At 41.1% G+C, this 119389-nt stretch overlaps 1 protein-coding gene across 1 annotated transcript; it reads left to right on the top strand.

The window, feature by feature from the left end:
- Nucleotides 1-41556: 41556 nt before the first annotated feature.
- On the top strand, nucleotides 41557-118631 carry GNA11 (G protein subunit alpha 11). Its single transcript, XM_072601700.1, has 7 exons — nucleotides 41557-41754; nucleotides 75231-75415; nucleotides 104037-104191; nucleotides 108193-108321; nucleotides 109697-109826; nucleotides 111066-111219; nucleotides 117684-118631. Exons 1-7 carry the CDS (start codon nucleotides 41619-41621, stop codon nucleotides 117872-117874), a joined length of 1080 nt encoding a protein of 359 aa, XP_072457801.1. The 5' UTR covers nucleotides 41557-41618; the 3' UTR covers nucleotides 117875-118631.
- The last annotated feature ends 758 nt before the right edge of the window (nucleotides 118632-119389 follow it).

Genomic DNA, 119389 nt, shown 5'->3' with positions numbered 1-119389 from the left:
GTCTCACCGTCTCCTGTCTCCCCTCCCTTTCCCTCCCTTCTCTCCCCCCTCTCCTCTCCCTCCCCCCTCTCCTCTCCCTCCCCTTCCTCCCTCCTCCTCCCCTTCCTCCCTCTCCCTCCCCTTCCTCCCTCCCCGTCCCTCTCTCCTCTCCCTCCCCTTCCTCCCTCCCCCTCCCTCTCTCCTCTCCCTCCCCTTCCTCCCTCCCTCTCCCCTTCCTCCCTCCCCCTCCCTCCCTTCTCTCCCCCCTCTCCTCTCCCTCCCCCCTCTCCTCTCCCCTCCCTCTCCTCTCCTCCCCCTCTCCTCTCCCTCCCCTTCCTCCCTCCCCCTCCCCTTCCTCCCTCCCTCTCCCCTTCCTCCCTCCCCCTCCCTCTCTCCTCCCCCTCCCCTTCCTCCCTCCTCCTCCCTCTCTCCTCTCCCTACCTCTCCTCCTCTCCCTGTCTCACCGTCTCCTGTCTCCCCTCCCTTTCCCTCCCTTCTCTCCCCCCTCTCCTCTCCCTCCCCCCTCTCCTCTCCTTCCCCCCTCTCCTCTCCCCTCCCTCTCCTCTCCCCCCCCTCCTCTCCCTCCCCTTCCTCCCTCCCCCTCCCCTTCCTCCCTCCCTCTCCCTCTCTCCTCCCCCTCCCCTTCCTCCCTCCCCCTCCCTCTCTCCTCTCCCTCCCTCTCCTCCTCTCCCTGTCTCACCATCTCCTGTCTCCCCTCCCTTTCCCTCCCTTCTCTCCACCCTCTCTCCCATCCCCCTTGCCCCCCTGCCCTTTCCTTTCCCTCTCTCCATCTCCTGATTGGGGTAGAATCCAGGCATCCCAGTGTCTTTGTTCGTGAGACCTGCAGGTTTTCTAGTATCACATTTTCACAGACCACACATCGAGCCTTAAAGAGGGGAAAGGACTTCTCCAAGGTCACAACATAAAAGTTAGCAGTGGGGGAATGTGGTCTCCAGACTCTCAGCCTAGGCTGTCTCAGGCACATCCCCCAAGCCCTGCGTCCTAGATCAGGCAGCTCCCTACATGACACCCCATCCTTTCTCCCTCCCTAGGTTGCAGTTTTTGTCTCCCAGTGTTAATATGAAGAATATAACAGGGCCTTAGAGCTGGAAGAGACCTTAGATTATGGAAAGAATACAAAGTTAGAGCTGATAAAGCCCTGAGAACGCAGAATGTTGGAGCTGGGAGGCAGGGTCCAACTCCCTCCTCTCACAGATAGGGTCCCAGGAGAGGGAAAGGATAATAATAACTCATATTTAGGCACTGAACACACATCTATTATCTCCTTTGATCTTTAGTAGCAACCAGGTGAGAAATAGATACTACAGGCTTCACTCCCATTTTATAGACAAAGTCAGTGAGGTCCAGAATGGGAAAGGGATTTGATTTGCTTGTGCTCAAGACATGAACATCAGAGAGATTTAGATGAAGGTCCTTCTGCTGGGGGTGTGCAGCACTCTCTTTATTAGACTAGGGTTAGATTAGGGTTAGCTTTAGGGCCTGTCCTGAGATTTGCATAAGGTAAACAGGTCTAGACAGGGATACATCAGGACACTTACCTTGCCTCCCACTCCAGACATTATGTCTGGTTTCTCCTCCCTAAAATTTAAGTTTAGGGCTCATTCTCAGAAGCTCCCCTTCCGTAGGTCCCACTAATAGATATCTTAAGAGACAAGGGGTTTGGCCTGTGTTGGAGGAGACCAAAAACCTCTCTCTTTAGCCTTTATCAGATTTTTTTTTTCCTGTCTGCCTGGGCCCACAGTTACAAATTAAATTGGCTTCCTGGCAGGAGCCCCCTGACACCACTATGGCTGGCTGCTAATAGATGGGTCCCGGGCTGGCTTGGAGCAGAGCAGACCCTTTAATCAGAAATTAGCAAATGTGGCATACTGCCTAGAATGGCTCCCAGAGCCCCAACTCAGGGAACCTGACAGGGGAGGGATGCCGCATGACCTGCCTCAGTTTCCCAAGGACAGAGGGCTTTCTCTGTTTAACCTGTTCTAAACTTCTTTGCACCTTGAACTCCAGTTGGAGGCTCCTGTCTCTGCCTCCCTCCCTGAGCTAAGAGATCTTTACCTCAAGCAGATTCCCTTTTTCCCTTCCTCTAAGTCTGCTCATCATCCAGGGAATTCTAGTGGAGGGACCAGACCAAGTCCGCAAGTCCCACCTCTTCCTTTTCATCCTATCTCCGGTTTCTGCAAACTCTAGGCAGCAAGAGGAAAGCTTTTTCTGTGGTTTATATAAACATATATTAAATGTCTTACTGTGTGCAGACGTGCAGTTTAGCTAAGACAGAGTCCCAACCCTTCTGGGCCTCACGTCTAGGTAGGGGGTAAACCTTTATTTGTGTCTTTGATTGCTTTGGCACTTTTGTGAAACTTACCGGACCCCTTTTCAGAATAATGTTTGTAAATACATAAAACAAAATATGTAGGATTACAAAGAAACCAATTATAATGAAATAGTTGTCCTACTATTTAAAAAAAAACAAATTCATGGACTCAAATTTAAAACCTCATGGTCTAGTGAGAAGATCTGACATTCAGATAAGAATACAGAGTGGTCTATGAAAAATCCCTTGGAGCAGGGCTCTTAATTCTTTTCTGTGGGTCCTAGACCCCTTTGGCAGTCTGGTGAAGCCTATGGACCTCTTTTCAAAAGAAAGTCTCTAAATAATTGAAAGAAATGTTAAATTTTAGTTAGAGGTCAGAGATAATAAAGATGTAATTTCTTTCCCATCCAAGTTCACAGACCTCCTGAAATCTATCCAGCTCCATGGACTTGCTGCCTTTGAAAGTTACAAAATACCCTTCTGTGTAGTCTAATGGGAAAAGCCTGTTACTGAAGGGGTACCATGAGTAAAGGCGCAGAAATGGGGAAGGCAAAGGAATATTGGTCCATTTTGGCTGTGTGCATGGAGAGGAGTAACCTGAGCACCTGCTGACCAGATCATGAAGGGCCCTGAGTGGCAGGCAAAGAAATTTGTATTTTACTCCTTGGGTATCTAAGTAGGCCCAGTGCATAGAGCATCATCAGCCCTGGTGTAAAGGGAACCTGAATTCAAATGTAGCCTCAGACACTTATTAGCTGTGTGACCTTGGTTAAGTCACTTAACCCTGATTGCCTTTAAAGAGTGGGGGGAGTCAGTGAAGATTTTTGAACAGAGTGGCATGACCAGATCTATGTGTAAGGAGAGGGATGGGAGTGAAACAGACATTTATTAAGCACCTATTATGGCACATAATCTCATTTTCTCTTCCTAGCTATAGTACTCTTTAACCCCATTTTTACAGATGAGGAAACTGAGACTGAGAGAGGTTAAGTAACTTAACCAGAGTCACATGGCTTATAAGTATCTGACTTCTAACTCCAAATCTGAAGCACTATCTACTCTACCACACCACACTAATTCCTGAAAAAGCAGATCACATGAGGAGGGAACCCCATAATGCCAGGATTAGAAATGGTACAGCAGTAAAAACTCCTGGATCCCCACTACCTGGAATTCCTGAGTACACTAATTTCCTGGATCAAGCCACAGCTGGGTAGTCTCAGTGTGGGAGGGCAAAACCAGGCCCTGCCTTCTAGTCAGTCAGTAAGTCAATAAGCATTTATTATGCACCTACTATGTGCTAAAGTTATAGGGATACAAAGAAAGGTAGGAGACAGTCCCTGCTCTCAAATTTCATAGCGTAGGAAACTCCCTCTGCCAATGAAGGTTGGCTTATAGTCTTAGAGGGTTCCCTGGGGGTTAATCTACTTACCCTGAGTCTTTGTCAGAGGCTGGGCTTGTACCCAAGGTACTTCTGTAACTTCCCCTATGCCACACGGCACCCAAGTCTGGAGCATCTTCTGAGACCCTGGCGGGCTTCACTGGAGGCTAAGGGTACATTGTTCTCAGACTTTTCCCTTTTAAGGACAGTCTCAGACACAGTATTGTACAAGCCTGGAGTAATAGACTGGTCCCTGAGGGAGCAGGGCTTACCAGAGAGGGAAGGAGAGTTGTTTTGACTGTTTATAAACTCAGGTAGGAGAGTTTTATAAAAATAAATTTTATTGTCACTTTTTGTTCTCAGACTGAGGTTATTTTCCCTCATGCTCCCTCCTCCTTCACTGAATCTTTTCCTCTAGCAAATAAAGACATTTAAGCAGGGCCAACTTACATAGTGACTGTCTGAGTGTATGTACATAGAGGTCTTTGTGGTTTGCATTTTCTCTTAGAGAAATTTAAGGCTTTCCCTTTACCTAGTGTATTGTTAGCCTGAATGCTTACATGGGAGCTGAGTGCCACCCCACCCTTTTTCACTCTTTAAATTTGCCTTAATTTTTTTTGTTGTAATTAATTTAATTTTAGTTTTCAACATTCACTTCCATAAGATTTTGAGTTTTAAATTTTCTCCCCTTCCCTAGTCTCCCTCCTTCCCAAGACATTGTGCACTATGATATAGGTTCTACTTATACATTCATATTAAGCACATTTTCACATTAATCATGTTGTAAAGAAGAATTAAAACCAATGGGAGAAGCCATGAGAAAGAAGAAAGAAAAAAAAAGAGAGCAAATAGTCTGCTTCCATCTACATTCAGACTCCATATTTCTTTCTCTGGATGTGAATGGTATTTTCCATCATGAGCCTTTTGGAGTTGTCTTAGATCTTTGCATTGCTGAGAAGAGCTAAGTCAATCAAAGTCAGTCATTGAACAATGTGATGGCTACTGTGTTTAATGTTCTCCTGGTTCTGTTCATTTCAGTTGAGGGGCCTTTTTTTACCTTTTCTGCAGAACCCAGGGGGAGACACCCTGGGCTGTAGCATAAGTCAAAAGAAATGTTTGTAAGAAGTTCTCAAGGTTGTAGAAACTACGTAGTGTGTGTAGACTGTTAAGGATTCTGAATCATGGATCGCATAAACTCTCTAACCTGATCTTTGGAGTTTAAATTCCAGGCCTAACACCACCCAGATTATAAACACCATGAGGGGTGGAATTTTATAGCTCCTTCATCACGTCGCAGAACTCTGCACACAGCATAAGCTTGATAAATATTTGTGAATTTGTATCAACATCTATCTCTGCTCCATTGAGGAGCACTTAGTGCAGTGCCTCGCACATAGTAGGCCTTTAAGAAAAGTTAATTGACTGACTATTGAGGATCAAGATAAGAAGAGCATTCTAGAACCTCCTCTTCCTCAACTCTTCAATCTCCTACAGTTTGAGGAGCTAGATCAAGTTTACTGATTCATTCTACCATCCTGGATTCATTCTTGGTCAACCAGGAAACTGCCACGCAGTTTGGGTTTGGGGAGCCCCATGCCTACTTCACCATGAAATTCACTTAACACCAAGAAAGGATTGAATTGGAAGCAGATGTGGGGTTAAGGTTCCCTCCCACCCCAGTCCCAAGCTCTAAACCTTAGGTTCATCTCAGAATCCTCTATCTCCTTCCTTACACCTACTGGTTTAGATCGAATCATTTGCTAAATGATGCATAATCATTCTACCCAAGATTTTCCCCTACTCTCATTCCTGCCTGCCAACCCAGCCCAAGCAGAATCCCCTCCTGAATTGCTGTACTAGTTTCTTAAGTGGCCTGCCCCTCACCTGTCTCTCCTCCTCTATCCTTTCCGTACCAGTCATCAGTTTCATTTTCGGAAAGTTTAGCCTACCATCCAGAGGCTGCTCAAGTATCTCAACCCATCATTCAGGGCTCTCTCTACCAATTAGCCCCAAACTCCCTCTCCAGATTCATTTCCACACTATTCCTTACACCTACTCTATTTTCCATCCAAACTCCTTGCCCCCTCTTGACACCTGAGCCAGGAATAACTCGAAGGCAGAACTATTTCATTAGGCAGAAGATGGGTGGCACATACTACTTATTACCCTAAGGGTTAACTGAAGTTGAAAGTAAAAACAGTTCCCAAGGCGGGCAGGGAAAATGTAGAAATAACAAAGCTGTAGATGATATCTCAGGGAATCTGATCTCCACTTCACCTTTAGGACTCAAAAAAGTGAGGAAGGCTAGGCAGATTCTGGGATCAAACAATTGTAGTAGAAGTGGGGGAGGCAACCTTCAGGTCCTGTATTTCTTTTTAAGTAGATTCAGAAGGTCAGTGCTAGAAAGGGAACTTAAAATGTAGCAGGGACCTTAGAACATCAAATATCAGAGCTGGGAGGGACCTTAGAATATCAAATATCAGAGGTTAGGAGGGATCTCAACACATGGAATGTCAAAGCTGAGAGGGACCTTAGAACATTAAATTGTGTTCATCTGTTGTTGTCGAAGAAGACCATGCCATCAGAGAAATGATGACATGACTTGCACTTGACTTTGTTTTGAGTGAGTGAGGGCTGTGCAGGGCACCAGCCTCACTTCTCCTCCAGAGCCATCTGAATCCAGTGAGCTGATATTCATCAGGATGACTGGAGATGATCCAGGATGCACTGGGAAACCTTGGGCCCTTTAGGCCAAGGTCTTTGCAGGTACTCACTTAGGGTAAGGCAACATCCATTCATTGAATAGGCCTGTTGAAAAAGTAGCTGGGGCATGGCCCCTTTAATGAGGTCAAGAAAAAGAAAGCCATCAGGCTGGGTGGGAAACAGCCACAGCTGCTATTGATAATCACTGTAAAGCTAGGAGGGTCCAGAGGAGCCCTCAGGCAGGGTCCCAATGGAGTCCCAGTTTCAGAGTGCAGTAGATTTAAGGTTTTGGGACACTATGTAAGTTGGCCCTGCTTAAATGTCTTCCTTTGCCAGAGGAAAAGATTCAGTGAAGGAGGAGGGAGCATGAGAGAAAATAACCAGTCTGAGAACAAAAAGTGACAGTAAAATTTATTTTTAAAAAACTCTCCTACCTGAGTTTATAAACAGTCAAAACAACTCTCCTTCCCTCTCTGGTGAGCCCTGCTCCCTCAGGGACCAGTCTATTACGCCAGGCTTGTACAAAACCTTAAAAAAACTCTCCTCCCCTCCCCTCTTCTTCCCTCCCCTCCCCTCCCCTCTCCTTTCTCCAGTCCAGAACATCAAATATCAACATGGGGGGGCGGGGGGAGAAAGACCTTAGAACATCAAATAGGACCTTAGCATATCAACTATCAGAACTGGGAAGGACCTTAGAAGGGTAAGGGCCAAGAATAAGGATTTATATTAAGTCTACCAACGTTCCAGGCACTGTGCTAAACACTTTGGACAAATATTATCTTTTGAGATAATGAACATAGCTGCGGGGTGTGGGGCGGGGAGAAACACAGAACAAAGCATATGAGAGCTTGAGCGTGCGTGTGGGAAACCTTAAAACCAGAACGTCATTGTGGTGGAAAGAACTGGCCTAAGTGGAAACAGAGCAGGTTAAAACTGCTGCATTGGTCAGCATTGGGATGGGCTGCACTTCCAGTCTGGACAGGATAGGGAGGACCCAGTCTAAAAAAAAAAAAAGAACAGCTGTAACTCACAATCCTTAAGAGGAAAACTCTTTGTCCACCTTTAAAACTGAACGTGATAAGGAAATAGAAACTGCTGTAATTATTTGTAAATAGTCCCAGAGGAAGATGCAGAAGGCCAGTGAGGAAATGTGTTTTTATAGCTCTATGGAGGGCCTCTAGTGGCCTTTGCTGCCTCCCTTGGATTTCTGCTCTACAGGTGAGGTTTTGGGGGATTTGAAGTCCCTCCGATGGAACTTGATCCCCTCTCTCACAGTAGGTCTTTCACTGACATTTAGCTCTGATCCTCTCCCAAGACTGGATTCCTGAACCCCAGCTCTATTTATTTGGTAAAGGGGGAGGTGCCCAGCCTATCTGGCCTCATGGCCAGTAGTCCGAGAGCCTGCCTTCCTTGGCACACTCTCCCATTCAGCAAGCATCATTTGTCAAGGACTGTGCACCTTCCCTCCCTCATCCAGGATACCCCACCTCTCCACCCAACAGATGCTCGGGCCACGGACATTTCTGAGTTTTCTTCAGTCTGCTAGGCTGAATAGAGCAGCTTTAGGCCCTGGAGGAGTGATTAGGAGGAGGGGTGGGAGGGAGAATCGGATTAGAGCTTTGAATGCAATTGTTTTCAGTACCATTCCTGGAGGCCAACTCAGCCCAGCTTGGAGGAGGTGGCTGGGCAGGCTGACAGAGAACAACCACACCTATCAGTCACCTTCCCCCCCACCCCCAAGTCAGCCAAGGACACCAGGCTAGTTTAGCCCAGCCCCAACCTCACCTCCCCCTGACCCTTAGGTCAGGCAGGAAACCTTTAGGCAGCCTCTACTGGAAGGACCCAAGTGTTCCCACTTCGGGGGACGGCAGAGGTTTGAAAGTCAGATGGACTCTGGCCTTAAGTCCCATAGGCCAAGGTCATATCTTCAAAGGTCAAAGGAGGGGGGCAAGTACAGGTCCAGGCTGGTGAAATAATGGCAGAAGCTCGCATTTTCATTTCGTAAGGGTTTATACAGCACTTGGTGGTGGGTACTGCCCACCAATCTGTTCCACGTTGCTTGATGGGATCCTGTGGAATCTGTCCTTCACTCTACGCACTCATGATGACAATGCCTGGCACAAGGCAGCTAAGTGTCTCAGTGGAGGGAGCCCTGAGCCTGGAGTCAGGATGACCTGAGTTTAAATCCTCCTTCTTATCTGTGGGACTCCAGGGCAAGTCTCTTAATGCCTCACTCTCCTCAACTGTAAGATGGGGACAATAACAGCATTTACCCCTCAGGATTGTTGTGAAGATCAATGAGAATAATATTTGTGAAGCACTTAGCAAGTGCCTGGCACATAGTAGGTACATAATACAGGCTTGTTCCCTTCCTTTTGTGGCCTGGACCCGTTTGGTAGGAGCCGATGGACCCTTGCTTGGAATAACATTTTAAAAATAAAATGTGCACAAAATAAAATATGTAAGATTACAAAGGAAACTTTCTATCGCAACCATAGCTATCGAAATATTTCTAAAAATAAATCAATGGATTGAAGAATCTTCCCTACATTAGTGGACACCTCAGTGCCTCTATTACTCAGAGAGAGACCAACACAGAGCAGGGTGTGAGGAGAGCAAAGAAGAGAGCTAGGTAAAGCAAGGACAGGGAAACGAGTAGGAATCCTTTTAGCTGAAGAAAATCCAGGAAGGCTTCATGGAGGAGGTAGCCTCCGAGTAAAGCCTTATAGGAGAAGATAAGATCCTGCAAAGCAGAAATGCAGAGGAAATGTTTTCCAGGCATGGAAGATGGCCATAATTAACAGAGGGAAGGCACTGGAATGAAAAGGGGTTGGAGAAGGCTTTCTGCAAAAGGTGGGAGTTTAGTTGGGACTTAAAGGAAGCCCGGGGTGTTAGTAGTTGGACCAGAGGGAGAGTATTCCAGACATGGGGGACAGCCAAAGAAAATGCCCAGAGCTGAGAGATGGAGGATCTGGTTTGTGGAAAAGGCAGGAGGCTGGTGTCACCGGATGGAAGTATATGTGTTAAGGAGTCAGGTGTAAGAAGTCTAGAAAGGTAGGAGCAGGCTAAGTTATGAAGGGATTTGAATGCCAAATAGTATTTTGTATTTTCCACTTTAAGCAATAGGAATACGAAATAAGGCTGAAAAAGAAGACTGAAGGGTATTGAATGACTGGCTACAGACTTATATTTCACAAGAGGCAATAACCACTGGTGGGATTGGAGATGAGAAATAATATAGTCAGACTTCTGCCTTAGGAAGATACTTTGGGTGGTGCTATGGAGGCTGGAGAGGTGAGAGCCTAGAGACTAGGAGATCATCTCAGAGGCTCTGGTAATGGTCTAGGAAAGATGTGACAACACTGACTAACCACAATTCCAAAGCACACATAATGAAATGGGAAGTGATGGACCCTGAGTGCAGATTGAGGCACTTTTTTTTCTGTTTCTGTTTTTTTGTTTCTTTCCTTCCTTCCTTTTATTTTTTTTTCTTTCCTTCATTTCCTTCCTTCTTTCCTAAATGTGGCTAATGAAGAATTTGTTTTGCATTGCTATACATATTTGCAATGGATTCTATTTTTCTTAACTTCTCAAAGGGTGGGGAAGAGGAAAGGGAGAGGGAGAAAACTTGGTACCAAAAAAGAAACATGATTGAATTAAAAAAGAAAAAAGAAAGGAAGAAAAAGGTGATGAGGACCTGGACTAAGGAGATAGCTTTGTAAATGCCTAGCAGAGTCCTTGGCACATAGTAGGCATGTAACAAGTGTTTATTGAATTGAATAAATGGAGAAAAGGAAATAGATGTTACTGTCACTCATAACTATATAATCTCTGTGATTCTGAACTCTGAGATTTCCCTTTCTCATCATAAAGTGCACTCTTTTCATCTCTCTCCCTCCCTTTTCACCATGACTCCCAAACCCACACACCCTCCCAGTCCATTAAACCCTATTCTGGCCTCGTTTTCCTCCCATCACAACCTTACTCTATTTCTCTTCTTATCTTGCCTTCCCGGGTTTACTTCTGCAACCTTTTTTCTTTGTTCATATTTGAATTCTGCTGAGCACCAGTGGAAGAAATCATATACCTGTGCCAATCAGGACTACTAAAACTTTGATTCTTCTGCATACAAAAGGCTATAAAAGTGGGCATTTACCAGTGCCTCGCGGGCAATACCATTAGTGGGCCTGTATCCCAAAGGGATCAGAGAAAAGGGGAAAGAACCTATTTGTACCAAAATGTTATAGCAGCTCTTTTTGTGGTGGCAAAGAATTGGAAGTCAAGGGAATGCCCATCAACTGGGGAATGGCTAATCAAATTGTGGTATATGATTGTGATGGAGTACTATTGTGCTATAAGAATGACAAGGGAAGATGGTTTCAGAAAAATCTGGGAAGACTTATATTAACTGAAGCAAAATGAAGTAAACAGAACCAGGAGAACATGGTACACAGTAATAGTAATATTGTATGATGGTCAGCTGTGAATGGCTTAGCTGATTAATACAATGATCCAAGGCAATTCCAAAGGACCCATGATATAAAATGATATCCCCCTCTAAAGACAGAATTAATGAACTCTGAGTGCAGACTGAAGCACACTTTTTAAAAAAATTATTTTGTTTTATTTTAATTTTGCTTTGTTTGTGTTTTCTTTGCAACATGGTTAATAGGAAAATATTTTTTGCATGACTTCACATGTATAATTAATATCAAATTGCTTGCCTTCTCAAAGAGGGGAGAGGGATAGGAGGGAGGAAGAGAATTTGGAATTCAAATTTTTAAAAAATGAGTGCTAAAATTTTTTATATATAATTGGGAAATAGTTAATGAAATAGATAAAAATAATTTTTAATAAGTTTTATGGTCTCTGATCTCAATTGGGCCTTCACTGCCGTATGACAATCTCTTCCCAGATTGACTCTGTCACATTCTTCTAGACCTCTTCTCTCAACAAATTTCTTTCATTACTGTCCTCCTGTCTCCCTCTCAGAAGAGAGGGAGAGCCTTAATTTCCTAAGAAAATAGAAGCTATCAACTCTAAGTTCCTACAGAACGAAAACTCCTCAGTAGAGAATAAGTTCCTTCAGGGCAGGAAATGTTTTCATTTTTGTCTTGGTATCCCTAGTGCCTTGCACAAGTGCTCAGCACACAGTGGGTCAGTTAGTCAATAAGCATTGATGAAGCACCTACTGTGTGCTAGGTACTGTGCTTAACAAATGCTAATTGAATTGAACCATGTTGGCAATGGCAAGTGATTACGTGGTGATACAATTGACAGGACTTTGAAATTGACTTGATGTGGCGATGACTTTGAGATTTTAAGACTGGGTGTTATCAGCAGACAGAGAATCTGAGACAACGAGTAATCCCTCTTTTCTGATTTGATCAGTTCCCTCAAGTTTGCTCACCCCCTGCTCTTCCACACAGGCTATTGCATGGTCTCTGGTTCCAGCCTGTCCTCAATCACCGTGGTTCAGTTTTCCAGTCCTTTCTAAATGACCTATTTGTATGTTCAAGGAAAGGGGTAGAGGAATCTTTGAACAAATTGGTAGGGTGACCCTAGGAGGGAGAGACTGAGTATCATGATGCCTGGGTCCTTGTGCTGTTCTCAAATGCCCTGGAGTGGCTGAGGGTCCTATCACCCTGCCTGGTAGACACTGGCAGAAAAAGGTGATTGTATCTACGAAGTGTGGGCAGGCCATGGGGCAGGAGCTGGCTGGAATTAGGGGTACAGCTGACTATCTCTAAGGAACTAGACAATATGGGATATTAATGGGAGGAAATGAAGGGGGTTTTTTCATCACATTTTAGAGTAGACGTTAACAAGATTGAAGGCATAATGAAAAAGGAAATTAAGGTGGACAGGGGTCTAGAAATCAGTCCATATAAAGATCTTTTATTTTATATTACTTAGCATTCTTTTTTTTGAGGCAATCTGGATTAAGTGACTTGTGCAGGGTCACACGGCTAGTAAGTGTCTGAGGCTGGATTTGAACTATCCACTGTGCCACCTAGCTGACCCCTTAATTTTCATTTTTAAATCTTGAATTCCAAATTGTTTCCTTCCCTCCAGCTCCTACCCCACCCATGGAGAAGGCAAGCATTATGATACTCATTATATAGCTTTCCATAAGTTTTCAATCAATCAATTAAGCAAATGTTTAGTAGATGTTTGTCACTTGCCAAGAGCAGATAGGTAGTGAAGTGGACAGATTTCTGAACGGGATGGGGCTTTTGGGTTGAGAAGGCCTGATGATTCAGAGTTGGAGAGCACTCTAGATATCTTCTAGACCAGCTCTTTTTATTTTACAGAAGCCCAGATTAGGTAAGTGACCTACCTACCTAAGGTCCCATAGCTGGTGGGCAGTAGGCTTGGCTAGCCAGACCCGATCAGAAAGCAGCTGGCTTCTGATTTCTGACTGTCCCACCCTGCATCTGGCATGCATTCCAAAGTCCCGCCTGCTTTGTGTCAAGACTCAGCTCAAATGCTACCTCCTCCATGAAGCCTTCCCTGATTCCCCAAAGCTGAAAGTGATCTCCCCTCTTCTTCCTCAAAATTCCCCAGTCAGCTTGGCTGGCATCAATATTTTTCCACCATCACAATAACTTCAGATCCTTTATTTATTTATAAAGGCTGCTTGAGGGCAGGATGATCTTGATGTTATGAGTTAATAAATTCAGTTCAAGTCATTGAATTGAACTGAACTTTTGGATCCTTGGTGTGAACCATCTCTCTGACTAAGCCTCAGTTTTTACTGGAACAAGTCGGTACTTCATTCTCCTGCTGGAATCAGAGCAGGACAAATCAGGGGTGCACTCAACATAGGCTTCCAAACTGTCTTTCCTGCCTCTGAGCCCCGGCTCCTTCCCCAGCACCAGGTGGTGGATCATTTAGCCCCAACCTTATTTGTTTTTGTCTCTACTTTCTCCTCTGGGGCCCTGGTGCCTCTGGCTCTACACGTGGTGTGTGGCCCAGGGGCCTGGGAGACCATAAGGCACCGAGCTGGGAGGGTGCATGGCAGGGTAGGAGCCCAGCTTTAGTAAATTACGCATTGTTGTGATATTTAAGGCCCTTTAAATCTCCCTCCCCCCCATCCCCCATCATTTACTGCTCTGCTGAGTAATTAGATGTAGCGATTGGAATATCTCAGTGATTAGCCTGCCCTTCTCCTGGGAGAGCTGGGGAAGCAGCTCTTCCTGATGCAGGCTGAAGCAGCTGCTTCCCCTGCTCAGATTCCCCCCATCCTTGACTACAGCTGCGGGGGCTCCCCTGCTCCCTCCTTCCTGGAGCGGACTGCCAACCTTCTCGGGGCCAAATCTTTCAGATGGAAGGCCTAATCCCCTCTGGCAGAAATTGAGAGAGCCCTGGGCTGGGAGTCAGGAGGGCTCTTGGCTCACTGCAGGATCCTGAACTCCCTCTGGGCCTCAGTTGGTCCTTCTTTAAAACCAGGAGCCTGGGAGAAAAATGGCAAACCTTTACCTCCCTCTCTTACTTTCAGAGGTTGGGGGTGATGGGTACAGAATATTGTATATGCTGTCAGGTAGGAATGATATTAGTTTTCCTGAACTACTTTTTTCCCCTCTTAAAAATTTTTTGTTAGGAAAGATGTTACAGGGAAATATACATTCAGAAGTGACGATTATGGAAAAACAAAAGTCAAAAACAATGATTAAAAAAACACAGGAACAAAAAAACATGGGCTAGATCATTGTTGTTATTTGGTTGATTAGACATGTCTGACTCTTCATGACCCCATTTGGGATTTTCTTTTTTCTTTTAAAAAAAATTTATTATTTTCCCCCAAATTATATTAATTTATTTGTTTTCATTTTTCAACAATCACTTCCATAAGTTCCAAATTTTCTGCCCCTCCCTCCCCAAGATGGCATGCAATCTTAGTTGGGTTCCACACATACATTCCTGTTAGACACATTTTTGCATTAGTCATGTTGCACAGAAGAATTAAAACAAATGGGAAAAGCCATAAAAAAAACAAAAACAAAACATAACAAAGGAGAAAATAGTCTGCTTCATTCTGCATTCTGACTCCATAGATCTTTCTCTGGATGTGGATGGCATTTTGCATCATGAGTCCTTTGGAAATGTTTTAGGTCCCTGCATTTCTGTGAAGCGCCATGTCTATCAAAATTAGTCCTTGCACACTGTGGCTGTTACTGTGTATAATGTTCTCCTGGTTCTGCTCACTTTACTCAGCATCATATAAGTCCAGGTTTTTCTGAAGTTCCTCATTTGTTATAGCACAATAGTATTCCATTACATTCATATACCACAGTTTGTTCAACCATTCCCTAACTGATGGGCATCCCCTTGATTTCCAGTTCTTGGCCACCACAAAAAGAGCTGCTACAAATATTTTTGTACATGTAGGTCCTTTTCTCATTTTTATGATCTCTTTGGGATACAACCCTAGAAGCAGTATTGCTGAGTCAAAGGGTATACACACTTTGATAACCTTTTGGGCATAGTTCCAAATTGCTCTTGAGAATGGCTGGATCAGCTCACAGCTCCACCAACAATGAATTTGTGTTCCAACTCTCCCACATCTTCTCCAACATTTATCATTTTCCTGTTTGTCATGTTAGTCACTCTGATAGGTATGATGTGGTACCTGAGAGTTGTTTTGATTTGCATCTCTCTAATCAATAGTGATTTAGAGCATTTGTTCATATGACTATAGATAGCTTTAATTTCTTCCTCTGAAAACTGCCTGTTCATATTGTTTGACCATTTATCAATTGGGGAACGACTTGTATTATTGTAAATTTGATTCAGGTCTCTATATATTTTAGAAATGAGGCCTTTATCATAGATACTACTTGTAAAAATTCTTTCCCAGTTTTCTGCTTCCCTCCTAATCATGGTTGCACTGATTTTTGTTTGTGCAAAAACTTTTCAATTTAATGTAACCAAGTTATCCATTTTGCATTTCATAATGTTCTCTATCTCTTGTTTGGTCATAAATTCCTCCATTCTCCATAAATCTGACAAATTAACCATTCCTTGTTCCCCTAGTTTGTTTACAGTATCAGCCTTTATACCTAGAGCATGTACTCATTTGGACTTTATTCTGGTATACAGTGTCAGGCATTTTTCTATGCCCAGTTTCTGGCACACTATTTTCCAGTTTTCCCAGCAGTTTTTGTCAAACAGTGAGTTCTTATTCCAGAAGCTGGGATCCTTGGGTTTATCAAACAGTAGACTGCTATAATCATTGATCACTGTGTCATGTGTACCTAACCTATTCCACTGATCTACCCCTCTATCTCTTAGCCACTACCAAGTGGTTTTGATGATTGCTGCTTTATAATACAATTTAAGATCTGATATGGCTGGGCCACCTTCCCCAAAATTTCTTTTCATTAATTCCCTTGATTTTCTGGACCTTTTATTCTTTCAGATGAATTTTGATATTATTTTTTCTAGTTCTATAAAATAATTTTTTGGTAGTTTGATTGGTATGGCATTGAATAAGTAAATTAATTTAGGTAGAATTGCCATTTTTATTATATTAGTTCAGCCTACCCATGAGCAAGTGATGTTTTTCCAATTATTTAAATCTGAATTTTTTTGTGAGAAAAGTGTTTTGTAATTGTGTTCATATAGTCCCTGGGTTTGTTTTGTCAGGTAGACTCCCAGATATTTTATAGTGTCTACAGTAACTTTAAATGGGATTTCTCTTTCTATCTCTTGCTGTTGGACTTTGTTAGTAATATATAGAAATGCAGATGATTTATGTGGGTCTATTTTGTATCCTTTATATTTTACATCCTTGCTTTTAGCTTTGCTAAAGTTATTATTTCAAGTAGTTTTTTACTTGATTTTCTAGGTTTCTCTAAGTATATCACCATATCATCTGCAAAGAGTGATAACTTAATTTCTTTTTTACCTATTCTAATTCCTTCAATTTTTTTCTTCTCTTATTGCTAAAGCTAACATTTCTAGTACTGTGTTGAATAAGAGTGGTGATAATGGACATCCTTGTTTTACATATTTGGGGTTTTCTTCACAAAGATACTGGAGTGATTTGCCATTTCCTTCTTCAGATCATTTTACAGATGAAGAAACTGAGGCAAACAGGGTCACAAAGCTAGTAAGTGTTTAAGGTCAGATTTGAGCTGGGGTTCCCTGACCTCAGGGCCAGTACTCTGTCCACTTCCACACCTAGATGACCTCAAAAGGACCTCCCAGTTTTGTCAGGCCATGGTAATATGAAAGCTGTTCTAGTTTCTTAGCTTCAGTAATATTTAAGCTTGGAACTTGGTCTAGGACTGAATTGTACTTTAGCACCAAATTTCATAGATACTTATGATTCTAGTTGGCAGCCACTCTATTTTTGTTGTTGTTTCAAATTAAATTAAGTTTTTTTCAGTTAACAAAAAATTATTTTCCTTTCTACCTTCCCTCCACTGCACCATTGGGTAGATGGGGAAGCCCTTATAACTAAAATACACAGTTAAACAAAAAAATTCCTTCATCCAAAAATAGTTGTCTCATTTCATAGCAGCTACTTTGAAAGAAGAGAGGCTCTAGATATGGACATTATCCATAATAGCCCCACAAAGGGCTGGAATAGTGACTGAATGAGAGGCTGATTGGCTCTACCAAGAGACACTCCCAAGACTGCAAGAAATCTGGAACTTCCCAGGTGACCTGGTGCACAGGCTCTAGATTCTGTGGTCTGTGAAGGAACCAGTCTGAATGGGTCTCATCCAAGGTATGACCTTAAAGAGTCAAGGAGGTAAGGTCTAGAGAGGACAGGGATTAAGAATTGGGGTCAGGGTTTCCAGTGCAACAACAGAAGTGATAAGAGATTGTGAGAAGGTAGGGAAAGGGACTGGAGGAAGACTAGGGAAGAGAAGAGACAGTTATGACTTTGGGTAATCCTTTCCATCCTCATCTGTAAAATGAGAAGTCATTTCATAGTCTTTATTTTTATTATAGCATTATTCCCTATTCCTGTGCCTCAGTGCTCTCTCTTTTCCAGTTGAACTGTCCACCTAGCTTAACAGTTCCCCAGACACAGTATTCTATTTCCTCCCTTGGATATTTGCACAGGTGTTTTCCATGAATGGAGTGCTCTTGTGTCCCTTCTCTGCCTTTTAGAGTTGGGGGTTGCTTTTTCCAGGAGTCCTTTCCTGATTCTCCATGTTGTTAAAGTTTTCTCTGTCTCCCCCTTAAAACTGCTTTGTATAAAGTGGTCCATCCTTCTCTGTGCATCTCCTCAACAGAAAGGGAGCTCCTTGAGGGCAGGGTCTATTCTCTTCCCTTCCCTTCCCTTCCTTTCCCTTCCCTTCCCTTCCCTTTCCTTCCCCACCCAAGGGTGATGACATGGCTTGATCAGGACTGTGTGTCCAGGAAGCATCCAAGGAAGGTCTTGGGGCTTAAAATTTCATCTCCCTGACTCCCAGACCATGGATCAGATAGGAAGTATACAGTAAATCCTTGATGAATGCAATTGAACTCAAGAAGCTGGATTAGGTGACTTCTCAAGTCCGTCCCATATCTGATCTCCCATGTTCTAAGATTCCTGCCAGCTCTGAAATTCTGCCTTCTAGGTTACACTGGCTGGAGAAAGAGCCAGGAAGAATTAAGTTTGAATCTTCCCCCGGCCTTTACTAGTGGTGAGGCCAAAGGGAAGCCACTGAACCGAGACAAATCCATCAATCAATTAACATTTATTAAGTAACTATGTTAGTTGGTTGTTGTCCTTCATTCTCGAAGAGGACCAAAATGACATCACCAGGATAAAGTTAAATTTCTGTGTGTACGACTGTGGCTGATCAGATCAATATGAGCTTGGAATGTTCTACCACAGGCTGGGCACAGATAGTCCGTGTGAATATTTGGGATGGATACTACAAATTTGCGCATTCTATGTTTACTTTGTACTGTCTCAATTCTGCTTTGCTCATAGAGCACAGCACTCTTTTTGATGTGGGCACGCCATGCTGAGCAGTCCTAAGACAGTGTCTCCTATGTTGCACAGTCAAATCCAAAGTTCTTGGGAGAGACCTTGAGAGAGTCCTTGTATCGCTTCTTCTGATCACCATGTGATCACCTGCCCCATGTGAGTTCTCCATAAGATAATATTTTTGGCAAGCATACATTTTGCATTCGAACAACCCATCAGAGTTGCACTCTCTGAAGCATAGTTTGAGTGCTTGGCAGTTCAACTTGAGCAAGGACTTCAATGTCTGGTACCTTATCCTTCCAGGTGATACTCAGAATCTTCCTAAGACATTTCAAATGGAAGCGATTCAGTTTCCTAGCATGGTGCTGGTAGACTGACCATGTTTCATAGGCATACAACAATGAGGTCAGCACAATGGCTCTGTAGACCTTCAGTTTGGTAGTCAATCTAATACCTCTTCTCTCCCAAACTTTTTTTCGGAGCCTCCCAAAGAGAGCTAGCTCTGACAATTAACGTTGTCAATGTGTACATCCCTGGAAAGTACACTACCAAGGTAAGTGAACTTATTCACAGCATTCAAAACTTCTCCATTTGTTGTAACCAATGGTTCCACATATGGATAGTGAGGTGGTGGCTGATGGAGCACCTGTGTTTTCTTGGTGTTAATTATTAGGCCAAAATTAGCACAGACAGCAGAGAATTGATCTGTACTTCGTTGTATCTCAGCTTCAGAGGCTGCATTGAGTGCACAGTCATCTGCAAACAGAAAATCATGCACCAACACTCCCTCCACCTTGGTCTTGGCTTGTAATCTTTTCAAATTGAAGAACTTACCATCAGTATGGTAGTTGTCTTTGATGCCATGTTCATCCTCATTGAAATTATTTGACAACATGACTGAAAACATCATGCTTAAAAGTATGGGAGCAAACATAAAACCCTGTTTTACTCCTCTGGTGACTGGGAAGGCATCAGAGCATTGTCCACTATCCAGAACCTGGGCAAACATGCCATCATGAAATTGATGTATAATACTGATGAATTTCTCTGGGCAACCAAATTTTGACATAATTTTCCATAAACCCTCATGACTAACTGTGTCAAAGGCTTTGGTTAGACCTACAAACATTGTGTGCAGACCTCTGTTCTCCTCTTGGCATTTTTCCTGGAGTTGTTGGGCAGCAAACACCATATCAACTGTTCCTCAGCCCTTTCTGGAGCCATACTTGCTCTCAGATATATGACCTTCTTCCAAGTGAAGGATCAGTCTATTAAAGAAAACTCTAGCAAGAATTTTGCCAGCAATGACTATGAGAGAGTCCCATGTGATTATTGTGGGACAATCAGTTCCCTAAACGCAATAAAACTTCATGGATTCACCCTCACAGCGAACATTGGCATCTAATAGACTATGTGATTGTAAGGAGAAGAGACAGACAAGATGTGAGAGTGACAAAGGCAATGTGTGGTGAAGAGTGCTGGACTGATCATAGACTTATCCCTTCCAAGCTAAATATTTGCATTCATCAAAAGTGCTGCCCCCAAGGCAAAATGACTACCAGAAGAATTAATGTCAACAAATTAGAACTCTTCTCTGAGTGTGAACAGTTTGTTGCTAACTTGGAGGGAAAGTTGAGCCACGCATAGTTGGCAACAGTGGAGCAGAAAAGGAGTGGGCAGCTTTCAGAGACTTGGTGTACAGCACTGCATTTGTTCATCTGGGTCAGAACACTTGTAAATACTAAGACTAGTTTCATGAAAATGATGGGGAAATTCAGAAGCTACAAGAACTCCATAGGATATACCAGTAGGATAGTTCATCTACCTCTAAGAAGGCATTTAATTCCATCAAAAGCAAAGTATAAGTAAACCTTAGAGAGATGCAGGATTCCTTCTTCCAAAGGCAGATAAAATTTAGTTTTATGCTAATAGTAACAATCTAAAGTGCTTTTATGATTCCATGAAACCTATTTATGGACCATAATGCTATGGTGCATCAATCACAATTACTCAGTGCTGGTAGAGCCACACTGATTAGTGATAAGGACATGATCCTTGAGAGATGGGCTGAACACTTCCATAGTGTTCTCAACAGACCATGATCAATCAATGTGAGGCCATTGACTGTTTACCTCAGGTTGAAGTCAATCCCTACTTGGCTGAACTTCAAACTGAAAAAGAGGTTTTGAGGGCCATTAAGCTCCTTTCATATGGCAAAGTGCCTGGTGCTGATGCTATTCCAGTTGAGATTTACAAGGTAAGGGGACTATTGCTCATACAAAAGCTGACTGAAATTTTCCAGGTTATATGGCAAGAGGAGATTATCCCCCAGAAGCTCAAGGATGCCTCCATTGTCCATTTCTGTACCATTCCTCCCTAGGGATGAATGGAGTGGAAACATCAATAGCAATGGTCATTTACTGCTGAAGCCTTGTGCATCCCATGACCTTCTCATCACCAACACTATTTTCTGTTAATCTACTATGTACTTAAGTGCTAAGCACTTGACCAAGGCTACTGATAAATCATTCCAGACCCAGCTGTCTTGGAACTTAAACTCTAGCTGGAGCAGACTAACACAGCCCATAGGATGAATGCAGGACTTGGAGTCAAGAAGACCGGAGTTCACATCCAGCCTCAGGCATTTGCTAGCTGTGTGACCCTGGACAAATCACTTACCATCTGTTTGTCTCAGTTTTTTCTTCTGTAAAATTGGAATAATAAAAGCACCTGCCTCCCAGGATTGTTGTGAGGATCAAATGGGACAATGTTTGTAAAGCATTTTGCAAATCACAAACACGATATAAATGCAAGCAGTTAGCATTATTGTTGTCATTACATATGCATATAAATATACAGAGAATTTATACAGACAACTTATGAGGTGATTTTCACCAGGGAGGGGAAGGCACTAGCTCCTACTGGGGGATCAGGAAAGGTTGCATGTAGAGGCTGGTGTTTTAACTGATCCTTGAAGGAAATTAGGGATTCTTCTAAATGGAGATGGGGGATTGGCCTTCCAAGAGTCCAGAACACAGGAGAGGGTACGTGTTGTATGAGCACCAACTCCAAGAGCCAATTTGGCTGGCCTGGTGTATCCGGAGGGTAATGGGAAATGGAAAGCTACACGAAGGTCAGGGGGTAAAGGACTTGAACAGCTAAACAAAGGAGTAACAGGAAACCAGGGAAGTTGGAGAGTCATTTGGTCAGTCGGTGAGTTGGTCAAAACCCATTTAAGTCCTCCGACTCCTGACCTCCCTTGCTTCCTTTAAGCCCCAACTAAAATCCCACCTTCTACACTACAGGAAGCTTCCCCCAAGACCCTCTTCATTCCAGTTCTTTCCTTCCATTAAATATGTTCTATTTATCCCTTCTACGGCTTGGTTGTTCTCATGTTGTCTCTTCTATTAAACTCCTTGAGAGCAGAGACTATCTGTGCATCTTTTTGTATCTGCAGGGCTTAGCATGGTGCCTGGCACATAGCAGGCACTTAATCAGTGTCTATTGATAGATATCAATTGATTCATTACTGGTCCAACAAGCCATTGGGTTCCAAAGGAAAGCAAAAGACAGTTCCTGCTTTCAAGGAGCGCATAGTCTAATGGTCAGACTTGCCAAAGGAGGGGAGACGGGAAAGACCGGAAGTGGGAAGACCATTTGCAACAACCCAGCCCAGTGGTAGCAAGGTTCTGAATTATGATGGTGACTGTATGAGTACAGAGAAGGGGAAGCAATCAGGTAGAAACAATGTTGTTTGGCCACAGATTCCTACAGGGGGTTAGTCAGTCAACAAGTAATTAAGTGCTGGCTACACCAGGCTTTTGTTTGGTGCTGAGAGTACAAATTTGGCCAAAAAAGATAGGCAGTCTCTCCCTGCTCTCAAGAAATTTATATTCTAATAGGGAAGACAACATATAAAAGGAAGCTGGAAAAATGAGGAATGTCCCCCCAAATTGATAAGTGGTCAAAGCATATGAACAGGTAGTTTTTAGAGGAAGAAATTAAAGCTATTTATAGTCATATTAAAAAAGCTCTAAATCACTATTGATTAGAGAGATGCAAATCAAAACAACTCTCAGGTACCACATCACACCTATCAGATTGGCTAACATGACAAAACAGGAAGATGATAAATGTTGGAGGAGATGTGGGAGAGTTGGAACACTAATTCATTGTTGGTGGAGCTGAAAGCTGATCTAACTATTCTAGAGAGCAATTTGGAACTATTCCTAAAGGGCTACAAAAATGTACATACCCTTTGACTCAGCAATACCACTTCTAGGGTTGTATCCCAAAGAGATCATAAAAATGGGAAAAGAATCCACATGTACAAAAATATTTGTAGCAGCTCTTTTGTGGTGGCCAAGAACTGGAACTCGAGGGGATGCCCAGCAATTGGAGAATGACTGAACAAGTGGTGGTATATGAATGTAATGGAATACTATTGTGCTATAAGAAATGATGAACAGTCAGACTTCAGAGAGGCCTGGAAGGACTTATATGAACTGATGCTGAGTGAAAGGAGCAGAACCAGGAGAACATTATGCACAGTAACAGTCAGAGTGTTTGAGAACTGTTTCTGATAGACTTAGTTCTTCACAGCAATGCAAGGACCTAAAACATCCCAAAGTTGAGGCAAAATGCCAACCGGTTCCAGAGAAAGAACCATGGAGTCAGAATGCAGAACGAAGCAGACTATTTTCTCTTGTGTTATGTTTTGGTTTGTTTTTTCTCATGGTTTCTCCCATTCATTTTAATTCTTCTGTGCAACATGACTAATCTGAAAATGTGTTTAATAAGAATGTATGTGTAGAACTCAAATAAGATTGCAAGCCGTCTTGGGGAGGGAGTGGGAGAAAATTTAAGACTTGTGGAAAATTTAAGACTTATGCTGAAAATTGAAGACAAATAAATTAATTTTCAAAAAATAAAAAAAAAGAAAATTGAGGGATGGCCAATTCAAGGGCATGATGGATAAGTGTATAGTGTAGGTTAATGAGAAATGGAGAGATGGTAGGAATGGAACTTCTAGGAGAAGCCAATTACAGGGATGAGCTGAGGGAGATTGGAGAATGACACTGGGGTTGCTTATTTGGGTGGTGGTGTCCTTGAAAAAATAAGGATATTGGAAGAAGGATGAATTGGGGTTGGGGAAGATGAGTACATTCTAGTCATTAAAATTGGTGAGAAGGGGCAGCTAAGTGGCTCAGTGGATAGAGCAACAGCTTTGGAGGATCTGAGTTCAAACGTGTGCTTAGCTGGCTATGTGACCCCTAGGGAGGTCCTTTAACCCCAATTGCCTCCCAAATAAATAAATAAATTTGATAGGAATGTGAGAAATGTGCAACTAACAAGCCCCCAACTGTGAGAAACATGCTCACCTTAAACAAAGACCAATACTTGTTGTGAAATCAGGAAAGTTTTTATTAATCTTTACGTTAATTCCCCCTGAATGAATGGGTAGCTCCCAAGTAAGGCTACAGGTAGACTACAATTTGTTCAGACCAATCCAAGCCCTTTATACTGTTCTGAATTTTGACTTCCTGCCACACCACCCATTGGCCACGTGACTTCACGTCCTCCTTTCTGATAGGCTTCCCCTCAAACAGCTCGTCCAGACTGAGCACAAATTACTGACCTCTAACCTGACCGTGTTAGGTCACAACTCTGATCACTTAAAGCTGGGATGAGTTTTAACTCTGTGGAAACAGAACTCCTTCCTTGTTTCCCACAGGACTTATGGAAGAATGGATACAAGATGAGTGACATATTTAGGAACATATTTATCTAAGCTGTCTCAGCCCTCTGGCGCTGGCCTTTCTTCCTTGTGGAGTCCTCAGGATGCATCCCCCTTTGCCAGCATCTCTGCTGGGCAGGTTACTGGCTCTGCATGTCCTCAAACGTCAGCTCTCATCTTCTAGGAGCTATTTTCCCTTAAGTCCACAGTCTGCTCTCTTCTCTGTTGTCAGGGGTCACACTTCACATTCCTTTAATCAGCTTCCTGCCTTGATCAACTGCCTGACTGCCTCTCTGTATCCACATCTGACTGGAGAGTTCATCTTTACTCCCTGCTGGATGCTTCCCAGCTGTGCCTAGAACTCTCCTGGGCTGACTAACTCTCCAACTGCTGGATGCTAGACACTCTTATGGGGGGAAGTGGGAAGAGAAGAAGGTAACCCCCTCCTCCCCTCCTGCTGTCCTGTACTAGAGGCAAAGAGCTGACTCTTGAACTGAAACAACCTTATTGCAGGGCTGGCTGACTTAGCTACTGCATTCTCATTCATTCATTTCTTTATTCATATCTTCATACATGCATGCATTCCTTCCTTCCTTCCCTCTTACATTCCTTCCTTCCTTCCCTCTTACATTCCTTCCATCCTTCACTCATACATTCATGTATTTTTTCTTCATCTTCTTCTTTTTTTTTTTTTTTACATTTTTAACAAGTTTTATTGTTGATTGCCCTTTTTGGGGTTTTAGTACAGTATTTTTCACAGTAAAGACATTTTCAGATGTATATTGCCCTCTCCAGCTGGGCAAAAAAGGAAATACAATTAAGCAAAACTTATCAACAGTATGATCATACATTGTATGCAACATTCTGTACCTATGTTTGCCAAATTTTTTAAAAATATAAATTCATTTTTTTAATGAACAAAAATGATTTTCTAGATCTCTCATTCCCTCCATAACAAACATGCATAGTCAAACTAAATAAATTCCCACATTGGTCATGTCCAAAAGGAGATGTCTCAATTTACACCCTGAATCCATCAAGTCTCTGTTAGGAGGTGGGTACAGACTTAACCATTTGAAGACATCTGGGGGTTTGGATAATTTTCAGCCAGCCAATTCCCAGCTTTCCTTTCAATTCAGTCAGAGAAACATTTTCACTCTTCTAAGGGAACATAGGAAGTCAGGAAGACCGGAGTTCAGATTCACCCTCAGACATTTCCTAAAGGCGTGACCCTGGGCAATTCATTGACCTCTGATTGTCTGATAAAATGGATCCACCAGAGAAGGAAATGGCAAACCACTCCAGTATCTTTGCCATGAAAACCCCAAATGAGGTCAGGAAGAGTCAAATGTGACTGAAATGACTGAATGAAAAACAACAAGGAAACACAAGATATTATTAGACTATTAGATCCTTGAGGGCAGGGAATATTTTTTTGCCTTCCGAACCGCAGTGTTTAGCACAGTGCCTGCACAGAGTAGGTGCTTAATAAATACTTGCTGATTTGACTTCCTTAATCTATTAGTACCTAATTACCTATTCAGGTGGTGAAGTAGATAGAGCACCAGTGCAGGAGTCAGGAGGACCTGAATTCAAATCTCACCTCAGACACTTGACACTCACTAGCTGTGTGGCCTTTGGCAAGTCACTTAACCCCAATTGCCTCATCCTGGGTCATCTCCAGTCATCTTGACTAATATCTGGTCACCGGATTCAGATGGCTCTGGAGGAGAAGTAAGGCTAGTGACCTGCACAGCCCTCCCTCACTCAAAACAAAGTCAAGTGCAAGTCATGTCATTATTTCTCTGATGGCATGGTCTTCTTTGGCAGTGAAGGATGAACACACACACGATTACCTCTTCAGTCAGTCCTTTGTTTTCCACTTTTTTTTTGTTTCCTTTTTTTTTTAACTGGGATCATGGGTATAGTAAAGAAATCAATTGATTGAAAGCCAACTCTACCTTTTACAAGTAAAGAAGAAGGTGAGGTCTTTAACTGAGAAGATAGTAGGAAAGGGTGACATAGGATGTTTAAAGAGAAAAGAAAAGGTTTGGAATTGAAATCCTGGGGAGGGGGATAGAGTGGTAGTGTGATCTGAAGCCAAGACATGTGTGATCAACATGGGGTTGGAAGACATGTCATACATCACTCTGGTGGTTCTAGCTAATGAAGGGGCCAGCTTCCATCACAACCACACCTATCTCCCTCTCCCTCCTCCTGCCCCTCATCAATCGAATCTCTCTACTTCTGAGTTGGGTGTGGACCCCTTAGGGCAGTTATAATCTAAAAGGCAGCTGCTACTCAAAGCAATATCTGGGCTGGTGCCATTGGGAAAATTCCTCTTGCAACCCTTGACCCGAGATCACTTTGTGGCTGAGACAAGAGGCCCTTAGAAGTTGGCTCTGTGTTTGAAGGTAGTGACTAGTGAAAAATAGCCCTTCCTCTGCCCACTCCCACCCCCTTTAAATTTGGGTGGGATACAAGATGTATCACAGATATTATTAAATGATCTTCTCCCTGCCTACCTTCAAACTTCCCTTTTATGGTCAGGAGCTTCTAGTCAGCTTGGTTTTCATGACCACAGTATCATTTTCCTCTCCTCACTCTCTCACCCCACATCCACATTAGTCACTAAATATTGTTGATTCTTATTTAGTTTTGAGGACATTGAATAATACATTTTTATTTTTTAATTTTAATGAGATGGGGCACCCTGCAATCATGTATTCCATGTGAGACAGTTTCTGGATGACACTTTCTTGGACCAATAATAGATCAGTAGAGGAGGTCCTCTTGCTTGACCACCTTGATCACTTGATCTATCACCATTAGATTTCTTCTTGTGGGGTCATATCAAATTTGTCATGTATGTACCAAGCCTCATTCTTTGGAGAATCCTAATGCTAGGGTTACAGATGCAATTCTTTTGGTCACTGAGAAATGGCTGATGAAAGTACAAAATTCAAAAATTGGCAGTAGGAAAAGACAGTAGTTATGTTGAATCTTAGTAAGAAACAGCAATATTTTAAAAATTGTAATAATTAACATTTCAAATATGTTTTTTGTAAGTGTAACACATACTTCTCAAGTTATTAAAGCTTAAAACTGCTCTAGGAGTTTCTGAAACCTCCTTTATAGTTGTATGTCGATCTCAGTCTTTTAAAAATGCTTAATTTTTTGGGTGAAAGTTTCATAAGGTACATGATTATATAGTTATTCATGTATATGCTATTTAAATAAATATATATAAATATTGAAAGTTCATGCTCCAGAATGTTTTGCTGGTAGAAGTGCTTGATCAAAAGGGCATGGCAACCACCAGGATAAAGAATTGATTCGGGAGGAGTAAAAGGATTGCTTTGGGGCAGTGGACAAGAATAATTTGGGGAATAAGAAAGGAAGGGAAAGACATAAAGACAGGAGGTTATGATCCTGTAACTTCTATCCTCATCTCATTTAATGCAGATCACCGAAGGTCTAGATGTTTCCCTTGAATAAATCAATCAAAAGTGTAAATTAGGTATGAACAATCACTTAATCAATTGGAAAGGATCAAAGGCCTTTTGGGCCATTGGATGAAGGGCAAATAACATCACATGGGAGGTGTTCTGTGATTGGTTGAGAGGATCAAGTCTTGAATCTTGTACTACGTATAAAAACATCAAACTAGTTTGGAGCCAAGTCAGTCAACTGGGACAGGGCTCCCATTTGAGAGCTGGGGATTCCATGCCCTGAGAGGGAATCACTCTTGAAAAGTAGGACAGAGTGCCTTTTTTTCTCTTCTCCTTCCTCCCCACTAACCATGTTCCCAGAGAGCTGAGACTAGTAGGAGACAAGGAATTTAGCTGGGAGCAGAGAGAGGCATGCTGAAAGCAAAGGAAAGTCTGACAAAAGGCAATGTAGTACCAGAGATGTAATTGATCTTAAAAATTTAGAAAGGTTGAAAGACCCAGAGGTTCCATTGACATCAGTAGCAACATTTTCAGAGCAGCAATGGCTGGTTGACATCTCCATGGGTCACTGAGAGACCCACTAGAATGTGTGTCCTTCATTGCTGAAGAAGACCACGCCATCAGAGAAATGATGACATGACTTGCACTTGACTTATGGTATTCCAGTGTCAAGGGTAGGACCATCCTGGGTGTAACAGGTGAAGAAGAACACCTACTTCCTCTACAGCCTCATCTGTAAAATGGGAATAAATAACAGGACTCAACCATTTCACAGGGTTATGGTGAGGCCACTGTACAGTCAGGTATAGCCTTAAAGCCCTTTGTGCTTTGTCATTATTCTGAAGGTGTCTTCCTGCTCTGCCTGCTTTGTCTGTGTTCTGATGTCCCTTTGTGCTCTGGTTTGCTAAAAGCCTCAGTTCAGTCTTAATAATAGAGACACTTGCTTATCACTGTTGCTCAGTCCCTACTCGCGGCCGACTTTCTTACATACAGGAATAGAGATAGACAGGAATGTACCTGAAGCACACATGTGGTGACCATACAAACGCAATTGTGTGTTCGTCCCTCGTTTCTGAAGAAGACCATGCCATCAGAGAAATGATGACATGACTAGCACTTGACTTTGTTTTGAATGAGGGAGGGCTGCAGAGGTCACCAGCCTCACCTCCTCCAAAGCCATCTGAATCCAGTGAGCTGATATTCATCAGGATGACTGGAGATGACCCAGGATGAGGCAATTGGGTTTAAGTGACTTGCCCAAGGTCACACAGCTAGTGAGTGTCAAGTGTCTGAGGTGAGATTTGAACTCAGGTCCTCCTGACTCCTGCACTGGTGCTCTATCCATTGCACTACCTAGTTGCCTTTACAAACACAATATATATACACAGATGGACTTGAATGTTTGCATAATACTTAGGTGTAAGTTTACACATAGATACACATGTGTAGATACCACAAATACAGAGACATATATATATATATACCCAGAAACACACATGGACAGATACTCATATGCATGACCATATAACTACACGTAAGCAGGCACAGCACACAGACAAGAACATATCTATATACCACTCTCCACATGTGAACAAAGACATACACACGTGTTCTTCTAGTCTGCACAAAAATCCAACCTCCCACTCCAACAACCAAAGGGTTTCCAGGGCCCCCCAGTCCTGGGACAAGGATGTGTATCCAGAGGTAGTGGTATGGAGTGTGTCCACTGGGAGGCAGAGTCTTCCCAAGAACAAACAGCCAGGGCTGGCGTCTACAAGTCCTTCCTTCCTTCCCTTTTTTTCATTCTGGACAGCTGCCTCTCACTCCTCCCCTCCAGATTCCTTTCCCAAGGCCCAAGTGGGGATGAGATTAACAACAGAAGTTCAGCCTCTTTGAGACTGGGGGCTGGGTCAATTGTACTCCCAACGTTTTGGACCTCTATCCCATCTTTTTCTTTTTCACTGCTCAGATGTAGTCAGCAATCCTGCCTCCTCCTGGAAGACTTCATGGATTGAATAAATAGGATGGGGAGATGCCCCCTCCCATTACTAGTCACACTAAATCATAGTATTCCCTGCCTATATCCTAACCCTCTCCCTACCCCAAACACCTTTCAGTGTTCCCTTCCCCTCACAGGAAGGTAAATGTCTGCTTAGCATAAGAAAGAGTAGTTATGTCTGACTTTGTGACCCCATTTGAGGTTTTCTGGGTAAAGAAACTAGAATAGTTTGCCATTTCCTTCTCCATCTCATTTAATTGATGAGGAAACTGAGGCAAACAGGGTTAAGTGACTTGTCCAGGGTCACACATCTAGTGAGTGAATGAGGTGGGATTTGAATTCAGCTTTCTCTGACTCCAGGCCCAGTGCTCTACCCAATGTGCCACCCAATGGCCTGAGAAAGTTCTTCCTAACAATCATATATTGCATCATAGAAACCTTAGAAGCTCATATAGTCCAATACCTTTATTCTTACAAAATAAAGGTGTTCATTAATGAAACTGGGTTTCATCAAAACTTGGATTGTCTGAGGAATAGGCATGGTAATGAGCTTCAAGGCATTGGATGTTCAAATAAAGAATATTTTAGGCTCTAAAGTGCCTTTGAGAACTTAAGTATTCTGTTTTATGTTCTCAGGTTCCTCCCACCTCCCACAGGTAAAGTTTTATGCTCTGAGGTCTCTCCTAGCCCTGACATTCCATGTTCTAAGAGCCTTCCAAGCCCTGACATTCCATGTTCTAAGAGCCTTCCAAGCTCTGACATTCCATGTTCTAAGGGCCCTCCAAGCTCTGACATTCAGTGTTCAAAGGGCCCTCCCAGTTTTGAGATCCTGTGTTCTAAGATCCCTTCCAGCTTTCATATCCTATTTTCTAAGCGCCCTCCCAGCTCTGACATTCAGTATTCTAAAGGCCCTCCCAGCCCTAACATCTTATGTTCTAGGGGCACTCCCAACCCTGACATTCTTTCAATGACAGGGCTCTTGGGGTCCTCCTGAGCCCATTGCCTTCCTGACACCAGAGTGAAGTAGTTGGCCAATAGCTTAGGGTATCTGGGACATTTTTGCCTCCTAAGAAGGGACTATCTCTGGGACCAACCCTAGATCCCTGGGCTCTGGTACGCCCTCTTGAGCAGTTAGGTGCTGTTGGGACAGCGTTGTTCAGACGAAGCAACTAAGGAACAGGCTCCTAGGAACTGTGTGTGTATACATGTGGTGTGGCGGTGGTTTGGGGACAGGTGATTAGTATGAAGCATTAAGAAACTTAGAACAGGGTTCCCAAGTCTCTCCTGTTCTCCCTCCTTTCTCTCAAAAAGAGATCTGTCCTAAGGTCATTTCCAGGTCTGCCACTCTCATGATTACAACATGATTTCTTATGATCCTGACAGCTGCTTGAGGAGATCACTAGTAGGAGTGTTAACTCTGCCTTTAAAACAGTTTAACAACTGGCTTTAAAAAAATAATAATTTTTACAGCATTCACTTTTATAAGATTTTGAGTTCTAAATTTCCTCCCCTTTCCAAGACAGCAATGTGATATAGGCTATACATGTATAATAAACATATTTCCACATCAGTCATCCAACTGCCTTTTTCAAAGGGAGAAAATAAGGTTCAGAGAAGAGAGGGATGCTATGGGAGCCCCTACATTTGGGAAGTGCTGCCCTGGTCCCACAAAGCCCCTTCCTGTCTGTTGTCCTCACGTGGGCTCAGGCATGAATTGTCTGCTTCAGGGGAGGGAAGGGAGTGTTGGAGAAAGAAGGCCCAGAAGGGATGACACATCTGCATGCTCTACCCTGGTGTCTCCCCCTCATTCCTTCTCTTAAGCCTTTTCCTTCAGTCCTCTATTTGGCCCGAGGGCCACAGGCTTGGTTTGAGGAGACTTGGCGAAGCCTGGCAATTTCTGTTCCCAAACCTACTCTTGCTGCTCAGGAACTGTGCCCGCCCAGCTCTGGGGTAGGAAGTTCAATCTGAGCTGAGGTTGGCTATGTGACCAAGTAAGGGGATTTGGGGGAGCAGAGGGAGGGATGTGCAGGCCCTGGGGTGTGGGAAGAGCTAAAGTGCCAACCCCTAAAGGGTGCCAGGCAGGGAGCTTGAGTTCATTCCAGAGAAGGCAGGAACAAGGGTTTGCCCAATATTCTGCTTTTGGCAAAGGGGTCTGAGAGGTGGCTAATTAGACCCATTTTGTTCCTGGCCAAAGAAGCCCAGCTGGGAGAGTTTGGAGAGAAATACTGGCGATGAGGGTAGAGACTGACACTTGGCGCTACAATGGAACAGGGAAAGCCAGAGTCAGGAGCACATGAGATCATATAGCCCAGGGTTTCTTAACTTTTCTTGTGTTACGAACCCTTTTGGCAGTCTGGGGGAGCCTCTGGACCTCGCCAGTGGTGTCTAGGTGGCCTCTAGCCCCCCATGTCTGGGGGAGCCTCTAGAGCCCTCCGGTGGTCAGTCTGGGAGAACTTCTGGACTCCTCAGGCAGGCAGTCTGAGTGGCCCCTAATCCTCCATGAGCACATAAGCAGTCTGGGAAAGCCTATGGACCCCTTTGGCAATCTGGTTAAAGACTACAGAGCTCTTCTCATAATGTTTTTAAATCCACAAAATAAAACACGTGGAACTATAAAAGAAACATTTTATTGAAGTAGAGGTGTTATTTTTTTCCCCATCCAATATCACAGATCCCCTAAAATCTATCCATGGACTTCCAAGGGGCCCATGGATCCCAGGTTAATAACATCTGATCTTGTCACTTGAACCCCTTGCTGGCCCAGGAAGCTCTGCACCCCTTTGGGAGATAACCCCAATTAGCACTTCTCGCTTGAATCTCCCAGCCAGACAGACTCCCACACAGGCAGTATGTATCAGCAGCAGAACTCGAACCCAGGTCTTCTTGATTGGGGCAGCTCTGTCTCTCATTATTGTTATTCATTCTCTGTTTGCACCTTGTGTATACTCCAAGCCACATTTGCAGAGCTAGTGCTCCTGGCCAAAAAAGTCGGATGTCAGAGTTCTCTACCCTTCCTTGGAACTGACTGGGGTGATCAACTATTGTAGACATCCTCAAGTTGCTCATCTTCCCTCTCTCCCTCCCTCTCACTAATAAACCTAGACTTTGCTCTTCCATAATCCCCACTTTATCTAAAGATAGCAGGGCACACTGCATATGGGCTAGTCCAAAGGTGACTGACTGCTCAGGGAAAATAGAACCTCAGCAGGGAAAGGCAGGTGCCCCAACACTTCGGGAAAAGGCTGTGTTGAGCATGTGGGATGGGAGGGGACAGGGAGTGGGGGACCCAAAAGCCCACAGCACAGGCAGGGGAAAGAACCCAGCATCATGAGAGCAGCCAGTTGTGCTGGTGACTTTGTATGAGATTTTGAGCCAGGGTCTTTAATTCTAAATCCTCAGTTTCCTCATCAGTAAAATGAGGGGAAAATAAAGTGAGGGAGAGGACCGGATTAGGCCAAAGATTTTTTGTTTTTTGTTTAACATTTGTGTGTATGTCCTGTATTCCCTTGGCAGTTCGGTGGAGTAAGGACACCTTCCCAGAATAAGGTTTTAAATGCATAAAACAACATACATAGGATTACAAAGGAAGCCAATTATATTGAGATAAATGTAGTTATCCAATTACTTTTTTAAAAGTTCCCCAGGGCTTAGAGTTAGGAATCTCTGGATTAGATTTTTTTCAAAGGCCAGTTCTCCAGTTCTGCCTCATGAAGGTTGATTACAAGAACTGAAGATGCTGAGCTTGAAGGAAACAAAATTTAGTAGAGGTGTAATCACTGCATTCATACATTGGAAGGGAAATTCCACAGAACAAGGTGACTAGTTTTGCTTAGCCTCAAAGGGCAGACATAATGCAGGGGTAAGGATTGCAGAAAGGCAGAGGGAGGTGTTTGGCAGGAAATGCTTTCTCAATAATGACAGCTGTCTGAGTGTGCAATAGGCTCTCTGGAGGTGCTGGGTTCCCCCTCATTTGAGGTCTTCAGACAAAGATTGGATCACAGGATCAAAAATGATTCTGGTCAGAAGGAAGTGGAGTCAAGATGGCTGAGTAGCAAGGGGAAGTAGAGCCAACTCTCCCTTAAAGCTCTTCCAAACATATCTAGAAAACACGCCAGACTGAATCCTGATGGGGAAATCCACAAAAAAGTCCCTGGGAATCCTTTTCCCACGCAGCTCGGCATAGGGAGGTCTGTGTATCTTGGGGATGGGGTCAGGCCAGGAGCTAGGAAGAGCACTCCAGTGTCTGGTGAGCTGTGAACCATGGCAAGAGGAGGTCCAGAACCATATTGGGGCACCTCATGCAGGGTGCAGATCAGGTGCCAACTGGAGTCTTTGTCTCCTACTACCCAGTTCTGGGTCACAGATCCAGGCCAGAGTGAGGAGGGGACTTACGCTCTACCCTGTGCTTAGGGGTGGAATTCAGGGATAGGGAGTGTTCATGGGTCCTGGGCTGTTTTTCAAACAAGAAGTAAATTCAGAACCAAGCAGCTCTTTGTACCTTAGATCCCAGGAGCAGAGTAGGGGCTCAGTTCTACTTTCTAGCCCAGTCTGAAGCCTGCAGAACAATAACCAGGGCAGAAATCCTAGACCAAAAGAGAATCTGCAGGTCTGTCACTGTGAACTATCAGAACTTCCCAGACGGCTGGTAGAGGTTGAGCCCAGAAGCACTACTGCTCAGACCCAAACAAAGGTCAGGAACATGCAGAATTCAGATCAGGGGGAATAGCACTGAAGATTTGCACTGAATCAGACCACTTTGGAAGCACTAAAACCTTTCAGATCCCCAAACTAAGGTGTTCCTCTGATCCTAGAATAATTCAACACTCAATACCTAAGCAGCAACAGAACCAGCTCACATCTAACCTCCAGAAGTACACAGAGATCAGCCCTAATATCAAATCCACCATCAAGAAGCAGGCTGAAAGAATGAGTAAACAAACAAACCAAAAAGGAATCCCACCATAAAGAGCTCTTAGGGTCACAGGGATGCTCAAGACACATACCCAGAATATGAAAATGACTTGAAAATATTTACAATCAAAACCTTAAAGAAAAAGAAGCTTAAGTACAAATTCAAGCAGAATGGCTAGAAGAAATGAGTTAAAAAATTTTTTTTTATAAATGGAATGAGACAAAATTGAAAATGCTTGAGGAAAAAATTGGAAAAGAAATGAGAGCTATAGCAGAAAGAGGAAAGTGAATTAACAGGTTGGCATGAGAGATATAAAACCTTGGCCAAGCAACAAACTGTCTGAAAATAAAAATGGACCAAATAGAAGCCAATGACTCTGTGGGACACCAAGAAATATTAAAACCAAGTCAAAAGATTGAAAAAGTGGAGGAAATCTTGTAGCAAAAGCAACTCATGCAGGAAACAGACTGAGAAACAAGAATTTAAGAATCAATGGACTACCTGAATGTCATGACTAAAATAAAAAGTCTAAACTTCATATTTCAAGAAATCTTGAAAGAAATCTCTTAGAAAACCAGAGGGCAAAATAGAAACAGAATCTACTAGCCACCACCTAAAGAAACCCCAAAATGAAAACTTCTAGGAACATGAAAGACAAAATTAGAGTTTCTAGCTCAAAGAAAAAATACTGCAAGCAACCAGAAAGAAGATTCAAGCTCTAAGGCATTACTAATCATGTGTCATGATCACACACGTTTTAGCAGTCAGTATTATAAAGGGGTGGAGAACTTAGAAGATGATATTCCAGAAGGCAAAGGACACGGGCTTATATCCAAGAATAACATACCCAGATAAGCTAAGTACAATGTCGTAGGGGGAGAAATTAACCTTTAATGAAATAGAGGACCTCCAACTATTCTTGGTGAAAAGACCAGAGTTGTAGAGAAAATCTGAAGTTCAAACACAGGAGTAAAGAGAAACATAAAAAAGTAAACATGAATAAACAATGATAAAGGACAAAATAAAGATAAACTGTTTACATTCTAAGGGGAGATGATACATATGTGCCCTCTGATCCCTATTATCTGGGTTCATATAGGGAGTCCAATTAGACAAGGCCTGGGAGTTGTTCTGTTATGTCTTGATGATCTTAAGAGAAGAATGCAAGAGAGGGAAAGAGGATTACAAAGAGAGGGAAAGGAAGGTTAAGGAAAATTATCTCACAAAAAAAACTAGATATCTATATAATCAAGGAGAAGGGGTGGGAGGGAGTAGATAAAATCTGAACCTCACTCTCATCTGAATAAACTGGTACAGGGCAGAATGCACACACATATACAAAGCTGGATAGAGAAATACATTTTGTCCAACAGGGAAATGTGTGTGTGTGTATGTATGTGTGGTTGTCCTTCGTTGTTGAAGAAGACCATGCCATCAGAGAAATGATGACATGACTTGTACTTGACTTTGTTTCGAGTGAGGGAGGGCTGTGCAGGTCACCAGCCTCACTTCTCCTCCAGAGCCAGTTGGGTCCAGTGACCAGATATTCATCAGGATGACTGGAGATGAACCAAGATGAGGCAACTGGGGTTGTGACTTGCCCAAGGTCACACAGCTAGTGGGTGTCAAGTGTCTGAGGTGAGATTTGAACTCAGGTCCTCCTGACTCCTGTACTGGTGCTCTATCCACTGTACCACCTAGCTGCCTCTCAACAGGGAAATAGGAAGTAAAGGAAAGAAGGGAGAGGGGAGAATAAGAAGTAGGGAAAATTAAGGATAATCAACACAATGATAAAATTATGATAAAGACAAAAAAAATGAAAGAATTAGGGATTCTGATCAGTGTAATGATCAACCATGATTCCACAGCACTAATTATGAAGTATGCCATCACCTCCTGACAGAAAGGTGGACTCAGAATGCAGAAGAGATGTATAATTATTTTTATATAGCTAATGGAAAATTTTGTTTTGCTTGGCTATACATTTGTTACACAGGGGGTTTATTTTTCTTTTGTTCTCAACTGGCGAATGGGGGTTGGGATGCAAAGGATCGAAGGTAGATTTTTGCTGATTGAAAAAAAATCAATTTTTTTTTTTTTGAGATCAACAGGGAAGGAAGTCACCACCCCCATCCCATCAAAGCCCTGGTGCTCAGAGGGTGTGGGTTCTCCAGGGAAGGTTATTTTTGAAGTACTTAAAGTCAGTAAAAACCTCCCCCCATTTGCTACTGCTCTACCCTGAAATGATTCTGGGCAGCTAGGTGGTACAGTAGGTAAGAGCACCAGTGCAGGAGTCAGGAGGATGGAGTGTCACCTCAGACACTCGACACTCGCTAGCTGTGTGACCTTGAGCAAGTCACTTAACCCCAATTGCCTCATCCTGGGTCATCTCTAGTCATCCTGACGAATATCTGGTCACTGGATTCAGATGGCTCTGGAGGAGAAGTGAGGTTGGTGCCCTGCACAGCCCTCCCTCACTCAAAACAAAGTCAAGTGCAAGTCATGTCATCATTTCTCTGATGGCATGGTCTTCTTTAGCAACGAAGGATGAACACACCCTGAAATGACTTCATATTTGTTCTGTGAAGTGTTCCAAGTTAAATTAAAGGTTAAAAACCATTCTTAGACTTTTGGGACACCCTATTTTTCAATTTACTTGAGTACCTGATGAATATATTCCCTGATAGAACATAACCTCCCTGAGGGCAGGGGTTGACTTGTTGACTTCCTTTCGTCTTTGTATTCCCAAGGACTAGTACAATGCCTGGCAGAGAACAGTGGTTTAATAAATGCTTATTGAGTGACTGATCTTAAGTTTCACCTGGCTGTAAAAGTAAGGAAACTATAGAAAGGGATAAGTAAATCTGGTGAGTTTTTTTTTTAAATCAAGGATTTAACAGCCTATCCTGGATATGTTAGAATCACTGAATTTTTTAAACAAAGTATTGTTATCTTTTGTTTTTATGTCACTTTCATTTTAAATATGAATGAATGACAACACACATACTAAGTGCTTACTGCAGTTTAGTTCTGAGTCTTTGTGACCCGATTTGGGGTTTTCTTGGGGAAGATATGTAGCGATTTACCATTTTCTTCTCCAACTCATTTTACAGATGAGGAAACTGAGGCAAATAGGGTCAAGTGACTTGCCCACAAGAATGCAGCTAGTTCATGTCTGGGGTTGAATTTGAACTCAGGTGTTTGACAAATTTCCTTTCATTTCGAACCTTTTTCTCTGTGGTTCTTTCTGGATGACACTGCATACCTGGCCAGCTCTTCCATTACTGGCTGTACTTTCTCTCATACCCTCAATTAACTGAAGTGGAGGAGTTATAACCTCTTCTTTGATATTCACTATATCCAAATTTGGGCAGCTAGTTGGTACAGTGGATAAAGCAAACAGGTTTGGAGCCATGAAGATCCAAGTTCCAATCTGACATTCAGACATTTACCAGCTGGATGATCTTGGGCAAGTGACTTAATTTCTATTTACCTCTATTCCTCATTTGTAAAATGAGGACACATTGGAGAAGGAAATGGCAAACTGCTCCAGTATCTTTGTCAAGAAAACCCCATGGACTTTTGGCTATGGGGTCACAAAGTTGGACACATCTGAACAATGACAATACAACATCCAAATTTATTACTCAATTCAGATTCCAGTAGCCATTATCTACCAACTCTCAGGATATCTTCCCCTCTTTCTCCTTGGCATAGACATATATGCAAAACAAATCCTTACAGAAGCCATGTTCAAAGAAAGAAAGAAAACATATCTTTTAATCTGCACTCTGGGTACATCACCTCTCTCTCAGGAGGAAGGCAGAATGTTTTATCATGAGACCTTTGGAATCTTGGTTGGTCATTGTGTTAATTACCATATTGCTGTAACTGGGTAGAATGTTTTCCTGGTTCTGCTCACTTCACTTTTCATCAGTTCATACAGGTCTTCCCAGGTTTCTCTGAAACCTTTTCATTTTTTATATCACAACGTATTCCATCACAACTTGTTCCCCAATTGATGGGAATCTTCTCAGTTTCCAATTCTTTGCCATCACAAAAATGTTTGTAAATATGGGTCCTTCTTTCTTTGGTCTGTCTTCCTTTCTTGATGAGTTCTGTCCCTCTCCACCCCAACTTCTGTTTTTTTTATTGAATTTCAACATACCTGACTTCTCCTCAGATACCTTAACTTCCTAGTTCTTCAGTTTACTTAGCTCTCATGACCTACCTTTCTACTCTCCTTCTGCTATACCCTGTGATGGATGGTCACACTCTTGATCTTACCCCTAAGTATTCCATCTCCATGTTTAAGGACTCTTAAAAGTCCTTTATCTGATCATAATTTTTTTTTATCATTCTATCTCTCCTCTGACTATTCTTCCTCTTCCTCCACCAGCCTGTTGAAGAGCCAATGACCTTGTGAACTTTGGAAGGCCATAAGAGCTGGTGTTCCCATTGGCTTCTATAGCGCAGTCCAGTGCAGGTTGAAGCAATGCTCCTGAGGACTGCAGCAGTTGACAGCATCTGCATGGGGGCTGAGAGACATCTGAGGAAAGACCCCCACAGGATTGCAACAGCAGTGACCCTGGAAGCTCTGCAGAGAACTACATTTAAGGGACTCTCACAAGCTCTGGTAACCAGGGGCTGAGAGTACTCTTCAGCCACAAGGCACACTCAAGTGTGAGCTCATTTTCCCCAGACCTGGTGTACTATGGAGGAGTACAAACCCATTTGGGAGGGATCTTTCTGTAACAACTATCCTTGCCATACCAGCTGAGTAAATAACCTTTCTAAAAGCTAATTAAGTCTGGTTTATAATCACTGGGAAGTGCGCTGGGGAGATCTCCTGAAAGTACTACAAGTCTCTATCCCTCAGGGTTACCGTTACAACCCTGAGGGGAGAAGTAGTCAGCTGTCCCCTAGGGAACCAGTCAGCCAAGGAGAGTAGGAGTGGGGAAGTAGCCCTGGAGGGTGTGCTATCATCATCAGAAAATTTTGTTTTAATCACTGACACAGCTCCCAGCCTAGCTCAGGCACCCCTTACCTGAACTACTGTAATAACTTTCTTATTCCTGCCTCAATTCTCTGCCTTCTTTAATCCATCCTCCAAAACGACTGCCAAAACGATTTTCCTAGAGGGCAGATCTGACCACCTTACTCAAACTGCAGAGGGCAGAAAATGGCTGGAGTGAAAGAAACATTGTCTCAGAGTTCAGGATTGAGAGGCGTACTTCACCACGATGCTTTCCCGGAGGTCTTTCTTAAGATCCCTCCTTGTCATCCCTTCCAACAAGGGATGAAAGGGAAAAATAGTCTGATAGTACACCCCATGCTCTACACCCGTAGTCCCCCACCTCTGCAAAGAAAGGAGGGGCTGCATCGTGTGTCCTCTTTCCTGGAAGAATGATTCTAATTATACAGCGATCAAGAATCAGAATTGCTGGAAGGTGGGAAGGCTCTTACATCCCGGATTCGGGGTTCACAGCCCCCCAGGGATAATCTAGTTGTCCTTCTCTTTTTAGACTCAAAAAGCATTTATAAAACAACTCCAGTGGCCAGACTAAGGGAATACAAGACACAAAGGAGACTCTAAGGTTCCACGGAAGGAGCTGATCACCCCCAACCCTCTCGGGGCTTTAAGGTTGGCAAAGGTCTGCGATCTCACTATCTCTCCTCTCTCCAGATCTCCCCAACCTCGGGGATACACTCTCAGGAACCCTACTTTCACGAGGCCGGACAACTCCAGGGACTTTCCCCGGGTCCCCAGAGCCGGTCTAAGGATTCAAGGCCGGCGCTCAGACGCCGGGTAAATGCCAAGTATCAGTGGAGTGCAAGCCCCCTGGCACCCCTAGGCCTGGCACGGGGGGCGGACCTGATGGACGACCTTCCGGACTCGTTTAGTGTAACTTTGTTGCGCGTCTGCCCGGCATTATTCTTCCATTTTACAGGTCGAGGCACATCAAGTCTGAGAAGTAATTTTTAGAAAAACCAGACAAAATGAAAAACTCTCATTTAACAGAGGTGGGAGAAAAAGAGGCCGGAGGAAGGGCGGCAACTTTTCCAAGGTGTCACAGCCGGGACTCAAATCCCGGGCCTCCGATCCCCTCCCCTCCCCCACATGGCAGCTCAGACTGGGGGGGGCGCCCGGCCAGGCAGGGGCGGGCCCGAGTCCACTATAGCCCCTCCGAGGCCGGACCTCGGTCTCCCCATCTGGAAAATGGGGAGAGCGCGGTCGTTCCGGGAGGCGCCCTGTCCCCCCCCGCATGCGTCGCGGACGAAAGTCGCGGGAGCGCGCAGATCCTTGCGAGGCTCGGGTGGGCGCGCACTTCCCGAAGCCCTCCCCACAAGTTCCCCCTCGGGCCGCGGCGGCGGGCGCGGCGGCGGCAGAGTCCTCCACATTCCCACAATCCCGAGAGGCCACGCCCCGGGAGCTCTGGCCTGCGCGCTGTCCCTTCCCCTCCTCGCTGAGGCGCAACCAAACGCGCCCGCCTGCCTCCCTCCGCTGCCGGCCCCTCCCTTCTCCTCCCCTCCCCTCCCCTCCCCTCCCCTCCCTTCCGCTCCCCGCTCCCCGCTCCCCGCTCCCCGCTCCCCTCCCTTCCCCTCCCGCGCACTGCTGCCGCTGCCGCTGCCGCTACCGCGGCCACTCTCGTCGTCGCGGCCGCCGGCGCCCCGCCCCACTGGTCACCTCCCGTCGAAGTCCCGCCCCCCGCCCGGCGGCTGGGGGGCGCCCCTGTCTTCCCATTGGCCGCAGCAGCTGCCCGTTCGCGACGAGGTTGTTTTCAGCGCCGCGGGGTTAGGTTGTCCGGCCCTGGTCGCTCGGTCTCGGCGGCGGCGGCGGCTGGCCTGAGGGAGGGGGGAGGAGGACGGTGGCCGGTGAGGGGACGGCGCCCGGGGTGGGGGGGAGGGAGGGGACTTCGGCTGGCCTGAGGCGGCGGCGGCGGCGGCGGCGGCAGCGGCGGCGCTCGGCCTGAGGCGGCGGCGGCGGCGGAGGCCGTGGGGCTCCCGGCTGAGGCGGGCGCAGGGTCCCCCCTCCCGGGCTCGGGCTGAGGCGGCCGCGGCGGCGGCGGCGGCGCGGGGCCCGGCCAGGCCAGGCCTCGGCTCAGGCCCAGGCCCCGGGCTCGGGCTCTGTGAGGCGGGAGGGGGGGCGCCGCCGGCGGCGGGGGCGGCCCCGCGGGGCTCGGGACGATGACTCTGGAGTCCATGATGGCGTGTTGCCTCAGCGACGAGGTGAAGGAATCCAAGCGGATCAACGCCGAGATCGAGAAGCAGCTGCGGCGGGACAAGCGGGACGCCCGGCGGGAGCTCAAGCTGCTGCTCCTCGGTGAGCCCCGCCCGGCCCCTCCCTGCCTCAGTTTCCCCACCCGCCCTCTCCAGCCCTGGATCACCCGCTACTGGGAGGGGACATCCGCGCCTCGGGCCCAGCCGGGCCAGGGCCTTGGCTCCGCCTTGGCGCTGGGGGTCTGGCCCGGGCTGCCCCGAGGTCCCCAGACCCTCCCTCCCCGCGAATGCCGCGAGGGTCCTGGTGGGAGCCCCCTCTCGTGCCCCACAGCCCCTTCCGGCCTGCCCCCCTCTCTAGGCACACCTGTTGCAGGTACCTAGGTGTTGCCACCTGCCCGGGACTTGTTGTCACTGAAAATAAGGGCCGGTTGAAGGACTTCAGCCGCTCCCCCGAGATGCGGGGAGGTCATCTGCAGAGCCGCGGGGGCCCCCTCCCTCGGGTTCTGAGAGTATTTTGTGGCGAGTCCCCTGGGCAGGCGGGGACCGAATCCGGAGATTCCATCTCCGCAGGCAGAGTCCCACCCCTCAAAACAATCTGACCCCTGTGGCTGAGGGGAGGACCGGAAACCGAGTGTGGCTCGAGCCTTCGGGGGCAGTGTCCCCAGGCTGGCTTGGCTTTGAGTTCAGCTAGCCGAGCCCCAGGGATCCGTTTCAAGAGGTGAGCAGGGTCCAGTTTTGCCTCTGTGGGTGGTAAAGGTATATGGACACTTCGGTCCTAGCAGGAGGTCTGGAAATCGAAGACTGTCTGTGGGGAAAGAGACGTTTAGAGCAAGGAATGTCTGCGCTCCAGGGACTTTAGAAGTCAGCCAGCCTAACCCCCTCATTTTGCCAGGGAGGAAAAGGAGTGCCTCCCCTGTCCCTGGTGCTAGATGGGAGCCTTGGGCAAATACCTCCCCAGGTTTCCAGCCCTCCCCCTCCCCCCTCCTTTGGTTTTCAAATGTGACTGGGAATAGTCTGTGTTTAGGAGGAGAGGTGCAGACTTGGGTGTTTGAGGATACTTCTGAGACGTACTTATTTCTTTGGGGCATCAGACCCGGAGGAAACTCCTAATGGCTTGCAGTGTTTGCCAAGGCTGACAAAAGGTTTTGTTATGCTGTTAGTCACCGAGAGGAGGTAGTTTCTGAGCCTTGGGAAAGTGAGACGCTTTGAATTGCTGCTATCAGAGTAATGCTGGCTATCGGCACCAAAGTAGGATTCCCGTGAGACTGAGGAAGTGTGGGATGTGTGGTTTTGTGTGAATTTACTAGTGTTTCTTGCATGTGCTTTGGGCTCAAAATGGAAGTCAGGTTCAAGGATGCAGGTCAACCACTCACTTGTGCAGCCTTGGTGGTTGGCTAATGATTGGTCTACATTTGAATTGAAGAGCCTCATAGAAAAGCTGGAGGACTTCAGTAAGTAGAGAACACCATGGTATCTTGAGAGATCTTTTGGAGTTGAGTGTAGCCAGCAGTGCCACTTCCTAGCAGTGGAAGCCAACATTTCAGTTTTCTTGGTATTTTTACCCCCTCCCAGGCAAATAGTGAGGCATTTAGGACCCATTAAAAAACTAGTGGCAGCATCTTAGGAATTGGAGTTTCAATCCCGATGCCTTAATATTATTATTATTAATAATACTCTCTCATTTCCAGTAGTCTGTACGGTTTCTTCATTTCCACTCCAGAGCTGAGTGGATCTGGATGGCAGAGCTGCTGCTTTTTGCCCTCCAGGTGGTTGCGTTAGTGGTTAATGGATGTTGTTTTGCTGCGCATTTTCAAGTCCCTATTCTTGAGAGGAAAAGGATTATAGAAATGCATTAGGTTAAGTGTAGAATTTATGGTGACCAGTTTTGAGAACAAAGTTGAATAGATAAATGCAACTTAAAGCTGTAGACCTTCCCTTCCCTTAGAAGCAGTTGGGTTGGGGAAAGTAAGTGACCAACAGAGTATTGGGTTTAGAATCAGAAGAAGATCCTTAGCTCAACTGTGTAATTGTGTGACTTAGGGTAAGTTGCTTGACTTCTTTGGGCTTCGCTTTCCTCTTCTGTGGAATGATAGTACTAGTATTATCAATAACATTTAGATAGTGCTTACTATGTGTGGGCACTGTGCTAAGCACTTTACAAATATTTTCTCATTTTATCCTCGACACAGCCTAGGAGACAGGTGCTATTATTATCATCCCGATTTTGCTGATGAGGAAACTGAGAAAGGTTTTAGGGACTTGCCTAAGGTCATCCTAGTTAGTGTGTGAGGCTGGATTTGATCTCAGGTCTTTCAGACTCTTGGCCCATCACTCTATCCGCTGTGTCTTGAGTGGCTGCTTGAGGCACCTTGTGGTTTAGATATTCAGATGAGATAATAAATGTAAAGTGCCACAGGAAAGATAAAGACTGGGACTGTGATTTTGTTGGTATAGGTAATTCCCAGGTGAGGAAACTTCCTCTCTCTGTGCAAATTAGATCCTTCTCTGTAACTTAAAGGGTTGCCTAGAGCTCTGAGAGATTAAGTGATGTCCAGGGTCTGGGTCCGAAGCCAGACTTGAACCTACCTTTCCTGCATTCAAGGCTGCCTCTCTCTCCACCATGCAAAGATACTTGGGTATAAATGAGCTTTAATTCTTTCCTGTGGAGTTGTTTACGGTTTGAGGGTCCATAGATAGTGTTTTCTTTATAGCTTACAAAGTGTTTCCATCAACTCTGTGAGACAGGTAATACAAATTCAGTTCTGTCATTTTTCAGTTGTATTCGAGTCTTTATGACCCCATTTGGAGTTTGCTTGGCAAAGATACTGGAGTGGTTTGCCTTTTCCTTCTCCAGCTCACATTATAGATGAGTAACTGAGGGAAACAGGGTTAAGTGACTTGTCCAGGGTCACACAGCTAGTGAATGTCTGAGACTGGATTTGAATTCAGAGGAGTCTTCTTGACTCCAGTGCCAGCACTATTCACTGCACCATTTAGCTGCCCTGGTTATATAAATGCTATCTCTGTTTTTTAAATGAGAAATCCAAAACTCATAGGTAGGGATTCATAGAGTAGTTATTGTCAGAAGTAGGGCTTTAATTCAGTACTCTGAGTCTCTGTCCAGTACTTTTACCATACCCTTGTACCCTGCTGCCTGAAGTGACCTATGAAAGATTAAAACCCCTCATTGTCATTGTTAGTGATTCACTATTTTATAACTTGATTAAATTTTTTATGTAACCGATCATGATGAACTTGGCATTAGTATTCAGTAGGTAAAGAATGCTGCTTTTAGGTTTCTACTAGTGTGGAGAAACTGGGTTCAAGAAACCCTTTTTGATCATTAAATGAAGTACTGTAGCTAGACTTCTTCAGGTTTCTTGCATAACTTTCTGGGTTCTTCCTGAATACTTAAAAAAGCATGAAATTCAGCATGGGGTGTGGTTGGCTTAATAGGAAGGGTGTGTACCATAGTGATTTTTTGGAGCATAGTGGGGCTACAGCCTTCTGCAAAAGAAGCCATACTCTTCTTTTTTCCCCCTCCTTCCGAGTGTTTTACTAAAGTGGTCTTCTTTTGTCAGTGTACTCACTGTAAGTGCTATAGAAGTATATGTAAGCTACTTTCTGACTGTCTTCAGTTTTTAGGCAGATTATTTTTTCCTTGATCATTTTCCCCATTGGTAGTTGCAGTGGGAGAACAGACCCTTAAACTTATTAGCAAAACACTTCATAAATACTGTTTTTTCTTGGATCTGTTCTAGGACTCAGGCTGATTAGCTGAAATGACTCCTTTTTCCCCTCCATTGTCATTTAAAATATAGTTCTGACGCTTAGAGTTTGAAACTCCTACCCACAGCTACCAATATTTACCAGAGTCAATACGTGTATTATAGCAGGGCATTTAATATGTTGCTTTGGGTTTTTATTCAGAACTCAGAGTCCAGTGACCCAGCCCCGAAATTAATTTCCGTGAATTATCCAAGCATTTTGGAGCTCTCGGCCTGTTCTTTGCGTTTGCTTTTCTTACTCTGAGGTGGTTTTTGTGGTGAGCACGTGAGGAAGTGTGTGCCACTAGATATTTAACCACAGAAGGTTTCATTTTCTGATTTTTGTGGTGTAGCTGTTCCCTGTAAGAGACCAGAATCATCAGCAGCACTGAAAAGACTTTTTAATTACTTTTAATCACTGTTTCTAGTACTGAGAATTTGGAGCAGTGCACAGTGAAGTAAAGAAGTTCTCTTGGTTGATGGGGCCTTCAGAGTGATCTTTTGGTATCTTCTGTACTTTATCCAGAAAGCTTTGTTTGGAATTGAATTTCAAATATATTAGTTATGCATAAAAATCAGGGAGGTTTGGCTGTGTTGGGGTGACAGAAAATCAGTTCAATTAAGACAACGTTCAGTTCAGGCGAGTGTTTATTAAACCCCTACTGTATTTCAGGCAATCAATATGTTAGCTACTGAGGATACAAAACTTGGGGAGGGAATGGGGTATGGAGGAAACTTTATTTTGTCAAATAGTTTACATTCTGTTACTGGTCAAGAAAAACACTTAGAGAGAAAGTTAAATACAAAATATATTTAAATAATTTACCTGGGATAGAGCACCAGCCACTGGGTTGAATCAGGATAGGCTTCCTATAGAAGATGGCACTTAACCTGAGCTTTGAAGGAAGCTGGGAGTTCTAAGAGAGAGTTGATTTCAGGAATGGGAGGTCAGTATGTACAAAAGTACACAGGTAAGAATATGGGGAAGACCAAGAAAGCCAATTTGACTGGAATGTAGTGTTCAAAGGATATATATTAAGCCTTGAAAGCTAAACTGGAACCAGTTGGTGAAAGACCTTACAAAGGCTGAATAGAAAAATTTGTATTTGATCTCAGAAGCAAAAAGAGGAGCCATTGGAGTTTCTTGAGCAGAGGCTGAATGAGCACTTGTGTGGGGGTATGTTATAGTGAGGACTGCTTTGTGTTTCCTATCCTATCTGGTCCAACCCATGTGTCTGGATTGGACAAGATGGCCACTGAGCTTCCCTCCCAGCTCTCAAATTTTGTGATTCTGTAGTGACATAGTTGGACCTGGGCTTTAGGAATATTGTTGAGAATGGATTGGAGAGGGGAAATATTTGAGTCAGAGAAATCGGTGGGGAGGCTGTTATAATACTAGGTAGGAAGTGATGAGGGTTTGAACTAGACAGGTAGCTATGTGAATAGAGAGAAAGGGATGGATGTCTTGTGAAGGTAGACTTGACAACTAACATGCTCTGAGGGCTGAGGGGGAGAGAAGAGTCTAGATGATTTGGAGCTTTGACACCTGGGTGCAGTACCTTCAACAGAAATTCTAAAAGTGTTAGCCTTTCTTGAATATGTAAGCATTCCCATTTTGTTTATAAGCATTCACTGAAGTGTTCCTTTTCCTGATTTGGGGATCTTTTTCCTTCTTTATGAATTATCTCCAGAGTTGGATGGTCTTTCAGTACTTATTCTCTTAAGTTGTCCATAGTGACCAACCTTCATCACAAAGTGGTTAGCTTGCCTTCACATATTTGGTTATCCTTTCTCCTAGATCCAACAGTTCTTAGATGTTTATTAAATTTGAACCCCATCCAAGTTTCTTTAATTCCCAAACATTTATTGCCTTTTAAAAATACTTTATTTAAAAATATTTATTTATTGAGGCAATAGCCTAGAGTCACACAGCTATAAGTGTTGTCTTGTCTGAGGTCACATTTGAACTCAGGTCCTCCTGACTCTAGGGCTGGTTGCTCTGTCCACTGTGCCACCTAACTGTTCCTTCCCAAACATTTGTGGAGCATCTTTGGTGTGCTGGAAAGTGCTTTGCATTAAGAGTTTGAGACCTGGGTTTTAGTTAAGTCATCAAATATTTATTAAGTGACTGCTATGTGCCAAGCACTGTGCTGAATTCAGGGTATACAAAAAAAGGCAAAGATTTCACAGTTGCTCTCAGAGGAGTCACAACTGAACAGGAAAAGACAACATACAAACGACTATTTACAAATGGGATTTATACATGGTAAATTGGAGATGATTTCAAAGGAAAGGCACTGGCATTCATGGGTACTGAGAAAGGCATCTTGCATAAAATGGGATTTTGACTGAGACTTGAAAGGTGCCCCAGAAGCCAAGGGGCAGAGATGAGGAGGGAGAGCATTCCAGGTGTGGGGAACAGCCAGGGAAAATGCCTGGAGTCTGGAGATGTGTCAGAGTCACTGTGTCATAGGATACCGAGAAGGGTAAGGGGAAAGAACCCTGGAAAGGTGGGAGTGGGCAGGTTAGAAAGGGCTGTAAGAGCTGGACAGAGGGTTTTATGTTTGATCTTGGAGGTAATAGAGGTCACTGGAGTTTTTCTGAGTAGGGGATCATTTGGTCAGATGCCTTTAGGAAGGGCGCTTGAGCGGTGACTGAAGTGGAGGAAGACAGGAGGCTTTAGTCCTTGCTCTGCTGTGTCCCTCGGCAAATCATCTAATCTCTTTGAACCTCTGTTTCCTTCCCTGTAAAATGGGGTTCATAACCCTTACCCACAAGTGTGATTGTTAAATGAGAGAATCTGTGTGAGGCATTTTATAAATGTGAAGGATTGTTATTGCTAAATACAAGAGATTAAAACAAACCTCATTCTCCAATTTTCGCACTGTTTGCCAGCATAGTGACTGTTCATTATAATAGTAGTTTGGGAGCTGTTTACAGTGCTTTTGACTTAGACTTGAAAGGAACCTCAGCACATAGAATTTACGGTCAGGGTTAGAAGTAGACCTTCAAAGGCCAGTACAGCTCCCCCACTTTGTTGGCGATTATTGGTAATAATAGTTAAGGTTTATATAGTCAGAAAATACCTGCTATGTGCCAAACAATGTGCCTTAGCGTTTTGAATACAGAGGTGAAAGATGGTCCCTGCTCTCAATGAGCTCACAGTCTAATGGGAGAGACAACATGCAAACAAGTATGTCCAGCTATGCTATATACAGAATATATTGGAAAAATCAACTAAAATTAATGGGGATTGGGAATGGCTTCCTGTAGAAGATGGGATTTTTTACTTGGGATTTGAAAGAAACTAGGGAAGCCAGTCAGTGGAGATGAGGAGGGAGAGTATTTCAGATATGGGAGCCCCTGGGGTTTGAGGTTATTGACTTGGGAGAGCCAGTTCTTGAGCTTAGGTAGATCACTTTGGCAGCAGAGTGGGGAGGGGCAAGAAGGGGAAAGGAAACAAGTGCTTATTAAGCTCCCACTGTGGGCTAAACTCTTTTATCTGATCCTCCTACCCGGGAGATAGGTGTTATTATTATCACTCTTATATAGTTGGGGAACCTGAGGCAGAGGTTAAATGACTTGCCCAGGGTTGTGTTGGTTAGTATCTGAGGCAGGATTCCAGTTCAGGCCTTTATGACTCCTGGCCTAGTACTCCATCCACTATGCTGCCTGTCTGAATCTGAGTGGAGGATAGATTGTAATTGGAAGAGTTCTGTCAAGCAGACCCACTGGCAGCTGTTGCAATAGTGTACGAGGTGATGAAGGCCTATGCCAGGGTAGTGGCAGTATCTGAGGAGAGAGGGGGTGGGGTGGGTGGGTCTGTGTATATGTGTGTTTTTAAGGAGCTTAAAAGTATTCCATAAATAAATGCAAAGTAGTTTGAGGAAGAGAGCTTGCTCTGGGAGTTTCAGGAATGGCTTAGTGTGGAAGATCTGAGCAGAGTGTTGAAGAAAGCTAAGTATTCTAAGTTGAGGGAGTAGGCTATGCTAAGCAAGGTAGGGAGACAATGAGCTAAGTTTGGAGAATAGTTGGTGGACCAGAGTTTGCAGTGTAGGTATGAAAGATAGTAATATCACAGTGTCCACTATATGTCAGGCAGTATGCTAAGTGCTTTACAAATATTATCTCAGGTATATATCATAGGTAGCTGCTATTATGATCTTTCTTATGCAGATGAGGAAACTGAGGCAAACAGGTTAAGTGTCTTGCCTAGGGTCACACAGCTAATTAGTATCTGAGGTCAGATTTGAACCCAGGTCTTTCTGACTCTCACCCCAGCACTTTACCCACCGCACCACCTAGAAATGTATATATAACAATGTAGATTGGTTACAGTAAGAAATTATGAATATGAGGAATTCAGAAAAGCATAGGAAGACATGAACTGGGTGAATTACTTAGGATCAAGAAGACAATATGCACCATGACTACAATATAAATGAGAAAACAATGGAGCAAAACTGAAAACTGTAATTTATTATTACTTGAACCCAGAGAAGAGTTGTGAAAATGTACTTCCTCATTGCAGAGGTGGGGGCTTATGAGTATGGAATATTGCATATAACCATCAGACACAGTCTGTTAGGGAGTTTGCTGATCTGCTTTTCATCTTTATTATAATAAGGGGAGGCTCATTGGACTTTGATGGAGAAGGAATATACTCACCATATGTAAGCCCTTTAGAAATGAATGTATCAGAACGTAGGTATCACTACATTTTTTTTTTTAAAAGGAAATTAGAATTAGATTTTGATGTTGTATTTTATCCCAGACATAATGAAGATTTTGGAGCATAAGAATGACAGGATCACAGATTCATAGACCTGATGCTGAAAGGGACCTTCTGTGTCATCTTATTCAGTTCTCTCTCTCTCTCTCTCTCTTTCTCTTTCTCTATTTGCTGAAGGAGGACAGCTAGGTGGTGCAGTGGATAGAGCACCAGTGCAGGAGTCAGGAGGACCTGAGTTCAAAATCTCACCTCAGACACTTGACACTCACTAGCTGTGTGACCTTGGGCAAGTCACTTAACCCCAACTGCCTCCTCCTGGGTCATCTCCAGTCATCCTGATGAATATCTGGTCACTGGATTCAGATGGCTCTGGAGGAGAAGTGAGGCTGGTGCCCTGCACAGCCCTCCCTCACTCAAAACAAAGTCAAGTGCAAGTCATGTCATCATTTCTCTGATGGCATGGTCTTCTTTGGCAACGAAGGACGAACACACACACACACACACACACACACACATTTGCTCAAGGTCATAGAGTTAGTAAATGTCAGACACATGATTTGAATTCAGTACCAATGCTTTTTCCACTGTACACATGATACCTCCCACGATTAGACCTGTGTTTTAAGAAGATTTCTTTGGCAGCCATGTAGAAGATGGATTCATAGGGGTAGAGACTGGAGGCAACAATTAAAAGGCTAACACAACAGCTGTAAAGCCAGTTTTGGAATCCAGGTTTCTTGATACTCAGGCCAAGGACTTTTCTGCTATACCCCACTGCCAAATTGAATGCTGTAGTGAATATCATGATACTTTGACTTGTTTAAAGTTTTGGACCTCCCTCTCTTGAAATGGGATCTGATAGTATTATTAATTGGTATATTGGTCAGGTAGGTGACACAGTAGAGTGCCATGCTTGGAATCAGGAAGATTTGAGTTCAGATTCGATCTCAGACACTTACCAGCTGTGTGACCCTGGGCAAGTCACTTGATCCTGTCTTCTTCAATTTCTTTGTTGCTAAAATGAGCTGGAGAAGGAAATGGCAAACCCCTGAAGCATCTTTGTCAGGAAAACGCCAAATGAGGTCACAAAGAGTTGGACACAGCTGATAGGACTTACAACACAAATATCCCAACTGTCATAAACTCTTAAGATTGTCAAACTGGGACAAGTCCTAAGAATGGAGTATCCTAAGACAGTAGCAGAAAGTGTAACAAGTGTTGAAAAGGAGGCTGTAGGGCAGTATAGAACTTACTGAGCTTTTGACTTCATTAGAAATATAGGGAGGAGAGACCTGAAACTCCATGCCTTGGCAGACTCTGACACTGCCCTAGGTGGTAAGATTTATAGAGGTCAGAGGTACATTCCTTATCATTGGTCCTTTACCCTTGACTTTCACTTCACCTGGAGGGCAGGGAGTTCCTAACTTGATTCTTTCTTATAACTTATCAGTTTCATCACTAAGACTCCTGTTGGACAGGATTTATCTTCCCTGAACCTGCTTAGAGGATGACTGGAAATCGCTTAGTGACTGGCAGATTCCTAACAGAAGTATTTTTGTTTTCTTAGAAATGCTAAGAAGAATAGTCCCAAATGAGAGTATGCAGAAGGTTCCCAAAAGGCAACAGCCTTGTGGAAGAGTATACATGTAGCATCTGAATATTATATGTTCTGTCAGCCTGTTACTTCTTTGATGGTCATGGTGTTGAAACATTCATTTTCTTAGAAGTTTTAGACTTCTGGGCTTTGCGTGTTAAGGGCTGATACCACTGAGAACATTCTACCTACGAGGTTAGTCCTTATTAATTCTGGCCAGAATTGTCTCATTAAAGCTTAGCCCTCATCACATCCTTCCCTGCTTAGCCATCTTTGAAGGACTTCCTGTTGCTTACAGGAGAAAGTCCAAACTCTTGAACCTAACGCTCAAGGTCTTCCAGTCTGGTTTCAGCCTGTTTTGCAAGTCTTATCTTCTGTTACTTCCTCTCAAGTATTCAGTGCTTCAGCTCGACTGCCTTTCTATTGCTAGCCCCCTTATGCAAATCCCATAAAGTTGCCCCTCTGCCTTTGGTTATCCTTCCTTCCTCCCACCTCCAATTTAGTAAGCTCTCAGTTTGGGGGGAGAGTTAGAAGAAAGAACTTCCAAGAAGTTCAGGTAGGGAAGTTTTGGCCTTCTGAAGAAGGGATTCCTGCTTCAGGTTGGAATTAGACCAGATGACCTTTGAAGGACCTGCTGGTTTTGAGATTGTTAGTCTTATTTCTTATCTTTGTATCTTTAAGCATTAGAACGGTGTAGTGATCCAATGAATGGTGTTCTGAGAAAGGGAATATGTTACAAATGCAAAGCATAAGACACAGTAATCCATTTTTACTTAATTTGCTAATTATTTCTTGTTGTTCACTACGTGTATGACTCAATATTAGTCTTAGTAAGGGACCCAGAAATGAGCGCCCCTGCCCCATGGAGCTGTACTAGGCTAGTAAAACATGCTGTACGGTTCAGTGTCCTTTAGACTTTCCTCTGCCTCCACCCTTCCTGCTCCTCCCATTTTCTCTCATAACAGGCTAGGAAGGTGTTTACCAGGAGCTCCAGACTTTGACTTCATTCCTCCTGGTTAGCTTGCTTTGATTTTGACTCAGTGGTGGAGATTCTGAGAATTTCTCTCTTCAGAAGTTCTGTGTGTTTTGTTTTCAGTGGTAGAAATGAACTTTTAAGAGGAAGAATATGGGAAACAGATTAGACTTTTGCCTCTCCCAGCTGTTGGATTTCATTAGTAGTATAACTACTCTTCCTTAAATATTTAATGAGTGAGTGCACAGAGAATATATGACACTGTACTGAGCAGTTATATTACTTAACTAGTTCAAGTGACATGTATCCCAACTATCAGTGCAGTTATTCTTGTAAGGAGGGGCAGTTTGTGTAGTGGAGAGAGCTATGGTTTTATAGTAGAATAGCTTGGTTCATGTCCTTGCTTGGCCACTTTCTAGATGTTTAACCTTGGACAAGTGATTTTTGTCTTCTCTGAAATGAGGATAATGATAATTGTACTGCCTGCATAACAGGATTGTTGCAAGGATCGTTTTTGAATGAGAATATTTAGAAATGAAGGTGTCTTAGATCTTTCTGATGTCATACTTAAAAGGGACTTAGAGACCATCTCGTACAAACTACTCATTGAACATTAATATCTTCTGTTTTTATATCTCCCTCCTCCTCTATCCAGGGAGCTATCCCTTATAAAAAGAATCCAAAAGAATGTATACAGAAGGGGGGGAGAAGAGCTCAGTGAGCCAGCCAGCTTATCACCTGAGTCTGACGGTGTGTGCAGTGTTCCATGCTGCAGGCCGCGAGCTCTGCAAAGAAGGTGTACCTTCTTAACTCTTCTTGGGGCTGGCCTTGGTCACTGTAATTACACAGCATCTAGTATCAAGATTTTGTTGTTGTTTTTATTTACATTGTTATAGTCTTGTATATTGTTTTCTTGGTTTTGTGTATTTCATTTTGCATCATTTCAAGTCTTCCTGTACATCTGAATTTTTCATATTTAACTCTAATAGTGCAGTGATATACCACAGTTTGCTCAACCATTCCTGAAATGACTTTGTTTCCTATTCTTTGCTACCATGAAAAAGTGCTTGAGTGATTTTTGGAGGTACATAGGACCTTCCTTCTTGTCACTGATGATCCCTTTGGGGGTATATGCTTAGTAGCGAGGGCTCTGTTTGAAAGGGTAGATCATTTTAGCTTCATTCCAAACTACTTTCCACAATAGTTGGACCAATTCCCAGTCAGTTTTCTCATTTTTAAAGACTAGTACCAGCTACATACTCAGTCAGTGGTTCACCCAGCACGAAAGCACAGTTGTCTTGATTTGCAGTCCAGTTTTCTTCCCTCTACACTAGGCCGCCTCACATCAAATGAGATAATGTGGAAGTTCTTTGTAAATAGAAAGTATTTAGTAAAAGTTATTCTTTGCAAAAAGACAAAATGAATTTAGTAGAGTAACATACAGGCCTCATGAAAATTTGTAGATAGTACAGATAACACACACTAACATATAATGAAGTGAGGGGTAGGTGCTAACTACGCAAGCTATGTATGCATCTGGTGAGGGGACTCAGGACCATGCCACATGAGGACTGAAAGAACTGGGGATTATCTTGGAAAAGAAAACTTGGGGGAGTATGATTTCAGTCTTCAAATGTTAGAAGGGTTTACATGTGAGAGGAGTATACTTGTTTTACATGGTTCCAGAGGGTAGAAGTATACATATACATCTGTATATGTATAAGCTGCAGGGAGATATCTCAGTTGGCATTAGAACACATTTTCTAATATTCAGAGCCAGTCAAAGAAATTATTTCCTTGGGAGGAAGCAAGTTCCTGGTCACTGCAAGTGTTCAAGTGGAGGCTAGATAATCTTTGGTCAGAGGATAGAAGCTGTTCATCTTAGGTTTGGATTGGAATAGATTCTATAAAAAAGGAAAAGCTTCCTGGAGAGTAGGAATTTAAGGGAAATTGCACTCTTAGATGGGAAGAGGAGTGCCTGGGATTTGTTTTAGCATCCATCCACCTGGGAACTTTCCATGTGAATAGGCTTTCAAGGTTAGAAGAATACCAACAAAATATTCTAAAGCCTTAACAGTTACCCAGCTTATCAGTGCACATGAACATATGTGTATGAGCATGTATGAAAGCCATACAATCACTGTCAGCTCCCTCAGGGCTTGACCTTTGTAGGGTCCAAAGACTAGTAGAGAGTTAGTTCTTGGATCAAAGAAGAGAAAGAGGTCACATACTTGAGCTCACATGGGAATCTGCTACTAATCATGGGACACTTGGCCTAAATTTGGGGCCCCAGTTTTCCTATTATAAAATGAGGGGAGTGGAACTAATGAGGCTATGAGATACATTGGTAAAAAAGCAATGCATTCAACTGGGGTTGAAATCTCAGCTCTTGGCTGTTTCTACCTGTGTGACCTTGGGCAGTCACTTCCTTTCTCTGGGCTTTAGTCCCTTCATCTGTAAAATAACAGGATTGGTCCACAGGGGTGGAGGACCTGTGGCCTCAAGGCCACATGTGGCCCTCTAGGTCTTCTGGTGTGGCCCTTTGACTGAACCCAAAGTTCGCAGACCAGATTCCCCTAATAAAAGGATTTATTCTGTAAAATTTGAACTCATTCAAAAGGCTACACCTAAGGACCTAGAAGGCCACATGTGGCCTCGAGGCAGCAGGTTCCTCACCACTGGACTAGACAGACGACTTCATAAGACTCTTTCAGTTTTAAATCTGATCCTATTTTGGATTTCTTTCCTTGGAGAAAATTATTTAATTTTTAAAACTCTCCATCCTAGATGAGGTGTATTCTTTTGCCTGAAGACAGGAGGATGTGGATGAGGTGACCTCAGGCTCTTTGATTTATAGACATTTCAAGGTGGATAGAATCTTTATTTTTAAAGTAAATTTTTGGTGATACTTTTGTTTTTACATCACTTCTATTTCCCACTATAGTGGGCTCCTCCCTAGCCCTTACCAGAAAGCCACTCTTTATAGTAAAAAAAATTTTAAAAGAGGAAGACAGAAGAAAAGATTTTTCAAAATTTACCAACATATCAAAAAGTCTGACATTGTATATAGTCCCCTCACCTCCTGTCCCTGATTTCTTTAAAGAAGCAGGAGAGGTGCTCTTTCTTGTCTTTCTAATTTTTCAACATTTGGTTTTGATTGTTTTACTGTTTCCACTTACATTGTGATAGTCATGGGATATGTTGTTTTCTTGCGTTTGCTTCACTGAGCTTCACTTCATAAACATCTTTACATCCTTCTTTATATTCATCACATCATTGTTTTTTTCCAGAATAATAATGTTATATTACTAGAGCTTCTTTAGCCATTCTCCTAGTAATAGATACCTTTGTTTCTGTTTCTTTGCCACCATGCAAAGGGCTGCTCTAAATATTTGGTGTATGTGGGGCTTTTCTGTTGTCACTGACTTCCTTCTTCGGTATATATACCCTCCAGTGGAGTGCCTGCGTTGAGGCAGTTGGGTGGTGCAGTAGATAGAGCCCTGGATCTGGAGTCAGGAAGACCTGAGTTCAAATCCATCTCAGACTCTAACTTGTGAGTGACTCTAGGCAAATCATTTCACCTCTGTCAACCTCAGTTTCATTGGCTGCAGAATGGGGATAATAGCACCTACTTCCTCCAAATATTATAGTGTTTGTAAAGTACTTAGCATAGTACCTGGAACATAGTAGGTGATTAATAAATGCTTGTTCCCCTTCCCCTCCCTGGGTCACAGGGTATCACATGAACATTTTATTAACTATGTACAAATAATTCTGGATTGCTTCCTGAAGGGAATCCTAATCAAGTTCGTTGCTCTCATTTTATAGAAGAGAAAACTAAAGCTCATGGAGCAGTGACTTGCCTAAGGTCACATAGCTAGTATATAACAGAACTGAGATGCCACATGGCTTTACTGCATCTCTTTTTATCTTAAGGAATCGGAGCAAAGGTGTCCATTCTTCTGGCTTCTGGTGATACTAGTCAGTATATTTCATTAAAGTGAACTTAAAATTTCAATTGAACTTTTCTTCCAGTGAGCTCCAAATGTACTCTTGTTTTTTATCTTCATGAAATCCCTATGATAAAAAAGACAAATTTTTTTTTTTTCATTTTACAGATGTAGATACTGGGGCATTGTGAAATTAGATAGTGGTGATTAGCCAAGTGTAATAACAGAAATTTGTCAATCTAGTGAAATTGTGTAGCTTTTTTTTTTTAACTTAATGGTTTAATGTGTTGATCTGAGGGGTTCCTTCTAGTTCTGGTGTTTATGACTTCATAATGTGATGATGTATATCATCCTAGGTTTCTTTTAAATACCAACTAAAATCCCATCTTTTACTGGAATCCCTCTTAGTTGTAGAGCTTTCTCTCTGTTGTATAAAACTTGTCTGTATAAATGTGTTTGTTTGTTCTTTCCATTAAGTAAGCTCCTTGAGGGCAGGGACTCTGTTTTGCTTCCTTTTGTATCCCCAGGGTTTAGTACAGTACCTGTCACATTGTAGATAGTTAATACATGTGTGTTGATTTTTGATGGCTCTGAATTTTAGAAGCCCAAAGGCCTAGGCTATATTTTCATCTTGATAGAACTCTTTTACTGGCATGCTTCATTCTAATACTATTTTCTCCCTTTGTCCTTGTTTTAGAAAACCAAGTGCTAGAAAAAATTGAACTGTAGAGCATTTGGATTCAGGAAAATTAAGGTAGTCATGGAAAATGAATATTTTACAGAACTGGGAATTGGGAGCTCCTGGTTGTATTTTCAGCAAAAGTCCAGTGTGACCATGGGCAGATCTCTTCACTGTAAAGCAGAGGTGAGGAACCTGTGGCGAGGCCACAGGTGACCCTCTAGGTCCTCACGTGTGGCCCTTTGACTGAATCCAAACTTCATAAAACAAATCCCCTTAATAAAATGATTTGTTTTATAAAACTCAGACTCAGTCAAAAAGTCGCACCCAAGGACCTAGGAGACCACTCGTGACCTCGATGCTGCAGGTTCCCTACCTCTATTTTAGAGCTTTAGTCTTGAAATTCTGAAGACTTGAGTTCAGATCCTGCCCCAAACACTTAATTAGCCATGTGACTTTGGGAAAGACACTTAATCTCTCAGCCGCAGTTTCCTCATCTATAAAATGGGGATGATAATAGCAACTCCTTCATAAGATTGTTGTGAGGATCAGTTAAGATAACATGTAAACAAAATGACCCTTAAATATTTCAAGGAGTATTACATGATTTTTAAAAAATAAATTACTATTTTCAAAACTAACTAGCATTCTCTTTTCCACACCATTGAACAACAAAAAAGAAAACTCATAACAATAATTCATAGTTAAGCAAAGCAAATTCCTGCAGTGATTTTGTCCAAAATTGTAAGTCTCATTCTTTATCAATTGGGGAGTAACTTTTTTTTTTTTACTTTTGAATCAGTTCCTCATATATCTTGAAACTTTTATCAGAGAAACTTGGCAAAGATTTTTCCCCCCAGTTGCCCATTTCTCTTCTGATTCTAGCTGTGTTAGGTTTGGTATAATTTACTTCTGCTCCCCCTCCTCTCTTTTCTTTCCTTCTCCCAATGCCTAACCACAGATTCTTTTTCTTTTTGTTTTTCTTAGGACAAATCTCTCCCTTAATCTACCATCTCTCTAATTCCCCCCTCTCTTGTCTTCTTTACCTCGTTTCCCTGTTGAGTGAAATGTATTTTTGCTCCTCCTTGTATGCATGTGTGTGTGTGCATACGTGTATACGTGTATACCTGTGTATATTCTTCCTTTTTTTGACTATTTCATATTAAAGTGAGCTTCAAGTGTCTTTCCCCTTCCAAACTATGCCCCCTTCTGCTTTCTTTTTTCCAGTTCTCCTTATTTGTAAAGGGTTTTGCAAAAGTCTTAGTGCAGTTTTGAAGATATTAAAGCTTAAACTTGAACTAAGACTTTTGGAACATCCTATATAGTCTTCTACTTGTACACCCTGATTATGTGTGGTAACATCTCCCCACTTTCTTCTCTATTCCTCTGTATTCCTTTCCCCCTCCTTTTGAGATCATTAAAACAAAAAGAAACATTCCCAGATTCTCTTGTCTTATTTGACTTCCTCTATGATGCCTGATGAAGGTATACAATTCGGAAGGGACATGTATTATATTCCCATTTTAGAATATAAACAATTCATTCTTGTTTAATCCCATAATGATTGCTTATTCATATTTGCTCTTTAATGTTTCACTATTGTGACTACTGTGTTTGTATTTCAGAGTTTCTATGCAGTTCTGATCTTTCGTCAGGAATGATTAGAGGCCTCTTTTTTTTTTTTTCCATTTTTTATTTGACCTGAAAACGCTGGACTTTTGCCACAATGTTTTGGGGACTTCTTTTAGGAGAATCACTAGTGGATTCTTTCTATTTTCACTTTTCTGTCTGGTCCTAAAGAATTTGGACAGCTTTAGGATGTTTTTTTGGAAATATGATGTCTTTTCTTTTTCTGGGGGGTTGGTCCTGGTTCAAGTAGTCTAGTGATTCTTAAGTTATCTTTCCTTGGGCTGTTTTCCAGGTCTCTTGTTTTCATATGTGGTAACTTATACTTCTATTTTTTCTATATACTTCTATTAGGTTTATGCTAATTTTCAAGGAATCTGTTGCTTGGGTAAGATTTTGTACTTTTTGTGCTGAGATGTTATGCCCTTTCCAATTCTTCTAAAACTTTCATTTCTTTTCGAGTTTTTTCCCCTCTTTTACTAGTTTCTTTTTTAGTTGATTTCTGTAGTGCTTTCATTTCATTTATGAAGCCATTTTTAGTTCTCTTTTCAAACTGTCTCTCCCATGAATTCTGGTTTAATTTGTGTCCATGCTATGTTTTTTTTCTTTGAATCCTTGCTGGCCCATGTTTTGGAGTCATTCTTTTTTTCTGAGTTTATGTCTTGAGGCATCGCTGTCACCATAATAGTTCTTTATTGAGGAAATTCTTTTTTGTGTTTTCTTATTTTTCAGTTCTGAAGTGAAATGTCTGGGTTTTACTTGGTTCCATTTTGTGTTCTCTTAGGTACTGCTGCTGCTTTTTTGGAATGTGGAGTGTAGTGTCTATTATTCCAGGATCTCAGAGACAGCTCAGGGTGGATGGAGTGCTTCAAGTTTTCTGTGCTCATAAATACCAGTCTGAATGCTGACCAGGAGCTCTGCAAGTTCCTAACCTAGGTTAGGATGCGACCAACATAACTGTGGGCTTGTCCTTGTGTGGAATTCCAGTAGACTGTTGCAGGACTCTGCAAAGGTCAGCCAGGTGGAAAGCTCTGTGTGTTCATAGTGACAGAACTGCCAATTCCACTTGGATCGGAGCTTCTGGCCCTGGTTATTCAATTGCAGGCTTCAGACCAGCCTGAGGACTCTTAGGTGAGATTCCAGTCCCCTCCTCCTAGGCCCAGACTTGCTGCTTGCTCTTTGCTTAACACAAGACCCACCATTGCTTGGGGCCCTGGACCAATAATTATTCAACAGATATTTGCTAAATGAATTTTTGTCAAGACTTAGCTCTCTTTTATATACTCACACTTTCAAGTAGCTTTTAGCTCTTTTTATAGATTAGCTGTGTTATTTTCCTTCATGTATAGGCACAAGCCCCTTCCTTAGGCAGTATTGGATCTGTGCATTGCGGATTGACCAGCAGAGCTGATATTTGACGTCTGTTCCTGCTACCTACACGAAGTTTGGCTCCTCTCTGGGAGTCTGAGATCTGTTCGTGTCCTGGTGCAGTCTTGAGCAAGCCTTCTTTCAACCTGGAAAGGCTGAGAGCTTGACATCTCCTGACTAGATCCTGTCCCCGGTGTCTGCAGACCTCTCTGTCTCCCTATGCTGGAAAAACTGAGTTGCTGATTTTTTTTTTTTTTTTGGATTTCCCAGTTAGTACTTGATCTGATGCATTTTCTAGATCTCTGAGGTTTAGTCGTTGGAGAGGTCTTGGCTTTACTACTTCCTTCAACTTTGCCGTTTTGGCTGGTAATTTGTTCTCTTCTAAGTTTAACTGCATTGGTTTTGTTTGTGCAAAATTATTAAATATTAGATAATCAAAATTATTTTGTCATCTGTGATCCTCTCTGACCTTTGTGTGGATATCAATTCTTTGCCTGTCCATACATCTGAAAGGTAATTTTTTCCTTGTGCCTCTATATTTGCTTATGATGTCACTTAAAAAATAAACTAAGTCATATATCCATTTGGAGCTTCTCTTGATATGTGCTATAAGGTGTTTTTCTATATCTACTTTTTATCAGACTGCTTTCTATTTTTCCCAGCAGTTTTTATTGAATAGTCCTCATCCCAGTAGAATGGGGTGTTTGGATTTATTAAACACTATGGTGCTGTGTTTGTTGGCTTTTGTATGTTCTATCTTATCTGTTTCTCTGCTCAGTCTTCCTATTTTTTTAACTGGTACTAAGTTGTTTTCATGATTATTGCTTTGTAGTATGCTTTGAGATCTGGTACTGCTAAGACTCCCTTTTTTCCCCCCACTTTTTTTTTTTTGACTATTTCCTTGAGATTCTTGACCTTTTATTCCTCCCAATAAATGTATTGTTTTTTTTTCTAGCTCCATAATACCTTTGGTACAAATTCATTTTTGGTAGTATTGTCATTTTTATTATAGTGACATGACCCTCACACAGGCAGGGAATATATCTCAAATTATTTTGGTTTGCCTTTTTTCTTATAAAGTGTCTTTTGTGGTTGGATTCACATTGGTAGATGGATTCTCAAGTATTTTATACATTCCATTAATTATTATAAATTGGACTTCCCAATCTGTCTCATCCTTCTATGATTTGTTGCTAATATATAGGAATGCTGATGATTTACGTGTTTTTATATCTTGCAACATTATTAATTTGTTTCCGATAACTTTTTAGATGATTCTAGAGGGTGCTCTAGGTAGACCATCATATAATCTGCAAAAACCAGTGTTTCCTCTTTGCTTGTGTTTCTTCTCTTGATTTTTTTTTCTTGTCTTATTGCTATAGGTAGCATTCCTAGTGCTATCTTAAATAGTAGTGATGATTGCGGGCATCTTTGAGTTAGCCCTGATCTTATTAGAAAAGCCTCCAACTTTTCTCCATTACATAAAAAGTTTGCTCTTGGTTTTAGATATATACTGTTATATATGTGTTTAAAAAAGAAAACAACTTGGTAGAGACACCATTAAGATGACACGTTGCTCCTTGGAATCAAATGCTTTTCTATAGTTAACAAATAAATACAGTGAAATCTTTTATCCTTAGCACCCTTTGATCAGTTGTATTTGTAAAGATATATTTTGTTGTAGAACGTGGAAACCTACCTGTTCTGTTCTCATAAGATGCATTCTTAATGTGTATAAAAATTATTCTCCTAAAGATATTATAGAAATTAAAAAATATGCATATGAGTCAGTCTTTTATTTTTCTTTATGACATTTCTTTGGCAATAATAAGGTCTTTCCCCCCCTTTTTTTTCAGCCCTATATGTTTTGACTGTCTTTAGAATTGATCCTTCCATAGTCCTCAAAATTGTATTTCCTGCAGCATTAACTTATTTATTTTATATATGAGGGGTTGAACAGTTGGTCTCCATGAGTACTAGAATCTTTCATATTCTTTTGTATCTTCCTCACTACTGAGCACTAGGTACTAAACTCAATCATGAATTTCCATTTCACACTACTTAAAAAAAAACCTGTTAAATACTACATTGTTTTCAAAGCTACCCTGTTTTTCTGATCTTCTTTCTAAGTTTTCTTTTGTTCTCTGCTGTGCACTTTTTTCTCCCTTCACCCTGCCCTAGAGAAGGCCACCATTAGACACAAATATATGTGTGTGTGTGTGTGTGTGTGTGTGTGTGTGTGTGTGTGTGTATGTAAGACTATACTACACCTATTTCTGTTTATCAGTTCTTTCTCTGGATGTGGATGGCGTCTTTCTTCATAGGCCCTTTGTAGTTGATTTGAGTATTTATAATACTCGAAATGACTTAGTTGTTCAAAGTGTTCTTAGAACAGTATTGCTGTTAATGTACAGCATTCTCTTGGTTCTTCTCATTTCACTCTTCGTTATTTCATACAGATCTTTCCATGTTTTTCTAAAGTCAACCAGCTAATCATTTCTTATAGCATAATAGTATTCCATTGCAATTATATACCACAGCGTATTTACACATTCCTCAGCTGATGGGCATCCTCTCAATTTCCAGTTCTTTGTCACCACATAGAGAGCGGCTATAAATATTTTAGAACATAAATTCTTTTCCTTTTTCCACAACCACCTTAGGAAACAGACATAATACTGGTATTGCTGGGTCAAAGGTTATACAGTTTTTTTAACTCTTTGGGTATAATTCCAGATTGCTTTCCAAAATGGTTAGATCAGTTCCACAGTTCTGCGAGTAGTGAATTAGTGTCCCAATTTTTCCATATCCCCTCCAACATTTGTTGCTTTCCCTTTCCATCATTTTAGCTATCATTTTAACTAACGGGTGTAAGATGATACCTCAAAGTTTGTAATTTGTATTTCTCTAATCAATAGTGATTTAGAGGATTTTTTCATGTGACTATACATGTAGTTTAGATTTCTTCATAAAAAAACTGCCTGTTAGTATCTTTTGACTATTTATCAATTGGGGAATATGCCCATTAATTTCTTGAAGGTGATATCTTGTCTTTTGGATATCTGCTTTGCTGGGTACCCTATCTATGGTGTAGTGCTGCTGGTGATTTGCTTTTTGTGAGAGAGATGTGTTTGAGGCTTTGGGGTAGGAATTTGACCTGTGGTGATTAGGAATGTGCTTTCAGAGGAGGGTTTTATTGTTGTATATACTAAAATGGCTTTGATATTTATCAGAAGCATTTCCCAACCTTTCTTTCACAATACTTTAATCATAATAATGCCACATTGACATAGCATTTTATAGATAATAAAGTGCTTTGTATACATATATAATGGGATTCTCATAGCGCCTTGAGATATGTAATATTTATTATCATTTGACAGATGAGGACATGAAGCTCAAAGAAATGAAAAAAGACTTGCCTACGAACATTGGACCAAGAATTGATAGGTTTTGATTTTCAGTTCCAAGTGTTTGATTCCAAATACATTGTCCCTAACCACCAATTGTTCTTCTTTGTCATAGTTCAGATATTTTATTTTATATAATGATTAATTATGTAAGTATTTTTTTTTGCTAGCTAGTGAACCCTTTGAGAACTTAGGGAGACTCTTTTCTCCCCTCCTCTCAGTTTAGCACATTGCTAAATTAATTTTTGCCAAGGCTTCTTATTTAGTTGTATTTAGTAGTTTGCATTTCCAAATAGCTTTGAGCTCTTTATGGCTTAACTGTATTGTTGCTGTTCCTGTATATTTGTTTCATTCATTCAACACCTGTAAGAGTCTGCTAGTGGATATAAAGATGAATAAAAGAGGGTTCCTACCTTTACTAAGATCAATTTAATGGAATGGTGGAACATTTTTGTAAATAGCTATGATACAGAATAAAACAATTATGTAAGAGGTATGATTACAGAGGAACAGCGGTGGGTTCCCTGTCTGGGTTTGGAGCTGGCTGTCACCAGAAGGCTTTCTGGCTGGTGTTTTAGCTAGTCCTTGAAAAATGGGCAGGATGTCAACAGGCAACCGTATGGAGGCATTGGGGCAGTTATTCCAGACATAGGGAGCTGGGCAAACAAGATAGGAAAACACACAAGTTTTAAGGCAAAGTCCCATTTTTCTGAAAGTAATGTGTAAGAAGGAAAGCAGCATGAGTCGAGGTTGGATCCTGATTGTTAGAGACCTGAGTTTTGAACTACAGCTTTCGAGCATGTGTTCGCAGTTTCAGTTACTTCTGTCCTCCTCCTCTGACTCGTTCCTAGGCTTCCAAACTCTTCCTGTCGCTTGGCTTTTTGTTGTTGTCGCTGCTGTTCATGCTTTGGTTCCATATTTTCCCACAAACTTTAGTTGAGGCATCATATTTTTCTTTGGTTCCCTTTCCATTTTTAGTATGGTTACTGCTTTATCCCCATGACTTTTAGAGCAACTTTTTGTGAAGTCATATGTTTTTAGGTGGTTTTAGCTTTCAGCATTCTTCTGAAGAAAAATGGTTTGTTCTACTTTAAATATGTCTCAGCATATTCCTGTGGTCCCATGGACTCTATCCTTTATATATCAAACTCAATAGATTCTCCTCCTCAAACACCTTAATGTCTCTCTCTGTTGAGAAGCATTGTGTTTTACCAGCCAAGAATATGGACACATAAACTAGATACAGCATGGTGTAATTGACAGAACCCTGGATTGTGAATAATGAGAGCTGGGTTCTAGTCCCACTAATTTGCTATAGAACTTTGATCAAGTCACTTCCTAATTCTGAGCATTTGTTTCTTTTCAAAAATGAAAGGTTAGATTAGATGATCTCTGAAGTCCCTCAGCTATCATCCTGTGATTTATATGTTTCTGTTTTGTTTAAAAATTAAAAAAACCCCAAAATTTAGCATTTATTTTTTTTCTTTCTTACCCCTTACCCCCTCACCCTTAAGGGAAGAGGGGAGCAAAACTCAAGCAAAACAAATTCCCACATTGGCTGTGTCCAAGAAATGTATACCTCATTCAATGTAGCTGTCCATAACCTCTCTGTCAGGAGGTATAAGGTGAAGGTTCTTGGGAATAGTGATTGTATGGTATATCTAAGTTTTGTTTAACTTATGCAACCACTGAAGATGATCATCAGTCCTAACTCTAAGTAAAATGACAGAAGATAGCTATGTGGATTAACTGTCTTCATTACGTTTCAAGATAGTAATAGCTAGTGTTTATATCGTATCTTAAAGTTTGCAAAACACATTACATGTTATCTCATTTAGTCCTCACAACAACTTTGTGAGGTGGGTGCTATTATTATATCCATTTTAGAGATGAGGAAATGGAGACTCAGAGAAGTTAGTTGCCCAGGGTCACACAGCTAAGAGACTGTCTGAGGTAGGATTCAAAGTCAGGAGATGAGGAAATGGAGACTCAGAGAAGTTAGTTGCCCAGGGTCACACAGCTAAGAGATTGTCTGAGGTAGGATTCAAAGTCAGGTCTTCCTGTCTGAAGTCTAGCCCTCTATCCCACTGTGCTACCTAGTTACCTATAATTACTAAAATGCTTTTTCAGTCATCTGTCTTGTATAGTATGATGACCAATGAATCTCTCTGATTTTGTGAAAAGTGATTGAATGAAAAGCAACCAGAAGTTCCAGGTTCTAATCTCAGCCCTTTGTGATGAGGGGCAAATATCTCTGGTCCCTTTCCCCTCATCTGTTAACTGGGAATAATACTATCTGCCCATTTTATGGAGCTGTTACAGGAATCACATGAATTCATAGATGTGAAGATGCCACAAAATGCAAGGTACTTGTATTGTTGTTATATAATATTTCATGGATTTCTGGATCATGGTATCCCGTTTAGCCTCACAGCATCAATCAGTTTCTTTTAAGTAATAATTTTTCTTGATTTCCCATTTGAATCTTAAAACTATTGAGATGGATTCTTGAAGCCACAATCTTGTAAACTTTTGAACATTTCATGAATGTGAGTAACTGTTTACTAACTAGTGATAGTTGGCTGCGTGCTTTTTCTAAGCTGTTAGTTCTGTTCAATATTTTTTTTTTAAAGAGGATTTGGCCTTGCTTATTGGGAATAATTTTGCTGTACAAAAATCTTTGTAGCAAAGAGCTGATTTTTTATAGCACTTTATTGTCTTAAGCTCTCCTCTCCATTCTATTTAATCTTCACCACAACCCTGTGAGGGAGTCAGGAAAGGGCTTATTATTTCTCTGTTACAGATGAGGAAACTGAGGTGCAGGGAAGGGAAATGATTTGTCCAAAGTAATTTACAGCTTTCTTATATCTAGTAAGTGTCAGGAAGCCAGGCTTTTTGGATAATTCACTGCACAGTGCTTGTTCCACATGACCATTGCCTCTCTCCCTTGCTGTCATTTGTCACTTTCTTTAGATTTGGCACAATTCGTAAGACCCAATGTGGAGTAGTCTTGCCTTTTGTGTTTATATATATTAATATAAAGGCACAGATTTCTTTACCTTATCTTAGTAGAGTAGGTTCAAGTCTTTGTTAAATTTAGTTCGTGGTGCATCATGGATACTTAATATGACCTATATTTGTTATCCAGGAGGCATCTGGATAACTGGAATTGGAGCAGCCTTGATGTTTGTGACTTAGGGTACAGTGAATTTATAGCCAAAATGAGATATTCAGTTCCTTTTTTCATCCAGATTGAGTCTCCCATCTAGATCAGATTGCTTTCCACCTCTCTTCTCTCTCTCCACCCCCATGTCTTGTGGTTGGTGCTGTTTAAATATTTATGTTGTCCACACGCAGTCTTGTCCAGGGCCCGTGTTCATGATGCTGCTACTTTCACTCTTATTTTCTGATACTGGAGTCCTCATTTCCATTTTTACCATTGGACACAGATTCCATCTAATTACATTTGAATTGAGAATCTTGTCATCTCTCAATCTGTTCCTACTTTTTTCTTTGGAAATATTTTATCTATAAAACTGATCCTTTCATATTTGACTGTACCATATGCCAGTCTTTTCTCAATGGACATGTTTCTTTGTTGCCTCCTGTTCATTTGAATAGGAAAAAAGATGAGATTTCACCAAAGTTGGCTAGTCCCACAATCATAGATTTGGAGTTGAAAAGGATGTTTAAAGTTATCTAATCCAACTCTCTCATTTTGCAAATGAGGAACTTGGGTACTCACAAAGATGAAGTGACTTGCTCAGGGTCACCTAGGTCTTCTGACTCCAGATTCAATGTTTTTTCCATTGTACTATGTAGCCCCTTAAGCAATAACATATTCTGTATAATTCATTTATACTCCAGCATGCAAAACTCTTGTGACCAACATAAATTCTTGTCATTCATTTATTAAGCAAATACATCTATAGTGTATGATGTATAATATATTCAGCACTAGAGGGGTGCAAAGGTAAGCCCAAGTTCTTGTACTCAGGGAGCTCATAGTCAACTGAGAAAAAAAACGTGTTCTCATGTAACTGTAATCAAATCTAGAATGTATTCCGTATGTAAGAGGAGTACATAATAATATGAGATCAGGTGAGAAAGAGAATTTCCAGATTTGAGGATAAAGACTGATTTCATGGAGGGTAAATTGGTAGGATATTAGCATAGGTGCATGTCAGGTCTGCTGGTGGTTAAAGGATTTGTCTCGGCATCCAAAGTGCAGTGACAAACCTACAATCTTGGCCTTTCCAACAGATTCTACCTGATTTTTTAGTCCATGTTTACCAAAATGTTATGTTATAAAATTGTTCTTTTCCCTTAGCTTCTGTCTTACGTGATGGTACTCACTCATGGATTGTTTCCTTTCAGTGTAGGTTCATAATTTTCATTCATTTAATAAGCTTGATAAAATATCTGCTATGTATAAAGTATGTATAAAGTATGTATAAAGTAGCTTGCCATTGAGGTAGTAGGCTTCAAGAGAAATAAGAATTATTCCCTAGTTGAGGGGGGAGGATGAGTAAAACATACACAAATTAACAGTAATATTGCTTAGAATTAGAAAATATGAGATCAGTCCATAAGTATTTATTGATTACTCAGTGAGGGTATGTCTATTTCCATAAATGAGGAAATCGAGATTGAGAGATTTCTGAGTGGCTTGCTTATGACAATATATGCATTAAATGTTTTAAGGAGAGAGAGAGAGAGAGAAATAGATATGTAAACTCGTTTCCTCACTGAGTGTAGCGTAATAATACTATTACATATTCCTAGTATAGGCAGCCTAAACTCTGTGAATTATCTCCTGTTTATCCTGTATATGCTTGCTTTGTTCTCCCCCAATGAATTGTAAACTCCTTGAGAGTAGAGAGTTTAGTGTCTTTTGCCACTTTGTATCTATAGCTCTTAGTGTAAAGACTGGCACAGTGGGAGCTTAAAAAAATGTTTCTTGGTTGATTTTAACAAGGGATAAATACTCTGAACACTCAAGGAGAAATTTCAAAGGCAGTAACCTGCATGTGTATCTTTTATTTATTTTCTGCTTCTAAATGTATGTAATTATATTTCTAACTTGATATGAAATTTGTTTTTGTTGGTAGCTTGGGCTTTTGTTTAGATTATGGAAGACTTGAGGTTGGATTATAGGCCCATATCTTTGGAAGGTCATGGAGAATTGGAGAGGTACTGCCAGGACTAGAGAAGGAAAAATGTGGTTTTTTTTTTCCTGAAAAGGAAAATGAGGAAGAGACAGGAACAAGCATTTATGGATATATGCCAGATGCTAAGCCAAGCATTTTACAATATCTCATTGGATCCTCACAACATTACTGTGAGGGTAGTACTATTATTATTATTCCCATTTCACAAAAACTGAGGAAGTCAGAGGTTGTGAATTTGTCCAGTATGTAAGACTGCATTTGAACTTAAATCTTTCTGACTCTAGGCCTTAGCTTTTTGTCCACTGTACCACCCCGCCATGATAAAGAATCTGAAGCTTGCAAATTGTAGCATTGTGATCTTGACTTTGATCCTTGACAAAATTCTAGATGATATTTATATCCCCAGCAATCAGCACAGTGTTATTTGGCATATAATATGCACTTGTTGATTGATTTCTTGAGAGCAGGGACATATATTTCACTTTTTTGAAGGATTAACTAATTTAATTTACTAATTTATTCTTCTGTACAGATAACAGCTGTTTTTTTTCCTTTTTAAAATTAATTTATTTGTTTTCAGTTTTCTACAGTCACTTCCATATATCTTAGATTCTTTCCTCCCTCCCCTCTCCCTTCCCCTCTTACCCCCCTCCTTCCCTGAGACAACGTGCAGTCTTACATAGGTTCTACACATACATTCTTATTAAATACATTTTTACCTTAGTTGTGTTGCACAGAAGAATTAAAATGAATGGGAGAAACCATGAAAAACAAAACAAAACATAACACAAGACAAAATAGTCTGTTTCACTCTGTGATCCATTTCTATAGTTCTTTCTCTGCATGTGGAAGGCATTTTGCCTCAAGAGTCTATTGGAAATTTTTTAGGTCCTTGCATTGCTGTGAAGGTCTGTCTACCTGAAAAATTCCTCACACACTGTGGTTGTTGCTGTGTACAAAGTTCTCCTGGTTCTGCTCCTTTCACTCAGCATCAGATCATATAAGTCTTTCCAGGCCTTTCTGAAATCTTTCTGTTCACCATTTCTTATAGCACAATAGTATTCCATCACATTCATATACCACAACTTGTTTAGCCATTCCCCAATTGATGGGCATCCCCTCTATTTCCAGTTTTTGGCCACCACAAAGAGAGCTGCTATAAATCTTTTTGTACATGTGGGACCCTTTCCCATTTTTACAATCTCTTTGGGATATAGTCCTAGAAGTGATATTACTGGGTTAAAGGGTATGCACATTTTTGTAGCCCTTTGGGCATAGTTCCAAATGGCTCTCCAGAATGGTTGGATCAGCTCACAGCTCCACTAACAGTGAATTAGTGTTCCAACTCTCCCACATCTTCTCCAACTTTATCATCTTCCTGTTTTGTCATGTTAGCCAATCTTATAGGTATGATGTGGTACCTCAGAGATATTTTGTTTTGCATCTCTCTAATCAATAGTGATTTAGAGTATTTTTTCATATGACTATAGATAGCTTTAATTTCTTCTTCTGAAAACTGCCTACTCATATCCTTTGACCATTTATTAATTGGGGAATGACATATTCTTGTGCATTTGACTTAGTTGTCTTTCTATGTTAGAGATGAGGCTTTTATCACAGACGCTAGTTGCAAAAATTTTTTTCCAATTTTCAGCTTCTCTCCTAATCTTGGTTGCATTGGGTTTGTTTGTGCAAAACCTTTTTTTATTTAATGTAATCAAAATTATCCATTTCATAACGTTCCCTATCTCTTGTTTGGTCAAAAATTTCTCCATTCTCTATAAATCTGACAAATTCACTATTCCTTGCTTTCCTAATTTGTTTATAGTATCTATCTTTATATCTAAATCGTATACACATTTGGACTTTATTCTGGTATATGGTATCATGCATTTTTCTATGCCCAGTTTCTGCCACACTATTTTCCAGTTTTCCCAGCAGTTTTTGTCAAATAGTGAATTTTTATCCCAGAAGCTGGGATCCTTGGGTTTATCAAACAGTAGATTGCTATATTCATTGGCTACTGTGTCATGAGTACCTAACCTATTCCACTGGTCTACCCCTGTATTTCTTAGCCTGTACCAAGTGGTTCTGATGATTGCAATATATTTCATTGTTAAATCTTTTGCTATCAGTATTGGATACTGCTTTGATTAGAATTCTTGTGTACTTCAGACATATATATATATGTGTTATTTTTCCTTTATAATCTTATGGTCATTGTATTAACTGTAGAATGTATTACTAAAGAGATAATTAGTGAAGATCTGGAAGAGAAATGAACCAACATAGCTTCATCAAGAACAGACCAACTTGAGAACCTTTTTGACCGAGTTGCTAAACCAGGAAAATGGCTATGTATATATTTTACCTTTATTTTAGCAAAACATTTTCCAGAGGCTTTCATGTTGTTTTAGTGAAAAAGATTGAGAGATATGGGCTAGGCAGCAATATAATTAGTTTGGCTCAGAGGTAAGTTGAATTGCAGGATCCAGAGAAAAGTCAATGATTTTATATCATCTTGCTAGAAGTCCTCTAGTTGAGTGCTCCAGGACCTATTTAACATTTTTATCAGGGACTTGATTAGAAGCAGAAATGATATACACATCAGATTTGCAGATGACCCAGAGTTGGGGGGATAGCTAACATACTCCATGACACTAAGGATTCAAAAAGATCTTGACAGATTGGAAAATTGGGCTGAATCTAAGATGAAACTCAAAAGGAATAAATGTGAGATCTTGTACTTGGGTTTGAGAAATAGTACACATGCAAAAGGGGGAAGACGTGGTTAGACAGACGCAAGTTTGCAAAAGATCCAAGGATTTTTATTGGACTATGAGCTCAATATTTATAGAAGCAGTATAGATTGGATACTAGATTTGGAATCAGGAATCAGCCAACGACCATTTATTACCGACTGTGTAAATTTTTTTTAATTTAAATTTTTTTTTCAATGAACAAAAGTAAGTTCTCTCTCCTACTTCTCATTGGAAAAGAAAAGAAACACCTGTATTCAACCTGCCCACCCCTCCACCCCCTGCCATTTTTTAAAACAAAATGTCAAGCAAAACAAATTCTTACATTGGCCATGTCCAGAGACATAATATTCTTATCTAGTCTAATTCTGTACCCCCCAAGTCTTTTGCCTCTCTTTTAGGAGGTGGATAACATGCTTTATCATCTGTCCTCTGGAATTATTGTTGGTCATTGTATTCATTGATCAGTTATCATGTTTCCAGGTTGTCTTTATAGTGTTTTTGTTATATAAATTCTTCTCATTGTTTTTTCACTTTATTTTGCATCCGTTCATATAAGTCTTTCCAGATTCTCCGAAACCATCCTTTTCTTCATTTCTTATAGCATAATTTATTCTCCTACATTCATATACAAGAAATTATTCAGTTTTTTCTCACGTTGGTCAACTCCTTAGTTTCCAGTTTTTTGCCACTACAAACAAAGCTTCTATAAACATTTGCACATATGTCCTTTTCCTCATCTTTTTGGGATATAGGCTTAGTAGTGGTATCACTAGGTTAAAGGATGCATACAAGTTTGGTAAGTTTTGGTGCATTTTTCAGGCAGTTTGGGTTAAGTGACTTGCCCAGGGTCACTCAACTACTAAGTGCCCAAACTCCACTCAATGGCTGTTTTTTGGACCCTCCTGGCTTAGAGCGAATGTCAGTAGTAACTATTTCTCTTCCAAACAACAACCCTGAGACTCCTCTCCCCCTCCCCCCATTTATTTATTTTTCTTTTCTATGTAAAGGGGCCATCCCCTGACTACTTTTAAATGAAGCCTATTCACTGAGTGGGCATTACCTCACTTTAAGTGAGTACCTGAAAAGGCCTTAGCCTAAAAGACCAAGGTCTCCCATTGCATCCTGAGCCATCTCCAGTCATCCTGATGAATGTCTGGTCACCGGATTCAGAAGGCTCAGGAGGAGAAAGTGAGGCAGGTGACCTTGCACAGCCCTCCCTCACTCACAACAAAGTCACGTGTAAGTCATGTCTTCATTTCTCTAATGTCATGGTCCAATGAAGGACAAACATAACAAGTCTGAGGTAGGATTTGAGCTCAGATTCTCCTGACTTTAGGGCTGATGCTGTGTTTACTGCACCACCTAGCTGCCCTACAGTTCCAAATTGTTAAGCACTGACTATGTGTCAAACGTTGCGCCAGATGCTATGGATAAAGAAACAGAAATGAAGCAGCTTTTGCCTTTAGGAAACTCAGATTCTTTTGAGAGGGGAAGGAGACAATCAGTATGTGCTTTCCCCCCCCCTTTTCCTTCCTACACATATTTTGTATACATATAAAATGTTGTTGGAAGGAAAATAGGAAGATTTGTGTTCAAATCCAACTTCTGACACTTCTTTTTGTGTGATGATGGGTAAATAATTTAAACTTTTTGAACCTTGGTTTTCTTGTCTGTAAAAGGAAACAAAAATCACCTGGAGTACTCACCTCAAAGGGTTTGTAGTGAAGTTCAAATGCAATAATGTATGTAAATTGCTTTGCAAACTTTAAAGCAATGTATGAGTCTCATATAATAACATTTGAGTCAACTCTGATATGACTGTCAGGAATGCTAGTTTTATTTTTATGCTACATTCAGAGAAGCATAATATCCAAGGACAAAGAAATGATAGTTCTACTGCCCTTATCAGAGTACATCTGGAGTTCCTTTAAGTGTGCTGCATTTTAGGAAGGATATTGACAAGCTGAGTATTATTGTACAGAGTAGAATAGCCTATATGGTGAAGCACCTCAAAATCAAGCCATAGGAGCATTAGTTGAGGGAAATGGGATATTTATCTCAAAGGGGAACCTGATGGCTAACTTCAGGTGAAAGGTCCTCATATGGAAGAGGGAGCAGACTTGATATGCTTGACCTCAGAGTGCAGGACAAGAAGCAGTGGGTGGAAGTTGTAGACAGGAAATTTAGGCTTGATGTTAGGATAAACTTCCTTCCATTTAGAGTTATTAAAAAAGTGGGATGGGTTCACCAACTCCTTCAAGCCAGGCGATTTCCAAGTACAGACTGGATGATTACTTATGAACGATGTTATGGGGCAATTCTTGCTCAGGCACAGGTTGGACTAGAAGTCCCTTCAGGTCCTTTTCAACTCTGAAATCCTGTTATGCTGAATGCAGTGAAGTGGGGACAACATCTGATGAGGAATTAGAAAACATGAGGCATAGGAGTGACCTACCTTGGGCAAAGCCTTTCTTCTTTGGTGTTTTTTTTGTTTTTTAACTCTTTAAAACAAGTGTTGAACTAGTGACTACTAAGGCTCCTTCCCACACTAATATTTTTTGATTCTAAAGGGAGAGTGATATGGTAAGGCAATTGGTATTTGAGAGGACATACATAGGGCCATACCTCCACCTGCCATTAGTATGTGTCATCTAAACATACGTCATCAGGGCTTGTGACTTCAGAACATATTTATATGAGATTTGTTGTTAGATAGAATCTGTTGTCCATCTATCTGTGCTGATTTCTATAAATAGTTTGGTGGTAAAGAAACCTTTTGTTATTTCTGATCCTAGGCATCAGGGAGTGTAGGTAAGGTACCTCTACAGATAATCCCACACTTGATTCTTTATGAATTCACTTTTTTCTCTTCCCCTCTCCCTTACCTCCATTGTCCCCTGGCGTTTCCCCAGAGCTCCTTAAAAAGATCAGGTGACTTAGTCTGTACTTTGACTTCTTAACTGTGTCACTTGGTTTCTTCTATGGTTTCTGTTGAGCAGAGAAATCAACAAAAGTCTAGACAGAATTGGGGCACAGTTAAGCTAGAAAATATATTTTTTATCCTTAGACAAGCAAGAATAAACTCGAGTTTAGAGCCCAATTACCAGTCTTGGCCTTTTTCAGGGTGATTGGCATCTCATAAGGAGTAGTCCCTTAGGTAATCGCTTGTACACCAAGGATTGACATATTGGTATTACCTTCACTGGGAATTCAACATATGGTACTTTACTGGGTTATATTGATAGGGTCATGTCTGATTGGGTGTGGGGGAGAAGAAGAGATTTTTTTTTTGAGGTCCATGAGAGTTTACTGTAACATGATATTGGGTCTAAATACCAGAACTGCCTTGGCCATTGGTGTAAACAGCAAATTCTTACTGGAAAGGACTGGCTGTTTCTTAGATTAGAAAGAGAAGCCCACAGAGGTCAGCTGGGAACCTCAACCAAATTATTTAATAGGGGAGGCAGGTGGCATATTTTTTCTCAATACAGCATCTTCATAAACTGTTTATATGCTCTTATCTAATTCCCCCTCCCCCTTTTTGTAGGCACTGGAGAAAGTGGAAAGAGTACATTCATTAAACAAATGAGGATAATCCATGGTTCAGGCTACTCTGAAGAAGACAAGAGGGGCTTCACCAAGTTGGTCTACCAGAACATCTTCACTGCCATGCAGTCCATGATCAGGGCTATGGAAACCCTGAAGATTCTTTACAAGTACGAACAGAACAAGGTGAGCAGAGACCAGGCAATCCTCTCCTTCGGTAACTCCATTGTGGAGTTCTCTCTTTATACTAATGTTTCAGGGAGTGGGATTGTGAAGGGAATGTTTGGAGATTCTCCAGTGTCCTGGTTTCCTGGTAGTTAGCTCTTCTGGGTGATTTGATTTCCTCCCTGTGAGAATGAATAACCACTCTTAAGTATGGGTTACAGAGTTGGGTAACCTTGTCAGTGCTTGTAGTGACACATGCCACATGCAAATTGAAAGTCCCAGTGTGAGCTCAGGTCCATAGAGTAGACATAATGGCATAAGCAGGGCTGGAGGAATGCCATTTCCATTGTTAGGCAAACCTCTAGGCCTAGAAATGTGGACAAAAGTTTGAGGGTTGGAGGCCGAGTGTTGTGGGATTCTGGAAGACCTGTTGAAAATCACAGCTGGCCCATCACCGACCTCTTTTGGCTGTTGCTTATTGGATTAATTTATGGGGGCTGGGGAATGTTAGGAAACTCCAGAGCTACCTAAGTCATAGGAAGTGAATCGTTCAGCTGGCTCTGAATGAAGCCAGCTTACAGTGCTGGTGTCTGGCTCTGTTGGAACTTTCTCTTTCAACATCATGAGCCATTGGATATGCAGAGTTCTCTGAGTTAGGAAAAGGATTTCTTTGGTATCTAGCTGGAACTCACAGCTCTTCTCAGACATGTAGGAAGCTGCCTGTGGGCTCAGAGCAACACCCACTTGTCTAGCTATATCTGAGGCTGTGCTCTTAGTGCTTTTATTGATGTGTTTTCAAGGGCTTATAGCTCAACCACAAAAATTTGCTCTGGGCTGAAGCTTGGCATAGGAGGAATGAATTTTTTGTACAAATATGGTTTAAATTAATCTAATTCACTTTAAGATTTAAGAATGCCAATAAGCTAGATTTCAGATATGTCATAACTTTAGGTCCTTCCCAGACCTCCAATGCAGACCAAAATTATAATCCTAAACAAAAACATTGTCTCCCCCCTCCTTCTGAGCAGCTGTGGTTAGGCTTTGGGCTGGGGATTTTAGGCAGAACACAGAACTTAAATCCAGTTCAGCTTTGTACTAGAAGAACAGGCATTATTGATGTTCTCATTACCTCACCAGCATCCAACTTAGTCTTGGTGAAGTGAGTTTACTGTCTCAAGCTTCTGTTCATTTTGCCAGTTTACCTAAGAATACTCCATACCTTTTTGAGATTTGTTTATTCAGTCTGTACTATTGAGGAAGGAGAATGGTAGTCATAGATTGACATTTGTGCAAGCTGCAGATGGGTCATGAAGAAAAAGAGCCTCTCACAGTGCAGTGAAGTTTAGACTGGCCTTTGAGCAAATTCCAAAGAGATCACATCAGATTCCTGAACTCATTTGAGACTCATCACTATTAGCAATGTCCTGAGGCTCTTTGGTGTCCTGTCTCCCAGAACACATGCTTTGTGCTCTCAGTACTGTTGTGACTTGTTATTGTCAATCTGAGTAAAACCCCCAATGAACCAGAAAGCTAATTCCATCTTTAGGCCACATTAAAAGTAATCTGAAGTCCAGAAGGAAGGCAGGTGACAATTCTGGGGAGCACATATTAGGGAAGGATTTGACCAAGTTGGAGTACATCTGAAGGATCATGGCCAGGTTGGGGTGTGTGTGTGTAGCCATATAAATGGTCACATGACATGTGACTCCTTAACATGAAAAAGATAAGATGGTTAATGTGAAAACTAGGTTTGGAATTGCAGAATATATGTTGGAATACACTTCAGCAACCATCTAGTCTGATATTTTATATATTTGATTTATTTGTAAGTTAGGTACATGTGCTACTGTACCAATAACCATTCACATTCTAAAACTTAAAAATGGAAAATTAAAAAAAATGAGATAAAGGTGAAACAATATTTGATACTAGAAGCAACAGAGAGTCACAGGATTTTGGGGGAAAGCAGCTAGGTGGAGCAGCTGAACTTGCAGTTAGGAAGACCTGAGTTCAAATGTGGCTTCAGCCATTTACTAGCTGTATGAACCTGGGCAAGTCAATTAACCTCTGCCTGCCTCAATTTCCTCATTTGTAAAATAGGGATGATACTAATAACACCTTCCTCCCAGAATTGTTGTGAGGATCCCAGATTATAATTGTAAAGCTCTTAGCACAGTGCCTGGCATATAGTAAGTCCTATATAAATGTCATTTTTTGTTGTTACTATGTTGGATGTGGAATCAGGAAGACCTGACTTTGAATCTAGCCTTAGACACTTACTAGCTGTGTGACTCTGAGAAAGTCACTTCTCTCAGCCTCAGTTTCCTCATCTGTGAATCTGAGGATAATAACATAATGTGTCCCTCATAGGGTTGTTGTGAGGAGCAATTGAGAAAACATGTGAAATGCTTTGCAAACCTTGAAGTGCTCATATAAATGCTCATCACCATGCTGTGAGTAGGGGGTGACTTAGTCAGACTTAGACTTTAGGAAAATCACTGTGGCACCTATATGGAGTCTAGATTGGAGAGGAAAGAAACTTGAGTCATGGAAACCAGTAAGGAGGCTATCATAAGGAGCTAGGTGACAGGTGATGAGGTCCTGAATTGGAGTGATGCCTGTGACAGAACACAGTTATGAGAGACATGGAGATAGAACTGACATGGGTGACTGATTGGATGTGAATTTAGGGTGAAGGCAGTTTGCAGAGTCAGCTCTAGCCGGCTCTAGATTGTTAAATTTTCAGTGTGGGCATTTATACACCAGAATGAGCAAATACTATAAATCAAGGCTTGATTTATTATTTTGTCGATTGTCTGGACCTCAAAAATGTAGACAAATTATTATTAATTCATATTAATATTTAAAAATGAGAGCTGATTGTTAAACATTTACCAGCATGCTCCTGAGGGAGAGTGAAGAGTGAAAAATAACAGTGAGATTGTGGAAGCCATGGATAATTAGAAATTTGGTGGTACTCTCAACAGTATTAGGAAAATCTGTAAGGTGGGTTGGTCTGGAGGGAAAGATAATGTATATCTGTAATCCATACCACAATCTATCCATACCTGATCTTCCTATTGTGACTCATTTTTCCTCACCCAAAATGAAGTGGAGGGAGGTAAAGCTCTTTATCAAGCCTTCATTTTCTTCCTCTATCTAGGAACCTTCCCACAAGGTGACCTGGGGTCAGATAGTTTAGGTAGAATTTTCTCAGTGGCACCTGTATAGTTATAGGGAGTTGTTAGTTTAGGTTATACCTGTCCTCAAGGGACAGGCACCTAGCTCAGAAGGAGGGAGACTGGGAGTTTGTGCTGCAAAGAGCAGGAGAGGGAATGGGGGAATATTGAGGTATGTTTAGATGTGGTTTGTGTGAGAGACAAATCCCATGTTTGGCTGCTGTGTTCAGGGTGACCTCCAATTTTGACTTCCTATTTTCTGATTGATTCATCATATGCTTCCTTGGGGTGATGCCATGGCCCTTCAGGGAATCCCACCCTCCACTTTGGAAATATTGGTCTAGTCTGTATCTTTGTATGTAAGAATAGCCTGAGATATTTTATCAAATGATTTGCTAAAAATCTAGTTAAATTATATATGCTGCATTTCCTTCCTCTACTAATTAAGTATCCCTGTTAAAAATGGAAATTTGGTTTAAGTATCATCTGTTTTCCCCCCCAACATTCCAATTTATTATTTATTTTTAGTTTTTTTCTTTTTAAATCTTAAGTTCCAAATTTACTCCCTCCCTCTGACACTCTCCCACGCCTACTGAGGGAAGGCAAGCAATATGTCTATTATACATATTAGATCATGCAAAGCATATTTCCATATTAGCTATACATTTTGTAAAAGCAAGAAAAATAAAGTGAGAAAATTATACTTCAGTTTATACTCAATATATCAGTTCTCTCTAGAGGTGAATAACATTTTTTCGCTTCGAGTTCTTTGAAATTGTCTTAGATCATTGTATTGATTAGAGTAGCCAAGTCTTTTTAAAAATATATTTAAATATTTTATTTTTTTTCAATTACATGTATAAGTAATTTTTAACATTCATTTTTTAGAATTTTATTTCCAAATTCCCTCCCTCCCCAGCTCCCCATTGATAAGGCAAACAATTTGATATAGGTTGATTCATGTACAGTCATGCAAAACATTTCCATATTAGTCATGTGAAAGAAAACACAAACCAAAAAAACACAGAACCTTCAAGAAAAATAAAGTAAAAAATATGCTTCAGTCTGCATTCATACTCTGTCAGCTCTTTCTCTGGAGATGGATAGCACTTTTTCATCCTAAGACCTTCAGAAATTGCCTTGGATCATTGTATTGCTGAGACTAGCTAAATCATTCACAGCTGATCATTGTACAGTATTGCTGTTACAGTGTATATTTTCCTGGTTCTGCTCATTGCATTTTGCATCAGTTCATGTAAGTCTTCCCGGGTTTTTCTGAAAGCATCCTGCTTATCATTTCTTATACTACAATATGATTTGATCAGATATGCAGCAACTTGTTCAGCCATTCCCTAATTTATGGGCTTCAATTTCCTATTCTTTGCCACCACAAAAAGATTTGCTTTAAATATTTTTATATATATAGGTATTTTTTTATCTCTTTGGAATATAAATCTAATAGTGGTATTGTTTGGTAAAAATCTATGTATGGTTTTATAGCCCTTATAACAAATTGCTCTCTAGAATGATTGAATCGGTTTACAACTCCACCAACAGTGCTTTAGTGTCTCAATTTTCCCTCATCCCTTCCATCATTGGTCATTTTTCTTTTCTCTCATATTAGTCAATCTGATAGGTGTGAGGTGGTCTTCAGAGTTGTTTTAACTTTTATTTTTCTAATAGTGATTTAGACCATATTTTCATATAAATATGGACAGCTTTATTGTCTGTTCATATCCTTTGATCATTTATCAATTAGGAATTTTTTTTTTATAAGTTAGACTCAGTTCTCTATATTTGAGAAATGAGGCCATTATCAGAGAAACTTGCTGTAACATTTTTTTTTCACAATTATGACTACTGTGTATTTCTCTTTATCTTATTCTCTCACTCTCCCTCCTCCCTTTATCCTACTGTCTCTTTCCTTTCATCCTGCCTGTCCTCAAGTGTATTGCTTCTGACTGCTCCCTCCCGAAATCTGCCCTCACTTTCTGTAAACTGAGCCCTTCCCTCTCCCCCCAATTTTCTTCCCCTCCTTCTTACCTGTAAGATAAGATAGTATATATCTTACATATATATAAGCTGAGTATATGTTATATATATATAACATATTATATAATTTTATATATATATAATATATATATATTATTCCCTCTTTGAACCAATTCTGATGAGAGTAAGGTTTCAAATACTCCCCGCCATCCCTCATCTTCCCCTCTACCGCAAAAACTCTTTTGTTCCTCTATTATGTGAGATAATTTGCCCCATTCTACCCTTCCCCTTTCCCTTCTTTTAGTGCATCCCTCTTTCTCACTTCTTAATTTTATTTTTTTAATATATCATCCCACCATAGTCAACTCACACTCTCATGCCCTCTGTCTATGTGTACTCCTAACTTCCCTAATAATGAGAAAGTTCTTAGGAATTAAAAGTATCATCTTCCCTTGTAGGAATATAAACAGTTTAACCTTATTTAATCCTTTATGATTTCTCTTTCCTGTTTACCTTTTTATGCTTCTCTTGAGTCTTCTGTTTGAATGTCAGATTTTCTATTCAGTTCTGGTCTTTTTGTCAGGAATGTTTGAAAGTCCTTTATTTCATTGAATATTCATTTTTCCCCCTGAAAGATTATACTAAGTTTTCTCATTAGCTGATTCTTGGCTATAATCCTAACTCCTTTGCCCTCTGGAATATCATGTTCCAGTCCCTTCTGTCCTTCAATATAGAAGCTTCTAAATTTTGTGTAATCCTGACTGTGTTATTGATGTTCAGTTGTGTTGTTGTGTCTGATTTTTCATGATCCCATTTCGAGTTTTCTTAGCAAAGATACTAGAGTTGTTTGCCATTTCCCTTTTCTCATTTTATAGAGGATCAACTTAGGCAAAGAGGGTTAAATGACCTGCCCAGGGTCACACAGCTAATAGATATCTGAGGCCAGATTTGAATTCAGGAAGATAAGTCTTCCTGACCCCAGTCCTAGTCCTCTCTCTACTGTGCCACCTAGCTACCCATGTTTTGACTGTGGCTCTACTATATGTGAATTGTTTCTTTCTGGCTGCTTGCAGTTTTTTCTCCTTTACCTTGGAGTGTTGGAATTTGGCTGTAATATTCCTGGGAGCTTTCATTTTGGGATCTCTTTTAGGTGATTGGTGTATTCTTTTAATTTCTATTTTACCTTATGATTCTAGGATATTGGGTCAGTTTTCCTTGATAATTACTTGAAATAGGATGTTTATGCTCTTTTTTTTTTGGCCTTCAGGCAGTCCAATAATTCTTAAATCATCTCTCCTTGATTTCCAGGTGAGTTATTTTTTCCATTGAGATAGTTCACATTTTCTTCCATTTTTAAAATTCTTTTGATTTTGTTTGTCTGATGGAGTCATTCACTTCCAGTCCAATTCTAATTTTTAAGGAATCATTTTCTTCAGTGAGTTTTTGTATTTCCTTTTCCATTTAACTAATTCTACTTTTAAGGAGTTCTTTTCTTTAGTGAAATTTTGTACATCTTTTTCCATGTGGCCAATTCTGCTTTTTAAGGAGTTCTTCTCTTCAGTGGATTTTTGTACCTCTTCGACCATGTGACTTACTCTGTTTTTTAGTGTTACTTTCTTAGTATTTTTCTTTTGTGCCTCCTTTACCAAGCTGTTGATTCTTTTTTTCATTAATTTTTGCATTACTTTCATTTCTTCTTCCAATTTTTCCTTTATCTCTCTTAATTGATTTTTAAAAGCCTTTTTGAGCTCTTCCAGGAATTCTTTTTCAGGCCTGAGACCAAATACACATTTTACTTTGAGACTTTGGATATAGCAGTTTTAACTTTGTTGCCTTCTGCTTTTGTGTTTTGATTTTTCCTGTCACCATAGTAAATTTCTGTGATCTAGGTCTTTTGTTGTTTGCTCATTTTTCCATTTTATTTCTTAACTTCTAACTTGATTTTAAAGTTGGGCTCTACTCTTGACCCAAGCTTCAGGTTTTTTGTGTATAGCTGCTTTTAGAGCTAGTTCTGGGGAGTCTGTAAGTTTTGAGAGAAATGATTATAAATGATTCTGAGAGATTCAGAATTCCCTGTTCTTTTCTGTTTTAAAGACCTCAGTCTCTGAAAGTATTTCAGAGACTTCTCTATCAAACTCAACCCTACAAGGAATCTCTAGTCTCTAGTGAATTCCATTTAGTCAAGCTTGGGTGGAGTCAGATCCTTTTGTAGCCCAAGGCTGGGAATAGTCTGAGTTCAGAGATAGTTTCTCTGTCCAAGGGTGGCATGATTTCACTCTTAGCCCCCTCATTTTAATTAAACCTGTCTCCTATTGTGTCAGCCAGTCAGAGTTGATTGCCATTTCTCTTCCCCGCCCCCCAAAAAAACCATACAAGCTCTGAGCCAACTGTCATGATTGTCTTTGACCTAAGAGACAGATGGCCAAATGACCTTGCTTTTATTAATAATGTGCTGGCCTTATTAATAAAATGATTAAGTTAGAAACTGTGTCTCTTGAACCTTTTTAATTGTCATAGTTTTTAGTTCTTTCAAGGTAGTGTGATCTAAGGAGAGGTATGTTTACTACTTTTTCTACCTGTGCTCTGGTCTGTGAGTGACCACAAGCACTCTTTTCCACCCTGGAACAGGGTCCCTGTTCCTTTGTGTGTCCACAAACTCTGGTGTACTAGTCTTCCTCCTTGCCTTAGGATTGTGACCCAGGACTTCAACTTGGGCAATGCAATAGAATCCTACACTTAGTGTCAGCAAAGTGACCCCTCTAATCTCCTTCTGGTCTGTTGCCTGACCCCTTTACCATCTGTGGGCTGAGAGCTCTAGAAGCTACTGCTGCCTATTCGCTTGAGATGTTACGTAAAGTTGTTTGAAGTGGAATTTGGGAGAACTCAGGAGAGTCCCTCTGTTTTCTCTGCCACCATGGCTCTGCTTATCCCCCAAGTCTTTCACAGTTGATAGTTATTACAATATTCCTGCACAATAATTTCTGTTCTTTTCACTTCACTTTGCATCAGCCATGTAGTTCTTGCCATATTTTTCTGAAATTGTCTCCCCTTGTCATTTTTTTACAGTACAGCATTGCTCCATCACAATCATAGGCCAGAGCTTGTTCAGTCATTCCCCAATCGATGAGCATTCCCTCAATTTCTGATTCTTTGTCACCACAAAAGAGCTACTGTAAACGTTTTTGTACATATAGGGTCTTTTCTTTTTTCTTTAACCTCTTATAGACCGAGTAGTGGTATTATTGGGTTAAAAGGTATGTACAGTTTTCTAGTACTTTGGGCATAGTTCCAAATTATTCTCCAGAATGGCTGGACCAGTTCACTCTTCCACTAGCAATTCATTAATGTGCCTATTTTCCCCTCATTTCCTCCAGCATTTGTCATGTCTGATAGGCCTGAGGTGGTACCTCAGAGTTGTTTTAATTTGCATTTCCCTAATCTAAATGCAATTTAGAGTATTTTTTATATAACTTAGATAGCTTTGATTTCTTCTTCTGAAAACTGCTTTTTTATAGCCTTTGGCTGTTTATTAATTGGAGAATGGGTCTTATTTTTATAAATTTGACTCAGTTCTATTTTTGGTATATATTTAAGAAATAAGGCCTTTATTAGAGAAACTTGTAAAAATTTTTGATATAACTTTGTTGTCTGTGGTGCCTTTTGGCATAATGTAGTTTCCCTGATTATCTCTTTCAGTTAGGTCTGCTTTTGCTTTTGCTTTGTCAGAGATTATCATTGCTATCACTGCTTCGTTTTAGTTTAACTGAAGCGCATTAGATTCTGCCCCAGTCCTTGTGTGTGTGTGTCTTCCTGTTTCAAGTGTGTCTCCTATAAACAACATATTTTTGGTTTCTGGTTTCTCATTCATTCTGCTGTCTGTTTCTGTTTTATGAGTGAGCTTATTCCATTCACATTCGTAGTTATGATTACTAACTGTGTATTTCCTTCTATCCCATTTTCTTCTGTTTCTTCTCTCTCTCCCTCCCTCCCCCCCTTTCTCCCTCTCTCCCTCCCTTCATCTCTCTCTCTCTCTCTTTCTCTCTCTCCCTCCTTCCTCTCCTCAGAAGTCTATTTTGCTTCTAAATACTGCCTCCCTTAGTCTTCCCTTTAATGATTTCCCCTGTGGGGAGCCCCCCATTTCCCTATTGGGTAGCTTAGATTTTTATACATGAGAGAGTATGTAGTCTTTCCTCTTTGAAGCAATTCCAGTGGGAATGAGGTTCAAACATTGCTTACTTCCCCCACCATTAAAGCTCTTTCTTAGAACATAAGAAAATTTCTCCCATTCTGCCTCTTCCTTCCTTCGTTTCCCAGTGCATCCTTCTTTTTCACCCCTTAATTTTTTTTGGAGATTATAATTGGCTTACACCCAAGCTCTCTGTCTATGTAAACGCCTTTTTACTGTCCTAATATTGATAAAATACTTAGGAGTTACATGTATTATCTTCCCACATAGGAATATTAATAGTTTAATTTTATTGAGTCTCATTGATTATTTTTCCTGTTTATGTTTCTCTTGAGTCTTCTGTTTGAATGTCATATTTTCTGTTCAGCTCTGCTCTTTTTATCAGGAATGCTTGAAAATTCTCTATTATCCATTTTTTTTTCACCCTGAAGTATTGCACTCAGTTTTCCTGGTTATTTTATTCTTGGTTGTAATCCTAGCTCTTTTGCCCTCTGAAATATCATATTTCAAGCCCTCTGCTCTTTTAACATGAAAGCTGCTAAATTCTTGTATGATCCCAGTTGTGGCTCTACAATATTTGAATTGTTTCTTTCTGACTGTTTGAAATATTTTCTCTTTGACCTGGGAGCTCTGGATTTTGGCTATAATATTTTTAGGAGTTTTTGTTTTGGGATCTCTTTCGGGAGGCAATCAGTGAATTCTTTACATCTCTGGATGTGAGATATTAGGGTGGTTTTCCTTAATTTCTTGAAATATTATTTCTAGGCTCTTCTCAGCAGAGGAGGGAAAAACAAGATAAGTGAGCAGCTCTTCCTCCTTTTGATAATCATTTATCCTTGTTGTAGCCATGCCAAACAGCAGCCCTAGTTTTTCTCTGTATTTGTCTTTTTCTCCAATATGCTGCAAAACAATTCCTTCCTGTTCTTAGCTTTAGTTAAACTTATTTTGAGCTTTAGCATTCCTGACACTGGTAGAGAGAGCATTATGCTCTTTTATTTTCATCTTCTTTTTACCTGTTTTTGCTTCTATCTCTTTTACATATCTTTTTTGAAATTTAATATAATTCTTTTTTAATCTTAGTGATTTACTGGTGTATCCACAATAGTCTCTTCAGAGAAATTCCACTTTTCTTCTTCAGAATCATTTCCCTTTGGGTTTTTAGAATTTTATTCTCGAGAGCTACCTATCCCTCCTGGGCTGACTTTCTCTGTACAATTTTAATCCTGAGAACCTATCCTTTCTCTGCACTCCTAGAATATGCTTTCCCCAAATCTAGGGATCATACCAGACTATGCCCAGCTTTCTTCTCTGTCACAAACTCTAGAAGGGAAATGGTCATTTCCCATAATTTCTAACCTAGCAACCAGTTCCTTCCTGTTAGTTAGAATCAGATCCAGAATAGGATTTCCCCTTGAGAGTTCCTCTCCCTTTTTAAGGATGAATTTTCATGATGGTAATTAAAGAAATTACTAGCTGCTTTATTTTAAATGTGTATATTTATTATGTAAATATATTATTAAACATTTCCCAATTCCATGTAAAAAAATTTAACATTCATTTTAAAATTTTTGAGTTCTGAATTCTCCTCTTTCCTTCCCATGCCCTCCCACAACCACTGAGAAGGCAAGCAGTAGGATGTTGATTATACATGTGAAGTTGTGCAAAACATATTTGCATATTAGCTTGTTGCAAAGGAAAACACAAAAACCAAGAAAAATAAAGAAAGTTAAAAAAGTATGCTTCAGTCTGGACTTAGAGTTCATCATTTCTCTCTGGAAGTAGAAAACATTTTTCTTCCTGGGTTCTTTGGAATTGTCTTGGATCTTTATCTTGATCAGGGTTCTTAGGTCTTTTACATTTGATCATCTTTACAATATTGCTGTGTATAATGCTCTCCTGGTTCTGCTCACTTCACTTTACTTCAATTCATATAAGCCTTCCCAAGTTTTTCTGAAACCGTCCTGCTCATCATTTCTTATAACACAATAGTATTCCATTGGAATCATATACCACAACTTGTTCCGCTATTTCCCAATTGATGGGTATCCCCTCAGTTCCTATTTCTTTGTCACCACAAAAAGAGCTAGCTGCTTTACTTTTGAGAGAGAAGAAAGCTCTAACAGTTGTCAAGATAATTGAAGTCCCCTCCACTACCATATTATCTCTGTCCCAGGCTTGTGATCTGTTTCTCACATTTCTTATTTATTTCCTCTTTCTATCTAGCTGGTTTACAGGCATAATTTCTTCTTTTTCTGTCTTCTTTGATCTTCAACAAAGTGCTTTCCACTCTGTGTTCTTTTGTCTCACTCCCGAATTTTCTTTCATTAGCATATACCTTCTTAATATATAGTGCTTCTCCACCCTTTGACTTCCTCCATTTTTAAAAATGATTCTTTGTTTTAAATGAGATATATTCATTCAGAAGCATATTACATCATGGGTTTTTTCTCACCAAATAAGTCTGTGATACCTATTGAATTTACCTCTTTGCATTGGGCTTGTTAAATAAGCTTTGGAGTTTGTTTCTAGACATTTGAGGTCATGGGGTTAACTCCTACAAATAAGAGCATAAAAAGAATGGAAAAGTAGATCATATATGAAATTAAACTTCTATTATGTATAGTTGCTATAAATTTATATTAAATCTGTAATAGCAAAGCTGCCCTGTTCATCTTTGTCCTCCTCTCAAAATCCTTCTGTTGTCTTCTTTGTATGTGATAAATTTTCACTGACCTCTTCCCCCTTTTCTTTCTTATTTGCTTGTATTGCTTTCATTACACACAACTCTCTCCACACTTCCCCCAAAAGCTCTCACCTATAACATAAGTATAGTCAAGTGAAACAAATCAGCATGTTAATTATGACTGAAAATGTATACCTCATTCTGTACACTCATCCATTAGTTCTCTGTGAGGTACTGGGGAGGCATGCTTCTTCACCTGCTATCTGAAGGCAATACATTCTTTCTGACCCTTGTTGGCCAAGAGTCTGTCGTTTCTGTATTTTAAGCTGTGATCTAGAGATCTAATTACCATTCTCAGACACCATTTTTCCTCACCTGTTATATTTACCAAATCAGTTTTTCTCTTCTCTGTACTTTTCCTTCAGTGGACATCAATAAGAAATATAAACTAGAGTTAGAAAAACCTGTTTTCATATCTTACCTCTGTCTTACTAGCTTATATGACCCTGGCAACTTAACCTCTCAGTTTCTCAGTTTCCTCTTAAGTAAAATGAGGAGGTTGACTCAATAACTTCTGAAACCCCTTCAAGCTCTTATTCTATCGTCCTGTGACCTTGTGATCTGTTTCCCAAGCTATATTCTATCGACTGTTTCTCCATTTACTCCAGACTGTGGTCTGTAGTAAACTTGAATGACAAAATTGCCTCTTTCTCTGCTTAGATCTTCATACAAGAGCTTTTCATCTTACCATGGTATTTATTAAGCACCTAATATTAACCAGGCACTGGCTAAAAGTGTTGGGGATATAAAGAAAGGTAAAAGATAGCTCTGCCTTCAAGAAGTTTACTGTCTAATATTGGATACAATAGGCAAACAACTATTCACACAATATAGGCAGGATAAAGTGGAAATAATTTAAGGGGCAAGGCAGTAGAGTTAAGGGGGATTGGAAAAGGCTTTTTAAGGGATATTTTAGCTGGGATCTGAAAGAAGCTAGGGGGTGGAAAAGAGGAAGGAGAGAATTCTAGGCCTGGAGGATAGCCAGGGAAAAGGCTTAGAGTCAGGAGGTAGATTGTTGTGTTCAACAACAAAGATGCCAGGATCACTAGTTTGAGGAGTTAGTGGAGGGGAGTTCAAGACAGGAAAGGTAGGAAAGGGACCAGCATATGAAAGACTTAATAAAAATCAAATAGGCTGTTTTATATTTAATATTAGAGATAATAGGAATCACTGGAGTTGTGGTGTGACATGAGCTGACTTATACTTTAGGAGGATCAGTTTGACAGCCTAGTGGAGGATGTACTAGAGTGGGGAGAAATTTGAGTCAGGGAGACCAAATGGAAGACTTTTACTATAATCAAGGTATGAGGTAGTGAAAACCCTTACCCGAGTGGTGGTAATGTCAGAGAACAAAAGGAGACATATATGTTATAGAGATGTTAGAAAGGTAAAATCAGTGGGACTTGGCAACTGATTGGATGTAGCGGGTAAGAGAGATTCAGAGTTGAGAATGACATCCAAGGCTGTGAGCCAAGGTGATTGGGAGAATAGTGGTATCCTTGACATTAGAGAAATTAGGAAATGAGGGGAGAGTTTGAAGGAAAGATAACGAATAATGAAGCTTTGGATGTGTTAAGTTTAAAGTGCTTGCAGGAAATCCAGTCGGAGATATGTAATAGGCAGTTAGAAATGCAAGACTGAAAGTTGGGGTAAGGTTATGGCTGGACAAATAGATGTGAGAATCTTTTAGCATAAAGATGATAATTGAGGGGTGGAGCCAAGATGGTGGGAGTAGAAGCAGAGACTTCTTAAAACTCTTCCCCCAAGCCCAGCCAAATATTTATAAAAAATTACTCTAAACAAATTCTGGAGCTGCAGAACCCACAGAATGATGGTGTGAAGCAAATCTCCAGACCAACACAGCCTGGAAGATCGACGAGAAGAGTCTGTTGCACCATGCTGGGAGCAGAGTGCAGTCCACCATGGGCCATGCTGACACAGATGGGACCTGAGCAGGCCTTGGGGGACCGAATCTCTGGCACCTGTGGAGTTTTCCAGCCTTCACAACCCCAGAATGCCGAGGACAAATTGGAAGGTCAGAGGCAAAAACCTGTTGGACCTATGAGGGAGAGTAGAGTGGTCTGGCCCCAGCCCCAGCCCCGAGGTGGCAGAGGGGGTGGAAAAGCCTGCAGCAGCCCCAGTAGCAGGGGCAATGGTAGTGGCTGTTTTCTGGAACTCTAGGCTCACAGATTGTGGGGGAATTGAATGGTGGATAGTGCACCCCCTTACCCCCACTGGAAGCAGAGAACTACCTTGACAAAACGCTCCAAAGAGCTCATTTACTTAAGTAAATGGCTAGGGAAATGAGCAAAAATTGGAAAAAGAATCAGATTATAAAATCTTAATTTGGTAGCAAGGAAGACTAAAAAAAAAAAAAACAAAAAACCAGAAGACAACAAAGTCAAAGCTCCTCCATCCAAAGCTTACAAGAAAAGTATGAATTGGTCTCAGACCATGGAAGAGCTCAAAAAGGATTTTGAAAATCAAGTAAGAGAAGAGGAAAAATTGGGAAGAAAAATGAGAGTGATGCAAGAAAATCATGAAAAAATGAGTCAATTGCTTACTTAAAGGGTACCCCAAAAAATGCTGAAGAAAATAACACCTTAAAAAATAGACCAACACAAATGGTAAAAGACATCCAAAAAGTCAGTGAGGAGAAGAATCTCTTAAAAAGCAGAATTGATCAGATGGAAAAGGAGGTCCAAAAACTCACTGAAGAAAATAATTCCTTAAAGATTAGAATGGAGCAGATGGAAGCTAGTGACTTTATGAAAAATCAAGAAATTATAAAACAAAAGCAAAGGAATGAAAACATAGCAGACAGCATGAAATATCTCATTGGAAAAATGACTGACCAGGAAAATAGATCCAGGAGAGACAATTTAAAAATTATTGGACTAGCTGAAAGTCATAATCAAAAAATGAGCCTAAACATCATCTTTCAAGAAATGATTGAGGAAAACAGTCCTGATGTTCTAGAACCAGAGGGTAAAATAGATATTGAAAGAATCCACCGATCACCTCTTGAAAGAGATCTCAAAAGGAAAACTTTTAGGAATATTGTAACCAAATTCCAGAGTTCCCTGGTCAAGGAGAAAATATTACAAGCAGCCAGAAAGAAACAATTCAAGTATTGTGGAAACACAAACGGGATAACCCATGATCTAGTAGATTCTATATTAAGGGATTGAAGGGCTTGGAATGTGATATTCCAGAGATCCAAGGAGATAGGATTAAAAGCAACAATCACCTACCCAGAAAAACTGAGTGTAATGCTTCAGGGGAAAAAAATGGTCATTCAGTGATATAGAGGACTTTCAAGCATTCTTTATGAAAAGACCAGAGCTAAATAGAAAATTTGGCTTTCAAACATAAAAACCAAGAGAAGCATGAAAAGGTAAACAGGAAAGAGAAATCATAAGGGGCTTACTAAAATTGAACTATTTACACTCCTACATGGAAAGATAATATTTGTAACTCTTGAGACTTTTCTCAGTATTAGGGTAGGTGCAGGGATCATATTGATGGAGGGTACAGGGTGAGTTGAATATGAAGGGATGATATCTAGCTGCTTGCAATATTTTCTTCTTGACCTGGGAACTCTGGAATTTGGCCACAGTGTTCCTAGGAATTTCTCTTTTTGGATCTCTTTCAGGTGGTGATCTGTGGATTCCTTGAATACTTATTTTGCCCTCTGGTTCTAGAAGCTCAGGGCAGTTTTCCTTGATAATTTCATGAAAGCTGATGTCTAGGCTCTTTTTTTGATCATGGCTTTCAGGTAGTCCCATAATTTTTAAATTGTCTCTCCTGGATCTATTTTCCAGGTCGGTTGTTTTTCCAATGAGATATTTCACATTATCGTCCATTTTTTCGTTCTTTTGGTTTTGTTCTGTGATTACTTGGTTTCTCACAAAGTCATTAGCCTCCATCTGTTCCATTCTAATTTTGAAAGAACTATTTTCTTCAGTGAGCTTTTGAATCTCCTTTTCCGTTTGGCTAATTCTGCTTTTGAAAGCCTTCTTCTCCTCATTGGCTTTTTGAACCTCTTTTGCCAATTGAGTTAGCCTATTTTTCAAGATGTTATTTTCTTCAGCATTTTTTTGGGTCTCCTTTAGCAGGGTGTTTACTTGTTTTTCATGCTTCACTTGCATGTCTCTCATTGCTCTTCCCAGTTTTTCCTCCACCTCTCTAATTTGATTGTCAAAATCCTTTTTGAGCTCTTCCATGGCCTGAGCCCATTGAGTGGGCTGGGATACAGAAGCCTTGACTTCTGTATCTTTCCCTGATGGTAAGCATTGTTCTTCCTCATCAGAAAGGAAGGGAGGAAATACCTGTTCACCAAGAAAGTTACCTGCTATAGTCTTATTTTTTTTCCCTTTTCTGGGCATTTTCCCATCCAGTGACTTGACTTCTGAATATTCTCTTCACACCCACTTCACCTCCAGATCCGCCCAGCCTGTGCTTGGGGTGTGAGATTCAAATGCTGCTTCCCAGCCTCAGGGCTTTGGGCAGGGGTGGGGCTGCTATTCAGTGTGAGATTAAGTTCAGGTGCTCAGGTGGGGGCAGGGCCGCCTCACAGGCTCAGTTCCCTCAGGGGGTTTATGTGGAGACCTTCAACAATGGATCCGAGTTCCTGCCTGCTTGGGGAGCCCTGGTCTGCTGCCGCCTCCGCTGCTGCCTCCTGAGGGGGCCTGAGTTATGGGGGCACCCCACTCCCCTCTTGACCCGCCAAAGAGACCCTCTCACCAACCCTTGTCACCTGTGGGTGGAGGGACCTGCGCGGCCGCTGGAGATTCTGTCCCTGAAGCCTGCTCGGATCTGCTCCTCTCGGCGCCGCAGGGCCAAGGAGGGCTGGGCTCCACTCCGGGTCCACAGTACGAAGGACGTTTTGCGAGAGGTTTTCAGGCTCTCTGGAACAGAAATCTCATCCACTCCTTTGTTCTGTGGCTTCTGCTGCTCCAGAATTTGTTTGGAGTTCTTTTTTACAGATATTTTATGGGCTGTGGGTTCGGAGGTAGCTTATGTGTGTCTTTCTACTCTGCCATCTTGGCTCCACCCCAAAGGGATGATATCTAAAAAACAACCAAATTAAAGGTAAGAGAGGAATATATTGGGAGGAGAAAGAGAGAAATAGAATGGGGCAAATTTATCTCACATAAAAGAGGTAAGAAAAAGCTTTTTCAATTTAGGGGAAGGGGGGGAGGTGAGAGGAAAAGAGTGAACCTTACTCTCATTGCATTTGGCTTAAGGAGGGAATAACCTGCACATTGAATTTGGTATGAAAAGTCTGTCTTACACTATAGGAAAGTAGGGGGAAGGGGAAAAGCAGGGGGGTGGGAAGGATGACAGAAGGGAGGGCAAATGGGAGGAGGAGGAAATTAGAAGTAAAGACTTTTGAGGAAGGACAGGGTCAAAAGAGAGAATAGAATAAATAGGGGGTAGGATAGGATGGAGGGAAATATAGTTAGTCTTTCACAACATGACTGTTATGGAAATGTATTGAATGACTACACATATATAACCCATATCGAATTGCTTGCCTCCTCAGTGGGGATGGATGGGGAGGGAGGAAGGGAGGGAGAGAAGTTGGAAATCTATCTTGTTCTACAAGAAAATAGAGAGGAAGAGAATGAGAAAAGGGAGGGGTGTGATAGAAGTAGGGCAGATTGGGGGACGGGGAATTCACAACGTCTTGGGGTAGGCAGAGGGGAGAGATGGGAGAAAATCTGGAACTCAATATCTTGTGGAAGTGAATGTTGAAAATTAAAAATAAATAAAATTTTAAAAAGATGATAGTTGAATCCAGGGTAGCTGATGTTGTCACCAAATCAACTAATATATAGAGAGAAGAGAAAACGGCCCAGAAAGGGGGATACCTACAGTTAGCCTGCTGGAGCAAGATTCAGCAGAGGATTATGAGAGGAAGTGGTGAGACAGGTAGAAAAACCAGGAAAGAGCAATGCCATAAAAATGTAGAAAGAATAAAGGAAAAGAGAAGGCTTGACAGTGGTAAAGCTGCAGAGGATTCAAGAAGGAAGAAGATTGAGGAAAGAACACTGGATTTGACAGGGAAGAGACGTTGTTAGCTTTGGAGAATGCAGTTTCAGTGGAATGATGAAGTCAGAAGCCAGGTTGTAGAGAGTTAAGAGAGTGAGAGGAAAGGAAATGGTAGCACAGACTATAGGCAGCATTTTCAAGGAGTTTTGCTAGAAAAGGGAGGGGCGATATAGGATGATAGCTAGTGGGGATGGATGGATCAAGTGTAGGTTTTTTGAGAATGGAGACCTATCATCATGTTTATAGGCCTTAAGGAAGAAGCCAGTGGGCAGGGAGATATTGAACATTAGTGAGAAAGTGGAGATACAGAGGGGCCTTTTTGCTGGAGAAGATGGTATGGGGTCATTTACACATGTAGAGAGGTTTGCCTTGGCAGGAAGGACTTTGTGTGAGAGAGGAATAAAGGAAGAGACACTGGAGGAATTTATCCAAATGATGTGACATGAGGAGGAGAGAAGAGGGAGTTCTGGGTGAGTGGCCCCAATTTGTTCAGTTTAATAGGAGGCAAAGTTTTCAGCTGAGAAAACTGGGAGAGGGGATACCATGGAATTTGAGGAGGGAAGAAAAAGTTTGGAAAACTCAAGTGAGATAGTGAATTGGCTAGAGGGGTGTGAAAGGATTTCCTTGTGGCCAGGAGGGCCCAATTGAGATTATATAATATAAATTTGTAATGGACCCCATTAGCATTTGAAAAAATTTTTTTCTCCAGCTTCTTTCATCAGCATATGAGTGGAAACAAAAACAATGGATGGAAGGAGCAATCCAAGGCTGAAAAGCTTGGCAGGGCATGATAAGATGAGAGAGTAAGGAACTTGAGAGAACAAGACATTGTAGAGTTAAATCTGCTCCCTAAAGGGTCAGGATAGGGAAGGGTGGAGAGTGTAAGGGTGTGGACTAGAAAAGAACTAACGGGTAGAAGAATTGGAGGTCATGATGAGGAAAAAGAATAGGAATAGAGTTTGCAAAGCTAAGGGAGAGAGGTTGAATGCCAACAGTTTGTGATCAGATAAAGGAAATTTAAGGGTTTATGAACATGGATGAAGTGGGATGGAGGAGAGGGTCACAGGAAATGAGTAAGTTGAGGAACTAGTTGGTTATAGTATTTGAGGGATTGTTAGTGAGTATGTTGAAGTCCCCTTGTATGTGAGGGCAGGAGCTGGGGAAAAGACAGTCTGTGAGCCAGGCACTGAGGAAGGAAGGAAAATGTCCTGCATATTGGTTTATAAGAGCTACCAGAGTCTTGATTGGGTGATTAGGTATGGATTAAATGAGCTTCTGAGAAAGAGGGGTTAATGGGAAATAGTGGTAGAAGGAGAGCTCTGGTAGTGGGGAGAAAAGAATAAACTATGCATTAGTAAAAGTGGAGAAATTTGAATACTAAGAAAGAGGTTAAAGATGAAAGCAAAGTAATTTCCTGTGGAGCAGGCATTCCAGAGAGCACAGTAGAAGAGGGTGGGTAGATCCTGGAGTGAGAATGGGAGAAGAGATTGAATTCTAGGGAATGGGGTTAGTGGAGGATGGAGGGCTTGAAGGTTAATGACTAGGAGTTCAGAATTACTGGGGTAGGGAAAGTTTAACAGGATGGAACTATGTAAATCATTCAGCCTCTCTCAGGGTGGATCCTTTCTGGACTGTCAGAAAGTAGTGTATAGCTGGAGAGGGGAAAAAGGGGTGAAACACTGATGTGAAGTTGTAGGCTTCCCTGGAGAGGATCTTTACAATTAGCTCATTGAACTCAAGACCTGAATCATTTTTGTCTTAGTGTCTGCAGTACTTGTTACATAGCTGCTTAATAAATGCATATTGAGTTGGTACTTCCCTTATCCTACAGCTTACACACCATTGCCTCCTTATATTCAGTCTTAATGATTCAGTCTCTCTACTAAATTGAGAACCCTTTTGGCCTACCATTAGCCCTACTCTCTGATGCCTTTCCTTTCCATTGTGGTCTTAGAAAATCTGGTCTAATATAATACATTATTTATACAATAATATATTTTCTCCATCCTAAATTTTTTCCTCTTTTACTCTTCCCATGTTTTTGCATTTAAGGAAACTTGACTCCTTCCTAAAGACAGTGTTACCCACTCTAGTATTGGGTTCTCCTCTTACTATTTTGACACACTAGGTAGGCATACTTCTTGCATCTTACTGCCTGCCTCTTCTAGAGGAGTGTGGGTGCAGAAGTTTCTGTCTCATTTCCTTGTTGCAGTGATGTACTAGTTTTTAGGTCACTCTCCTTTCTTATGGAGTTTAGAACCTGGCACATAGTCTTTCTCTTTACCTTAAACCCTGTCCTCATATTTGGAGCCTCCAGCATACACAATGATGTCTCCTCAGACATCTTAGACTTTCAGTTCATCAAATTTCTCAGCTTCTTTGATCTGCATTTTAACCTTCTGGTCATACCTTCAACCTCACTGTCACCTGTAACTAACTGTATTATCTTCATGACCTTTAACAATGAAATTTTCATCTTAGACTGTAATGTCTCCTATTTTTTCCTTTTTTCTTGCTCTTAAACATGCCCTTCACCAATTTCTCTATTCCACCACTTTTCCTAGTACATTACTCCTACGTGGGTCTCAACTTCCCTTTACAGTCTTGATCCCACAGTTGATTATTCGGCTCTAACCTTTCGTCTGTCCATGAATCTCATATTACTTATTTTATTGCCACTTCAGTTATGCCAGATTTCTGAGTTATCTCCACCATATATCTCATCAACTCATACTTAGAACTTTGGTGAACTACTACTGAAGGTTACAGCTGTGCTAACTGGGTCCACTAAAAATTTGTTATCCAATCTCACCCGGGCTCTCATTGCTATACCCCTTTATTCTTCCCTGATTGACTTTATCTTTTAAAAGATAACTTTTGCTTTTAAAATTTTTATCAATAGGTTTTGTTTTTACATTACCTTAATTTCCCAATATATCTCTCCTTTCTCTCTCCTTCAAAGAATCATCCTTATCTTAACAAGTTCTTTATTCAACCCTCCCCTCCCTTTCAACTTTGTTTTTTACTAATAGAAGCCATCTGCTGTTAAGTTCCAGTGGAATATAAACTCCTTGAGAGCAAGAGATAGTTTTTATTTTTGTCCAGCACCTAGTATAGTTCTGGTATTAGGTTTTTAATAGACATTTATTCATTTGAATTAGGTTCCACATTCCCCAACCCCCCATCTACATCTATGGTCCCATTTCTGATGGCACATCCAGGGCCTGAAGGAGCTCAAAGGTCATGGAAGGATAATTCCCTGCACTCTCCTTTCCACCTTTCTTTACATTGCCGACCTAAAGAATCTTCCCATGCTTTTGTTTTTTAGCTACCTAATTACATCAGCTATAGTCTTTCTTTCCTTTTCTTGACTCTCTAAGGTTTGGGTGACCTTTTTCCTTTCTAAGGTGAAGACTTCTCCTTATACCCTTAATCTCACAGCTCTCCTGCCTCTTTTGGAAGTTGCTTCTTTAGTCAGTGCATCTTTGTCTCTCATGTTCTGTCTTTTCTTATTTTCTGTCCCTTTTCCTGCTGCCTACAAATGTGTCCTTCAGAATATCAAGTTATTCTTGACTTCTGCCAGTTCATCTCTCAGATCCATTGCCTTATTTCACTTTCACGTGACCTCTACCTTAGTTTGGGGCCATCCTCACTTCTCTCTTGCTATTCCAGTAGCTGCCTAATGGTTCTCTTGAATCTATCTACAACATCCCTGCCAAAATAATTTTCCAAAGGCATAGGTCTGCTAGTGTTACTCCCCAGTTCAGAAATCTTCGGAGGCATTCTGTTGCTTCTAAGATAAAATACAAACTCTTCAGCCTCACATTTAAAGCACTTACTCATACTGTGTTCTGTCATGTGTTCTGTATTCCAACCAGACAGGTCTGCTGGCCTACTAGCCCACTAGCTGAAGTAGGTATTGCATCTTTAATCATGGTGTCTTTTTTCTTTCTCTTTGTTTTTATTTAACATTCATTTTTAAAATTTTGAATTCCAAATTCTTTACCCCCCTCCAATTTTTCCCCTACCTACTGAGAAGGCAAGCAGTATGATCCCCATTAACAAAGTTCTTTATTAGTCATGTTGTTTTTAAAAAAACAAAAAAATAAAGTGGAAAAAATATGCTTCAGTTTGCACCCAGAGTTAATCAGTTCTCTCTATGGAGGTAGTGTTTTTCATCATGGGTCCTTTGAATTGTCTTGGATCATTATCTTGATCAAAGTAACTAAGTTTTTTTCACAGTTGATGGTTGTTACAATATTGCTGTTAACTATGTACTAAGTTCTCCTGTTTCTGCTCACTTCACTTTGCATCAGTTCATGTAAGTCTTCCCAGGTTTTTCTGAAAGCATTCTGTCCATCATTTCTTACAGCAAAATAGTGTTCTGTCACAATCATTTACCCCAACTTTTTCAGTCTTTCTCCAATTTTTGGGCATCCTCTTAATTTTCAATTCTTTGCCACCACAAAAAGAGCCACTGTAAATATTTTTGTATGTATTTTGTACATCCTTTCCCTTTTTCTTTGATCTCTGTAATACAGACCTAATAGTGGTATTGCTGGGTCAAAGAGTAGGCACAGTTTTATAGCTCTTTGGGCATAATTCCAAATTGTAGTCCAGAATGGTTGGATCAGTTCACAATTCTACCAGCAGTGTATTAAATTTGCCTGTTTTTCCACCTCCCCTCCTTTATTTGTCATTTTTCTTTTTTATCATATCAGCCAATCTTATAGGTTTGAGGTGATATGTCAGAGTTGTTTCAATGTATATTTCTCTAATTATTAGTAATTTAGAGCATATTTTCATATGAATATAGATAGCTTTGATTGTTTTGTCTGAAAACTGCCTATTCATGTCCTTTGATTGTTTATCAGGTTGGAGAATAGCTCTTATTTTTATGAATTTGGCTCAGTTCCCTATGTATTTGAGAAATGAGACATTTATCAGAGAAACTTGCTGTAAAAATCCCCCGCTCCCTCATTTCTTGCTTTCCCTCTAATTTTGGCTGCATTGGTTTTGTTTGTTTAAAACCTTTTTAATTTCATGAAATTAGAATTTTTTCATTTTACCTCTTGTCATCTTCTTGTTTGGTCGTAAACGTCTTCCCTTATCCGTAGATCTAATAGATAATTTTTTCCATGTTCCCCTAATTTGCTTATGACATCACCCTTCACGTTGAAATAATATGCCCAATTTGACCTTATCTTGGTATATGGTGTGAGATGTTGGTCTGTGCCTAGTATCTGCCTGAGCATTTTCCAGTTTTCCTAGCACTTTTTGTTGAGTAGTAAGTTCTTCTCCCCAAGTTTGGATTTTGGGGTTTATTAAACACTAGATCGCAGTAATCATTTACTTCCATGTATTATGTACTTAATCTGTTCCACTGCTCATCCACTGTATTTCTTAGCCAGTACCAGATTGCTTTGTTATATAGTTTGAAATCTGGTACTACTAGGTTGCCTTCCTTTACATTTTTTTCATTGATTCCCTTGATATTCTTGACCTTTTGTTCTTCCAGATGAAGAAGATGAGTTTTGTTACTTTTTTCTAGTTCTATAGAATAATTCTTTGGTGATTTAATTGGCATGGCACTGAAGAAATAAATTTTAGGTAGAATTGTCTTTATGTTGGTTTGACTTACCTATGAGCAATTAATATTTCTCTGATTGTTTAAATCCATCTTTATTTGTGTGAAGTGTTATGTAATTGTGTTAATAAAGTTCCTGGGTGTGTCTTGGCAGATAGAATCCTAAGTATTTTATACTCTCAGCAGTTATTTCAAATGGATTTTCTCTTTCTGTCTCTTCCTGCTGGATTTTATTGGTAATATTATAGGAATGCTAATGATTTAAAATAGGTTTATTTTATATCCTGCAACTTTGCTAAAGTTGACTGTATCTGATAGTTTTTTGGCTGATTCTCTAGGGTTCTTTAAGTATGCCATCATATAGTCTGCAAAGAGCATTAGTTTTGTTTCTCATTGCCTATTCTTATTCTTTCAATTTTCTTTTTATTTTTCTAAATATATAATTTATTTATTTTCAGTTCTTAACATTAACTTCCACAAGAATTTGAATTCAAAGTTTTTTTCCCCATCTCTCCCCATTTCCCACCCCAGGACAGCATGCACCCCATCCACCCCTTCTTCCAGTTTGTCCTCCCTTCTATTACCCAGCCTTTCATCCCCCTTTCCCTCTGTATTACTGTAGGGAAAAATGGATTTCTATACTCCATTGCCTATCTAGCTTAATTTCCAGTTGCATGCTAAAACAACTTTCAGCATTCATTCCCAAAACTTTGATTTCCACACTGTCTCCCTCCCTCCCAACCCACCCTCATTAAGAAAACAAGCAATTCAATGTAGGTCATACATGTGCAACAATGCAAAGCACTTCCATAATAGTTATGTTGTAAAAGACTAACCACATTTCCCTCTCTCCTATCCTGCCCTTCATTTATTCCATTCTCTCCCTTTACCTGTCCTCCCACAATAGTGTTTACTTCTGATTATCCCTTTCCCCAGTTTGTTGTCCCTTCTGTTATCTTCCTTCTCCCATCCTCTTTTCTCTTGTCTTTCTGCAGGGTAAAATAGACTTCCATATCCAATTGAGCATCTGTTATTCCCTCCTTAAGCCAAATCCCATGAGAGTAACACTCAATTATTTCCTTTCATCTCTTCCCTCTTCCCCTCCACTGTAAAAGCTCTTTCTTTCCACTTTTATGTGAGATGATTTGTTACATTTTACCTCTCCCTTTCTCTTATTCCTAGTACATTCCATTCAACAGTAAATTTTATTTTTTTTAGGTATTCTCTCTTCATATTCAGCTCACCTTGTGTCCTCTTTGTGTGTATATATAAATATACCCGTGTACATATACTTACCTATACCTATATAATATACACATACATACATGACCATACATACCTACATATATATATATATATATATATATATATATATATATATATATATATATATATTCCTTCTAACTACCCTAATACTGAAAAACGTCTCATGAGTTACAAATAACATCTTTCCATGTAAGAATGTAAACAATTCAACTTTAATGAGTTCCTTAAGGCTTCTCTTTCCTGTTTACCTTTTCATGTTTCTCTTGATTCTTGTATTTGAAAGTCAGATTTTCCATTCAGCTCTGGTCTTTTCAACAAGAATGCTGCTTGGAAGCCCTCTATTTCATTGAAATTCCATTTTTCTTCCTGAAGTATCATATCTCAGTTTTGCTGGGTAGGTGATTCTTGGTTTTAATCCTGTCTCCTTTGACCTCTGGAATATCATATTCCAAGCCCTTCAATCTCTTAGTGTAAAAGCTTCTAAGTTCTGTGGTATCCTGATTGTGTTTCCACAATACTTGAATTGTTTCTTTCTGGCTACTTGTAATATTTTCTCCTTGACCAGGGAACTCTGGAATTTGGCTACAATATTCCTAGGAGTTTTCCTTTTGGGATCTCTTTCAGGAGGTGATTGGTGAATTCTTTCCATTTCTATTTTACCCTCTGGGTCTATATTATCAGGGCAGTTTTCCTTGATAATTTCTTGGAAGATGATGTCTCTTTTTTTGATTGGTCTCTTTTCAGGTAGACCAATAATTTTTATATTATCTCTCCTAGATCTATTTTCCAGGTCAGTTATTTTTCCAGTGAGATATTTCACATTGTCTTTTATTTTTTCATTCTTTTGGGTTTTTTTTTGTAATTTCTTACTTTCTCATAAAGTCATTAGCTTCCATTTGCTCCATTCTAGTTTTTAAATAAGTTTTCTTCCATGAGCATTTGAACCTCCTTTTCCATTTGGCAAATTCTGCTTTTTAAAACATTCTTCTCCTCATTGTCTTTTTGGATTTTTTTTTTGCCATTTGGGTTAGTCTATTTTTAAAGGTGTTATTTTCTTCAACATTTTTTTGGGTCTCTTTTAGCAAGCAGTTGACTCACTTTTCATGATTTTCTTGTATCACTTTCATTTCTCTTCCCAATTTTTCCTCCACCTCTCTTACTTGATTTTCAATATCCTTTTTGAGCTCTTCCATGACCTGAGATCATTGCATATTTTTTTTTTTTGGAGGTTTTGGTTGTAGAAGCCTTGACTTTTATGTCTTCCTCTGATGGTATGCTTTATTCTTCCTCATCTGAAAGGATGGAAGAAAATATCTGTTTACCAAGAAAGTAACCTTCTTCAGCCTTATTTTTTCCCCCTTTTTTGGGCATTTTCCAAGCCAGTTACTTGACTTTTGAATCCTTTCTCAAGTGGAGGGTATATTCTAGGGACCTGTAAGTTCTCAGTTCCTCCAAGGTGGCACAATCAAGGGAGAGGAGTTTACTTCTCTCCTGGCCTGAGCTCTGGTCTGTAAGCAACCACAAGCACTCTTTTTTGCCCAAGATCTGGGAATAAGGTTCCCTCTCTACAGCCACAATTAGCTCCACCATGCCAGTAGTCCTTCTCACCCCAGGACCATAACTCAGAACTGAGTCTCAGATCAGCTGCTCTGTTCCTCCCAGGGTCTTTAGGCTGAGAGTGCACTCCCCTCTCACCCAGGTGAAAGAGCTTTCTTACTGACCTTTGAAGCTGTCTTTGGCGTTTGTGGGTTGAGAAATCTGGGAACCGAAGCTGCTACCCATGTTTCCGAGCCCGAAGCCTGCTTCAGTCCTACCTGGGTTGTGCTGTGCCACAACTGGGCTGCACTCCACTCTGAGTCTGGTGCGATAGACCATTCCTGTCGGCCTTCCAGTCTGTCTTGGGCTGAAAATCTCTTTCACTTTATTGTTTTGTAGCTTCTGCTGCTCTAGAATTTGTTTAGAATCATTTTTTACAGGCATTTTATGGGCTATGGGAGGAGAGCTAGAGCAGGTCTGTCCTTCTACTCCACCATCTTGGCTCTGCCCCTCTTCTGTTTGTTTTCTTACTGCTATGGTTAGCATTTTAAGTGCAGTATTGAATAATAATGGTGATAGTGGACATCCTTGTTTCACCCCGATCACATTGGGAAGCCTTCTGGTTTATCCCCATTATAGATAATGTTCATTCTTTGTGGTAAGAAAATCTTCATTTATTTCTATGCTTTCTAGTATTTTTAATAGGAATGGGTATTATATTTTGTTAAGCCCTTTCTGTATGGATATAATCATATGATTTTTATTGTTTTTGTTGTTGATATTACCGATTATGCTTTTCTACTCCTTCCTCTTAACAGCCTTAACTTCCTTCAAGACTTAATTCAGGAGCCATGATCTCTGTAAAGCCTTCCTTGATTTATCTATACCCTCCTCTAATTGTCAGTGTTCTTTCCCTGTTCAAACACTTTGTTTTTGCTCATCTCTGTAGCTATTCTGTCTCCTTAGTAGAGTATAAGCTCTTTGATGACAGGAAATGTTTTATTTTTGTCTCTGCATTGGTGGCACCAAGGACAGTGTTTTTCACATAGATGTTTACGACGTATTTATGTTTATAATTTTATGACTACATGAAAGAAGGAACCAGGTTTATTTTATGTGGCACCAGAAGGCAAAACTAGAATTGATGAGTAGAAGTTAAAGAAGATTTTGGCTTCATAACAGAAAGAGTTTTCTCGCTATTTTCTACCTGTTCATTCAGTGAGTATTTGTTGTCTGCTATGTAAGTAGAGGACTGAGTGCTGCGAATACAAAGACAGAACAGAAAGCAATCATTGCCCTCCCAGAACTTATATGCTCCTGTTGGCTTACAGTGGAGCAGGCTATCTTGTGAGATGCTGCATTCTTGTGACTGAAAGATTCCAAACAGAGGCTCTGTTAGGAACCTTAGAATGGGGATCTTGAAAAGGGATGGGAACTTCATCTTGGTGATGACCTTCTTTGGCTCCTGCCACCATGTTTCTGGTAGGGATTGGCCTAGATGATTCTTAAATCCCTTTCAACTCGGAGGGTTTTTTGAGAAATCACAAATTGATCAGATTAGAACTGAACAGGGCTAAGAAAGGGAATTGAATGTTCTCGCTAGTAAAAATGCCATCTAGTTCCACCCTGTTGAATTAGGGCAGAAATTTCATTTAGGTCTCTCTTTGGGTTTTTTGGAAAGTGTGTATGTGTGTGAGAACAAAAAAAAACCTCCTCATGTACAGCAAAAAAAACCCCCAAAAACAAAACTGGGTAAAAATGTCCTTTCCTGTGGGCTATGCTCATTCCTGGATATATTCATGTCACTGGGGGAGGCATTGTGGATATGTTTTTGGGAAAACCTTATTGATGTAATTGCATCTAAGACCATGTAGGAATAAACCTGCTCTTCTAGCTAGTGAATATTCAAGTTAAAATTAAGTGATTTTGGAAATCCTCATTTTTTAAATTGCTTCTTTGTGTCACCAAAGCTAGTCATATTCACAGCTTGCCTGGTGAACTGACTGTGAGATTTAATACCTGGGTGATAAAAGCACACAGATTGGCCAGACCTGGAACCAGTAAACCACTCTCTTTTTTTTCTCTTGCTTTAAAAGGCCAATGCACTGCTGATTCGAGAGGTTGATGTTGAAAAGGTCACAACATTTGAGCATCAATATGTAAGTGCAATTAAGACTTTGTGGAATGACCCTGGAATCCAGGAGTGTTATGACAGGAGGCGAGAATATCAGCTCTCCGACTCAGCCAAATAGTAAGTATGGGATCTGTCTGACACTTAGTAGAAAAACAGGAACTGTGACAAATGAGACTGTGTCTGAGTTGCCCATAGATTCTGTGCTTCGCTGGATTTTTCTGAAAATTCAAGTAATTGTCCTACTTTAATTCTGTTAAAACAGGCTTTTGCCACATTAGGACAGCCCCCTAATCATGTCTCAGCTCTCTTTTGTTTGTGGAATGACCAGAACAGGTCAATTCCTGTAAGACTCCCAAAGTGGTAGAATGATTACAGTTTTGGGTTTTATTGTTAGTCTCTCATTTTCTGAAATAAAATACCCAAAACTAAGGGTGCCTATGTAAGTTGGTGGTCACTAATATGTCAATATCTGCCTGCTTATGTATTCTTAAATACAGACAGGCTGAATTCTGCCTGGGACTGGTCAGCTAGGTATCTCAGAATTCTTAGCGTTCCCCTCGCTCCCTTCTCCCAGCTGCCTGCTGAGTGTGCAGCTGCCTTCATTTAGGAGACAGTGGGTAGCTTTAACTGTAGGGATAGACACATGGCACCATTTCCTTTGGAAGTGATTCTAGGTGGCTCTTGTCCACTGGTAGCTGAATGAGAACATCAGAGAGGCTAGGTTGGAGAACAAAAAAAGCTGTTTGGTCGCTTTGACCATCACTCAAATCATTGTATACTTGGTAAATTATCTTAGATGCTAAGGGTTTTTCTTTATATGGGAAAATAAGATGACTGACTTCTTTGAAGCCATGTTTCTAAGGCAGTAATGCAGAAGACTGCCTCCTGCTCATGTGCTTGAAAGGCCTGAACTCCAGGAGTAACAAATTGATTTTTTTCTCAGAGGTCCCAAAGCCCCAGTACTTTTTAGAGCCACTGATACCTTCCTCCTGCCAGTTCTCAAATAACATATTGGTAGTATCTGTCCTTAGATAAGACAGGAGAAGGTATGAAGTGTGTATGTTCATTCTCTGTCTTTTCCACATTTAGTTAAAAATATTTAGGAAGCATAGAGCTTCTAGCCTAGCACTGTGTGAGCCTACAAGAGAGAAGAATCATTGCTATCAGGGAAGAAAAGACTAGTGTTTGAGGAGGAGGCAGCATCTACGCAAGGCCTAAAAGCCAGGCTTTCATCAGGTGGAGAGGGACAAGGGGGCTGCAGTATCCTGAGAAGGTGGGATTGGTGTGTGGAGAGAAGAGCGTGAAATCACATGATAGGGGGCAGCAAAGAGTCTAGTTTGGATGGGAAGTAGAGTACATGGTGGCAAGGAGAATAAGAGAAAAATAAAGGTAGGGAGGAGCTGAATCGTGGATGACCTAGAATACTGAACTTGGGAATTTGGACTTTCTCCTTTAAACACTAGGGAGCTAGTGAAGGCTTTGAGCAGAGGAATGTCAGAACCAGAATAGTTCTTTTTTTTTTTTTTTTTTTTAGAGACCATTATATTTCAAAGGAGTTTTAATTGTTAGGAAGTTTTTCCACTTAATTTTTTAAACATAATTGCTTGTATATGGACAGTTCCAGACATATGGACATGGTATATTTATGGCATATTCATACACACATATACACATATGCATAATACATTTAGTTATAAACAGTATAGTCTTTAATGTTATTGATACATTAATTAAAATACCACACTTTTCCTATTTTCTAAGAATTTCATTTGTGTGTCATATGTCTGGTAGAATTTGATCTTGGTAAACATTTTGTACTGAATTTGCTTGTAAATAACATGATTGATTTGGGTTCAAATCTTTTCATATTGTATCACCATCAATGAGTTGTTTGTTTGTTTTTTTATTATTTTTTAATGTTTAACAATCACTGCCATACAATTGAGATTTTATCCCCCCCACACCTACCCCCCACTACCCCCCTCCCTCCCCCCACAACTGCATGCAGTTCTGTATAGGTTCTACATATACTTTCCTATTGAGTATATTTTCACTATAGTCATGCTATGTAGTCAGACTAAAATAAATGAAAGAAATCATATAACAAATCAAAACATGATACACAAACACATACACATACACAAACATGATCTGCTACATTTTGTGAATGACTTCCATATTTCTTTCTCTGAGTGTGGAAGGCATTCTGCCTTGAGAACCACCTTTGGGATTTTTTTTTTTTTTATAAGAAGTTTTTGCGTTATTACAAAATTCCAAGTCTGCCAGAAAAAACTCTCGCACACTGTGGTCGTTGCTGTGCACAAAGTTCTCCTGGTTCTGCTCCTTTCACTCAGCATCAGGTCATATAAGTCCTTCCAGGCCTCTGAAGTCTTCTTGTTCATCATTTCTTATGGCACAATAGTACTCCATTACATTCATATACCATAATTTATTCAGCCGTTCCCCAATTGATGGACATCCCCTTGACTTCCAGTTTTTGGCAACTACATAGAGTGCTGCTATAAATATTTTTGTACATGTGGGACCATTTCCCATTTTTTACGATCTCTTGGGGATATAGTCCTAGTAGCGATATTGCTGGGTCAAAGGGTATGCACATTTTTGTAGCCCTTTGGGCATAGTTCCAAATTGCTCTCCAGAATGGTTGGATGCACTCGCAGCTCCACCAACAATGAATTAGTGTTCCAACTCTCCCACATCCTCTCCAGCATTTATCATTTTCTTGTTCTGTCACGTTTGCCAATCTTATAGGTGTGATGTGGTACCTCAGAGTTGTTTTGATTTGCATCTCTCTAATCAATAGTGATTTAGAGCATTTTTTCATATGATTATAGATATCTTCAATTTCTTCCTCTGAAAATTGCCTGTTCATATCCTTTGACCATTTATCAATTGGGGAATGACTTGTATGATTATACATATGAGTCAGTTCTCTATATATTCTAGAAATGAGGCCTTTATCCCCGAGCTTAGCTGTAAAAATTCTTTCCCAATTTACTACATCCCTCCGGATTTTGGTTGCATTGGGTTTGGTTGTGCAAAAACTTCTCAGTTTAATGTAATCAAAGTTATCCATTTTGCATTTCATAATGTTTTCTATCTCTCCTTTAGTAAAGAATTCTTCCCTTCTCCATAGATCTAATAAATACACTATTCCTTGCTTCTCCAGTTTATTCATGGTATCAATCTTTATACCTAAATCATGTACCCATTTGGACTTTATTCTTGTGTACGGTGTCAGGTATGGGTCTATGCCTAATTTCCGCCACACTGTTATCCAGTTTTCCCAGCAATTTTTGTTAAACAGTGAGTTCTTATCCCAGAAGCTGGGGTCCTTGGGTTTATCAAACAGAAGGTTGCTATATTCCTTGCCTACTGCATCTTGAGTGCCAAGTCTATTCCACTTGTCTACCTCTCTGTTTCTTAGCCAATACCAAGTGGTTTTGATAATTGCTGCTTTATAGTACAGTTTGAGGTCTGGTAGCGCTAGGCCACCTTCCCAAGCATTTCTTTTCATTAATATTCTGGACCTTTTGTTTTTCCAAATGAATTTTGATATTATTTTATCCAGCTCTAGAAAATAATTGTCTGATAGTTTAATTGGTATGGCACTAAATAAGTATATTAATTTAGGTAGAATTGTCATTTTTATTATATTAGCACGGCCTACCCCAGAATAGTTCTTTAAGGAAGAGTGATTTGTCACTATATGAAGGATGATTTAGAAGAAGGGGAGATGGCTAGAAGGCGGGTCAAGGAGCTGCTGTACTAGTCTTGGTTGGGCAGTTAGTTGAGTCTGTATGGGGTAATAACTGTGGGAATAGAAGGAAGGGAGTAAACAGAAAATATTAGAGACAGAATGATGGAGCTTAGTGACTGAAGGTGAGAAATGAGATACAGGGAAAAACGTTTATATTAATAACTGAGATTTTGAGCCTAGATGCTCTTAACAAAACATGCTCCCATTTTTGATGGCACATCCTGGGTTTAAAGGAGCATCAAAAGTTATAGAAGATAACTCCCTACTCTCCCCCTTCCCTATTTCTTTATGTTGCTGACCTAAAGAATCCTCCTTCCTGTGCTTTTATTTTTTTTAGCTACCTAACTGATGTTGACCGTATTGCCACCACTGGGTACTTACCCACCCAACAGGATGTGCTGCGGGTTCGAGTCCCCACAACTGGGATCATAGAATACCCTTTCGACCTGGAGAATATCATCTTCAGGTACCTAGATTCCACCTGCTGGGTGGATTGACAGTTCTTGGGTTGAACCACGTACAGGGTACTTCCAGAGACTGGTGGAAGTACTACTCCTAGACTTAGAAGTGCAAGGCTATGAACATCCGAGCCTAAGCAAGATCAATGAGACTTTAAAGTGGAAAACTGGGCTAGACCTTAGTCATTAGTATCAGTGCCCAGCAGACACCCCTTCTTCCCCCCACCCCCACCAGAGTATAGCGTATTGACCACAGAGACAACAACTGGGGAGTTCTAATCCAGTTTACTTGCCACCTAGAGGCACTTCTCTTATCTGATCTGCAGTGCCACCAGTTTTAGGGAATGGAACAAGAGACCTGTAGTGGCGTAGGCCCTTCTTTAACCGAAATTTCAATTGACCCATAGATCAGCTCCTTTAAAATGCCTTCTCCTTGCTCCCTCACTGCAGATATTCCTTTGCACTGCCTGTTCTGTGAGTGATGCCTCTTCATGGCTGGTTATCTCAACCTGGCCACATGTCCCTCCAGAGGGCTCAGCTGCTGGCACAGTAGACATCCATCACCATGTAGCTCACAGTGTATTTCTACTCACAGGTTTGGAGCATAGAGCTCAGTAGGGAACTTTAATGTAAGGAAGCTTAATGAAATTGGTCGAGACTACTTTCAAAAACGTTTTCTCTTTGGGTACAGGGCTCCAATACATCACTATGACATAGGCTAACTAGCTTGGGGAAAATTTTAAGCTGTTATACAGGCTGTGACCTGAACTTGGTGCTTCCTTTATTAACCATGTAACAGATTGTAAGTAAGTATTGATAAGCTCACCTAGGATTCTAGAAAGGTGTGTGGTAGAGGACCAGGTCGCTATTGCTGTAGTCCAGTGCCTGGGGCCTATTACAAGGGTCTTCAATGGGGCTGTGTAGAAGAGACAGTATTATTAAACTGGTCCCCTTCATTTAAGTTAGTATAGCAGCAGTGTTGAGTGCCATACTTTGGGGAAGGACCCCATTCACCCTTTAAAATGGATTAGCTTGGGTGGTTGATTTAATTGACTTGGCACTTATTCTGAGTTCCCTAAATCAGAATTTTACAATGCAAAGTACTTTTAAAAAGGCATCTAATCCCACCTCTGCCTGAAGCATGAATTCCCTCTCCAAGGTCCTGGGCAAGTGGTTTGTTCAGCCTGTGCTTGAATAGCTCTGTGCAGCAGAGCTCTAAGCTCTGCTGGACCAATGTTCAAGGAACATGTACCTCCTTCTTTGGGAGATAGCATACCAATTGTTGATCTGAACTATTGTTTATGAATTCACAATGGGAAGACCTGGGGCCAAACCTTCCCTGAAGTTACTGACCACTCTCTGGTGTGTGTTTTCCTTTCTCAGAATGGTGGATGTTGGTGGACAGAGATCAGAGCGAAGGAAGTGGATACACTGCTTTGAAAATGTGACATCCATCATGTTTTTAGTTGCTCTTAGTGAATATGACCAAGTTCTAGTGGAGTCTGACAATGAGGTAAGTGAACCTTTCGAACAAGGGAGTAAGGGTGGGGAGAGGGCAAGACAAAGTTCTGCCCCCTTATAATAACTTGTATTTACAAAGGATAATGAAATTGGAAGAGTCCTTAAATGACGTTATGTCCAGCTGCTGCCTTCATGCGTTGCACACTGTTTTCCTTACAGCAATCTTGTGGGTAGGGAACAAACAGTGAAAGTAGTACTTTCCAGATTCATAGACACATGGAGAACTTGAGACTGAAAAGTGAAATTACTTACTCCACAACACGTAGCTAGTAAAAAGCAGATTAAAACCCATTTCTCCTGAAACCAAATTTGTACTCTTTCTACAAAACCAGGGGTTCTTAACATGGGGTCTATAAAAAGTTTTTTTAATGTTTTGATAACTGGGTTTCAATATAATTGTTTTTCCATGTAGTCATAAATTCTGTTTATGCATTTAAAAACATTCTGAGCAGGGGTTCATAGGTTTCAAGGATTCTATGACAGAAAAGGTTAAGAAACCCCGCTCTAAAACTTTCATGTCTTTCCAGATCCTGGAGGTGGTGAATTTTGAGAAATAAGCCCTACTTTGTTAATTAATTTTTCCATTTGGGTTCAAACACCTGGAAAAAGATACTGTAGGACTAAGTAATCTGTCTGTGTGAGAATCCAGGGTTTGCAGAGTATGACGAAATCTTTCTGAGAGCAGTGTTACTGTGTTCTTGTGATGGGTTTGTAGTTTTTCTTGCCCTTGGGGGAATCTGCCTAGCTTGCTCTGATTGACCCTTGCCCTGCCTCACCCACTTTCCCTTTAACTGACCACTGGTGCTGAGATGGCTTTCTCTTGGTGACCAGTGGCTATAGCAGTTCTGCTATTAAATCAGAAAAACCAGGAAACAGGTTTTTATACCTATGGGCACGTTTTGGAGCTCTGGTTTCTCTGAGTTGTGAAAAGAACATGCTAATGGGAAAGGCGGCTGTTTGGTTGGACACTTGATCTGCTGTGGGCTTGTTCTTAGGAATTCCTAAAGAACAGAGAGAGAGAGACCTTTGTAGTTCAGTGTATATATAAGTGACCAAGTGATTGTCCCCTGTATTAAAGTGTTTCCAAACTCAGTCAGTCAGGCATTTATTAAGTCCCTGCTTTGTGACAGGCACTATGAGAAGTGCTAGGAGTACAAAGAAAAGCCAGAAGAACAGGGGTCTTTTAACAAAGTGTGCTCTTCCTTTTTCTCTTTTCTCCTTCCCTGGTTAGAACCGAATGGAGGAGAGTAAAGCCCTTTTCCGGACCATCATCACTTATCCCTGGTTCCAGAATTCCTCTGTAATCCTCTTCCTCAACAAGAAGGATCTGCTGGAAGATAAGATCTTGTACTCCCACCTGGTGGACTATTTCCCAGAGTTTGATGGTGAGACTCTCTAGTAGGAAGGAGATTTTAAAGGGGGGGAAGGGGTTTATTGGGCTTACTGTGTAATTAGAAAAATCTTCTCGCTAAGACTGACCTTCTCTTTGACCCTGAGTAGAAGTTGTGTTTTCTAGAGCAAGCAGTGCTCTAGCTGAGCATCCTCCTGAAGCCTCTTGGGAAACAGTGATGCCATCTGGCATCAGTTGATTGTTAAATGGGAGGATGTGATAGAGACACATTGATCTGACCTCAGGCAATTTGAAACAGAAATGTACATTAGGTAGAGAATGGCAGACTGGCCAGGCTGGCCAGAAGGACATGATGAATTGCATGGGTCGTGTCACCTCTGCCCATTTTGGAGCAGACAGATGGGGGTAGGAGTGGGCAAGAGGGACAGTGTTGTAGTGAGAGCTCCCTCTGCTGGCTGCTATCAGCCAACTACAAGGCCATCAGGCATTATGCCAGTCAGGGAGTGCCAGGCATGGTGTTTGAGTGAATTCCTATCGCTCAGTAGTTTGCCTGCTTCCATGAGGGAGAAAGTAGCTTTGATTCATTGTGAATGAGGGGGTGCCATTAATGTGCAGCCCTCCAGCAGCATCTAAGAGAGGAAGAGAGTATCTGATGTCAGAGAAATTGCCTTCAATCCTCTCATCTGGAGCATGGTTATGCTGATAGGAGAACACAAAGAGGATTCAAGGGCCATTTGCTTTTTAATTTCTTCATCAACTAACCTTTTTTTTGTTTTATCCAACACTAAGAATTAGTAAAAAGGAGAGATCCGTGTGTTCTTAACCTTTCTTTTATCAGAGAATCTGGTAACTGAATAGGGAGCCAGCCCAAGAACATTTGGAAAAGGGAGAGAAAAGAAGCAAAGACGGAGTGCTAATTACAGTGTCAGGAGCTGGCTTTGGATCACTGCTGCCTCATCCTGTGTGCATCTGCTCAGGAATGTGAAATCCAGTTCTGCTGAGAAGAATTGCCTTGGTTCTAGAGACAGATGTCTTGGTTCCCAGCTCTTCTTGGCAGACTGCCTTGATGGAGTGTAAAAGCAGCATGAAGGGTTTATAGGCTTCATGTAGCATGGGGTTAGATAATTAGAATAACAACAATACCTAATGTTTCCCTTTTGAAACACTTATAAAAAATCATAAATTGCTTAATCACTTAACTTCCCTTTGTGGTAGGGAATGCTAACTCTCTGGCCTTTTTTTGAGATAAAGGAGAAGGAGACAGGTGGCTGGACATTTCTCAGCCTTCTTCTTGGTGACATGAAGTTCACCAGAGATGGTGCTTAATTTTTTATTGTCCTTTTAAGATAAGTTTTTTTATTGATATCATTTGGTTTTATATCACCTTCATTTCTGCATTCATTCTGCATCTCATCCTGCCTTCTCCTGGAAGTGGAGGAGAAAAAAGCTGTCCAGCTGAACAAGGGAGCCCTTCTAAAGAGCTCCAGTGGTACGTGCGCTTCCGGGATGCTGGGAGCCCCTACAAAGCCAGGAGAGAGGGGCAGGTTTTCAATTTCCTCCAGGGCCCATTTTGGCCATTATAATTATACACAGGCTTGATATTGTTATTTTTTTTGAACCAAGAAAATAGATTTTGTGACCTTGTGACCAACCTTTCTGTCTATAATGGCCAGTCACTTCTCAGGTTGACAAGTGTTTATTAAAGTACCTGCTTTCTCCCAAACACTGGGCTCAGTATTGGGCATCCAAAGACAAAAAGCTTCATAAATAGTCCCTGCCTTCAGAGTGTACACATTCTTTCTTGAGGTTGGGACTGTGTCTGACAAGCTAGTGGTAAACTAGCACTCTGAGGAGGAAGACCTGTTTTACCTTGACTTTTTAATCTCTTCCCTTTGTCTTTTTTTTTTTAATTTTTTTTTTTTTTTGGTAAACAGGAAGTTTTACTTGGCTATAGCAAGCCCTTTGTCCTTTCTTAACCCACCTTCTGCATTCCTCCTCCTGGGCCAAACCCCTGTAACACTGTTGCTTCTAGAGGATTTGACCTGCCAGTGAGTTTTTTGTTCCCTTGGAGTCTCTTGCCCCCTGGTGGCAGGAGTGAAAGGAGATTTGTAATCTGTCTGACACGTGTCCCGACTTGTAGCAGAAGAGTGGCAGCTTCAGCTTCTAGCTGGAGAAGTGAGGCCTCCTGTGTTTTGTTCAGCAGAGTTTGATCTTGAATCGCAGAAAATGAGAGTTGCAGGGGATCTCAGAGACCATCTAGTCTAATTAATGCCTGAATAACAACCTCCTTCCATATACTCAACAAGGGGTCAGTCAGACTTTGCCAAAGACCTCTGATAAGGGAGATTCCCTCTGAAGGGAGCCTCTTCCTCCTAGGGATTGTTCCAGTTATTGGGGGCCTTGATCCTGACTTCAAGTGTAAATGTACAGCTTCTGTCTTTTGCTCTTCCTCCTCCTTTCCGGGACCAAGAAGAGCAAGTATAGTTTGTCATGCAAGTGGCAACCCTTCACATGCATGAAAATAGTTGGTCTTGACTCCTCTAAGCCTTCTCTTCTTTGCAGTTCCTCCAGCTGATCCTCATACAATATGGGCTTTGCCACCCTCCCTCTCCTCCTCTGGACCCTCTCAGGCTTATCAGTGTTCTTCTAAACAGTAATTAAGATGTGTTTGGTCAGAGCAGAAGGCAGTGACACTGTCGTAGTAGTCAGATACTCTCATTTGCTTTCTTGGCTTCTACATTGTATTACTGACTTAACAGTTTCATACAAACTGCTCCTTAGTCACACCTTCCCCATATTGTATTTGTTAAATTGATCTTTTGAATCTGAGCATGAGACTTCACATTTATCACCATGAAACTTCCTGATGATTTTTGTCTTCCAGTATTCTGGCTCATCAAGAGCTTTTGAGATCCTGATTCTGTCACCCAGTGTGTTAGCTGTCTTTTCTCATTTCTGCCAGTGCATGTTATTTAGGCCTTTATGTAATTCATTGGTAAAAATGTTCAATAGCACAGGCCCTGCTCAGATTCCCTGGGGTGCTCTACCATCCAAGGTGGCATCAGACATAAAACATTACTACTCTTTGGGTCTGGACATTCCACAAATTCCAAATCTATCTAATTGTTGAGTTATCTAGTCCACAGCATATTTTCCACAAGAATAGCATGGAAGCTTTTGTCATGGGCTTTCCTAATATGTAAGTTAAAAAGTATGTGCGCGTGCACACAGAGACACACACACACGCACGCACACACACATGCACCCTCTCCCTCCCCCTCCCCCTCCCTCTCCCCCTTCCCCTCCTTCTTCCCCTCCCTCTCCCCCTCCCTCCTGATCTACCTGTCCAGGAACTATGTCCAAAAAAGAAAATAAGGTTTGCCTGGTACAACCTGTTCTTGATGAAGACATGCTGAATCTTACTGATCCTTGCTTCCTTTTATTAAGATGTTCACTAGCTGTCTTTTTAAATGATATGTTTCAGAATCTTGCCAGGAGTCAAAAGTAAGTTCATTGACTTAAAGTTTGCTGACTCTGTCTTGTTCCCCCTTTTGAAAACTGAGACATTTGCCCTTCTTCAATACTGTGATATCTCTGGCTTTCCAGACCTTTTCAGAAGCCACTGACAGTGACAGCATAGTCTCATGTCAGTTGTCAGTCTCCAAGGATGTGGTTCCTCTGCCCCCAAGGCCTTAGAGAGGACTTCCCATCTGTCATCTCTGTGCCTTTGCACCCACTTTCTCGTGGACCTGGTTTTTACTTTCACTGATTAGATTCCTGTTTTTTTCAAGCTCAGGGTAAGTGTGACTCTCATAGGAATGAGGTCCAACCTGATTCCTCTATTTATCAATGCCCTCCTGCAATTTTTTGAATTTATTTAATAAGTAATTATCTGAGTACATGTTGTCTATGTCTCCTCCTGGGCATGTACCACACCCCCAGTATGGTATAAACTACTTGTTTTTTATTTTGTGTTTGTATCCCAATGCCTAGCCAGGGCCCTGTCCTACAGCAAATGCTTATTAAATGCTTAATGGGTAAATTAAAGACAGACATTCTTTTAATATTTCCTTCTTTATCTTGGGTGTCAAATCCCTGTTGCCGATTTGTTTTGTCCTTTCCCCTGCAAAGAATTCTACTTGGAAGACAGAACAAATACCCTAAGACTTACGCAGCCTAGCCTTTTCTCTCTCATGAGTTATGACTGTCCTTTCCCTACTGAGCCATGGTTCTATTCCTTCTCTGATCTTTTCTCCATGATACCTAAAAATACTCCCTTTCTGCTCCCCCACCTAACAACACTATTTTCTCTTCCTCCCTACCCCTTTTTCTCACTGGAAAAAGAAAAAAAACCAACAAAACCCCTTTAGCCAATATTCATGGTCAAGCAAGACTAGTTTCTGCATTGACCAAGTCTCCTTTTGCCCCTTGAGTCCATTACTCCTCTGTCAGAAGGGATGAGATATTTTGTCTTTGCTCCTCCTCCCAGCCTCTGCTCAGTCTCAGCTTTTAGTTCTCCTAACACTGCTCTGTTGGGACCACATCACACTTCTGGTGTTCATCCCTGTTCGTCTTTGTTACCTGCTTTTGCTTCCAGCTTCTGTACGTATTTTTAAAAAATCTAGGTTTTTGGGGAGTCCTTTGTTCATCAGTATCATTCTTTAGACAACTCTCCTTTTTCTTCTTCATTGCCCTTGTTTCTGTTGAGCCTCAGAATCTGATTCTGGAGAGCTTCTTAGCCTTCCTGACCTCTCTGCTTCCTTGTAAAGTCTGAGTCCGGGGGATCCTACTTATTTTCTCTCTTTGATCTTTTATCTCCCCACATCCAGGAATCACATAAGACTATGTTCTACTTTCCTTCTCTGCCACAAATTCTAAGATGGAATGGTCCCTTCCCCTAAAGTTCTTATTATATCTGCCCAGTAATTAATTTTTCCTTTCATGAAAATCCAGAATGTAATTTTATTTTGTTGGCTCTTTTACTTTTTCAAGGATGAAATTATCATTAATCAATAATTTTATTGCCTGCTCTATTTTGGGGGGGATTATTCTTTAGCAGTTGCCATTTCCCATTATTTGTAAGTCATACCTTTGTGTCAGTCTTAAAATTTGTTTTCCAAATTCTTCATGTACTTTCTAGTTCTAGCTAGGTGGTCTCCAATACACTGTAGTGATAAAAGTACTTCTGCTTTTGCATCCATCAAGCTTTGCCCAATGTCCTTGGATTTCCTTGTAAAGAATATCTTCCCTATTATACAGTCCTAATCTTCCCTCTCCTCTGCCCCACTTTTTAACCTTTCCTGTTTTATTTGAATAAGGGATATCCTTCCAATTCCATAATCTAGTCATGGGTCTCATTTAACTTGAGTCTCAGTGAAATTTATTTGTGACGTCATTTTGCTTCCCTGTGTTCAGATTTCTAGGTCACTTTGCTTGTTTTCCATACTTTAAAACCTTTTATTTTCAGTGCTGTTATTGAAAAGGTCCAAAGAAGGGAGGAAATGGATCAGAGAAGCGAGTCCCAGAGAGCTGACCTGAGAATAGGACCTAGCTAGACAAAACACCTCATAATAGTAGTATCAAGATGAGATGGTTTGTTGGGAGAGAAGTGAATTGGGCTGGTTAGAGACAGAGACAGAACACTGGTGCTTGGAATAAGCTGGAGGAGATTCATAAAGTTCAGCTTTTATGGTCTGAGTGTGGGAGTTTTAGCGATGTTGTTTAGAATTAATACTGACCACTATGGAGCCATATTTTTGAGAGAAATAGTTTGATGGGAGACTCAAAAAATGTCAGTTTCACTGGAATTTCATAGAATCATAGACCAAGACAGTTTCAGAGAGATCCTAGAACACAGAATGTTGGTACTCAAAGATGTTTCCAAACATGGGTTCTTAGTGTGGGATTCACGTAAGGGATCTGTGAACTCAAATGGGGACAAAACTACATCTTCATTTTCATTAACCTCTAGCTTAAACTTAGCATTCTCGAATACTTTTAAAATTTTCTTCTGAGAGGGGTTCAGCAGACTGCCAAAGGGGTCCAAGACACACACACATGTGCATGAGCACATGTGTTGCGTGCCCCCTTCCCCCACATAGTTAAGAAGACCTGCCCTAGAAGATACAATTTAGAATGTTAGAGGCAAAAGGAGCCATAGAGATACTAAATCCCATTCCCTCATTTTCTGGAGCGGGGAATCGAATCCCAGGATGGTTAAATGACAATCCCATTTAGTGGTACAACCAGGACTAGCCCCCCACATGTTCTGTACCTAGCATAGTGTTCAGAATATATGTCTTAATAGCTTTGGAATTGAATGAAATTGAATATTTAATACATTGACGTTCCAGAGGGGCTTGATACTTTCTTCTCCTGGGTCCTTGTGCAGGGCCTACACTGTTACCTAGAGAGGCATAATTGAATATGTTTTCTGAAGACTTTTGGGTCATGAATATAACTGACTGCTTTGCCCTCTCTGTTCTATTGTTGTTTCAGGACCACAGAGGGACGCCCAGGCAGCCAGGGAGTTTATCCTCAAGATGTTTGTGGATTTAAACCCAGACAGCGACAAAATCATCTACTCTCACTTTACATGTGCCACAGACACAGAGAACATCCGCTTCGTCTTTGCTGCAGTCAAAGACACCATCCTACAGCTCAATCTGAAAGAATATAACTTGGTCTGACCCTGCTTTCTCCCCTAAGAGGCCTCAACGTGAAGAAAAGACCAAAAAAAGTTTTTGTTTTTGTTTTTTGAAAAAAATTACAGGAAAAATATCTTTACTTTTTAATGATGTAATGATTGCCAATTGTCTGATCTGTGGAGTGGCGAATTTTGCTCAGTGTTACCTTGGATCTCATGTCTCTGTCCACAGGAGTAGTTGATTTTTTTTTCCTATTTTTAACAAATGGCTTTTATTTCACAGTTATCAGGGGATACACTTCACTCTTCTCCACACCTTGTGCACCTCTTCACCTTTTGCCAACAGCAAAGGCGGCCTTCTCGTGGGCTCGATTTTTTGTCGCTCGCTTTTTTTAAAAAAGAAAAACAACAAAACAGAAACTAAGCAAAAAACTCTACCCTATTTTCGGTTACAAGTTCCCACCTCTTGGCCAAGTTTTATCGACTCACTGAACTTATTGGGGGGTGGAGGGAGCCAGTACTCCCCCTCCCTGAGCTCCAGGGGGCCTCTGTCAAGATTGCCACACCTGCTTGCTTCCCTCTTCCCTGCTTGGTCCAGGCTCCACAGCCCACGGTGATGATGTTGGGGTTGGGGAGTGGTGTTCCTCCCAAGAATGGAAGCAAAAGCCCCCACCCATCCAATGACCAACAGACCCCCAAAAGCCGTCCCCCTGCCTCCTTCAGTGCATCATATAATATAGTCTGGGTTTTTAAAAGTTTTTTTCCTTTCTTCTTGAATATAAAAGATATGGAGACTGTGATTTTTCTTCTTTTTTTAAGTTATTGATGTTCTATATATAGTTTGCTACAGGCTGTATTTTCGTTCAGTGGCCTCCGAAAGGTGGGAGCTTGGCCAAGCAACAGCTGCCAACCCTTGGGAAGTGCCTGACTGTATCTTTTTTGGGTGGATGGGGGTGGGTGGGGGGAATACTCATATATGCTCTGTTGATGGAAAAGAATCTCCCAAGCTGTGCCCTCCTCCTTTGTAAGTGGGTAACAGCCTCTTTCCCCAGGCTTCCCCTTCCTTGGTGTGGTGAAGATGTTCCAGTGTACCGAGTGATTCAGCACACGCATCTAACACCAAAGTCTTGTGGTTGATTTGGAGGTTTTCTTGGGGTTCCTGAGCTCCCACCTCTGCTTCTGGCTTTTTAGCATGCTGCTGCCCCTGGCAGGGGAATCAGATTATTCACGTGCAGCTCTGCGGACAGCTCCTGCTCTGCCCAGGCCTGGGGTCCCTCAGAAGGGCCCTGTATCAGACCATGCAGCCGTACAAATCCCAGGTTCTTGGTCTGGTCCATCGAGGGGGACAAGCAGGAGGAGCATTCCTTTTAAGTGATCTCAAGGGACAGAGGAAGGAATTGTCTCCTTTTTTGTTGGAAGGAAAGAGGACCTCTTCAGAAGCTTCTCAGGCCTGTACTTGAGAGTCCGATGTGGCTGCTCAGTAGTTGTTGGTGACTCCTTGTCAAAGCACCTGCACAGATTGCTGTCCACAGCTGCCCATGCCTGGGGGTTGGGGGGG

This window comes from Notamacropus eugenii, chromosome 4 (assembly GCF_028372415.1).
Source record: "Notamacropus eugenii isolate mMacEug1 chromosome 4, mMacEug1.pri_v2, whole genome shotgun sequence".
Taxonomy (NCBI): domain Eukaryota; kingdom Metazoa; phylum Chordata; class Mammalia; order Diprotodontia; family Macropodidae; genus Notamacropus; species Notamacropus eugenii.
The sequence above is the reverse complement of the archived record's forward strand: the minus strand, read 5'-3'. Positions and strand labels throughout refer to the sequence as shown.

Bases quoted from the DNA above. Each gene is read 5' to 3' on its own strand.
- GNA11 (XM_072601700.1), top strand. From the start codon at position 41,619: ATGACTCTGGAGTCCATGATGGCGTGTTGCCTCAGCGACGAGGTGAAG. The intron at 104,192-108,192 runs GTAAGTATGGGA...TATTTTTTTTAG, and splicing joins CTCTCCGACTCAGCCAAATA to CTACCTAACTGATGTTGACC. The intron at 108,322-109,696 runs GTACCTAGATTC...TTCCTTTCTCAG, and splicing joins CTGGAGAATATCATCTTCAG to AATGGTGGATGTTGGTGGAC.